The sequence below is a fragment of the Chaetodon trifascialis genome, chromosome 21, assembly GCF_039877785.1.
Source record: "Chaetodon trifascialis isolate fChaTrf1 chromosome 21, fChaTrf1.hap1, whole genome shotgun sequence".
Classification (NCBI taxonomy): Eukaryota; Metazoa; Chordata; class Actinopteri; order Chaetodontiformes; family Chaetodontidae; genus Chaetodon; species Chaetodon trifascialis.
Window position 1 is genome coordinate 14320859 of NC_092076.1, and position 138026 is coordinate 14458884.

General features: G+C 43.3%; 5 protein-coding genes across 9 annotated transcripts; 1 reads left to right on the forward strand and 4 right to left on the reverse strand.

Annotated features, from left to right (window-relative positions):
- Positions 1-7037: 7037 nt before the first annotated feature.
- foxj1b (forkhead box J1b) lies at positions 7038-11508 on the reverse strand. 2 transcript variants are annotated; one of them, XM_070990671.1, is made up of 3 exons: positions 11234-11508; positions 10422-11084; positions 7038-9654 (listed from the first exon to the last, which is right to left on the reverse strand). In XM_070990671.1, exons 2-3 carry the CDS (start codon positions 11007-11009, stop codon positions 8770-8772), a joined length of 1473 nt encoding a protein of 490 aa, XP_070846772.1. In that variant the 5' UTR covers positions 11010-11084; positions 11234-11508; the 3' UTR covers positions 7038-8769. The 2 variants fall into 2 exon arrangements, with proteins under 2 accessions (XP_070846772.1, XP_070846773.1); XM_070990672.1 differs by lacking the exon at positions 11234-11508 and having other exon boundaries at positions 10422-11097.
- Positions 11509-16011: 4503 nt separating this feature from the next.
- ubald1a (UBA-like domain containing 1a) lies at positions 16012-36236 on the forward strand. Its single transcript, XM_070990081.1, has 3 exons — positions 16012-16313; positions 16993-17052; positions 33534-36236. The coding sequence occupies exons 1-3, from the start codon at positions 16206-16208 to the stop codon at positions 33855-33857; spliced, it is 492 nt and encodes a 163-aa protein (XP_070846182.1). The 5' UTR covers positions 16012-16205; the 3' UTR covers positions 33858-36236.
- A 15318-nt stretch (positions 36237-51554) lies between these two features.
- Positions 51555-72539, reverse strand: mrtfba (myocardin related transcription factor Ba). 4 transcript variants are annotated; one of them, XM_070990074.1, is made up of 17 exons: positions 72360-72539; positions 67902-67989; positions 65841-66080; positions 61702-61767; positions 61470-61525; positions 61237-61312; positions 60915-61076; positions 60626-60801; positions 60350-60493; positions 60005-60252; positions 59307-59472; positions 58082-59137; positions 57834-57956; positions 57058-57207; positions 56809-56928; positions 56586-56646; positions 51555-55631 (listed from the first exon to the last, which is right to left on the reverse strand). In XM_070990074.1, exons 3-17 carry the CDS (start codon positions 66001-66003, stop codon positions 55117-55119), a joined length of 3282 nt encoding a protein of 1093 aa, XP_070846175.1. In that variant the 5' UTR covers positions 66004-66080; positions 67902-67989; positions 72360-72539; the 3' UTR covers positions 51555-55116. The 4 variants fall into 4 exon arrangements, with proteins under 4 accessions (XP_070846175.1, XP_070846177.1, XP_070846176.1 ...); XM_070990076.1 differs by lacking the exon at positions 57834-57956 and having other exon boundaries at positions 72360-72536; XM_070990075.1 differs by lacking the exon at positions 67902-67989 and having other exon boundaries at positions 72360-72458.
- A 1012-nt stretch (positions 72540-73551) lies between these two features.
- ercc4 (excision repair cross-complementation group 4) lies at positions 73552-79379 on the reverse strand. The gene is made up of 10 exons (XM_070989841.1): positions 79043-79379; positions 78256-78436; positions 77933-78128; positions 77596-77803; positions 77267-77447; positions 77012-77143; positions 76788-76892; positions 74910-75579; positions 74685-74797; positions 73552-74584 (listed from the first exon to the last, which is right to left on the reverse strand). Exons 1-10 carry the CDS (start codon positions 79217-79219, stop codon positions 73845-73847), a joined length of 2703 nt encoding a protein of 900 aa, XP_070845942.1. The 5' UTR covers positions 79220-79379; the 3' UTR covers positions 73552-73844.
- Positions 79380-103905: 24526 nt separating this feature from the next.
- cpped1 (calcineurin-like phosphoesterase domain containing 1) lies at positions 103906-136951 on the reverse strand. The gene is made up of 6 exons (XM_070990080.1): positions 136762-136951; positions 133328-133546; positions 120765-120937; positions 120128-120253; positions 119816-119948; positions 103906-105181 (listed from the first exon to the last, which is right to left on the reverse strand). The coding sequence occupies exons 1-6, from the start codon at positions 136823-136825 to the stop codon at positions 104955-104957; spliced, it is 942 nt and encodes a 313-aa protein (XP_070846181.1). The 5' UTR covers positions 136826-136951; the 3' UTR covers positions 103906-104954.
- Between the last annotated feature and the right edge of the window lie 1075 nt (positions 136952-138026).

Here is a 138026-nt window from a genome sequence, read left to right on the forward strand (position 1 = left end):
GAAAATAAACAACCATATAGAATTACCAATTGTTGTTATGATGATCTTTTGTAAATGCACTGTCTTAACAACCACTAAGCTAATAGCTAATTGGCCATCTGCACAGTTCAGTGCGCACATCTCTCCAACATGAGCCAGCTGTGACACCCAAAAGACACATTTTGCCACTGAGACTACATGAAGACGATTTAGCGTGCAGGAAGAGTTTTAATAGTTAGCTGATAGTAGTATTCAAAGTAGTTACATGAGTGCAAACTTGACCACACTGATCTAAACTTTGACTTTTCAATTCCATGAAAAACTACTGTAACGAGATCTGCCCTATTTGGAACATGATGGGTGGTGTTGATGAAGGGGTACTTGAGTTCATCTCATAGGGATGTAGACAAAAAAGAAGATCCAGAGCAGGATCTTGCCCATCTGAGACTGGACAGCACTAACATGGAGCTGCCTCGGGGCAAAAAGCAGCACATTGTAACTTGAACCTGGATAGATTGTTTGTGACCATGAAATCTGGAGCTCAGCGGTGATCTAGCTAGGAGTTTCCTGGCTGAGAGTCAGGCAGAGCGGCAGGCCAGATTGAGGAGGTTGGTCCAGACTTGTTTTCTGCTCTGCTCCCTGGCACCGATATTGATGCTGTGTGAGTGGCAGAGCTCCAGCGCTGTCCTGGCTCCCCTTCTACACCCTCGCCCATGCTCACCCTCCTGACACGCTGCCCTCTGGCTAGCCCTCTGTGTGTGGGCATGAGTGTGTGCAAGCGTTGGACGGTGTGAGGGTCCATGCAGTTGTATCTGGGTGCCTGAGTAATCTGTGACTGGCTTGAGTCTGTGGGCGTTATTGTCCCTGTGCTATGTGTGTTTTGTGTGTATGTGTGGCAGCTGTGCGCCCTCCTGTCTGCCTGTGGGACAATCAGCCGCTCCCTGCGACCACAGAGACCGAAGGCACGGGGCAAGAATGTCTTTCACTGACCGAGTGGTGGATGCCAAGATGCACACATACACGCACACACCAGACAAAAGAACACACATATATGCTCATATGTGCAGGCTTTACCTATACAACTGTATCATGAATAAAATTTTATTCATCAGTACAAACATACGAGTGCTCTTTATTTGCAAAGATTACGTTTTCCAGGGGAATGTTCATTCAATGCAGGCCCTGTCACACCAGCATTTAAAACAGCAAAATCAAGTTAAGTTCAACGATGAGTCGCCTGGACAGTGCTAATCTGACAGCTGCAGAGTCCAAAAATTGAGAAAGCTAATGCAGTTTATTAGCAATTTTGCATACAAACATACGAGTGCTCTTTATTTGCAAAGATTACGTTTTCCAGGGGAATGTTCATTCAATGCAGGCCCTGTCACACCAGCATTTAAAACAGCAAAATCAAGTTAAGTTCAACGATGAGTCGCCTGGACAGTGCTAATCTGACAGCTGCAGAGTCCAAAAATTGAGAAAGCTAATGCAGTTTATTAGCAATTTTGCACCATCCACTTTTATTTGAGCCTACTTTGTTTAAATTGTTCTATAAAGACCAATAGTTTGCAGCAAGGGGTCAGTAGAAGAAATAGCTAACAGTTAACAAGCTACTTAGCTCATAGAGCATTTTCCCCACCACCCACCTTGCATTTGATGTTGAGAGTCAAATGCACGGTGGGAGTGAATAGCAGGTTAGACAGAAAATGAGATGTTCTCAAGCTGTTATGACTGTAGCACATTCCTGGTTTGCTACTTTAGCCATTACCTGCAAGTAGTTGCCATGTCATCAAACCATTAGCACAGGCTATTTCACGGGGAGGTGTGGATAAACTTCACTTTACCACTTTCTGCTGTCTTTAGCACTGCCTTAAAGAACTATATGTGGATATGTGACACAGTGATGTGACAACTCAAAACAATATATTACATGTGTGATTTCATATGATAGAAGACCATTGGCACATGCTGGTGCAATGCAATATTATACGCACTGTTGTGAAAACACAATACCATATAATCAATTAGTATACGTGCCAGTGCCACATATTAAGAGCTAACGGTAAACAATGGGACATATGACACCCATCATCTTCTGAATGGAAATTCAGCAGCAGACTACAGGAGTGGCTAGCGGTCATAGACAAATGATCCCCCTGACTGACGTGCCGATGTGCAGCGGACAACACTGACAGCGTTTTCCATGGGGCTGACCTCACTCCAGCTCTAATGGCAGTAGCATTACTGTCACTTTGAGGCAGTTGCTGAAAGTCTACTCTGTGGAGAGCAAGAAAAATGTGAAGGTCAAGGCCCACGTTGGAAAGGCACTCTGAGTACATAAGAGCATAATAAATGTAATGGAAATGGTTTATAATGTTGCTGCACCCTGCAGCGATGTCTAATCCTGAGTTTATGTTCCAGTACTTCTAGCTCTGCAGAGAACTGTGAAAGAAGCAGGGCAAGAAGAAAACCAGTACATAAAGAGAAAGTGACACATAGGCCCTGAATACTCCTACAAGGCTGAATAGAGCCTGTTCTGCCTTAAACAACCTCTATACGTATTCGTAATTGCCATCTGTGTGAGTGCAGTTGTGTTTGCACTCATTTGCACACCTGCATTTGTCTCCCTCCATGCTCTGAATAAATAAAATTAGCACATCAAAACTGAAACAAAATCTAGAGGGTTTCTGTGGGGGTTCGTGCAGCGTTGGCAAATTGGAGATCCAGTCTCCATTAGTCATCACCACATTCAGAAGAATAAAGGCTCTTCCGGACAAAAACTCCACCAATAAGGCTTTTGTTGAAGGATAAGGCTCGGAAACATTCAGTTCTTTGAGTCATGATCCTGCTCTTATTGTATGCAAACATGATCATGTGCACACTTTGACCAATTATGCAAGTAGATAAAACCCTAATCTCTGTAAATGAAAGAAAACCCCCCTTGCTATACTATGACTAAGTCCTTTTATTCTAATTTACCATCCGCAATTCCTTTCAAAATGGAACAGGCAATCTAAATGGAAACCTCATTAGCATTAATACATAAGCAACATCCTTTTAGAAAGACTGTTTAGGTGTATTTCCTGCCGAAGTCCCTCCTCTTGTGTCAGACCGGTCTGGGGAGGCATTAATGGATGGTCAGACTGCTGAATATCATCCCAGTCTTTTTCCCTTATCAATATGTGATGAGGGCTTGGAAACCAGAGATGGACATTATTTCCTGCACTTTCAGAGAGGTGAAGGTCTTTCCCTGTGTGGGTGTGATTCCTTGCTTGCTTGCACCAATCAGGAAATTGCATTTATCTGCGTAATCTAACACGTATTTGTACATGTAATCACGAACACTCAGGGGTTCCTCAGGGGCTATAAAACAGGCGTAGGCCGTTTTTCCTCTGCCACATTTTGCTTTGTGCCACAATGAAGGATCTCATTAGTGAGGGACCCCCATCATGTGTCTTCTATTAGCTGATCCCCATAAAGAATAGCTCTGTGGCTATCCCCAGTAAATGAGGAGTTGAACCCTCTGTCTAAGTCACGCTGGGAGGGGCGCTTCTTTAGCAAAGCTGGTTGACCCCGTTTATGCCTGACTCTAATCAGGAGCAGTCCAGAGGGTGCCACGATGGCAATAAAACACAGAACACACCCTCCTCTTGTCTCCGTTTCTGCCTCTGCCCTCCTCTGTGCAACCCTCCCGAACTAACACACAAACATGATGCGGAGCCCCCCAAGAGGGGCACCTAGGAGGAGGTTATAAACCATTATAAGCCAGGTTAGCCTACGGTGACAGCCCAGCTTGTTCCTCCTTCTTTGAGCAGGTCCGCGTGCTGGGCAGTCCCAGCCTCTCATCCACCACGCTGAATAGAACCACGGGGCTCTGGCTCCACAGAGATAGTGTTATCTGGGCCGCCACGGGGCTCCGATCACAGCCGTGTACACACACGCTCAGCGGGCAGCGCACACATCAGTGCGAGTGCAGACAAAGAAACATGTGGACCAACACAAACATTATCAGTGTGTAATGTAACAAGCACATGTGCATGTGGACACAGACAAACAGAGACAAATGTGAAAGTTCTCACACATGTTTGCGTACGATGGATGCCTTCCTTACCATTGAACTTATGATATTGACACTGATGCTCCTTCTCCAGCTTTCCTCACATTTCTTCTGCAACTACCAGCGACCTCTCGGCCTGTAAATGGTATGAAATGACCTGTAGTTGACACAGGATCAGCCACTCTATCGGCTGGAGTGATTTTCTCCATGCAGGGCGGTCCATGGTCACACGCCTCAGCCTCGAACCTGGCTGTAGTTCCTGCTGTTTTTAGGAATCTGAGTTATTCCACCCATTCCTGGAGATCTCCACACATGACCTGTCGCTGCTGGGAGCCGCGTGCCAGAGGGACGGGGATAAGCCGCATTTCTCCCCTTTTCCTCCAACAATTTCAATTAAAAAGAGATTTGAGGTGGAAAAGCACATTTTCATACAGGGCATGCAACCAAAATCCTGGAAAAGGGTGAGAAAATATGCAGTGGTAAGTTTTGAGGGCATTTTCTAACAGCTACGAGACATGTGGAGATTGACCTGACAGATCAGATCAGCATGTGGAGTGGGCCGCCCACATTGATGCATGGCCTTAAACTAGGTAACCTTGGACAGAAACAATGCATTATATTCCACTGCACTAAAGTGATGATCCCACTGTCAGGTAGTTTTGATATTTAGGATTTTTCTCCACTAAACCCTGCACTCTTCATATTCCCTCCATATTCCGCTGTGTGGGATTGCCACAACAATCGGTACAGATGTTCATGGTCCCCAGAGGATAAACTGTAATCACTTTTATCCCCTGACCTTTCATCTTCCTTCATCAGGTCCAAATTTCTATTTTTTTTATTTATTCATGTATTTTCAGGGACAATGCTCGTAGATCATCATCGCTGTAAATGTGCCATTGTTAGCCAGAACTCATTTTTAAATTAGCCATAAATACAACATGCAAAATTGGAATAGGAGAAAGCAAAACATTAAGCAGCTGAACAGGATAAAAAGCTTTGAGGAGGAAGGCAAGCATCATGCAAAGTGGGTACATGTACAATGCAGGCAACTGATATAAATCAATGTTGAGCAGACAATCGGCACACACTGTTAAAATGTGACAACATAAAATCACATTACATTACAGAGGGCAGGTAAAACCAGACGGGTGAGCAGGCAAACAAATGAGGAGAGACATGACCACTTGTCCAATACTTTGGTTTATGATCAAATACTAAATACCTGAGGCTGATGACAATCTCATCACATTATATGTACTGAACATTAGTCTGTTTAAAGTGTGTTAGCGTGATGACGTTTGCATTTGGCCCAAAGCTGTGCCAAAGCCTTACTCCTGTTGCCTTTATAGTCTCATGCTATCTTATTGTTGCCTTTTAACATTTCTTCTTTTGGTTTAGTCCCAATTAGTACTTGTTAGCATGCTAATACGCTATACTAATATGGTGTATGATGGGGTATGATCATTTTCAACCTTTTCCTCCTCAAACGTTCAAATGCTTCACTCTCGCCAAACACCACTCTCACTTCAGAAACTCATCAAGCTAAGGGTCTTAGGTGCAGCTATGAGTTCTGTTGTCTCAAAAAAATGGTTATAGAGTGGAATACACACACTGCCAGGGCCGTTGCTCAAACCAGAAGTCTGGGGGACACAATTAGAACAGGGGGCGAGAAAGTAGTGACGATTTTTTCTGCAATTTGACGTGCAATTTGTGGGAATTATTTTAAAACTTCACTAAATCAGTTTTTGCAGCTCAGTAATCTCCCACTCTGTATCATTATAAATACTGTATATTGATTTAGAGATGCTCACGTCAATTATGTGTGCTGTTATAGCTCACTCACTCATTCACTCGCTTCCACACTTCAGCTTCTACACTAATGCCACTTGAAAATAAAACTACATCTCATCTGCTTCACCCCAAAAAAATCAGTATATCCACAATGCAAAATAATTTAGAGAACATAGACAATAAAGCCAAAGATGAAAGGAACCTGCCAACATGGTAATAGCTGTATTATTAGACACACACAGGGGAAGCAGCATGAGTGCAAATGAGACTGTGCTGACATTACAGTGTTGTACATAGCAGCACATAGGCCCTGTTTAAAGCTGCCATTAACATGCATCTTGGCTGTTCAGATCATAAGTGGACAGCGCTAAATACAAGTGGAAATGTCCATCAAGACGCACTGCGATCCGATCCCTCAAGCCACTTTCCGAGGTGGTCTGGTACATGTGACCACATATCATTTATAGTGTAAACGCTAACGCTAACCTTTCAGTTAAATCCACACGCTTTTCTATGAAAGAATAAAATCACATCACTATAAATCTCACCTAAAATAACCTCTGCTTCTTGCATTATCAGCCTCCTCACTGAGGACAGAGCTGGAGCTTTCTGAAGAGTGATGAGATTCTCCTCTGCATCTTAACCTCAAACTGTGTGTGTGTGTGTGTGTGTGTGTGTGTGTGTGTGTGTGCATGCGTGTGTGTGTGTGTGTGGGTGGGTGGGTGGGTGGACAGGCTACCTGATTTCATCCTGCAACTTTTGGAAGAAACCAATTCCATAGGGAAAAGGGGAGTGTGAATTTTGAAGCGTGATCTATGACATAATTAGAAGTATATGTTTGAAGTATATGTCTGACTAAAATTATATCTGTGAATTATAACTATGAATATGTAATATATCTAAAATAAAATATAAATATAAGAAGTATGATGGGGCATGTGTCTACCCAGCTTGAATGCGGATGAGGTGGTTTTTTATAATCTGCTGAATGTATCATATTCCATCTTTTTTATGCTGTCATATGTATCCCTGTGTGTTTCAAATACCAGGCAAGTCCAGACCTGTCTGTGCTGATTAATGATAAACCCTGACAGCCTGTTTTATCTCTTGATTGCACACACAGAGCTCTAACTCAAACAATAATCCAGACCACAGCTGCACTCCCTCACGTGCGGCTTGTTTCACGATGACAAGTGAATGAAACATGTTTTTGTCGTTGTTCCTTTCTTTAATTGACACCATTTATTGCATCAAGGCATGATTGCATTTTTAAACAGCTTAAAAAAGTACAAATGAAAATAACATGGTACAATTAAAGAGTTCGTATCAAACTTGATCAATATGATACAATAAGAAAATCTGGCCTTTAAGAATTGAATTTATATGTACCTGCTCATCGTTTGCCCCCTCAAACCAGAAGACTTGTTCTCAAACAGATTTTGAAATTCCGATTTTTGAAAGCAAACCATACAAATAAAAAAGACACCAAAGTAATCAATAAGGACGAAAGGGAATCCATCACCCAGTGACAGAAAGCAGAACTCTTTTTTTTTCTTATTAATCAACACAGAAACACCAATGAACTGCATATTCCTTATCAGCTAATTTGGCGAAATATAATCAACAAATGCCCAGTTTTTATATATACTTGGAAAGAAAAACAGAATATTTAAGCAAAAAAAAAAAGAAAAAAAAAGAAGACGACTTATTGCAGTGTTGAGTTCATTGTTCAAAAGGAATCTGATACGGGTGACTACAACATATGCATCACTTTCATCATGGTCAGTTTCAGTAAACTTTAGAAAACATCATTTTAATACGATAAAAAATAAAACTAAACATCCTGAAAAACAAAGCTGTCCTGCTTCCCTAAAACTGCTGCCTATCAAAGTGCATAATGTTCGATTTTCATGACTCACAAGGAGGCGACTGATCCCAGGTCTGCTCCTCGTTTTGCTTTGCAATACGTAACTGTGGACAAATGGCAAATGTTCCTGCCTAGCTTCATGCTATATACTTCAGTGAATATATATTAAATTGACTATATAACAAAGTCATAAACGACTGATTTCTAATCTCAGACAATGATCTTTCTCGTTATCCCGCTCTGATAGCTTCAGCTGTCGTCATCCCACAACACGGACATTAGAGATGAACGGCTGATTTCACTGCATGTTAGTAAAAAAAATGTTTAATGCTAATGTAGCAAAATAGACTCCTGCATGTCCTCGCGGCGCCATAGTGACAGTGCTCGCTTGTGGAGAGTGCTTTGAAGGAGGGTGGTTGGCTTTTCTTCTATCACTGCCATCATTTCATCCAAACCCCCAGTGCGACAAATAGCTGCAGCCCAGTTCAGGTCAGCACTCGTTTGAACACGTTCTCTTATTACCCATCGCCTGACATTTGAGCTGTTGCAGCTCCACAGAATCCGACTTAAAAGAGAAGCGTTTGTCCAGTTTCCTGCACACTGTCAGCGTTTCCTTCCTTCTTCCTCCCGAAGAGACCATTTCCTTCTACACGGTGCGATAGTCCCTCGCAGTCCTGGTCTCTAAAAGTTTCTCTGGGGTATTGTCATTTCATCATGCCTGATACGTCAGTGTTGTGTCATGTTACTCACTGCTTCCTGTCAATCACCTGACACCCTTAGGAAGAAATGCCAGGAAATAATCCCTAATCAACAACTTCATAGTCAGATCAATGCCTTTTTTAAGGGCTATTTATTAGCTGGGTTCACAGCTCATCATGTTTGTATTTAAATAAAAGGACAAGTGAATGTTACAAAAAATAAATTGCAGCTGATTGGAGGGAATGCAGAAGTAACCCGGCTGTGGTTCTAAGCAGTGTATCCTTTTGGGTGTAATGTGGTTGAACCAGTAATCAGACATGTTCAGCTCATTGAGTGTAAATAATTAGGAGTCAATGAGGTTTGGGGTCAAAGGTCACAGGTAGGCCTCCACTCGTTCCCATGGCTGCATCTCTGTGAAGAAGCCCTCGCACAGGCCAAAGCCCTGATCCAGAGTCAGAGGAATCGCCTGCGCTTCTTCTTTGATCTCCTCCCAGGGCTGCAGCACCGCCTCCTCGGGCTGCTCCTGGAACAGCGCTGAAGGCTCGTCAAACTGCTGCAGGTGGTGGTGGCTTTGGAGCAGCTGATCCTGGTCCAGCGGCTGCTGCGGATGCTGCTGCGGCACGTGGAGCTCCCCCATATTCACCGTGCAATCCATGGAAGCGCCGCTCAGCTCCATGTAGCCGTAGGGCTGATGGTGGTTCAGGTGCTGGTTCTGGCCCATGATGTCCCCTCCTCCGCACCACCTCCCCAGCCCTGCTGAATGCTGCCTCCCCTGCATGGACACCTCCATCTCGCACCCCAGGGAGCTCAGCGCAGTGTTGATGTCCAGATCCTCGAAGGTGCTACAGTTCCCGCTGAGAACGTCATCAAAGACGGACGCCAGGTCAAAGTCCCCCCTCAGGATGTCTGCTCTGTGGGCCTCTGTCGCCAGAAGGGGAGACTCAGTCGCCCTCATCACCTTGCTGTTGTTCTTAGAGGGTAGGTGCTTCCGTTTGCCGCCCACCCCTTGGTAAGGGAAGCCATTTTGGGTGCTGTGATAACCCTGAACCAGTTTGCTCTCTCTGTGGGTGCCACCGCTGCTGCTGCTGCTGCTGTTGTAGTGGTTAGCGGACATCCTCCTGCGTTTGAAGATGCCGTTGACGAACATGTCAGCATACTGTGGATCGATCTGCCAGAAGCCTCCCTTCCCCGGCTCGTCTTTCTGTCGGGGGACCTTCTTGAAACACTTGTTGAGGGACAGGTTGTGACGAATCGAGTTCTGTGACAAAGACAGAAAAAAAAAAAAGCTAATTAACAGGATCCCTTTGGCTTTGAGCAAATTTGAGTTATTCATGCAAAAACTGAATGTGCCACTTTGTAAGGGAGATGAGAAGAGAGAAGGTGGAGGAGGAGGAGGAGCAGGAGGAGGAGGAGGAGGGGGGGGGGGGGGTGTATTGTTGTTGTTTGTATAGGAAAGCAAATGTACCTAATGAGGCTTTCTAGTAGCAGGCAGCTCTATGCATTTCAAACATGATCAGCTGTGCTTAGCTGCAATCTCTCTCAGGAGCCCTCATTAACACACACACACACACACACACACACACACACACACACACACACACACACACACACACACACACACACACAGTCTCTCTCTCTCTCACACACACACACACACACACACACACACACACATTAGAGTGCTGTCTTCACCGCATCACCATTCCCCTCAGACAAAAACCCTGTATGAGCACTCTCTTGGAAGATGGAAATTTCTGAGGCTCTTGCATTAAAAAACACTTGTCATGGAAATCATCAGAGGCTGAAATTAGACTCTAATCCTGCTGGAGGTTTGCATATCTGCTCTACATCTGATGCTGTCTGTTCTCTCACACTGATATCAGAGAGGCCTTGTCTGCTGTCCTGTAGCATAAAGATGTGGTCTCTGATGGTGACACTGGGATCAATTGCTCACCCTTCTCTCCCTCACCTCGCCATTTATCTGACTCATCAATAATAGATGGAGAGTTAGCCGGTCTCGGTTACCTGCCAGCTGGGCTCCGCGTGTCTGTAGTAGCAGAAATTCTCCGTTATCCAGTTATAGATGGTGGACAAAGTCACTTTGGGCTGTTTGCTGGCCTGCATGGCCATGCAGATGAGAGAGGCGTAGGAATAGGGCGGTTTGACTTTAGGGTTGGTTTTGTAGTCGACCTCCACAGGCGGGCTGGCCTGGATGGGGATCTGTGGGTAGCCGTTCCCTGGATGCGCGCAACTGGCGAACAGCGGCGCTGCGGTGGAGTCGCTGCCGGAGGTAACGGGGCTCCCGAGGTAAGGAGGCATCCCAGTGGCGGCGGTGTCCCCGGCCGGAGGGCTGGACGGAGAGTCGGTGCCACCTCTGGGGAAGCCGAGCCGCTTGAGAAAGAGGTGCTGCTGGGAGGACGGGCAGCCCGGTCCAGCTCCGTTGTGCCGCTCCGGGTCCGCGCTGAGGATGGAGAAATTCTGGAGCCAGTGGAGGCTGGTGAGGCTGTCGTCCATGGGGGCAGAGTCGGACCCGATGACCTGCTCCTCCGGGTAAACCGCCAGCCATTTCTCCTTAAACTTGTTGGCGATGTCGGGGCTCGTCAGAACCGGCATCCTGACTTTGTGCGCGCGGTGAGGGCTGAAGATGGCCAAAAGATCTTCAAATCGGCATTTAAAGTTTTGTTTTATCTTGAGGTCAAAGAAAAAAGTAATTAAAAAAAACCCCACAGTTAATTAAATGAATCGCCAAGATGTAAAATAAATCACCACGGATTAAATATAGTCTAGTCAAAATATCCCAAACAAGCAAAATGCCAAATGATGCGTAGTTTCTCTACCTCTGGTGCAGCCTTTTTGGAGCCGATCTCTGTGTGCACCTGTTGCAGTCCGTCCCTGCCTCTCCTCTCCAAGGGCTCAGCGGCGCATCCAGTCTCTGCGCAACAAGTGCGGCGGGGGGAGGGCGAGGAGCGTCCAGCAGCAGCTCATAGGGAGGAAAACAGAGGAAAAACGCCACTCAGGACAGATCCATGCCGACTCAGGCGAACCAGACTGTTACTCATCCAAACGCAAGGCTCGGTTTGAGTGTCTGTGGGAGGTCAAGACGTGAGAATGTGTGGAGGATGCAAAATAAGTCGCTCATAAAGCCCCGAGAGACTGCCCACCATCCCTTTAAACGCCTGAGGGGATTTCTGATTGGCTGGCTATCCTCGCTTTTCCAGGTTTCACTTTAACTCTCTCTCTCTCTCTCTCTCTCTCTCTCTCTCTCTCTCTCTCTCTCTCTCTCTCTCTCTCTCTCTCTCTCTCTCTCAGTCTATCTAACTCACTGACTCACTCACACGCACAAAAGGAGGGGCCCTCAAATGACTGTGGAGTGAGTGCACTACAGGTTCACTGCAGTAAGAACAGTCCGATTGTGGTTGCTCTGCCTTTAATCTTTGTCTTCATCCCAGAAACAGGCTGAAATGTGACCTCTGTGGCGCGCGTCACACCCCTCCATCCCTCCCTCCTCCACCCACCCTCGCTGGCGCTGAAAAAGACGCGCCACAGGTCCCGCTTGGAGCGCACTTTTGCACCTGCAAGGAAAGCAGCCCACTTCAACTGATAAGCGTGTATTTACATGCCTTTTCACTGTGAACAATTTAGCTTTCAGTGGATTTCAACCTAATCCGTTTTTCAAAAGTGCACTGTTGAAAAAACAAAACAAAACTTCTAAGTGTATACTTGAGGTTAAACATGCACGAGGTTCAGCATTTTAGCTGAGACATATTACACCTGTATTACCTGGAGCAGTAACAGCAGTAGAACTTTAAGAAAGCCTAATCATGCAATTTATTAAATGCAGCATTTTATAACTTAAGTGGGCATTTCTAATCCCAAAGCAATGTAAAACATGTGTAATTAAACAAAAGAATTAAATAATACAGATATCAGCAGAAGAGATCATTAGATGTGTCAGATTAAGCAGAGTTTGTCAGTGTGTCTACATACAGTATGGTGAAGTCAAGCTGTCATCAGGAAAATTCCTCACTGATCATCCAGTGTTTTTTTTTCTTTCAAAATTTATCCTCTGTAGCTATTTCATCAAAGATCAAATATTCATGTGGCCTTGTCAGTAGGCCTTGTCATCTATAATTAGCATAATTAAATTAAAATGTACCCATGCTTGGCATAAAATAACATTTAATCAGTCAGGGCTGGTGTCAGATTTGAGGCCATGTACATGTACACTGCACATGTACAGTAGGAGCGATTAACAGAGGAAAAGGGAATTCTGAGGAAACACTGCCGCCTGATGGAGTGACACTGCATTGCAGGCCCATCAGAAAACCGAACCACAAATCAAGATGAAGGGGTGCATTCAAGCAAATCAGACTGCATGTGAAAGGGGTAGCGGTGTTATTAGATTTTTCACCATGCTGTTTTCCATACATATGAGGGATGCGCAATGCATGTCCCTACAGTGCCAGGGGTGATGTGTCTTTTCACTGCAAATGCGTTCTGCGTAGCCCTGGAGTGTATGTTATTTGTATCTGAATTACACTTTTCACAGCAATAGGATTAAATTATATGACTTTAGTTAAGCACTAGTTATTAGGCAACGTACACGTAGAAAATGTTTTCGACAAAATCTTTCTTGATGAACACCGCTGGCACAGGGGTATGGAAACTGTGAATGTAATGTATGAGGGAGCAGGGACGGGGTTGGCAAATTCCCCCCCATTCTTAATGCCGAGGGTGCAAAGTTTCCTGGCGTCTTTACATGTCAAATCAAACTTTTCCATCATATTCCTCAAAAGTTTGCTCAGTTCTCTGGCTGAGGAAGCAATGCAACTAACCATGTCAGACAAACAGAAGTCACTTGTTAAGGCTTCATGCTGTTTGTACCCTCCTCCAATGCCAGATGCCACCACTGCACCAGGCATCCCATTGAAAAGATGTGGATTCATGAGCTTACAGTCATCTGGTCATGAGGTCTTCTGTGGTCCCTGTTGTACATGTGGGATGCACAAAGCTGCTGTTCCATAAAGAAAGTGCAGATCTGCTGTAAGTCATTGCGTACTGAAGCAGCCTTCATTTAACAAGCAGTAAGGAGGAAGAAAGCCTTTACAGAAGTAATTTTACAAGAGCTGCGGCCCACATGCATTAATGAAGGCTCTTGCGCATAAAGCCCGAGGGTATTTCATACAATATGAAGTGCCAGAAGTCTCCCTTCCTCCCCAAACAGATTTTGTCAACACATCTGCTGAGGTGAAAAAGTGGAGTACACAGGCTGAGAAGGGCTGGCGATCAGCGGAGGGCACCGAGGATGGTAAAATCGATGCAGCAACACTCGAAGAACGTGGATACGTCAGGCCAGCTGTTGCATCCTGTCAAGGAGGCCTGATCTTTAAAATGTCTCAAGGTTTGTTCAGGTCCTCCACAAAGGGCTTTCTGGTGAGACAGGCAAATGTTTGGACAGCTGTTCTTATTGTTGCCAGGCTGTCCCACAGCAGGAACTAAGCACATATACAATATGGCTACAGTACATCTATGGGTTGAAAGAGGTTGCTGAGGAGGACTCTTACACCAGTATGTATTTGTTGTTAGAAGCTCTGTTAATCTTTGGAGGGGTTTTAATTCAGAAAGATCTAAACATATGGCAAATTCCCTTAATTTAATCCCTCTGGCTGCAGAGGAAAGACAAAGAAAATGGTCACTAAAGTAACTTATGAAGTGATTCGAGTGATTCTGGATGCTCCCCATATGAGTTTAAAATACCATTTTTGCAAAGTTTATTTTAAGATTAAATGTTGACACACAAGATTGAAACAGAGGAAAACCTAAATTATACCCAGCAGAATAATTTGATGCTACAGTGAGTTCAACAAGAAGATCAATATCCCTCTCGTGTCTGTGTGGTAAATATGAGGCTCAAAGAGTAGAAATGGGGAAGGATCTGGCCTGGGTCTGTCCAGAGCTTTAAATGAACACATTTCCATCTCATTTGTTTAACCCACAAGATGCAGGTGGGTTTTTGTTAACAGAGTGAGGTTAACTGTTTCTCTCTGTTTCAACTGCATGTGTTAGGACAGGATGGTGGTAGTGTCATATTCAAAGTACAGATATAAGACTGGTATGAATCTTCTCATCTAACTCTCAGCAAGCAAATAAATATATTCCCCAGACTGTCAAAACTTTTCCTTTAAGTTACCCACAGCGGCTTTTTGTTTTATTTTTACAACTTTTAACAAACCTGAATTTTATGGAAGTATAATCAATGAAATTTATATTCTATATAAAATATAGAAATATAAAATGAAAATATGATTTTACCACCATGGATGTCACTGGCCTCCACTTCACCCACTGTTACAGTAAACGTCTGTGCTTCCTTTCACCAGCAGGTGTCAGCATTTCCAACCTTTCCTCCGCCCTCTCTCCCACAGCTACAAACATGCCATTGATAAAAGAATGTTTACAGTTAACAGTTACCCACAATTCTGAGCGGTGTGTGTTGATACCAGAGGGCTCGTTTTACACACAGCCTGCACTAAAACTGCTGCTTTGGAAGCCTAGATGTTTCCTTTCCTTGTCCTAATCCATCCACATCAGTGCAAGCAGGGGATTTATTATTTGGCTTGAATGGTAAGAGTATTGTCAAATATAATGATCCAAGGGGGGCATTTGAAGAATTACATAATTTCAGTGTAACTACTGTATTCTATCCTTTTGATCATATCACTTTATAGGTACCACCTTTGTTTAAGTGACCACAATGACTGCATTCACCTCTTTCTATCACACACTGACTGCCATTCAGCATAATAAATGACCCTATTTTGCTTAATGATTCATTATTATATGGTAATTAATTTAATAAATCTTCAGCCACAGGGTAATTAAGTCGTTAACATGCGTCATTATGGCCATCTGGGTGAAGCTGGGTGTTGAAATGTACCGCTCTTCCTCCTTATTATAACCCCGTGCGACCGCACGTCTTACTTGTTGTAGTGTCCTTGAGCAAGCCTTAAATTCGCAACCCATAGGTGCAAACCCATGCTCACTCTGTTATTACAACAAAGGAGAAATGAGGATGTAGTACCGCCGCAGTCCGCACTGATGCGTGCAGATAAGATGCGGCATTGATGGGACAGACACTGTGAGAAGAAGTGGTTTATGAAATGCGCAGAGCAGACACTACGCTTCTGAATATGCACCCATGACTGTCGGCTGTCCCTAATTTAACTCCGAGCGATGTAATTGGCGATGGTGGATTTGTTTACCATATTTGGCAAGATAGTGACACAGCGCGCCTGGGAATTGGACGAGCGCGGCCGTCATTCACAAAAGTCTGCCTCCTGGAGCTTTACAAACAAAGCGCGTGCTCACGGGAGTTGTAGTCCAAAACAAACCCTTTCTGCGATCACTCGAGTAGGGATTTACCTCATCTTCGGTGATATCGATGCCATACCTGTACCATAATTCAAAATACACTTACTATGACAAGCAATTCTCGTTTAACGTCAATTTAAGTATCAAAATAAACCTCTATCTGACGGTTAAAGCAAAGCCGATCCGGGACCCTCCGCTTGCAGCATACAAATCCCACTGGCGATGCTCTCAGTTGATTGGCTGCGTCCTTCTGTCAATCACGCAATGCTCCTTCCACTACCGCTCCTACAGTAAATATTTGTGTTTGCTCAACCGGCTGTAATGGTGGACGACTGAGGCAGGGAAACGGAATACAACTAGAGCGAAGGAAGAGAGGAAAACGGTCGAAAGTCTGTTTCAGAGCCAGTCGCCGCGAGTAGGACACGGGCTTCGTCGAAAATGGATGAACTCAAACATCAAGTCATGATTAACCAGTTCGTCCTGACGGCGGGTTGTGCGGCAGACCAGGCGAAGCAGCTTTTGCAAGCGGCACATTGGCAGTTCGAGGTAAAAGAATAACTAGAAAACAAAACAAAAACGAAAAGGCTTTTGCGCGAGACCCGGCGGGGTAACGTTAGCCACACGGCTAATGTTTATGTCTGCCGACCGTTAGTTTTCCCCGGAGCCCGTCTCTGTGCCTCTCGGCACTTTTCAGGCTCTTGAAATTCAACACAAAACAAAGCGTCAGTGTTAGCTAGCTGTCCGCTTTACGTCTCCAACAGTCGGCCCACTTTCAAACCAGAACTTTTGTGTGTATTTAAAGTCCATATCTGTGCTTTAGCCAAACTAAATCTGTAGGGAATACACAGTGGGGCAAAGCGTACAGCTAGCACATCCAATTAGACTTTACTCTAGATTAAATACTATAATCCGACACATGACAGCAGTATACAGGCGAGGCCAACGAGTGCGATTACGCAATAAAGATGACCGCCGTGTTGTATCGACCAGCCTACTAAAGAGTAGTTTTAATTGTTTAGTCTGCGGTGAACCGATTTCAGATATAGCTTGTACATTTTTTCTTCGCCGCAAGCTCGTAGTGTTTGGGTTTGCGTTCAATCAACATAGAAAAAAGCGACGTCTCGGACGAATCTTCGCCTCCAGCTATTTTTAGTGTCCTTCTCTGAAGCACAAAATAGTGCCACCAATTGTCATTCATTTCCTGTGTGTTTTTGTTTTATTCTAGACTGCCCTCAGTGCCTTTTTTCAAGAAACAAATATTCCATATGGCCATCATCATCAAATGGTGAGTGCGAGAAAGAGGGTGGTGATCATAATATTACTTTTCGAAATATTTACTGTTCTGTTTATCAAACTATAACAAGATTCGTGCTAGTATATCTTTAAGGCCGCTGTGCTGTTTTGGGTGGGATGGGGGGGAGGGCAATAAACAGCCCTTATAGGCCAAGAGGGATGATGTTGTACTAACAATAACAAAGCACATGTCGGCCATGTTGTGAGCTTCCAGAAATAAACACACAGGCAGGCATGCAGCCGCAGCAGCCACACTGAGGGAGAGAGCGTGTGTGTTTGGGAGGAAGAGGGAGCGAGGAAGATAGATGTAGATCTATGAAGGACCTCATTTTTCATACTATCAGTCGAGGTGCGTGATGGCAGGAAGGGCTCCTCAGTGTCTGAGTAAGACAGAAAGTCTCTTTCCAGGAAGAGGACAGCTGCCTTGCATAAATAGACCCTCATGCAGTTGCATTTGCTTTGGGTAATTCGACTGTTTTGCACCCATTGGGTTGCTGCTGCCCTCAACACACAAATCAGAGTGGAGTAAACTGGAAGGCGTTAGGGCTGTAGGAGACTCCGCACATGGCACACACAGAGGTTGAGCATTATGAAACACTAGCAGTATTTGGGCTTTTAGCAGCAGCCCACTTTGGCAGCACACAAGCCTTTGTTTGCAGCCGCATGCATGGCAGCATCCAGCAACAGCTGCCCTCTGGAAGAAGCTGATGTGGATGTGCTGTGGACAAAACTGTTGATCGTTTTTAAGCTCGTGCTCTGTTTGCGTGGTAAAGACCATCATCAAACTGTGAAACGTTTTAGCGTTGAATTTGTAAAGAAAAGGGAGAGCGACTGTGTGTGTGTGCATGTATAGCCTCAAGAGTAGTGCGGTATCACCAGTCAGCATACAAACGGTTCACACCGAGCTGAATCATGTTTATCACAGCTTTATTGTGAGAAAGAAAGCCAAGATGTCCTTAATCGTCTGATCAGTAAATAAGAGCACCTCAGTCCTCTATATTGCTCTGGAAACGTGTCACTTAAATTTAGAGAGTAAACAATTTGCAAAGAGGTGTCCTGTTCTGTCTGCCAAGCAGGGCTGAGCTTGATTGCTGCACACACCAGATAATAAAGTCAGACTGCAGAGCACCTACGTGTGTTTGTGGTGTTATTGTTTCAGGCATGCTCTTGCATAATCACAACTTCACGTTCCCTTTGTTGCATATGCCAGCATGTGCGTGTGTCTATGTCCTCACATACTTTGCATGCATGCATTTGTATTTGGTGCAAGCACAGAGTGAGTGTCTGTTTGTGCATGAGACACAACAGTACTACAGTAGGGCAGCGTGTCCAACCTTCCTGCAGCTTATCAGGCCACAGCATTCGTTGGTATACAAATCTAATCCACTTTGCTCTCGCTCTCACTCTTAATTCTCTCTCTCTCTCTCTCTCTCTCTCTCTCTCTCTCTCTCTCTCTCTCTCTCTCTCTCTCTCTCTCTCTCTCCCAGTCTCTCTAGAGTTTAGAGTAAATATGAAGAACATTTAGTTACATTTCTGTTGCACATGCTGTTGCGTTAATGTTTTGTGTTACAACACAAGCTGAACTCATCCTTGAGATTGCTATTTTGGCTAGAGGCCTCACCCCAGCCCCGATGGCCCCAACAGATAGCCTGTAGACTTCTTGGCAGCATGACAGTTTAGGATGTCATGTAGGTCAGTTAGTTTATGGATACTGTACAGTGAGCTGGTTTATGCTATTGTTTTTGAGACCCCGAAAGAATGTATGAGGCTGAATGTGATGTGCCAAATCGCTCTCCTATCTAAATTTGGCATCATGGGAGAGAGATTGTCTTGGATACTAAAGAGCTGTTGTTTAATATATACATTTGTGTGTCTAAGCAAAGCAATTTGTATCGGTCAGTAGGTTAGCATTGAAATTGTAAACCATGTCTGATTTTGTTTACATGCGCTTTGCAAATGCTTGTGCGGCAGAGGTTTATATCCTGTATCGAATATCAAGTAGTGAGGTGAGTTAGCCTACTCATCAGTACAGTCTTGCATAATACTGTGAATGGTGGGGGATTTAGCTAAAGCTCCTGTCATTATTATTTCCTTTTACAAGCAATCCCAGGCCCAGAGGAGTGCCTGTGCTTTGGCACATGATGTAAAAGAGCTCTGTACAGGCACACATTTAAGTCTCTGCTTGTTGTTGTGTGCTTGTGTGTATGTAGTCTGTTTCAGTGAGAACCACAGTGTGCAGCCACACGATGGATCTTGAACAGATTCTCCATTTGTCTTTGTGTTCAGCAAATCATATATGTATGTTCTGCGATGGACACCCAGGCCCTAAATTCACTCTAACCCCTCCCAGTCTAGTCCCAGTCTTCTCTACACACACCCTGCCTTTACAAACACTGCCACCGCAACACATTCCTACAGGATGCAATGCTCACACCGGCCCAAAATGAACCCTTTCAGAGCGGAGGGGGCCAGTCTTAAGTTTATACACTCTCGCTCCTCTTACCTCCCTCCTTTGAAGCTCTGGCTTTTTCCATTTATAAATGCTTTCAATACATGTTGTAGGGATGTCTCAAGCTCAGTTTTACGTATTTGTTAAATGAATTATGTAAAGTCTCTATTTGGTATGCTAGCTTTCAAAAATGCTCTTCAACATATTCATGGTAACCTCAGTGCACAATAATAATTAATATAAAATTTCTTCTTCACATGAGCAACTTTAGCAAGTATTTCTTCAGACATGGTTTTGGGGTGATCTGTTCTGGACAGCGTAACAGATGTCTGTCTTTGAGTTGCTCATTGTATGTCAGTGAATTTCAATGGAAAATGCTGAAGCCTAACTGCATGTTCGCACCAATATCAGTGTTGCCATGATTAATATCTCTCCATGTGGGACACATACAGCCCCCGTAAAGTGAATGAATGAATCCTCATGTGACCACAGAGGAGGAAGTAGCCCAGCTGGATGATTCCACTGTTGTCTGGGAACATGTGACCCCATCATGTGACTAAGCTGGGAAACTAACTTAGCCACAAAGCCTACTTCACATGTGTGCAATTTCTGCCAGCGTCATGGTTATTGAAACAGAATGCAGAGAGAGGTCTGCATGTAGCAGCCCTGCATTGAAATCAAGAGCTGGATGTTGAAAAGCGTGCTGTCTTTAGTAGGTCAGGCTAATAAAAATAATCTCCTCAAGAAATATTTCACATTCTCCCTTTCCTCGTGAATCATATCTGCACCTTTACAGTATATCAAGATCCAGCTCTAGACAACAGAGTGGCTTCCTAACTTTGCCTGGGGCCAAGAACTATGAAATAACACTATAATAATATAGATAGACATATAGAGAGAGTTTAAACTGCCAACAGGTAAGGGTTTTCTCTTTTTTTTTTTTTTGCTTTAACTTATCGTTATGAAGTAATTATTGATTGGCTATAGAATAATGACACAGTCAGCTTTTAAATTGGTTCCCTGTGAGCCTCACTTTCTCTGTATGACTGACTATGTTTGGGGAATGCCTGAAATGTTGTCTGACTCCCTTTTAAATCAGAGGTCTTAGCGAAATCCTGAAGACATGAAGTCTTTCTAAACTGACAGCAAAAAATGAGGTTGATACAACTACAGGCATATTGGCGCTATCTTGAAAAGTTCTTTTATTGTGTAAAGTAGGTTCTCTCAAAGTTCGGCAGACCGTTGTCCGCACTTAAAGCGAATGGCAAGTCAGTCCAGACCCAGTTCATAACTCAGTGATGGTTAACTGGCGGCCCGTGGGCCACATCCATCTCACATATATTAATGAATTCAGAAAATGTGTGCATTTAATGTCACTCACAGGTGGAAGAAGTCCAATCCGTCTTAACAGCGACTGTTCATTAGCTTGCCAACCTGGTCAACAAGCCAAAAAGTCTGTTTATTTGAAAGTCCGGCCCCCACAGTGTCTGCTTAGAAAAAGGTTGGTCCTTGAACAAATGTAGCTACCGTTTCATGTTATGAAGAAGCTACAATACATTATGAAGTGTAACATTTTCTATATTGAAGTAGATTCTCTGTCGCACAGTAAGTTGTCAGTGACATTGAATACAGTGTAGCTGGAGATCATTCACAGCAGATGTTAAGATGTGATTTTAATGTGGCTTACTTCCCTATCATTGACATTGTTGTCATGGCAATGTGAACTGCTGTAGAGAGTGCTGTGTGTTGTTGCTGCTGAGTTCACATATTAACATTACACCAGAGAATTTGCTATCAGCTCTTAAATCGCAGATACAGAATGTGCCTCCTTTTGTCTCATGCACAATTTCTGCAGCTAGTGTAAGTGCAGTTGTAAGAATATGTCAGAGTCAGAAATTAATATGGACTTCCTGTCTTAGCCTTGTCTGCCTCAGTTTTGCATTGTGGATGTGGATCTCTGGTTCTGTGGATCTGTCCTTCCCATTTCCTTATTTCGTAAATGAGCATAGTAGTTAAATAAAAGAAGAAAGTCATTTTTAACTCTTGCCTCCCACTGTAGAGCACATTCCAGCCTGGTCTACATTCTGCAACCACCAGAGTCATGACTAAACAGCTCCATGTTTTGAACAGTCACTTTTTTTATAGTGCTGTAATCATTGTTCTTCAGTGGCATCACGCAGAAAGCGAATGAAACTAGGATTTTATGAAGGGCAACGTTCAGCGCCAGCTGACCCGGCGCATTGACGTAGCAGAATAGTATGGGGCACAGCAGAGCAGTGATAAAGGTGGGCGTGATGTTGTTTAAAGGCCGTTTCCTGGCAATATAAACACACAGTAGAGGAAAGGAGGTGTGTGTGTGTGTGTGTGTGTGTGTGTGTGTGTGTGTGTGTGTGTGTGTGTGTGTGTGTGTGTGTGTGTGTGTGTGTGTGTGTGTGTGTGTGTGTGTGTGTGTGTGAGGGGGTGTTTCTGGTAACTACAAACATTTGGTTTTGGTGTCCGGGTGTGGCTTCAAAAAGGATTTTTAGAAATCCTAACTTTTCTCATCCATGTAAGATCTCATCTCACTGAGATTTGAAGTGTGTGGTGTGCCCATGCAGAGGAGCAGAGGTGTAATTACCTTCATAAATCACAATGTCACAACATGGACGGCTGTCTGCTGCTATTTCTCTCTCTGTCTTAACCTCTATCCATTTATCATCACACTGCAAGAAACGGAGGGACGCTAACTGAAACATATAAAGTATATTTCTATTGTTTTTTTGTTTTTTTTTGACATTGCAGTGAGGAATCAATGAAAACAAGCATGGAAGGGTGTTTGGCAAGTGCTGAAGGTGAAATAGGCTAATAATAAGGCAGTGCCAGGTATTGTGGTAGAAGATACAATAACACAGAGCTCCTTTGTGTCTGTGCCAAGAAAGAAACAAGGTGTTCTCTGTCCAGCTGCAGACGTTACTTACAGAAGTGTATTAAATGCATTATGAGCTAAAATCCAGTTTATATTCTCCCATTGTTTGTGTATTTAAGCGTGATTTCGTGTGTGTGTGTGTGTGTGTGTGTGTGTGTGTGTGTGTGTGTGTGTGTGTGTGTGTGTGCATGCACTATAATCCCCTGGCTGGGCACACAGTAATGTGTCTCAGATTTCAATGTTAATCATTTCTAGATCTGTTAATGTTGTTAATGGTTATGCATGTATCTGTGCCTTGGTGTATGTATATATATATGTGTGTGTGTGTGTGTGTGTGTGTGTGTGTGTGTGGGCGTGTGTGCGTGTGTGTGTGTGTGTCCATCCCTATGTCTAACAGCCATGCCAAGCAGTCAGCCACATCTGAAGGGGCTTGGCCTGTGCTTTGCATGTTCCAGCGTGTTGCCCTGCATGTTTCCAGGAGCATGACTTCCCAGAACCCTAACCACACGCACAAAGGCATGTGCACAGCCGCGCACACACACATACACAGGAACTTTGGCTCAAGGGACTCTGGGAATGGGAATCCATGTGGGATGGCTGTGAGGACCAGATGTGTTTATGAGCAGTGGAGTTAGATTGGGTTTCACACTGATTCTAGGAGTCACTGAGTACACACACACACACACACACACACGCACACACACACACGCAGACACAGGGGTTAGGCGTATGGCTGAGGAAACACAAGCAGCACATGGGACCCTTGTCTGTTGCAAAAAGGGAGTGTTGTCACATTGCGTCTCCCTGGCCTGTTCTTTCAGAATAGCTGTAGCACTGCAGCAACCTGCAGCTACATAGTCCTCCATTCCTCTGCTGTCACCCTCCTTAGCCATGGCCATTACTTTTCTGATTTCCTGGTTCACATTGATGACCCTTGAGGTCTGCTCTTCATTTCATGCATTCGATCTATACGCACAGTGCAGTGCACTTCTGGGATTCCTGATCTGACACCCAACGGGCTCAATTAAAAAAAAAACAAAAAAAAACATCCTTTCCAAAATCACTCAGTTTTGTCAATGTGAAGTTGCAAAATTGAACAGAGATTGTCCAAGAAAGTAGCTGCCAATATCAGATTTAACCAAAATCAATTTAGTTTGTATACATTCACCTCCTCCACTACCGCCTTCCCAATTATCTGTTGTTTATCTTGAGGAGTCAATTTGTCTTTGTTGTCATCTGGGCTTCAATAAAGCATGGGCATGCTGCCGTCTCTGATTAATAACATAATTTGCTTATTGTGAAGGCAACACTGTGAAATGTTGATAAGAGTTTTCATAGAATAATAGTGTGCAGTGGTTCATACACTGAGAAGAAAACATAATATGTGGGTTGCCTGTGAGATGCTAGAAAAACTGAATTTGATCGACAGTGTGTGTGTGATGCTTTAAGAAAAAGGTCTTTTTGCTAAGTGAACCTCAGTGTTTACATCGTAAGCGTGTTTTGTTTTCCCTCGATGATGACCTTTGGCCTAGTTTCTGTTGCCAGACTGTTACCAGTCGACAGGCCAAACTCCTTTTTTCTAGATACGAGCGAGCTGCTGAACACTTATTGTGAGGCTGTTAGCCATTGTTGTGAGCAGTGCAGTGTGTGCAGCACACACACACTTCACTCCCACTTCTACAATCTTTTGTCAGCTCCTGCTTTCTTTCTTTTTCTTTCGGTTTCTGCTCTTTTTTGTCATTGCTTCTATCTATTTTGTTTTCCTTTCCCATTCTCCCTCCTGTATTTTTAAAGTGTCCACATGAAAACAGAGCACAGCCTGGCTATTGATTAACTGGGTCCCCTGTGAGCACAAATCCAACCATGTCCCTGTGTATATGTAACATTAACTCACACATAGACATCCACAGACTGAGGGCTCAGCTGCTGGAAGCTGGGTGAGACTGACGGAGCGAGGGGTCATGGGTGAAAAGGGGAGAGGACGGTCACTTGAAATGATCAGCAGCACCTGTCAACCTCCTTTATTTAGTTTTGGAAAGAAACACCTAATTTTGGCATTTAGCCACTCCCATGAAACCTTGAGTGTCAGCACCTGTTGCTCTGCAATGTGATGGGACTATTAAAACACAGACAGTGTTGCTAGTCTTGTTTAGAAGTAGGTCTGGTTTACATGTGTAAATGAATGGCAGCTTGAAGAGGATGTTAACAAACAGATGGATGAAGGTGCTGCTGTTTAGTTTTTCACAGAAATGCACACACAATGAATCAATTATGTATATGTCAGATTTATTAAGCACTCATTATCCTCATGGTTAGCATAGTTGGCATACTTTTTAGTAGGTCATGGTTGCATTGTATCCAACTGCAGAGCTGCAGCTCCAAAACAAAAAAAAGGAAATGCTAGGCTATTACACACGCTATAAGAACTCGCCTATTTAAACATTTAACAGGCAGGATCACGCACAGTTAATGCAGCAATGGTCTGCCTGCCCTCTCTCCTTTGTCTTCCCTCTGTTTTATTGAGGATGTCACTGCCAGATTGCAAGTAAATCAGGCGTTGGATGTAGCATGGACCCACACGTTGCTTGTTTATTGGACAGAGTTATGGTAAACTGCCATCTGTTGAGGTTACATATTTGGTAAGCATGTTGTCAAAACATCCAGTTCCAGTTCCTGTAACGTTAACAAAACACAATGAACGTGTCTGCTCTCGTTGGCAGTAATTTGATATATTGAGGAGGCATTTCATATCATCTGGAGGCTGAGTTTGACCTCCGTTTATCTTGTTAATCTTGGCTTGGTCAACATTCATCCTTTATTTTTCTTTCCTTTTCATGTCCGTTGGTCAGATTGCATTATCAGGTCTAACATACTGCATTGTAGCACTCTTCCAAGTGGACAGAGACCTGCATTTTCAGTGTTGCCAGGTTTGAATGGCATTGTTCTCACATGCCCAAATAAACCAAACAAAGGGAATGAATGTTTGAAAAAGCATATAAAGTGCTCCGAACATGCACGACACGAATGCACCCAAGACTAGTCCAGACCTGATGCTGGTGAAACATAAAAGCATCCTCCCACACATGCAGTTAAAAGAGGTGCAGTCAACAGTTTGTATCTCCTTTCCATGTCTTGCTACTCTTCTCAGCCTCAAGTGATTGAGAAACTCCATGTTCTTTTTCAGTGTTGTACAGCTTTACACTCCTGAACTGCCCATTAATAGTTGGATTAAGTTTAAATGTTTTTTTTGACTTTGTCCAATGTTATGAGGTCAGTTCCAATAACATTGCTTGAAGACAGCATCAACATTGAGTAAAATGCTCCCAGAGCTAAGGGTTATAATGTGAAGCTGTGATACCAGGGATCCCACACAGTTATCCTCTAGTAATAGGAAAAACATTTTGCCTCATCATAAGAATAGATTATATTAAACAACGAACAAAATACAAAATCCTCCAATGTATTCTATTTTAACCGTGTTAAAATAATGGCAGATAGCAGCAAACTGCCTGGGAGGATGTGGAAAAGGTAGGCCTTATTTAATTATATGTAACTAAACTTTTTAGGCTGAGCACAACACCATATATGGCCTCTGGGTTCAACTAATTACCAAATAAAGATTTTGAAGTGTGCACACATGGTGGCCTAGCCCCAGCAGCAAAGCAATCAAGGCAGACACCTCGTCTTGTTATTGCTGTTGTACACAATGTGTTATTTTGCAAGAGACTTGCTGTAGTAAGGAAACATTTTCTGACAGCTTTGTTCAGATACTGTACGCATACATCTCACTGAACAGCAAGTTCAATGTTATAATCCAGTCAGAATGTCCTAGTGCCGTCCTGTTAAGACTTTGGGCCTGTGGACTGCGATGTCGAGCCACATGCCTCACTGTGATTCTCGTGTCTCACAGATCTCACAGCACAGTTTGCTGCAAGTGCTGACAAAGAGTGTGTGAACTGTATGCAACAAGCCGCAGACTGGAGGGAGAGGGAGAAGAGGAGTGGGAAGTGAGAGAACGATAGAGAAGGGAGAGAAAACCGACACGTCATAGGTTCATATTAATGTTCACAGCAGAGGGAAAGATGGAGAAAACAAAGTTGGGTTAGTGTTTTTTGGAAATTGTGACGAATTAAATCAAAGTATTGTGGTGGGTTGGACCAGATTTGGTTTGGAAATTGTGAAATATTAATATATTAAAAAATCTGTGTCAAACATATACATATCCTCTGTCAAACCGATATGTTGAGGTGCTTTTGTGTGTATATACATACAGACATGATACATACATGCATGTAAATGCAAAACAAATTCACTTAAAAAAAGAAAAGGTTAATAAATGTATGTGTGATGCACACACATATTAATTGTTTAAAGTTCCTCTCTTGGCAACCCATTAAAATTGCTTATTTAGAAGCTTTTTCCATGAAAATCCCTTCATGCCTTAAAATGGCTTAGCTGTAACTCTACACCTTCGCCTGCATTTAGTATACAGCCATCTATGAATATGCAAATACCCCACACCTCTATCTCCACCCACCCCCTCGCCGCTCGCCTGCAGCTCGAGCATACCTGCTCACCTTCGACTCTCCTCATCAAACACACAAACGCCTTGCCGGAAAACTTCTCCCTCATGCCATATGCACTTGGATTACCTAGCCTTATCTTGCTATGCCTATAGTAGGAGCTTTAGAGATTTTTTTATGACATGCGTCCTTTGAGAACAACCACAAAGTCATGACATTTTCTGTCAGAATTATCGTAATGAGTATAGCCATCATTCCTCATCTTAAAATGTCATGTCAGCATTCAACATGAGTCACCATGTAAGTTGGCAGGCTAACGTTGGCTAACATTATCTAGCATTCTGCAGATTTGTTTGGACACTGTCAACAGATAAAACTCAAGAGTAATAAACTCAGCAGTTGACTAACACGTTTGATTGTACTCCCTCTGAAGAACACTATCAAGCTTCAGTATATGTTTTATGGCCAAATCCATCTGTGTTTGTGTAAAAATTTCAAAGCAGTTCTCTGGAAACAGCAATTGGAAACAGAACACGTCTCTGCCATTGTTTTGAAAATAGTGAAACTTGGCATGCAGAATACAGATTCATAGCCACACCTGGCTCACCCGGCAAGTCGACAGTCATTGGTTCAGTTCCAAGGTGGAAATGCTCAGCAAGGGCATGGACTACTCGCACATGGTATGCCTTGTAGCATATGTAAAAAAAAAAAAAAAAATCATGTGGACATAATAACAAGGTTAAAAACTTTATTAAACTTTAACTTTATTCGAGCAAGCCACAAAAATATGTTTTTAAACACATTTGGATGTTGTTACATTTATATACAAACTCCAAAACCTGCATTGAACTTCACTGCATTTGTGCGTAGGTTTTTTTGAGACTCCCCTGCTGTAACTTGACTTGAATGATGAATGCAGGAATTATCTGTAGCCCACCAGATGACGCCCTCCGCTTCAGCCAATCACATGAGCGTACATTGAAGGGTTTCATTTAATGTGGTCACAGAATCTGCTCAGTCTGCAAACATGTATTAGAACACAAAGAAAGTTTCATCCATTAGCTAGCTAGCTAGGTTTTCTATCAACATTATATATGTAGCTAACTTGTTAGCTAACACAAGTGGTAAATGCCACACCGCTAACAAGCATTCATAACTGAAACATATTTAATTATGCACAAGACGAGAGTACGACACACCAGTGGAGAGCAGCCACCAGGCACCATGTTGAGGTTGACCTGTGGGTAGATGTAACGTTACGTGACTACAATGATACCCTCAAATTTACGCCTACGTGGTTGGTTAAAACTGAAGGAGCCATCTGGTTGGCTGAAAATAATTCTCTACATTTGTGAATGGTAGAGTGTCAAACAATCTACCTACAAAAGCAGTGAAGTTCATTCATGACAAGCAGTTTGTAAATGCAGTGTGTGTGTTTATTTGCTTTGTAACCAAGTTACTGGAAAGACGCAGATCACGTTTCATGCATTGCAAAGAAAAAACAAAGAAAGAAAGAAAGAAAAGTGCTCATGATGTCTGTGACAGCTGGGCGGAAACATCTGGAGAGATTGAAAAGAGATGAATGTGGCTGTGTGGTGTGAGGTAGAAGCACCGAGGTAAATGTTACACAGAGGAGGGCGGCTGGGGTCACGAGACGTAACTGGACCCTCAACACAAGTATGCAGGAGGATAGAAAGCAGCCCCTTTCAGCCTGGCTCATACACACACTTGATATGTTTGAGGAATGTGGTCGGTCAGAATGGAAATAACTCCAGCTCATCTGTGTTTGTGGACAAACACACACGTATGTACACAAATGGAAGAGTGTTTAAGGCTTGTGGAGCCCGACCGCAGGCCCGGGCCCGGCATGTTTAGTTTGGTCGCTGCCCGTCAACCATGCGTTCCTCATGCCGAGCTCAGCAAACAGACTTGAAGAGAAGATGGACAGGGCCGGGCCGCTGCGACCACAGAGCCAGTCCTGCTCAGCCCTGTCCCGCCAACAAGGAGATCTGTGCTGCTTCCTCATAACAACCGTCCCCATGGCAACCCCTCTCTGTTGGCTCTGTTTTGAACACAAACTCGCTCTGGCTGCCTGTAATTCCCCCTGTCTCTCCATCTGTATATCTAGAATGAATGGCTCGACCTCCCTGCTGTAACGCACTTTCTGCTTGTTCTGCTACGTGTGTGCTGATGATTTTAGGAGTCACTGAGTGACTCCTGAGTGGACACGCACACACATTCTGTCATACTGAAGGTCCTCACTTTGATAGGACAACAGCTTTAAACATCCGCTTGTGTTTCAAGGTACACAGTTTTGACTTTGTTAACATGAGCAGCATGAAAGTGAATGCGCTGTTTGAGTGGGAGTTGATCTTGGTGGTGCTATTTTAACTAGCCAACAAGGCCTACAGACAGTCGAACTCCGGTGATAGACAAGTTTATGCAGCACTTAAACTCCCAATGTGTGTATTTACTGTATGTTTTTTGGTGTCACAAGAGCTCACGAAGAAATAACTGATTACACGGATTATTAGTATCATTAGAATGCAAATGGACCACATGTTATGAAGAATGAGTGTAATAGGTAGAGACAGGACAAAAAGGAGGCGTCTTATAAAGTAATGACACGGGGTATGTTGTCACAAGCTTAACAAACTGAAAAAGTACACGGAGCAGGATGCAAGCACAACACTTTAACAGCTTTTGGCCTATTAATCAGGGAAAATACCCTTGCTGACATGCATGGATACTCATCAAATGATTTGCATTAATATATACATGACTTGTAAGGATAAATTATGAGATCACTTCCTGAACAGATTTCACAGTCAGCAGATGTTTTATTAGTAGTTTAGCTTTTGAAATCGTGCTAAAATCTAGCAGCAGCACAGAAGGCTGGTGGTGGTTCCATTTGGTTCAACACCACAAAGACACTGCTCCAGGGTTTGACTGGAAGCCGAGACCACCCTTTTTTGGAGATCATGGCCCGCTTGTTTCGTTCCACATCTGAATGTGATTGCTGCCGTCACAGGGGGGTGGCCCTCCCAGTTTTGAAACAGTTTCTCCAAAGAGCTAGGTGTGAATATACCCTGACTGTCCCTAACTTACAAGTACCCTCACTAAATTTCCCCATTTTTGCTGTAGTCAATCTATCATTAGGCCACAGCTTACACTTTATCGGTTTAGATTTACAACGTGCCTCACCAAATGGACAGTTGTAGAATAATATGCATGCCTTTTGACAAGTCTCCAGTAATCAGTGCTGCTTTCTTCTATATCAAATAGCCCATTTCATAACGGGGCTGCACATATCTTCCAGTGAGCCTCACGTGGTTCTCTTTCCACATCACTTGTATGTGATGCAACTGCAGACCCTCTGTCGGCACTATTCTCATCAACACATTTGTGGGTGTATGTATATTTGTATGTTCGCAGTGTGCACGCAGGTAGTGATTCTCAGATGAAATATTAACCCTCTTGCTGTGGCCCATGTGCCCCGTCAGTTGTCCAAGAGCCAGTTGGATTTGAACCTCAGTCTCCCTGCACGGGTCTCAGCAGCTCCTGCAGTATTTTTCTGTCCTTGCCTCAGTCATCCAGAGTTAATCTGCTACTAGGCTGATTAATGCGCACAGTGAGAAGACGCACAGTAACCTGCTTCATCAGTATGCACCACCAGAGCAACAGTTTTAAGCTCCGTCGGAAGCTGAAGTTTTTACCTCTGGTTGCGTTTGCTTTGTAACAGCTCATGTGATATATATATTCCGTATTTGTGTCTCATTTGTTTGGGAGTGGAAGATCTGGTGTTTCTTTTGATATGTGTGTGTGGCTCATCAGTAAATGCATGCTGACAGGTCTGAGCTACGTAGAAACTTTGATCAGTGAGAAAGTGTCTGATGAGCAGTCAGATCCACGCTCAGACAGCCTGGCAGAGAAAGACAGCCGCTGTGTCTTTGGACCAGATCCTATTCCCCGTGGGTCGATACTGTCTGCATCTCTGACTCCGTCCAAGGTCCCCTGCAAAGACACGCACACATGCCAACACAGAGAGGTGTGTTGTGTTATTCTCTGAGTGGAGGAGTGTGAGGTGGGCAGTTGTGAGACGCTAACATGGTGTTTGAGGTTGGTTTTGTCGTCCGCCTCCCTCTCCCATCTCTCTTGTTTGAATGTGCTGCTAAACAAGAAGCAAAAATAGATGTGTATAAGTGAAAAGTCTTTTAGCTGACTGCAGGTGTATATTTATACCAGCTCATCTGTGTATGAGTTTATAGATGAGTAAGTCTGATGCAAAGGTCTCAGTGGACAGCCTGAAAGGTCATGTGTCAGCAGTTTTGTGTAACTTTCCCCGACAGTGTGCAAGGCAGCAGGAGGCCTCGTTTATTGTTTTCTTGGGGAGTGCAAGTCACACAGACCCTTAACTGATCATGAGGTTTAACGAATCCAGTCCAGTAGCTTCCACGGCCAAGAACAGGAAGGATCGCAGAGGTCACTTCAGCATTCCAGGGTGTCTCTTTACTGCAGGAAACGGCCTCAGAGACATGAGCCAGCGTTTCCTGTCAGAGAGCACACACTCGCCTTTCATAACAGCGTGCCAATCTGAGAACCTCTAACTCGGCATGGCCCCAGACTGTACATTCACGGGGCTAACCTGCAAGCCGCAGCACTTTTGGGGGGCAAAGTGGTCCGATTACACCCTCAAGGGAGGAGCGGTGTTCCTGTCACCCCTGTTGTTTTTCTGAAGGCTGCTTCGGCGCGAAGGCGGCATCCTGAGCATCCTGGGTGATTGAGCCAAGGGTAGATTAGATACCTCGGGTCAGCCTGAGTTTTACTTGTCAGTGAGGGGAATGTTGTTTTCCACCATTCTTTCCTCTTTTCAGCACGTTAACATTCTCCATCCAATATTCATGTGTGACTGCAGCTGCTGTTCCCCATAGTTGATTCATGGATTCTGTGACTCTCAATTCCAGAAAATCCCCCCCCCCCCAAACAAATGACCAATCATTTGACCTGAATCTGTTGCAAAGACAAAGTTCTATCTTTGAAGATGACTCAGGGAGATTTTAAGGGCATAATAGCCAAAAATACATTTGATTTCCTTTGAATCCAAGCATGCATTGCATCACGTCACCTGTACTTGAATCACAAGTAAATTCCATTTTATATAATCCTAATCCTGGGAGTTGCCGAGCTGTTTTCTTCCATTGATGAAGCCTGGTGATTTAGGGTTATTTTGTCATGTAGGTGCCTGCCCTGTTAGCCTCTCAGCCCAGGCTCTTATTTTTAGATGACAAGCCTCCTGGCTAAATGTGGCTCCACCTCTGCTTCCCTATGGAACGCAGCAGGTTGTTGTTTTCCTGGTCACACATGGACGGGGAGGCAGAGGAGGAAGCAGGCGAAAATGACGATGACGACGAAGGCTTATTATTTCTGAGTAGCCAAACATGTTGTTCACATGGCGTGTTAACTGCAAGGTGGTAGGTTCACTGTTGTTTTTGGCACACGCATGTATTGTGTGTGCTCAGGGTGCGCCACTAAAGGAACTCCTGGCAGCAGAACAATAACAGTGCTGCCACAAAGAAGGGTCGGAGCAGGTTAGAGCACAGGGAGATGTATTGAGGCCAAAGACTTTGGTGTGTGTGTGTGTGTGTGTGTGTGTGTGTGTGTGTGTGTGTGTGTGTGTGTGTGTGTGTGTGTGTGTGTGTGTGTGTGTGTGTGTGTGTGTGTGTGTGTGTGTGTGTGTGTGTGTGTGTGTGTGTGTGTGTGTGTGCTCGCTTGTCGATGTGTGTGTCCACTAAGCAATATGAGCTGTTCCTCAGTCTTAGCAGGTTTATCTAGTCTGCTAAATCAGATTGGATGCCATATTACAGTTGAAACAGGAAGTAGATGTAAACAAAGGCCTGTAATGTCATCAGTAGGACCCTCTGGGGAGGCACAGAGACTGGGATTCCCCTAACTTTCCCTTCAGTTATACAGAACAGTTTGCTTCTTCCCCTAATTTCTCCTACAGGGGATTAATAAAAGTCTTATTTTATCTTAACATTTTGACATGTACTCCATAATGTATTCCTGAAGTAATACTGCTTGTTGGCACAACATGATGTTTTCTGAGCAATATCAGAATTTGTTGTTCTGTGGCAATACAAGAGCAAAAAGCTCTTTACAGCTTCACTATTTTACAGTGAAGGTCAGCAGTCATACTGGGAGAAATCCTTTATACAAGATGAAAAGATACCAAGTTCTCCTCTGATGGCAGTCTCAATAAAGTAGAGTAGTTGAGGTGCAGCTATAAATATTTGCTCTGCCATCCTCCAAGTGCGCTCTGAGCCACAGCTAAAGGCAGCGAGTTCACTCCGTGGCAGCTACCAAAAGTCATTTTCATCATTGATTAATCTGCTGATTGTTTTCTCAGGTAATTAGTGAACCATGAAATAGAAATGAATTGTGAAAATTGGAACCAGCGAACGTTGGACATTTCTGTTTGATCAATGCCTTAAAGTTTATTGATTATCAAAATAAAGCCGTCCTATACAGAGTTTATATCTGTCAGTCTTCCTGTTCTGGACATGTATTCATTGTTCTCTTTGCCTCCTCATTGTCAGATGTGCACCCCAGCCAACACACCAGCGACGCCCCCCAACTTCCCGGACGCGTTGACCATGTTCTCCAGGCTGAAGGCGTCTGAGAGCTTCAACAGTGGCAGCGGCGGCAGTCCCATGGCCGCCTCCATGGCCACCTCACCCCCGCCCCCCCAGGTCGGCGGCTGGGGAGTCTCACCAAACATACCTAATGTGCCGCAGCCTCCACAGGGACTCTGGACTCAGGGGCAACCCCCCACGCAGCCTTGCCCTGCCTGGCCCACAGGAGTGAACCCCCACGCGGGCGCCGAGCAGAAGGCTAGTGTAGCGATGGAGGCCGAGAGATGAAGGGCAGCACGGGACTGAAAAGCCCCCTTCCAACCTAGGGAGCGAGGGAAAGGGGGGTGAGAGTAAAGCGGGGAGGGTGGGAGGTGATAATGGGGTAGAAATGGGTTTTGTTCTTTTTTCCCGAAAAGGATACGGAAAGAGACGGAAACTACGCAAACCAAGAAAAACTCAACGTGGACAATTTAAAACGAGGAGAAAAACCAATGCAAATATCAAAAATAGAAAGAAAAAAAAGATACGCACACACATAGTAATAAAAGAGCAACTGAAGTCTTTGTTAGTTTTTCCTAAGTAAATGCATAGATAAGAGAAATATTATTAAACTAAAAAACTGAAATTTAAAAAAAAAATTGTCACGCCCAAGGATTCTATGTGATGTTCAAGAACACTCGAGGCAGCAAACTTAATTTTTTTGTTTCGTTTTTCCCCCCCCCTCCATCGTTTCAGCCAGTGACTTTTTTTTTTCCACTGGCGTTCTGTGTTTCTGCAACTGTCTGTGCTGCATGAGGAGAGAGGGACTTGCAATGCAGTGTTTGAGATTGACTCAAAAATCAACGCGCACTTGAGTGTGAGTGTGTACGCATGTGAGCGGGTGATCAGTTTGTAATCAAAAATGTATACACACGCATATATATTCACACACACACACACACACACACACACACACACACACACACACACACACACACCAATACACACACAATAGCGTTTAGAGGAAACACCTCCATACTGTCATCCCCATCGTCAAAGGTGGGACTTTTCTTACCTCACCTGGTGGTCACCTGACTTCTTTCAGCCAATCAGGGATTCTTCTTAAACCAACCGTTGCCGCCGCCGCAGGACATGTTTTTAAAGGTTTTTTCTTAAAGGCAGCAGCCGCTCTGGTTTATGCTAACTGATCCTTGCTGCGATGGCTTTTCCTGGCAGTTTTAAACCTGGACTCAGACTACAGCTGTCCACTGTATACTTTTTTCTGGAGATTTGGGTTATTACAAGAAAAATGAGAAATCATGGTTTAATATAATATCGTTTATAAATGCTAATTGTTCTGTTTTTGTTGAGAGGTTAAGGGATGTGGCTTTGAAAATGGGTGGGACTTCAGGTTGATCCTTTTTTTTGAAAGAGTGAATGAAACGCAGCTAAAAATGGCTACAGATTAAAAAAAAAACACGACTACTCCATCTTTGTAAACAGAATTGCCACTTTGCATGATGTGTTCATAACGTGTAACATCTTTTGTAGCAAACATACATGAGGTTGAGATGTGGTTACGGGAGGCGTGTATCGTTCCTCCAACCTTCTTCAGATGAAACCACGCCCACTTTGTTCTCATGGAAACCTTGCTCACGCAGGTCCGGGGAAATATGGCGGCTACTTGGAAAATGTCGATATGGGGCACTAAATTTGATGGGTTTGCTGTTTATCAGACACAGATGAGACAAGAATTTGCTAGCTAGTATGCTAACCTGAATGCAGCCGGCTTAAAGGCCTTTAGTAATGTAAACTGATGAGCTGAACAGGAACACAGCCGTCAACACCTTCATCATATGGAGTGGGCGTGTTTTCATCTACAATAGGTTGAAAAGATGATAGACACCTGTGGGAGGGGTATGGAGGTAAAGATGAGGGTGGGGTGGTGGGTCTTACTCCCAAAGCTTCTAAAAATGCAATAGATGAGTGTTTCTCTGAAGAGCTAGAGTCAAATCAGCGGTGACTCACTGTTCAGGCAGAATTTAACAAAATGTCTTGTTTGATGTGAGGAACAAAGAGAAGAAAGTGGGTGTGGGGCAGCTTGGGGAAGCCCACCACAGGCTATTTGGGGACACTACAGACTACTTTCAAATATACAGTATATATATGCCCTCAGTACAGTGCTACAGAGGGGTTTTTACAACATTTAGGTCTCTAGTTTTTGACCGGTCCCTGGTCTATTGATACCGCTGAGGGACAGTTTAGGGACGACCCTGATGTATGGCAATATTTAAAATTTCAGGGTCTGCCCCTTTTTTTTTTAGTTTCTCCTGTTTGGATTATTTTTTCATTAGATAAAAGAAGAGAGAGTAAGAAGAGATATTTTGGATAACTGAGGGTCCTTTTTTAAAAAAGATCATTTGGAAAAGTATGGATATAATAATGAATAAATAAGCAACTTCCTTTTTATTATTTAGACTAAACTAATGTCTCAGTTCGTCCTGTTCCATGCTTCATACTTTATTTGGTTAAATCAGAGCGTTTCTGGGTGGGCCTGTTCCTAAATGGTTTCTCATGTATGTTTTCCCACTTGTATGACTGTATGAGACCATTCCCACAATATTTGTGGACTACCTGATAATTAACTTATCATTTTTGTGAACCTAAATAAATATTGTATGTCAACCTAAGCAGCACTGCAGTGTGTGACTATTGGCTGTACAGTTCAATGAATGTGAAGTTTTTCAAAAGAAAGGGCCTCTTGATCAAGATGTATATTTATCTGTGTGTGTGTGTGTGTGTGTGTGTGTGTGTGTGTGTGTGTGTGTGTGTGTGTGTGTGTGTGTGTGTGTGTGTGACTCCAGAGCAGTGTGTTAAATAATGACAGTGGGAAGATGGATGCATCATAATCTCATGCTTGGCTTCCTCTCAGCCAGGCGGATTTAATACAGTCACCCAGCCAGACTACAAAGTCACAAACCTCTCTGTCTTTTTCCGCTTCTCCCTCTCTGAGAACTAAGACATCTGTCTGATGTTTTGGAGCGAGGAGGCCCAGAGATGAAAGCCAGAATGGAGGAGAGAAGAGGAGAGGAAAGCTTTTGAAAGAGGGAGTCCAGCTCTGCGGTCGATGTCCATCGTCGCCCTCCCAAATCTACGGCTCTGTAGATGTAAACACAAACACCAGCTGTCTACACGCGCACCATTGCCATACATAAACACCCACACCACACATGCCGATGGTGGTGGTGGTGGTGGTGTTGGTAAAGGAGGGGTCACAGAGTTCTCCTTGTCCTCAGCTCACCTCCTCACTGCTTCCTCCTCTGCAGGAAATAAAAGAGATCGACTCGGCTGATTGCGTGTGCCACTCTGCCAGTTCTTGAGCTGCTGAAGTGAGCTCGGGTGAATGCTGACAGCTTGGCATCAGGAGCTGCAGTGCATCGGAGCATGTGGGCGCAGGGACGGCAATAAACATACAGGGTCTGTCCGACAGCAGTATGATAGAGCAGAGTGCTTTAAATCCACAAAGTGAGCCATTCCAGTCGGGTTCGGTGATATCTTCATCTCGCAATTTTCCCAGAAAACACTTCTTTGCACTGTTATTGTGGTTATTGTATAATTACTAGTGCTAAGTACCCAGTTCTTCTATTTATACCAAACAAACTGCTGATGCAAACGAAACATAAATCACATCATCTGACCTCAACACTTGGCTGGGAAGAGCTCCCACAGGCTTTCTAATTCATCACATTGCATGACCGAACCTACTTGTATTATAAGAGCATGGCTGCGTTTATCATGAACGTGTGAATCGTCTTATTATTAGTGTCCTGCTCTGCTCGGTTGATCTGTCCTACGCGCAAAACCAGGACGTTGTTTTCTGGGTCACTGGACGGTGTGGACACAACACAGCCTCACAGATGGCACACCATCAGCACACCTGTCTCGCTTCATGTGTAAACATGACTATATTAGCCCGCCGCTGTCGGGCACTTGGTGTTAACCACTGGGAAGTTTTTTTTTAACCTTGATTGAGAAGATTTTCCTCTTTTGGCACCTACAATTCAATTTCAGTGACTAGTAATACAAAAGCAATGATGAAGAGCGTGGATGTAGAATGTGCTCAATATACAAAGCACATTCTTTCTGTATATGCTCTTTCCTACTGTAAATACTTTTTTTATTATCTATTTTTTACTTTGTCTATGTGTATACTTATAGTTCTCAGTATATATGTTTTGTTATATATACACACACACGTATGTATATATGTATATGTGTGTATACACGTATGTACGTATGTACGTACGTACGTACGTACGTATGTATGTATGTATGTATGTATGTATGTATGTATGTATGTATGTATGTATGTATGTATGTACTGTATGTATATAAACACACACACACACACACACAAGTATGTGTGTATATGTGCGTGCATGTGTGCATGTATATACACACACACACACACACACACACACACGCATACATACATACATACATACGCACGCACGTGTGTATGTGTGTGTGTGTGTGTATATATATATATACACACATACTGTGTGTGTATGTGTGTGTATATATATACACACACATACACACATGTATGTGTGTATATATATGTGTGTGTACATACATACATACATACATACGTGTGTGTGTGTATATACACATACATACATGTGTATGTGTGTGTGTGTGTATATATATATATATATACACACACACACACACACATACACACACATGTATGTATGTATGTATATGTGTATATGTGTGTGTGTGTGTGTGTGTGTGTGTGTGTGTGTGTATGTACGTACATACATACATACATACATACATACATACATACGTGTGTATATATGTTTTTTTTCTCTTCTAATTGTTTTATTCTAATTTTATTCTTGTAAGGAGCACCTGCAACAAAAACAATTTCTCCTCGGGAATCAATAAAGTAATGATGATTCTAATTCTGCAAACAATGTATGATTTCAATATTTTAAAGGGTAAAATTTGTGTTTTGGTGGGAAACACTGAACATGAACATCTTATTTAAAGAAACAGTCCAGGTTCAGTTTGACATTCCTCTACTTTGTCTGGATCCTGTTCCCATCATTGGCTCTATTTTCCATTTCTTTCTCTCATTGATAGCATATTTAACATACAGGCTACATGTATCCTGTAAAAGCAGCTGTTTGAGCTTGAACCTCAGTCAACAGCAAGGAAAATAAATTTCAGCACAGTATTTTAGAAAAACCCATGAAAGAGGAAGAGAAAATAGCCACTCGAGCCTGCCAATCTAAATGAATGGTTCTGTTTGTACCTCATTTTCATTCATTAAAAAAAAGTAGGCATCACCAGCATGCAGCAACACGCTGCTTATGGGCGTTAGATAAGCGGGTGGACATGGACATGGAGCCTGTGAGGTATGCAGGCGGGGACGACAGAGGACACTGCGCACTGTGTGGAGGAGCAGGGGAGCAGAACGGACTCAGTGACATTGGGTATGTTTGTAACCTAGCACCTCACCTTCCCCTGTTCTCTCTACAGGTGGAGGCTCTGGCGCTGCACCGGACAAGCTGCAGTTAGCAGCAGGAAGTGGAAGAAAGGTGACACACACACACACACACACACACACACACACACACACACACACACACACACACACACACACACACACACACACAGATATTGTACATACATACATACACAAAACTTCTGGCAGACGTGAGGTGAAGAGAACGAACGAGACGATGAGTCAGACTGAAAGTTCGCTCAGAAACCAGACAACAGCAATGCATCATGACAAAGGGTGCATTAACAATGCAGCCGAATAGAGGTTTCACAAAGCTGAAATTCATCAGGCGCTCTTTCAAAGGTGACTTTGTCCTCTGAAAAGTAATCAAAAACCAGAGTCACTTCATCATTTTAAGACATTTGTGTGAAATTTTGGCATAATTAGCTCATGAATTCTTGAGGCTCAAAAATGTGTTTCGTGACATCACAGTGACCTTTGACCACTAAAGTCTACTCAGTTCATCCTCGAGTCCGAGTGAACGCCAAATTTAAATAATTGCCTCAAGGTGTTCCTGAGATATCGTGTTGGGTCCATTCAGACGGACCGACCGCCAACCCCAAAACACAATGCCTCCGGCCACAGCTGTCACCGGCACAGTGGCATTAAAACTTGCTTCGCCAGTCAAAGGGGTGTTGAACATGACTTGGGAGACAAAAACCAATAAAAAAAACCCTCCAAATTTCATTGAGAGAACAATGCATCCTATCTGGTCAGCAGCAGCTCAGAGCTGCTCGAAATGACTTGGAGAACGAGCAGCTGTGTGTCGTGATGACGCCTCATCAATCACTCAACCCGTCTCCAGCTGCGGGGTCCCCGTTCATGGATTCTTGTTTGTTGTCTTTGACAAATAGAAGATGTTATGAACTGAGGCGTTGATAGATTGAAATTCACCTTTAAACTGTTCCAACTAGCTGCTGAAGTGATATATCATAATGTAACAATGATTAACATGTCTGCGATTTGTACAGTAAGAATCCCACTGTAAGCCGGAGTGCCGCTGGAACAACACTTCTCTTTGTTTTCTTTTGTTTTATCATCCAATCCTGCACATTTCCTGTGAAATCAGCTCCAGTGGCACACAATACAAAAGAAGCTGTGAGAGCCTGCCAGTCATCCTGGACCAATGATGTTGTTTGTTTGCAGTAATTATATCAATGTCTTAAAATAATATGGCAGTGATTCACTGATGTTAAACAGTGTCACAATTGCACTTTCATGCGGCTGCAGTTTCAGCCAGTGGTGGTGTCACCAGCTTTCACTGTGTGTGTCTGTGTGTGTGTAGCCGCAGTGAAGCTGTGACAATGGCTGTGTGCCATTTCAGCCACTCTGTGGCCGAGATCCTGAGTTGGACACAAAGCCGGCTTTATCTCTGCTCTCACTGTTGTATCAGTGCTGCCTGGCTGGACGCATTAGCACCACACCGAGCAGCCCCACACACACACACACACACACACACACACACACACACACACACACACTAAAACAATACATTACACTCACGGTGGAAACAGGGGAAGTGTATGTGTGTGTGTGTGCACATGTGAATGTGTGTGTGACCATAAAGAGAGAGAGAGAGAGAGAGAGAGAGAGAGAGAGAGAGAGAGAGAGAGACACACACACACACACACACACACACACACACACACACACACTAAAAGAATACATTACACTCACGGTGGAAACAGGGGAAGTGTATGTGTGTGTGTGTGTGTGTGTGTGTGTGCATATGTGAATGTGTGTGTGACCATAAAGAGACCACTGGGGGAAGTGACAGAGGCGGACACATGCTGTTTCTGTTCTCAGGTCATGTGATGCTGTTAGGAGAGAAAGCCACATATATGTGTGTCTGTCAGTATGACTTCACGGAGTGTATTAGGTGTGTGTGAGCGTGTGGACAGCCCGAACGTGTCAGACTGGCCTTAGAAAAGCAATATGCATCAATATGCATTCCTTTCTGTTTCTCCCTTTCCTTTTCACTTCCCTCTCCCTCTCTCTTCAGCATCCCCCTCCTCCCTCTTCCTTCTTTGTGTCAGAGACACTTCTCCATGCACATGATCGCTCTCGTTCTCTCTTCCTGCATGTCTCCGTTTCATTTTATGGAGCTTGGAGTGTGCAAAAAATGATTTTTCAAAAGACAGAGAGGTGAAACGAGCCATAAAACACATTCACAGGTGAATTGGCAGGTTGCTACACTGCAGGACATCACAGCCACAGACGTGCACGCGGGAACACTGAATGTGGGTGTTACCCTTTGTGCCACAGATCTGTTGTGCATCCGCAGAATTTATGCACAGTAAAGCCTCAGAGTTCACAGTAATAATCATCAGCTGCTGCACTGCCCGCTCACATTTTCATGCTCCTCCCTCACATTCAGTTTAATTTTTACGACCCAGTGTGAGCTTATCGCTGTCTGCCTCATATCAAACAGGATTTTCTGTTACAGTCCCGCTCTGCAGCTCTGCACTGTTGTCTGAACTGTGAGGCGGCTCTGTGGTGACAGCAGGGGTTCGATTAGATTAGATGAAACATTAATGATCCCTGTGGGGAATCAGGCCATTGCAGCAAACAAGCACCAACAGTATACAAGAAAGAAAACTAGGATGCAAATAAGAAGACAGTGTCAGGGTACGCAAACATGCTGCTAACAGTTCCAACGCATATGAATATATGCATCACTATGTGTGATTTAGCAACAGTAGAATTAGTCTGAGCTGATGACAATGCTAACATGCTGATGGTTAGTAAGCAGAAAGTTTATCATGTTCACTATCTTAGTTTAGCATGTTAGCGTGCTCATTTTTTGCTGATTAGCATTAAGCACAAAGTACAGCCAAAGATGATGGGAATTTATTAGGTTTACGCCTCAAGATGGCGCTACATGTAATATTTAAAGGGCAAGTTTTTACAATTCATCCTGAGGGGGCAGTGATTGGGTGTACCAAATTTTATGGCAATCGGTCCAATAATTGTTGAGACATTTCTTTAAAAAGCACAAGTATGGGCATCTTGGTGGTGCCAGAGGGAAAGTCACCAAAGTCGTCACAACTCATCATGTGGGAATCATGACTGTCTGGAGAAAATGTTGTGCCAATCCCTTGGCTAGATATTTCAATGAGACCAACCAATTTCCATCCCCAGAGCGATGCTGCTAGCATAGCTAAAAATATACAAGTGCTAGCCTTATCCCTTAAGACTGACATTTAGACTGGAGGAACAGAAGCTCTGCTGTTTCATGTCACAGAGCACTTTGTGGAGGAGTCTCTCGCAGCCCTGTCAGTAATAGTGTTGTTCATTGTCGGTATCTGGAAACCATGTCGGTGACCCACACATGCCGCACACTGTATATGTTGTTTAACAGTGTCTGCAGGCGATCATGTGAACAGAAGCAAGTGCAGATCTGTTGCTAAGTCAATCCACCTGAGAAAAATGAGTGTGCACCCTGTGGGGAGGCACGCTGTGGCAACACACCAGGAAACTCTTGTGATTTGTCACCATAATTAATCTTTGTTGTTATGCGTTTGAGGCATAACAATGAGGTGGCATGCGGATTCAGTCTCTGAGTTTTACTCCTGAATGGTGCTACACAGAGGTTTTAAGGGAAGCTCTATTGCATAACCCTCTTGTTGCAACAGCTGATTTACGGCGGCGATATGTGTGTGAACATCACTCTTGTGCAGATAGCCGTCTGCGGGGAATGTGATGTAGTGTGTCTGATGCAGAACTGGATCCATCCTCACTCGCCTGTCGCTGCAGCCGCAGACATCGTTTTTCATATTAGACCTGCATGCTGGCAGCGTGCCTGACATCCCCTCTCGTCCTGTTTTCTCCTTCTCCTCTTTTCCCCTCCTCTATATGTTTCTCTCCTCTCTCACTTCCTCTTACACAAACACACTTCTCCTCCTCCCTCTCCTCGCCTCTGATCAGCCTCAGTGGTGCAGTGATCTCGCCTGTCTCTGCCTGGCAAAAGAAAAAAAAGTAAAAAAACAAAAACAAAACTGTCCCAGTTTGATGACATCATTGCTGCCGCTCATGTTCAGCCAACAAGTCTGAGACCACGAGTGGAAACAACTGCTGTGAGAGTGTTTGTGTGCTCAAATTCTCCTCATATTAGTCAGTATGAGAGTCCAGCTGCAAGCTGCTGCACAGGAAGTGGTTTTGACAATGGCTTTGTTCAGACAAGAGAACAGGAACATCCACACACACTCACTCACCCACACCGTCATTCCACACTCGTGAGTATCCCACATGGCGACATTCATTACTAGCACCCTTATCTGATGCTAACCTTGAGCCTAAACACAGGTCCTAAGAAAATGTCAAAGTACACATTGAAAGTATGCTTAAAACAATGTTTTAAAAGACATCCCTGTCTGACATCAGTTCCAGTTTTTGTATAGAAATACATAAAACTCCCCCTCCACACACACACACACACACACACTAATCCAGGCATGACGCAACCCTCTGAGCAACTGTATGTCATCATCGGTGAGACGTCCTCTGGGAGTGAGTGACCCAGTACACCACGCTGCCTAATGGACACACTAGACAGCAGAGTGTGTAAAAATCATCTGTCTCTTCCACTATACAATAATCATACAGCTAGTAAACAGAGACTGACCCATATCGCTGAGATAAAACAGTACTGTTACAGTTAAAGATGAATTTGTTTGACAGAGCACTGCCATGTGTTGATTATGTAACAGCTCATGTTATGGCTGGGGATTACAGGGGTGTGTAGAGTCTTTCAGCATGTCTCAGTGCATTGTTTCTAACATAAGTGTTGGGTGATTTACTGTAAGCCTGAAGGGGATCGTGCATTTGGTCGTGATAGTGTGCCTATCTGTCCACAGCCTAATGCTGCTACTGGTCTCATCACCTAATATTTTTTGTGCGCAGTTATGACTCTATGCTCAAGGACCTCTCGTGGGTTGTGGTGATTCACAATTTGCGAAAAACCTATTTTACTGGCTATTTGCTGCCTCTTTTCTACGCCCTCAGACACACCTGGCAAAGATCTGAATTCTACTGAGTACACTCTTCTAGTTAGGACCCTAAAGTTTACTGTTTATGAGCTCATTAATACTGTTGAAAACATTAGCATGCAAATTCATATGATAATGCCTGCCAGTTAGCTAAATAGCCAACTATCCTGCCTGTTTTTTAACTTGGACAGGAACCAACATTAGCGTTCATCTGTAGTCATGTTTTTGTGTATAAATACAAGATAAACAAGGGTATGTTAAAAGATATCAATGCATTTTGAAAATAATTGAAAAGTGTTAATACTATAGCGTGTTTCGAAAGGCTTATATGAATGCTATTTTCCTTTGTAGCTTAACTTAAACTTACAATAACGGATGTTTTGGCTTGTTTGAGGAAACACAGCAAGCTGCACACAACATTAAAATACAGGACATCATCTTAGAAACATAATATGTCAAACATGTTAGCAAACAGTTGTTTTTTTACATTGCTGGCAGACACAGAAACACATTAGCATTTGCACTAGCACATTAGCAGATGCATTAGCATTCATTTTGGACTTGTGTTGTTGTCCATTATGTAAATGTCTATCAAATATTCACTCTCTTTTAACTCTGTTTTGGTCTCCACCAGTTCCTGAGACAAAATATCTGGCCTTTTAGCTGTGAAATGCTACACTATGGTCACTAGCTAGTTGCTAACAAGTGCTGGGCTGGGAGCAACAGTGGACTTCTCAGATGCTAAAATACTTTGTATATCCGAATCTCGGTGGGATTTGTCAGTATGAGCAGCTCCATTTTCATTACAGGTCGTCATTTGATCCTTTGTTAATATAGAAATAGTGAGAAAATGTGCAATTAATTTAAAATGAAGTATTTTAGGGCAAAAAAACCCCCCTGGGAATTCAGAAGGTGGGAGCAAGTTCCACTTAGTGCCCCAAAATTCAAAGGCAGGCCCTGCAACTGTACTTATTTTGAATAGTTCCAGGTTAAGAAGGTGACACCGGTCCAAGTGTAACATTTACAGTATCACAGTAACACTATTGTCCAACGATACGTGAGAACTTTTTGCTGATGAATAATCAAGCTCGTTAACCATCAATGACTGTGTGCATCCTTCTGTGGGTGACTAATTCCCTGACAGGTGGTGCACACACATGCTTATTTGATCTGTATGCATCTCGCGCACACATTGTCACACACACACGCAACGTCAAACAACTACGCCGAGAAATTAGGTTTGTGAGTATGTGGAACAACAGAGGCGAGTGAGCCTTCAAAACATGGAAGGAGAGGAAGAAAACTATGCAGCTTGTGTAAAGCGCCTTAATAATTCAGGTTGGTACATGCTCTGAGGGATGAAATAAAGAATAGATGGATGGGTGGATGAATGGATGCATGGAGGTCTGCCACTGCAGGACTAGTGACGTCAACCCTGTAAACTGAGGACATAATCCTCTGTAGACCTGACCTGCTCCTTTAGTGTAAGACACTGACATCTAGTGGTCAGCTGGTAGAACAACATGCTCTACAATTCTGAGGTTCTGCTCTCCTCTTTAATACTAAAAATGTCTTAAAATGTATAATCCTGATCTCTTCTTTGCCTTTTTGTGTTACATCTGTGATTGCTCATCCTGGGAGCAGTGGCCCAGATAACCTCCACAGTGCCACAGACAACTGCAAGAAACCCAAACTGTACCATGGCATAATAAGACAAATCGGAAATTAAAACAGGTCACAGATAAGGCTTATGAAACAGGCTCCTTATCTACGTGTAATTATAGTCTTTTGGCCGTTATCTCCATGAACGCTAATGTGTATGTATGGAGTGATTTTGTATAAGGAAAATGGGTCAGACATCATCTGCTCTGCTGATGTTAAAAACTCGCTCCAGGCTTTATTGATGCTATGTTGGCCGGCTACTGTCACATGGGGCCAACTGCCACATTTCACAGTTGAACAAGCTGGTACACTGTGTGCGACCGAGCGCCACAAGGTTCCTATTATTTTTAGATTAATAATCGACCGAGACATAAATGTTTAGGTGAGAGTGCGGCTGTGACCTTTGAACTCAGCTGTATCAGCACCACATGTATGTAAATTCAGATCAAGAGTTTCTCATGGCTGAAATGCACTGAAACTGAGGCTAAAACCCCTCAGCAGAATAAAAATATCTTAGAATGTGTTCTTTCACTTAATTTGATATACAGCAAGAAATAGAAATTTAAGTATCAGTATCATTTTCAACTAGATGTTTTCATGTGCTTGTAATTATTCAACCAATACCCAAAGTCTAAAGTAAATACAATTAAAACTAAATTAAACTAAACTCGACTTTGAGGTTTTGGTAAAGGTCATCTCACCTGCCGCTATTGTGCATTGTGTGTATTCATGACAGCACGGTGGAGAAAAACAAACAGCCTGTCAAACAAAAGACTACGATCAACCATACCACAAACACAAGAGAATTGCTTGCTTAGCCAGAATTAAAATGTATATCCCCACACCACATCAACAAGGTGACTAAAATGAGGAAACAAAGCTTGATTAAGACCATTTCTAATGAAAAAGATGCTGAAAATGTTATTTGTGCCTATAATTCAAGCCAACTTGATGACTGTAACACACTACTTACTGGCCTCCTGAAAAACACGGCTGATAGGCTTCAGCTCATTCAAAACTATTAACCAGAACGAAGAGGAGAGAGCACATCAGCCCAGTTACAGCTGCTCTGCTTCCTGTAACATTCAGGATTGATTATAAGGTCCTCCTCCCTGTATACAAAGCCCTTAATGGACTATGACCAAGCCAAGACCTGTGGTGAATCAGCATTTGTGGAGAGGAAAAAGATTGTGTTGTGTCAGACAGCAGTGACCCCAAACAAAGAGTCTTTTAGAGCTTCATCCTAATAGACTTCTTTGGATTTTTATCCTTATTCTGCTCTATTTTTTATTATATTGTGTGGTTTTATGCGTTGTCTTTATTGCTATTTCCATCCTCATCTCCATCTTATTTTTTATGTCCATTCTGTTTTTTCTATGTAAAGCACTCACTTGGTGCATGTGATTTCTCTCTTGTAAAGCTGTACTTTCTGTATGAAAGGTGCTAAACAAATAAAGCTGTTCACACCTCCTATCATACAACATGACATCTATCCAATGACCTGCATGTGCTCCAGGCTGACATTTGCATGTTTTACAGTATTTGTACACAGTGATCACATCATTTGAATGGAACCATCAAACATATTCAGTGACACCTGTTTTAAAGCTACTTTCAATGTCAGGAGCTGAGACTGACCAGATGATGAAAACCCATCAAAGGGATGAGTCTATTTTACAAATCCTCAGGTTTTGTTTTGTTTTTTTTTTTAGACTGATTTTGAGAGAAGACTTTTTATGAGACGTTGCCAGAAACGTCAACATCGACCAGCTTTCCATTTCTCTGGGGTGCAAATGAAAGAAGGAGCCTCAGAACCTGAACTCCCCCCCAGAAGGACTTGAGTTTTGAGCTGTCTTTGAGCAGGTTTTGGTTCATGACTTACCATCACCACTTCAAACACTTGTTGATTCAGGCCTTTAAAGCAGGATGGAGATCCCAGCCCAGGGTGTGATGTTCCTTCAGTCTCTGAGCTCCACACAGAGCATGGGGTTGAACACAGGCATCAGTTCAGACTCAGGACTAGAACAGTGGAATGGCTCTGAACCTGATACCCAGCCTGAATCTAACCCCATCGATTTCCGCATAACGCAACTTCTCAACAGGCGTTTCTTCCTGCTGAAGATGCAGAGCTTCAGGAACAAGACTGAGGACAACTGTGGTGGGACCACAGAGGAAAGTGAGTCACTCCCTTAATGTGATGATAAAGACAACAAATCAGTCCACTTAAATGTGACCTGTTAAAAAGAAATCAACCGCTCATGACAAACCGTTGTCAGATTGGTACGGTTGCATACCAGTATATGCATATTTGAGCTATGGGCAGTTCAACCAATGAGTGATTTTATCATTTCAATTTGAATATTCTTCATGAGGAGGTATAATTAAAAAAACAAATCACATGAAAAAAGTAAAGATTGAAAAAAAAAAAAGATTTAGGCCTTTTGGGAATTTACTGTAACTATGGAGCAGAAAATAAATCAGTTGGTAATATTGTTAATTAAGCTATCAATATGGAGTCTAAAAAGAAAATTACAGGTGCGGTGTGTATGTAAGAATTTTAGTTTAAAACATTTGTAAATGAACTAAAATGATCTGAATGTGAAGAAGTAACAGTTCTGACGTTGTGTCAAAGATGTCAGTATATTGTGTCGTAAAGTTAGCATGCTAACCAGCTAGCTGCAGGTTGTCCTGTCTTGTAATATCACTTTATACCTCAAGAGGCAACAGTCCAATATTATAGCCCCCCATAAATTGAGCTGGGGATGTATGCAACTTTGCTACATTTCACAAGCACTCTTTGTAAAAACATTTTACTAGTTATTGTTTTTTTTTTTTTAAATCATAAAGTGCTTTGTTAGCTGCCATTCGCTTGCTGGCTACAATGCATTATTAGTTGAAAAATAAAATGCACTAGTCAAAGATAAAAAAGAAGAGAAAGTTAAGTTTTAATTTGGCTGTAAAGAGGAAAGATGTCTTTTTTTTCTTTTCTTTTTTAAACCAACTTAGCCAGCTTTGTTGGTGTTAGCTTGCTGGCTAATTTAGTTGCTGGCAAGTGAATGACAATAAAGTTAGTTAACAAAGTAGGAGCTAGCTAGTGTTTCGTTACCTCTTATGTACATTCATCTCATTTTCATTATAACATTATAATAATTAGGAAAATGGAAAATGTCATGTGGGGACAAAATGGAATAGATAAATTATTAAATGTGTGCTACGAAGTAAGAAATAGAAAAACCGAGGGGGAAAACCAAAATGAGTTAAGACAAATACAGGAGTAACCTAATTCTAAACGTAATTCATTTGAAGTACAGATATAAATCTTTATATTTATTTTTATACTCAATAATTATTTATTTATATTTTCAGCTAATAATATAACTTTTTCCTGCATTTTGTCAGTTTGGGGGCCTCATGAAGTAGGCTGCAATAATAAAAGATCTGCTTCAGCTTTGTAAACCTCCTCTCCCTGTATGGCGTCTTCAGTGGCCGGTGAGGACAGCGATGATCTGAGTGAGCTGGATGCCGTCCAGAAGGAGCTGGAGGAGCTGCAGGCTAAAAAGGAGGAGCTGGAGAAACGAGAAAGGAGCTCCAAACTCAGTAATGGCCTCCAGTGTATGGACACTCCTCCTTACTTAATGATATCTTAATCCATCAAAATGTCACTCTAAAAAAAATGTAAACCGCTCACGTTTTAAATCAGGTCAACAGGATGCGTGTCCCACTTTTCATAAAACTGAGACACCCCGTGGAGGGGTCTACCTGCTGCCAGCTCCATGTGTGGACACAACACTGGAGCAGAGAATAAAAACTAGGCCTGGGGCAGAAAGACCAACAGGCCGAGTCGTCCCAGGTAAGTTACACCACCACACGCACAAAATTATAACAGTATGAGTGTCTACTTGGCCAGTAATTCTCTGTTTGTCTCGTGGGGAAGTGGACAGCTTGGGTCAGACGCCAGCTGTCACCCAGTGTCCATCCTGTCAAGAGATCATCGTCACAGAAACCTGCAGCCAAGTGGGCGAGACCATGTGGACGCTGTGCTGCTTGTGCTCCATGATCGGGTGCGACCTCTCCGACCTCATTCAAATGTTTACCGAGCCAGGCCGCTGTGATGAGATTTAGCCTTTAAAGGATGAGACATGTTGTGAAATATGCTTCTTTGCTCTCTCACCAAGAGTTCTGTCCAAAGGTTAAAAATATGCCTTCCAGCACCTGTAAAGCTCACTAATTAACACTATAATTGTATCTCTTTCATTTTATTTTATACAAGATTAAGTGTAAAAATTATAAGTTTAAGTAGAGTTTTTGAGGTGTTAGGAAAAGTATTTTTCTTTTGTTTCTAGTCTTTATGCTAAGATAAGCTAACAGTCTCCTGGTTGTAGCCGACTGATTGTCTCTCAACAAGAGAGCAAATAAACATTTTTCCAAAATGTCAAACTGCTCATTTAAATGAATGATTCATAACAGAGACGCTGCATGAGAAAGGATTTTAATTTTTCACTACCATCTTTGCAGCAGGTTGGCTAGTTCATCTCATTGGTCTTTGTTGTGTTTGGAAAGGCCATTGTTCAGTTTAAAGCACAGTTTTGTGGAGCCTGGTGAGACCCGTATCTAATGGTGGCTAATGTCAGCTAAATATAGACAGATCATGCTCCATCACTGATTGTTAGTTTATGTATTTCAGCTGAGTGTTTTTCCAGTGTTCTTGTTTGCCTCACAGATCCTCAAACTCTTCCTTTCTTCAGGTGTATTGCAGGCTGCTGTTTAATCCCTTTCTTCAAGGACTACCTGAAGGACGTCCGCCACCGCTGTCCCCAGTGCCAGACACACATACACACCTACTATCCATTTTGATATGGAGATTACTACATTAACAGCCCTTCTGTGATTTGCACAGAACAATACACATCTTCTGAGTGACAATTTCCTGTGGTCTTGAAGATTTTTTTCTCCAGTGCTACGTTAAGGAAACTCCACAAGCATTTTCACATGCCACCTTTCATCAGGACTTACTTCACTTTTGACTCTACATCTGGTCTTGGTGCAGCGTGCTTGCAGTCGAATGCAGTGCTGTTACAAACCGGACAAAGTCTCAGCCTACTGAACACTGTTCTTTAAACGGTCTTCTGATGCTGCTGTTGAAACACACACACTGTGAAGATCAGCCTCAGTTTGCCTACCAGAACAACTGCATAACAAGGACTTAACTAAGATGCATCAAGCAAACGCTGCCATCCAGATAGGGGGCTGCACCAAACCACCTGATCCTAAATGGAAATGTATGAATATTTACATACACAGTGTCATGGTTTCTCTGCCAGCAGTGGAATGACCTTTGTGACCAGTTTCCTCGGTATAAGGGAAATATGTTTGGGCAACATCCATTATCTGAAAGGAAAATGGAAATATATTACCGAGCATATGCAAATGCACGGGCTTATAACCGGTCAAGTCGGACAGAGAACTTTTATGGTCGAGTGACAACCACGATGTCATTCAAATGCAGTGGCTTCCTTCATTCTTGTGTTTCTGTTTTCTCGCCTGGTATTTGAAAAGCAACAAGACATCTGTTTATTCTGTAAATAACTTGTGCAGAAGCGGTCACAGTACACCAAATTTTATTGACACATAAAGGCATACAGTCCTTATATACATCTTTTGGAGTATTTACAAAATAGAGACCCATGGATGTTACACATGTATAAAAATATGCATTACATCTATATAAATATGTACACAATGTGCAAAACATATGGCATACAAACGACAAGAGGCATGGCATGGGTGGTGGAGATAGAGAAGAGACTCGGCTACGATGAAGGATGTAAATCAAATGATGAGGGTGGAGAAACTCTGCGCCTCATCTGTGCTTCCACTGACATCCCCAAAAGACATGCATCTCGTGCAGAGCTCTGTTCTGAAGTGTAGCTTCTCCACCGAAAAAAGTACAATGCTCACATGATGATAAATGGCGCAGGTGAACTGAAGCGTGAGAGCTGAGGTCAACACGGGGATGCCTAAGCCGACGCCTGTTAGCTCCAAATATGAGAGCAAAGAAGCCGACAGGAACGTTCGAGGAACCTTTACGGGTTCTTCGGACTGACGGTGCTTCCACAAACGTTGCACGTAAAAGGCTTTTTTTTTTTTTAAATTCAAAAAAACCCCCGTTCAGCCACTCAGATAGAAGTGCTTTTGAACTTTTAAACTGTATTACTCTGTAGTAAAAGTTCGTACATGAAGAAAATCAAGGCAGGATCTGACATACAGTACAGTATATCAAGGGAATGCAGCCATTATTGCTTTCAGCTGTCCCTGTCTGGCCAGTCAGCGACCACAATTGCCAATGGTTAAGTGGTGTCACATTGAGAGTAAATCACATACATGTGGAGCGTTGCTGCAGCCAAGAGGTTTGTGTACGTCTGATATGAAAAATAAAATGAAACAAACTCTGCAAACCAAAAATATACACACAAAATCTTCTTTTCCAGACTTTACATAAACATGAAAACAAGATTAAATGTTTTTTTCTCTTTCACGTTTCACCCTAAAAAAGTGATAAATACCAAAAAAGTAACAAAATGTGATAATATGTTCCACTGCCTTCTTGGCAAAAAAAATTTGATAGCCTTAACGCTAACAGACGGAAGAAAAAAAAAAACACTATTAACTCGCCATCTCTTCTAGGATATGCATGAATCAACGAGTGATTCTTACTGTTCTAGGAGTTAACACTTGCAGCAATGTGGGGAAAAAACTTAACAGAGCACAACTAGTCCTGCGAGCAGGTCTACAAACAAAGCCCAGGAGCAGGTCTGTGCAGCAACACTTTCAGGTGGTCAAACGCTTCAGATTTGGGCACATCCATGTCTTGGCATGATATGATGACAAATAAGTGCAGCAGTAAGAGCATCTCGCTTCTTTGACAGGAGAGTGTTGGCAGAAAAGGCTCTCAATCGGTTTGAGTATTGCTGATGTGAACAGCAAATCAGTTTTACACAGGAAGAAAACTGATTTATTGAAAATGCAAAAAAACAAACAAAAAAAAACAGCCCTGTTTAATGTTTGTTTGACCCTGATGCTGCCACTGAAAGTGTGCTGTGAAGCCACAACAGAGGAGAGGCGACGCCCTCTAGTGCCCGCTGACGTAAGGACAGAATAAAGTGATAAAAACGGTCTGCACATGTGATTTCACTGGACGAAGATTTTAAAAATGACAATTACAAAAAGCTATCTTATTTCAAAGTGCCATAAGGTATCGATCCCAAGAAACAGAACTGAGATACTAAATCAGCAACTCCATATTTCGGCTTGAAGAGAAACACTGAGCGGGATATGACGCAATCCTTTAAAAATAAACATCTAAGAATTTATGACGGCTTTAAAAGCAGACAAGCCCTCTTTCCCCCTGACGCCCCGCTGTGTCGCACCTCAAAAGGTGTGTGTGCGTATTTGACTGCAGGACACCAACTGAAAAACGCAGGTAAAAAGGTAAACAGTCATCAGAAGCCTTTTGAAGAGGAAACTTTTGAAAATGTGAGCTGGATAGCAAATGATCTGATTTATAGACGGGCGTGGGCGACGGCTGAGAGGGAGCTCCAGACGGCCCGAGACGAAACGAGAATACAATCATGCACACAGACACACACACACAGGTGTACATGCAAAAAGACAGGAAGACAGACACACACGTACACACATAAAGCAACATGCTTTCTTGCTTCCCTCACACACCCAGGAAACAAACTTTGCCCGCAGGCAACAGTGGCTGATGCATCACGTTAGATGATTTCACCAGCCAAACGTCACTTTAAGGTATTCTGACTCCTCCAGCTGTTAAAACACACACACACACACACACACACACACACACACACACACACACACACACACACACACACACACACACACACACACACACACACACACACACACACACACAGCTTGATACAAAAGCTCGTCTTCTCCAGAGACGACTTTATTCTTTGATATAAGTTGCCGCACACACACCGTTCACACCTATTATGTGTGTGCGTGTGTGTGTGGGTGTCATGAACTGATATTTGTTCCCTTTTCCGTTGTTTCATGTCAGTTTGCTATCAGAAGAAAAAAAAAAGCTGCCGACTTTGAGTGAGTTAAGTCCCATTTTTTGATCTTTTCAAAAATTACATTCAAAATAAGATACTTGGACAGTATCTGTGGAGTGTCTGGCATCTTCTTGCTGATCACAGCCGTATTGATCGCTTCATCTCAATGAAATGCAAAGTTCACATTCCCTTGTTCCGAGGTGAACGAGGCGCGCCGTCGGACTGCTCCGCCTCTTTAGTGCATAGCTCTCACAAAGATGGAGGAGCTTGCTCCTCTCGTCGTCTGACTCGAGTACACGACGCGTCAGATTAGTCAGCGAACGCGTCATCTACAGTAAGCGGTAGACTGGACCAGTGTGAACGGAGGCTCCAGCTCCTCTCGGCGAGGAATCCCTTTAAAAGCTGGCTCGGTGATTGACTGAGCGCGTCTGGCTTCCAGTCGTAAAGGGAAGGGACACATGTGACGGGTTGAAGCAGCTCCTCGAAGCTTCTCCAGGGGAACCACTCGGGATCTGAGGCTGCACCGGCCGGGCCAGGCCTCAAATGCGTTCTTCTCGAGAACTACTGTTTTAATTAGAGCTAGAGTTCACGTGTAGTCTGTGAACTGACGGTTATTGTGCTGTAATGACCAGCCTTTATAACATAGTATGGCACAGTGTGCTTCAGTGAACAAAGGTCTTCCCGTCATATGTAGCGTTTTACATTTAGTTACTGTGCGTACACAGTAAAACAGACGCAGTGTTCGCCGACAGCCGACCAGCCAATCGTCCAGTAGAAACAATCAACCACTGATGCTCCTCAGGCTCTCGGTCTGAGAGAAAGTTCAGTTGTATTAGTGTGTTTCGGAGAGTATTTACAAACAGTCTGTAACAGCAGTGTTCATTTGGCTCTGTCTCCTCGTCTCTGTGAGCGATCATTAAAATCAAGTCTACTCTGTTCAAAATCCCTTTCTCAAACAGTAAAGGTGACATTATTCTGGCTGTGCAGCCTCTTTTAAAGCTGTGCAAACTCCTGCTTGAATCAGTGCACTGCCTGTACAGCGTCTCTTCCTGTAGTATAGTGGGAATATTACAGATGGTCTGGATGTAGTGGTAAGAGTGACACGGCACAGAAACGCCATCTTGTCTCTTCCTTTTGCTTAAAATGTCGGGGCTCTTTGTGGCTCTCAGTCCCTTTCGTCCTCTCCTCATCCACCCATCCATCTCTCCCTGCTCTGCCTACTCCCTTGACTTGACCTTTTGCTTTCATCCGCCTCTCCGTCAGTCCCAGTGCAGGTGGAGGTCATTTGAATCCAGGAAGTCCGTTGGGATCCCCAGTGGTGTGAGCACCCCAGCGGGGCCTGGTGGCATGGTAAGGTCCAGCCACTCCATATTGTCCAGGCCTGGGTCGGACAGGCCCATGTTGAGGGAGGAGGGTGGAGAGGAGGAATCGCAGAAGGACAGGTCTGATGTGTCCATGGGTGAGTAGGGCTGCTGCTCCATCAGCTGAGCCTGCAGCTCCTCCATCAGGCCCTGTGTGCGGGGGTCTGACGCTGGCGGAGTATCAGCCAGTGTGCCCTCCAGAAAAGCCTCCAGCTGATTGTCTGTGGCCAGCGAGGAGAGGCTGGGCAAGCTTTGGCCAATGACGTGGCTCGGGGTGGGTGGAGGGGCCACCTGGATTTGTGGAGGCGGCCTGGAAAGAGCGGTGGCAACCGGCAGGGTGGTGATGTTTGCCGTGACTGGGAGGGTCTTAGTGAGAGACAGTGAAGGGTCCTGCTGGATAAAGGGAGTGATTTCTGGGCAGGGGGTGGGGGAGTGGGTGGGGTTGAAAAAACATGATTACCAATGAGGACCCCATTTATCATTTACTTTCATATATGCGGTGCAATTTAAGAGGACACGTGTAAAGAGACTAAACAAAAGCAAACTGCTTGACAAACCAGCAGCAACAATGCAGAAGTGCAGTTCCTTGATTGGCTACTTGAGACTGTCCCCAAAAGTAAGTCAACCCCCACTGACCCCCACATTAAAATGCCCTAATTTACAGCAGAAAGACAGGTTTACAGCCTGGTACAAAAAAACGGTTTTGTTCTCTATAGCTAATTTTGTCCTTCATGACAACATGTACGGGGCGTGAATTTTTATGTAACTCACTCATTTCAGTTACATTACGGTGTGAAGTTATGGCCACAGTCACTTTGAGTGAGAACTAGCTGCTAGGTTTCAGCAACCAGGCTTCATTCAGCCTGCCTCAGCTCCACCTCTTTGCCCATTTTTGGATTAGCTGGGACATCAGGGGTGGGCAGTATGCTGGTTTTGTCACCGTTGCCTGTGTCACCTTCTGCACCACATGGATTTTGCAAAGCTATCTTTCCTGTGACAAATGTTTTAATGTGTCCTACATGCACCGTGTTTGTGTATTTCGTTATGTTTTTATACTTGCAGCATGTTTTGTCTATTTTACTTTGAGCATTTGCAGCACGTGACGTCAAACTGATGAAGGCGTTTTCTTAAGTTGCTTGTGTTTTGTCTATTTGCATGTATTACTTAACCACTGTACATTACTTTTGTCTTGCTATTTCAACCATTTATCTCTTACTGAAAAGGTACTGACTTCTGTTAACATACGATGTAACGTCACCGTTGAAAACACTGCTGCCTCCACAGCCGTCAGCATTTTCCAGAGACCACGATGTTTTAAACTTGCTCACACTAAACAATGTCGGTACAGTCAGCGTGCACCTCCTTACCTCCACTCTCTATGAGAATGTCGAACAAGTCATCCATTTGCTGGCTGGTTGCCGTGGGAACCTGAAAGGACAGTCAGCGAGGATGAGAGACTTGAAGCTGGTTCACTGAAAGCCAAACAATTCCTCAAGGCTGGAAAACTAAAAATAAACCTGTATGCTCTGATGCTTTTTTGTATTGTGAAGGACACAGCAGCTGAGATCTGCTGCCTGGTGTCTGTCTAACCTGTGAAACATTGTTGATGTGCAAGTTGCGGCTCTGTTTGACGGCCTCCTCGTAGCGGGGAGGCTCTCTTGCCTTCGGAGGCTGAGCGACAAGGGAGGTGGGCTGAAGGATGAAGGCAGGCTGAGGAGAGATGGAGAAAATACAGGCAGAATTAAAAGAACGCTAAAGACAGACAAACTTGTGTGAGATAGTCCATGATGTCAAAAAGCATCCGGTAAGTAGGCCGGACTAATAACGTGGCACTGATACCTTGTTGAGGGGTCCGTTGGAGATGTGGTGGTTGGGTGACGCCCGTGGAGAGACCCTGCTCTCTGGGGAGCTTCTCAGGAAACACTGAGGATTCATCTCAGCTCTAGTCTGGTTCTCCAAACCAGTGGTGTTATTGGACATAGTCAGCGTCTGTCGAGACACAGGACAGTCTCACGTCAGTCCATCATCCATCGAGGGACTGACATCATCATAACAGCAAAACAAGGCAGATGTACAAAGACACAAAAATCCCTTCTGAAACCAAAAAAATGAAGTAAGAGAAAACAGACATTCTTGTCATAAATGTGGTAATCATAGACAAAACTAAATGCAGCTGTTGTTTTAAAGGAGGAATGTGAAGTACTGCAAATTGGACATGTTTTACAAGCGCGCTCACATAGAGCGGCAGGAATGGGAAGAGTGGAGTTTCACGAATTACACACAATTATCTTAATTAGCTCATGGCACAGCTAACGCCGCTGTGTATTGAATTACTGCTAAAATGTGAAACGATCTCAATCCAAACGTATGTACGTTTTTACAGAAATATGAGCATGACTAGTCCACAAGCTGTTAACTTGACACTCTCAGGTTCCAATTTCTCAAATATGAGGATTTGTTTGCCTGTTTTACACCATTAAATATCTTCGGGTTCTGGGCTGTTCACTGGATAAACAGATCAATTTGAAGACGTTGCTTTTGTCTCTGGGAAATTGCTTTGAGAATTTTCCACTATTTTTTAACAGAGATGCAACTCGTTATGAAGTGTGACTGACTTGTAGCAATTGATTGTGGTTGGCTAACTGCTGGGTGGGGGCCGGCTCCATCTTAGTGGTTTGCAGCTGAGGAACTGAAGCCTGGACCAGGCCGGGATTTGAGACTGTGGCCTGAAGAACAGGCTGAAATAAGAGCAAAGGGTGTTAGAGGATCATTTTGCAAGTGCACACATCCAGCTTTCTAACATGGCCTATAAAACTGTGCTGCATATGTAACCCCACGACACATTATGTCTGTCTTCTCTCACCTGCAGGCTGACAGTGGTGCTTGGCAGCTGGATTGCAGTGGCGTTGTTGGGTAGTGAGACAGGGAGCAGGATCTGAGTTCCAGCTTGGCCAGTCGCGGTCAGCAGAGTCTGAGGTTGACCAGATGTGGTTAACAACGTCTGATGCTGACCCAGCACCTGGGATACTCCACCCGTGTGGCTGATGAAGAACTGCTGCAGGCTGGGGGCTGCGGGCTGGGGCTGGGTCTGGAGCTTGGGACTTCTCTGTGACTGGGAGAGTAGCTGTGGGCTTGTGGGTACCTGGGGCTGGGCTTGGGGCTGGATCTGGGTGATGAGCTGGGTTTGGGTCTGCAGCTGGAGTGGCTTGCCAGAGGAAACGGTCACATCCTCCAACTTGACCACCGTTGGCAGGGAGGAGAGAGCCTGGGAGCCCAGGATGGAGTTTGGGATTGTAGCTGCAGTGGATGTTTGACAGTTTGACAGGACTGCACCCTCCATTTTGACTACATTTGAGTTCAGGACAGTAGGAACAGGGTTCATGGCAGGTACAGTGGTGGCTTTGGGAGATACAGAAACAGAGTCTGCGGTGCTGGCCCTCTTCTCCACCTCCAGCTGCATCTTCAGTGCCTCCACCAGCCTCTGCTCCTGCTCGAGCTTCCTCATTAACTCCTCTATCTGTCGCTCCTTCTCGTGGAGCCTCCTGTCCTTTTCCTCCGGGACTTGGAAAGACAGGAGAGGTGAGGACCGCAGACCTGCCCCACCAGAGTTTGCCATTTGTGTTTCAGAAGGAGCCTCAGATATACCTGAATCCTGCTGGAGGGCGGAGGGATCAGTGGGGATGGGTGAGACCGGTGGCGTGGGGTTCATGCTCTCTGCAGCCACCTGCTGCACTGGGAGGACTATAGTGGGGGCGGTGGTTGTGCTGGTGACCTCCATGGGGACGGAGGAGAGGGAGGTAGTGGTAGGAGCAGAGGTGCTGGGATTGTCCTGGAAAGGCCTCAGCCTTTCTATCAGATCAGTCTTTGTTCCGGACACAGGGAGGCCACGAAGCTTTAGCTCCAGTTTTAGCTCAGCCACCTAGACAAGTACAAATATCATCATGTCATCACTTTTGGACTAGTGTTAGCGGAGTAACTAGTTACTGGTGTTCTAAGTATTCCTCCCTTTAGCCTACAATCAGAACAGCAGGGGCTGTTCAAAGCTAAAAGGGTGAAGTGGTTACTGTTACACGTGGGCTTCCAAATACCTTCATCTCCTCCAGATTGGCAGGCAATACACCTGGTTTGCGGTTCGAGAGCAAGTTGTTCGGGCGAGCCTGAGCCACAGAGGATGGTGGAGGTGCAGTGGGCAAAGACACCATGATGGAGGTCGGGAGGCTGCTGGCGCTGCTGCTCTGACCTTCTGCCACAGGTCTACAGAGAGAAGGAGACACAGAAAGAGAGGAATAGGAGGTGGGAGAAAGAAGTATTATTGGAGAGATTGTTGACGAGACAGAGAAGAGAGAGAGGAAATGTGTTTCCAATATGGACATCATCCATCCTGCACGCTGCACCTCACACTAACAAAGCCAGTCAACCAAACCACAGTGCACTGGCACAGTTCAAAGGGAGCTTGGCCATGCTGCTGCTGTGAGGACATTCATGAAAAGAGCAGCGGGCGAACACAACATCCTGTTAGTTATTAATATGATTAGACACAGAGTTGTTATTGGAAACTCGCTAATGGCCCTGGGTCGTTGAAAACAACTTTATTTGGCTTGCTTTCAGGCGTTTACAGATAAAGAGTTATGGAGGCAAGCCAAAGCAGTTTAGAGCGGAGACAGAAGAAAAGAAAAAAACAAAAGGGGTCAAGCCCTGAAAAACATAAATCCGAAAATCTGCGCTATCGATAGAACCAAGACAATTAGCATTTTTTCTTCTTAATTCTGATGTTTCATATACGTACTTGAGCGGTGCTGGTAATATGGTCTGGTAGTTGTAGTGCTGCTGTTGCTGGCTGATGATCTGCAGCTGGAGGAACAGCTGCTGCTGCTGCAGTAGTCGGGCATAAGAGGAGTCCATGGGTGCCTCACTGGACTCGAGCTTCTGGTCTGGGGGAACGTACTGGTGGTACTTGAGCTTCTTCACCCTGGACTTGGGCTCTTTGCCCTTCTTACTGCGGCTCTTCTCTGAGGGGGCCTTCTGCTGGCTTTGCTGTCGTGGGAGAACATGTGCTTTGTCCAGCGGCATTCAAATATTACAGACAGACGTGAGATTATGTTCAGAGATGGAGAAAAAAAAATGCTCTTACTTTCACCAGTGTTGGGCCTGGTTTTGAAGGAGCAGCTGTGGTGACTGGCTGCATGGGGGTGACAGCTGGGCGGCTGGCGGGTGGCTCATGGGAAGGGATCACCTTTACAAAGTCTGGTGCTGCTTGTGTAGCAACTGGGAAGGCCTGAATAACAAAAAGAGACTCATAACTGCAAAGCAAACACTCAACCTCTTAGAAACACTGAAAAATAACTAAAATCTAGAGCTTCCTGGGCAGGCGTACCCAAACACCAGCATTACTAGTCCTGCATCTGACCTGCAGCATGGTGTTAGGTGGTGGTGGTGGTGGTGGGGCTGGAGAGGGTGTCTCTGGCACCCTGCTGTCCACTGGAGAGGGGAGGGAACTCTGAGACTCTTGGCTGGCCGGCTGCTCTGGGGACAGGGCGTCGCTGCTGTCTTCATCCAGCACCTTGGGATAGTTCACCTGGCCCACTGACGGACAACAACCAAGTCCATTACTTCACCACTCACTTTTCTCAATGATCTAAAAGCACTGGTTGACTAATGTGGTGGCATTAGTCATTTTTACTATGGCTGACTCTCACCAATGATGGCTTGTTTAAGGGTGGAATCCACTGGCAAGATGTTTTTTTCCACCAGCTCCATGGGGCCGGGTCTCTGGGCGATCTTCTCGTTCAGGTTGTCGGCCAGTCGGGCCCTCTTCAGTTTCATCTGGGTGGCCTGCAGTGAGGGTTCTGCTCCAGTCTCTGAGGAAGGAACAGTCACACATAGAGAATATATCATACTGCATGTGGGGAAAATGTTTGTCAACAGCATAGGAAGGAACAGGAAGCCATATTCCCCTCAAAATGTTTTATTCCAGTGCTTTATTTAAAGGCCGAGTGAGAACTAAAGAACCACCAGTACCTTGCAGGATGTGCATCCTGACCAGCTCTGCTCTCTCTGGGCGACTGCGGATCTTGTGCTTGAGGAAGTTCTCAGTCTAAAGACAAAGACAGACACAGAGCAGTCAGTAAATCATCTAAATCTCCATGTTCAGTTCTTTTCTTCTCCATTAAACAACACACGGGTCCAGGAGTGTATTTCCTCTGCTTCCGAAGTCCACATTTAGCACTTTATTTCCAAACTGGCTGCCTTACCCTGGCTCTCTCTAAGCTGCGAATCTGCCCGTGGAAAGCTGCCGGGCTCTTCAGAGCTGCAACACACAACATTTTCATTTAAGTTTGTCGAAAAATTATGGAGACCAAAAAAAAAAAAGAGCAAACATGTTTATTATCTCAGCTATCAGGGTTAGAGTTTGTTATCATACTCCCGCCCACACCACATTAGCTTTTCAGTGAGTGATGGACAACTGGCAGTGCTTATACTCACGTGGCATGATGCCCTGCTCCACCAGCTGCTCCCGGGTTCGCCTTTGCTGAAGCCTCAACTGCAGGACTGAAAACAAAAACCAAACGAAATGTTATAAAAGAAGAACAACAGAGGCATTTCGATAGCAATGTTCAAGCAGAAAAAAGAGGGAAAACGTGAGGGAAAACAGAAAGAGGAATGAACAGATGAGGTAGTATATAAAAATAAAAAGGGAAAATTAAATGGGGAAGAAAATGAGTTCTGACGAAGAAGGTAACCACATACTAACCTCTCCCCACCCCCCGATATATCACTCATATCCTGCTCTCTAGTCATTAGGTAGACAACATACGTCATGCTATAAGAGGCATTTTGCACTCAGAACTGCAGTTATGTCACCAGTCGACCACATTTCTATAAACACTCTTAAGACATAGATGTGTGGTAGAGTGGTGAGTCTATAGCAGCTACTGTATTTCTGTGTAACTTCAATTTCCAAGCTGGCGCTTCCCCTAAACAATGTTTTATGAACCCTCAACCCTTCAAGAACTCCCACAGCCCTCTTCCAAACGTGTTGGTTTGGTATGACTCGGCACATCAGACCAGCGCGGAAGGGTTTTGCATCTCCACAACAACAGGGATACCTGCCTGAAGGTGTGCTTTTAGCTAATGATGCGCTTGTATTGAGCGGATGACTATTAAAAGCAGTGCCCACTTTAGTACTGTTTGCTACTGCAATGTGTAGCGGTCACTGGCAGCCAGCTGCTTATCATCACAAGGTTTCAGGCAGTTGTTAGGATTTTGCTTGACATCGACCGCTTATTGCTGGAAAAACAGAAACGGGATGATAGAAACTGACAAAGTATCTGCTATGTTTGGCAACAGCAGCCAGGGCTCCTTCAACATGTCACTAAACATTCCTGAATGATGACAAAGCCCATCTGACATTACTGCAACCTGCATGGAGCAATCAGGTGCACTTTGGCCTGACTATGGAGATGGTCCATCTCGGGTGCGGCTCAACTGGTACTGGACATGCAAATAAACCTGCCATGATTTGACTCCTCGCTGCCAAGAGTGGCAATTCAAAAGCCCTACAAGACAAGCTGGCAATAACATTAGCTTGAAATCAGACAGTAACTCCAAGGAAGAGGAGTGCTCACCTGCTCTGACCCCAGTACAGCAGAGTCTCTCTACCTCCATACAGGCCATTGTTTTACACTAGGACTCCTGTACAGTAGTCCAAAACACAACTGAGAAGTTCAGCCACTTGATCATAAGGTGACAGCCTTCCTCTTATAATCGTATCCTGTCAGCCGCAGTGCAACATGGACTCTTACCCCTCTATTCCTCCCTGACTATTTGTTTTTCAAAGCCCCAACACCCTCCTACCCCTTTTCTCTCACTTCCCTATCTCAATCCTTCTTTGTGAGTCTTTCCCTTTGACTCCTTTTGTTTGAATATTTTTGAATCTTTCTTTTTGAATCTTTCTTTGTGAATCTTTTTGAATCTTTGTTTGAATTGCCAACACAAACGTCATGTCTGACTCAGACTATTGACTGGTCTTCACTAGTTAAAAAAAAACCAACACAGTCCTCCACATCAGGCTGGGATGGCCCACAGCCACAGAATGACCATCTCAAACTGACTGAGTGAGAGAGGGAAGTGAGAGAAAAGGGGGAGGAGGGTGTTGTGGCCTTGGGAAACAAACATTTTGAAGAAAGATACTGAACAAAAAAAAGAAAGATTCGAACAGAAAGAATCAAAAAGAAAGATTCACAAAGATTCAAAGTGATAACAGAATCAGAATCTTTTTGAATCTTTCTGTTTGAATCTTTTTGTTCAAATCTTTTTGAATCTTTGTTTAAATCTTTAGAATCTTTCTGTTTGAATCTTTCCTTTTAAATCATTCTGAATCTTTTTCTCTGTTTTGTTTCAAATCATTCTTTTTTAATCATTGAATATTTCTGTTTGATTCTCTTTATTTGAGTCTTTCTTTTTTAATCTTTCTGAATCTTTCTTTTTTAATCTTTCTGAATCTTTCTTTGTGAATCTTTGACTCTGAATCTATTTGAATCTTTCTTTTTGAATCCTTCTTTGTGAATCTTTTTGGATCTTTCTATTTGAATCTTTCTGAAACTTTCTTTTGAATCTTTTTGAATCCTTCTATTTGAATTTTTTTTAAACTTTGTGTGAATCCTTCTATTCGAATCTTTCTTTGTGAATCTTTTTGAATATCTTTGTTTGAATCTTTCTTTGTGAATAGCTTTGAATTTTTCTTCTTTAATCTCTTGATGGCCATTCACTAAGAGTGCTACTCTTTCACTCAGGGTAAGACTGGAGGCAAAACTGACATAGATCAACCTGTCAAAACCTTCGGTGTGCTTTGACTCCAACTCGAGCTGTGGTGAAACATTTACAGAAATCCACTTAAAGAGATATTGTGCAGGGCTTGTTGGAAAGAGGTTATATATGCCTGAAAGAAACGAACAATTTGGACCCAAACTCCACTCAGTCAATAGCTGGAGATAGGTATGCAGACGGAATATTTGTTTAAGGCGAAAGAGTTTGATAAACTTCCAGTCAGTGACAGTGAATTCCTCCGGGAAACGCTGCTCAGCCTGACAAACACATGTTGACCTGTGACCTAAGCAGGCTGAGGATAAAGGTGGATGTCATGACAAAGCTGTTTATGCACAGAGAGACAGGCACGTTCACGGACACACGCACGTACATACACACACTCACACAGCCAGTCAGCAGGTCAATGGAGGAAACAAAGGCTTGTATAAGAATGTGTCTGTTTCACCGAAGGTTAATCAAGTATTAAGCTGGCCAAATAAAGATGATCAACTGTGAAACAGAAAATCTGTAGTATAAAAAGAACAACCAGAAATGACGTGTTTACAGATACAATGCATTAATTAAAAGAATAGCTCCATATTTTTGGAAATACACTCATTTGTTTTCTTATGGAGAGTTAGATTGACACCACTTTCATGTGCATCTGTTCAATATAAAACTGGACCTACCTGTTTATACTTTTGTATGAATTGAACAAACAAGACAAAGCATGCTAATCAATGATCTTTAGAGGTGCTAATAGGTGGATTCTCTTTCCTTTGGACAGAGACAGGTGAAGCATTTCCCCGATTACAGTCTATACGCTAAGCTCTAAGACAGCTCTTGCTTCAAGCCTCAGGGCAGATATGAGTGGTATCATCTTCGAAAATAATCTGAAAGTATCACAATACCAATAACGCACAGACAACCAGAGATGTGTGTGTTTATATGTGTGAAGACTGACATGGTTCTGAGTTGTAACAGAAACCCCATGATCACACAGCTGAGGTGGTCTTTGACACTCAGACCTGTCATGATGGTCGACAGATGAACACCTGCACGTTAAAACCAATATGAGCGAGAGAGAGGACTCTGTGGTTGGCAAAATACTCAGGACGGCTTAGAGGGTGGAAAGTATGAGGTGTGTGTTCTAACTGGAGAGGAAATGACAAAAGCCAAGATGATGAGTGGGTGCTACTACTGTTGACATTCCACAAAACTTTTTCCACTGTCAGGACATTTTACTGCACTCTCCTGGAGACAGCAGCAGACGTGCACAACGGCGCAAAGTCCGTCTATCCAAACCATGTTCAATCCAGCCTAAAACAGCTCTGGCTGACACCCTGCGTTTGTTGACCTTATCTAACAAATTACATTTTTCTAAGCACGGTGATCAATATTGAAGTGATTGCACTGGACTGATGTTCATGCATCATCTAAGCTGTGATTAGAAACTGGCAAAGGCAGCAGTGACTCCAACCCACTCCTAAAGCCTGGTCATCATCTACCCATCCATCAGTGTCTGAGTCAGTCCCATGTGGCTGCCAAAATAACACCAGCATCGTGAGGGTGATGAGAGGCAAACAGGCCGGCTGGCTAGCACGGTGAAGATAATTTGCTTAAGCACTGCACAAAAGAAAAGCCGATGGAAGTTTTGGGGGTTGAGGTTGATTCACTTTTATCGGCCAGTTTGAACTTGGTTCAGGGAGTGTGTGCCTGTGTGCTTAAGTGTTTTTAAGCCATTTTGCGATCCTCACTATGTTTCTTCTGCCTTTTTACAGTTATTCAATCACCCTGCCAGAGCGGCCCGTCCTTACCGTTTTTGCGTTCATTGAGCGGAGGCAGACTCTGTGTGGGCTGCAGTGACAGCTCCTCCATCTCATGGGTCATCGCCTCGCTCTGGGGGCTGGGCAACAGCAGACTCACCATCCCACAGTCCCCCTCTGCTCCTAGCTGCCCCTGAGAGGCCTCGGGCTCCATCCTGCCTCTGGAGGAAATTGGGGAGGATCCCAGGCAAGCAACGAGGGTATGACCCTTTGGTTATGTGTCACTGCCACCTGTGTGGACACGAGAAACAAAAGGAGAGAAAAAGGAGTTAGAGGGAAATCTAGTACATCACTCAAGGGTATTTTGTGGGCTTCCCATGAACACCAGTAATTCAGAATATAATCATCATCCTGTTGGTATGACTACTTCACCCAACTGGTGAAATGCTAAGGGTGGCATTTCGCTTCAGCCATCTGGAACAGCTCAGTCGCAGCCCAAATTATTCATTAAACGAGTCGGGTTGGCCATTCATCCTGAATAATCGCTTCAAACCGCTGCTCATGAGAAACAACGCCAGTTTGTGCATGAATGTTCTCACTGTTCAGACAGGCTTCATAATCTGGAATATGACGTCGCTGTGGTGGTTTCAAACAGAGGGAACGGAAACATTTCGGGGAGCAAAACAAACACTTTAGTATCCATGGCTTCTCAACAGTCTCTTAACCAGAAGACGACAGACTGCTCAGTCTCAGCGTGGATGCTATTTATCGCTCTGCAGCAGCACCCACATCTATCCATTCCAGGACCTAAGCGCTCTTTACTAACCATCCTGATGTGTTGGTTTTGGCGGAGAAGCACTGTGTTCCTATGGCTGCTTTTATTTCTCCCCGTAGGCTCTTAAATTGCCAAATGCATCAGACAGCTCAGGGAGACGACGAGTGATAAATTATCTGAATGTTGTCCAGTCTGTTGGCTGAATGCTGATGTCACGTATCCAAACACAACAAAAACTCTACGTTTTATCATCTTTTATTCTGCTATTTAAGACTGTATCGTTATCTATTAAGGATGTTTTGTCCCTCAGTTAAAATAAAATATAATTTCCAAACACAAACACTGAGTTTGTTCCATTTATAAACCTCTTCTTCTGCTGTGCCGAATCTTTTGCTCCCTCACACCGAAAAAGTGCTTCCTGCTGCGGGAAGACAGTGAACACTGCAGTTTACACCAAACATGGTCTTCCCCAGTGACCAGTTTATAATATTCCTCTGGTAATGGTAAGCGGGGATAAAAATTGAGAGAAACTTTAAATGGGCTCCTGATGTCACAGTCACCGACTGTATCTGTGACATTTTGGGAGTGAGCATTCAACTCCACCGATCAGATATCAAATATCACCGTGGGAGTCAATCCCAGTTCACTTGGCTTTTACCGGCAATCTGACTTGGCGCCTGCAGAATCTGGCGACCACTGCAAAATTACCCCACTCTCTAAAACTTGGCTTCTACCCGGCAGCCACTTTCTGGCCCCTTAATGATGACTGAGTGCCACTGAAACACCATGCTACAGTGCCTTGATGTTCCAACGGCTTAACCTCGGTGGTTTTCCGTGACAGAAGTACAGTAAGAGAACTCCAGTCGCAGCATCTATAGCGGCTTATCAGTTTCTGCTCTGCAGCATTAAGTACTTCCTATGGATTGCAATCAAACTGTGCATCCTGCTCTGTGAGGCCTTTGGCTTCAGAAAACTGTTCGAAAAGGGACTTTACATGCATTGACTCTGGTCAAGTGCTGTTCATCTCTCCCAGGCTGTCCTTTAGTGAGAGTGGGAGGTTGTTTGGCAAAAAGAGTTGGACTACAAACAACTGCGGAAAGATAAATAGCTCTTAATTGCCTTTCAAGTGTCTGGCCCTTAATGCAGAACTAATATACTTTGCTAAATGATGGAGCTCTATGTGATCAACAATTTAAGTGGGATCAAACCAAAGTTAAAGACACTCATTTTGGTGTTTAATTTGATAGCATCAAAGGATCCAAGCTTTAGCCACATTTGCATTCTCACAACACAGGTACTGTAATTGCTGATAAATAAGTAATAATATTCTTCCATACCTGTAGTGGTGGGGGACAGCAAGGGAAAGAAGAAAGAGATGTCCGAGCTAGCTGCTGTCCAGAGTCGTTCTAAGCCATGGAGTCAAACCTGGGGGAAGTCAGAAAGGAGCAAACGTAAATATCCAAAATGCATTAACCTACTAAAACTCAGCAGAGATGATGGTGCAGGATTTTAGCTCCACCCTGCACACTAAATAGATTGCACTTTTTACATTCGGTTTTCAGTTTCTTCAGTGAGTTTCTGCAAATTTCTGTCTCCGTCCAGCCACGTTCGCAATGGCTGGCCCCTCTTCCTGCGTTTATCGCAGAAAAGTCAATGCAACTTCAAAATACATACAAGATAAAGCTAAACATAAAAGCTCTACTATATTACAGAGAGCAAGATTCAAAAACAACCCTTAACACCACTGAAACGACGATGTGTTCTTATACGGCCTGAATCTATATGTTTAAATCCATTAAAAAACAGTCAACAAAATCCCAGCGTCGAACCCGACGCTGCTGTTGCTTGAATAGAAGTGTTTGAAGATAAGCAGAGAATAAACCAGATGACAAGCGCCACTTAAAGACGCCTGAATGAAAACTGGCCGACACTCATAGCAGCCTGAAAATGAATGTTCACGTGTTGCTAGGAAAACCTGCCGTGGTCTCTATGATAATGGGAGTGGATCCTCGGTGCGGAGACAATAGAAACTCTCCGTGCTGATGACTGAAGAGCTGTAATGTAGCATCATACTGCAGTCTGAGGGAGAGGCTCTCAGAATAAGAATCACTCAGCTGCACTCACAGAAGCTTTCAGGACTCCTCAGGAGGACACGTGCTTACTACACAAACTAGATTAGGGTTTGATGGATAAATCAGTTTTCTCACACTCTGGACAGACAATGGCCAGTTATGTTTATTTATGTAGCCTCCCCCTGACAACCGCATCATAGAGACCGTGAATTTTGTCTTCTTTTGGCAAAATATTAGTAACAATACTCGCATGCTGACATAAAAAGGCAGGAATTGAATGAGAAGAGGACAAAAGAGAGAGAACGGAGGCGACGGCAGGAGTTGGAGCACTACATGCTGTGTGTGTTTATGTGTTGGGGGGGTCAGTGAAAGGGAGAAACGAGCGATGGAGAGAAAGGAGGCTATGAAAGAGAGGAGAAGGAGCAAACGACTGTCACGGCTGACGAGGCGTTGTGGGATAAACATCGGAGCTGCCCCGGCAGAATCAAAGAGCGGATCCAGATGGCAGGCGCTGCGTGTCGCTCTGCCCCGGACTGTTCTTTTAACGGCACGGGGCAACAAGTACCATGTGTTTCATCAAAGGGTAATGCAGACATATTGTACACACAAGTAAACGCACGACTGGAGTCCCTCCCAAAGGTGGGATCAAAAGCAGAGGGTGAAAGAGAGCTTAAGCGTATGCGACTTATGTTTATGTTCGATTTTAATGAGTATTACTTTCCCACACAAATTTCAACAATGAATGACCGGTCGAGACTGTAAAAAGGTTTGGGTAGTCCGCTGATACATCACATGACCAGTCAGAGCAGAACTATGCCATTCTGCTACCAGGCAGTGTTGTCATATTCTCCCACTGGGTGTGTTCTTCTAAATGAGGCATTTTACCAATGGGATGCCAACACTGCCACAATCCAGCAGATCTCAATTTGATGCTGCTTTGAGGTTATTGTCCACATGACCAGTGGTTATCGAGGAGCTCCATGCAATGCTAGCATATGAGGCCAAGTCGGATTAACCAGGGTGGATTCTGTGATGAACTGAAGAACTGGCTTCAGGTTTCATCTGTGCTTTCGCATCTGCAGCACAAGAAGATCAGAGTTCTGCGACGTAATCATCTGAGTCGACATTTTTGCAGTATGATGGCAGTATCTGGGTGTGTCTGTCCCCTGAGGCTGTTCTTTCCCTCTCTCATAACCTCACAAAAAGGCCTTGAAGTATGCAGCGCAGGTGAGAAACTTCATGACGTTCCACCGCAATCAACTTCCTGACAGGACAGAATGAAGAGCATACACATTTTACAGCCAAACACACACCTCTCGTGTGTGAAGTAAGGGTTTAAAACAATCTATGGAATCACAATCATGTGTTCCTTTTGCAGCTATTACGAACACATAGCTACATGTTCACAAACAGTAACAAACACTGAGGGGTCCACCACTTCTGAGTGTCTGTATTATGACAGGAAGAGGTCAGGGGTCAACTTTACTACAAATAGGCCTGGCTGTGAAGACCTCAAGTGGTGAAATACCCACAAGCACTAACACAGACACGCACACATTCGCCCAACCGACAGCATGAGATAACTGAAAACTGCAGCCTCTGACTAAGAGGTAATAAACCACGAACAGTCAAGGCGGTCTGGTTCCTGTTAAAGGACATAAACATACCACCGACACAAGGAGAAAAGAACATAGGCCTTTTGTGATTAAAACACTAGCTCTATTTATTCATTCATTTCTGCCGAAACTACACTACAGCCTAGTTTGTTCGCTCCAAATGATGGAAATTAGCAGACTTCGCACTTTCTTTTTTCTTTCTTTCAAAAGTTAGCTTCGAATTTGCTCGACGATTAGAAGGAGCCTTTGTCTAAAACTAGATATCCAAAGCTCTGGATGACTGGGAAGACCTGCTGATGAAAATCTCACAGAATGAAACCTAAAACAAGCATGCTTATACAATATATACTATCCTGCAGGTCAAGACAACAAACCCCACCGTATCTAACAAGACTTCGCTTCTTACGTTGTGTAATAAGGCTACACATCAAAATAATCCTGGGCTCTTTAATATTGCTCTTATCACCTCAGCCCATATGCTATTAATTCTGTGATTATGTCAGAGATGCTGAACCAACGTACAGTGCAAATACAAAACACGCACGCACACACACAAGGACACGGCATGAGAGCCGCACTGTGCCAAACAACAGTTTGAGTCTGCAGTTTTCTGGGCCTTAAATAGACCACGTCTCGTCCAACAAAAATGTCTTCTTTTATCCAGAGATAAGACAGAAATGATGTCATCGCTGTGGCTCATTCTGAACAGTCGCTGCTCTGCTCTGTTCCCACAGAAACACATGTGGTGTCGTTTCCTTCCTGGCTGCCTTTGTGGACTTTGTTGAAAAGATTGTCTGAAAACAGTACAAAAGGACTGGACAAAGAAAAAAAAACAAGGTCTCAATGGCTGAAGCCCTAAAACCTAAGAAAAGAAGGACCATTCGAGCGGCTACTGAGCCAAACTTCAGCAGAGAGTGCAATGATGAGTGATATAGGTTGGTTATGTAAAGAAGTTTCTGAGAAATGAAAGACTGATAATCCAGGGTGACACTCTTCTCTGTGGGCAGATCACTCCGAATAACTCCTGCAACTCAATGGAGTCTGATTTCCTACAATTACTGGAAGGAGGAAGTCCAATATTGGAACATTCTCAATTTAGCTTAAATGTGGATAAAAATCAAGCACTATAGGAGTTTAATTTTCATTTTATTTGCTCCATGCAGACACATGGAAGCCCTCGTCTGAGGAGACATGAGCAGACAGTCTACCTGCAATCTGACACTGCACCGGGAGGCTGGAATAAGCCAAACGCACAGGGATATGTGGCTTACAGCCTTGAGATAATCACTTTGCCATCCAGCCATGCGCTTAGTGTTTAACTTAATGCTAACAATTCACACGTTTCAGTGACAGCCTTTGACTGGATTAGGGCCGTCTCTGAAACCACCACATCCTGCCTGGATGACTCACACAGACCGCGACCTGTTTGGATTTGCTGCAGCACCACCTCACTTTCCTCGCTTCGATCGACTGGAAAGCAATAAGATAACATCATCGGGCTTGTGCATGTGAGAAGGGGGCCTCATCACACGGCGTGCGTGGTTGGCATGACTTCTGTAATAGGGCTGCCAACTCACAACGAAGCTTGCCCCAGCATCCTGGCTCACGAGTAAATGGCTAAAAATAATAATAAACCATACAGCGCACAAACACCATACTCACAAATTCTAACTTGACAACTAGCTAGTTTATATAGCGAGAATACATTTTCCTATATTCCCTAGGGAAGTATGATTGGCAGACATGGCTGTCGGCTCCACCGCAGCCACTGTTATCGCAGAGGTGGAGGCGGGTGGGTGTGGGATAAGCTAACGTTGGCTAGTTACTTTAAATCTGACAGGTGAGTGAGTTGCGGACAGTGGCAATCGTTACGGACGATGCGGCGCTTGTGTGGCCGTCATTCCCGTGACTAGAAAGCATATCACAAGATAAGTTACTGTCAAATCGTTGGCCATGCTTAGCTGTGTGGTCTTAACGAGCCTCGTCTGCATATCAGGGACGATCCTCAACAACAACCTCCTCACAGTTTCGCTAGTTAGCTCGCTTTAGTTAGCACAGGCTAACATGCTAAAAACAAGACAGCGCCGGCTCGGGGATGTGGTCTTACCGAATTGTAAAGACTTGACGCCCGAATCCGTCCGAACTCTGGTTCACAACGAGATATCCATTAATGTCACCGGAGCTATCTCCTGTGTTTTGCTTTTTTCCTCCAGCTATGAGATTGAAGTTTATTTCGCGGAGTAAAATGGCTGCGACTGCTCTAGGTTCGGATGCAGAGTGACGCAATGACGCTGTGGGACAGGAACAGTTGGGGGAGTGGCGGAGGGATACAGACCGCCGACCTCTTCACTGGTCAGCGCTCAGTGAGCCTCGCCAGAGTTTCTATGGCTCTACACAATAACACCACCGCTGATATCTATTGAAACACTCCCGATGAATCATGTCTGGTTTTTGTTCTCAGAAATGTTGCATAACTCACCACAGCGAAGCTGCTGGACATCCACAATGAGGAGGAAATCAGTCATCCTATCTCATTCCCTCATTATGCTTTTAGGGAAGCTAAATGACACTGTCTGACCTGCAGCATTTCCCTGTTATTACAGTTTAATGTACAGATCAGAATGCTGCTGCTACTACTGTGTCCTGTTTTCTCTCTATTAGACTTTTATTAAAGTACGAATTGAATTGAGTTACTGAGTAGGTTTACTCAATGATAAAGCACTGGTAGTTCTTGTAGCTCCATTCAGCAAGACTTCAAACTGTAGTTAATTAAAGGTATAAAGTGAAATATACTTCTTACTGTGGCACTTTTAATGGACAGCTGTACTTGATCACATATTAGTTATTTGATTTTTTTGTGCAATCAAACACCTGATTACATTTTACTGCAGTGTGTACATCAGATCTATACATACAATCCATTTTTATGTGGATGACTCCTGTTTAATGAGGGCCAGTTTTAAACTTTTAACTTAAAATCTACTTTGTGATGTATTTCATGTGATTGTCTCTGATGCTGTACGCACTTTTGTTATGACTGGCTGTTTGTTTTTCTCTCTCTTAGCTGGACTCAAGTCTCCTGATCTCAATGAGATTACCTGATTTACTGAGGTTATATATACACTATTCATTTGTGATATCCGAGTAATTCCCCCACCTTTGAATAACACTGATTGGAGAAAACGTTGCTCCCACCTTTCTCCTTTAAATTATTTCAAAATTGACCACCATTCACTCTGTAATGAAAAAAAGTGATCAAACCTGAAAAATAAATGATGTTAAATGTATATAACAAAACTGTGCTGTTCCAGAAAACTTTATTTTGAAAGAAATATTATGCAAAAGAATTAGAAAATGTTTTCTTTTTCTTTTTTTTCATTAAAAAATACCAGAGAAACCTGAATTATTTCAGTTAATTCTGTACATCAATATAATACATATTTTACTTTTGATGATGAAGACTCAAAATTTACAAATATAAGGTGTGAATTCAGTCTACATGGTGCTACATTGACACTGTTTTCATGCAAAAACTAATCCTGATGCCAGGAAAAATATATTTCTATACATTAGTTAAATACTTTACTGCCTATCATGTCTGTTTGGCCTTCTGCACAGGAGCTGGGGCATCAGCAACATTATGCAGAAACTCGTACAGCAACTTAGCATTGTTAGCATTCCCGAGTATTTCAGCGAGTTTGTCCCGGCTAAGTTTGGCTAAATCTGCCAGACTGTCTGCATTTTTTATAAGAGCCCTGTAGTTTTTTGTATTGACTCCTGGCATTTTCAACAGGAAGTCATAAGGTCCGGGGTTGTACAGGTCTGCCGATCCAGCCACCATGTCGGACTCGGCCGTGACTGCTTGAGCTGCTGCAGCATCAGGTTCAGGGCGACCTTGCTTTAAATCCAGAAAGAGGTCGGCTGTGGCGTGTGGAGAGGGGCACCAGAGGATACGAAGCCGGGGGAAATGCAAGGTGAGTAAGGTGAGTTTGGCAGAAATATCATTAGACGATATCTCATGTCGGAAATCCGATCGGGCCGTTAAGGAAAATGGTTTGGCTGGGTCAAACTCAATGAGAAGCACCGGTTTCCTGTAGTAGCGGGTCATTGAGAGGCACTGGGTGTAGAGGCGGCCACTCTGCAACGAGCCAATCAGATCGCTGACGCTCTTGCGCTCGACGCATGTGTCCGGAGTCAGGATGTAGTCACCTACTTCCAGGGTGACGGGCTCGATGTCCAGCCCCCGGCGGTGCAGCAAGGAGGGGAGCTCACTGCGGAACTCACGCATGTCCACAATGACTCCTGAGGGCTCTTTGGGCTGCTCCTGGCCTCCTGATTATTGGACATCAGTAAAATAAAATGCAAAAATGATGAGGCATTCAAGACAAAGGGAAGACAAAGGAAATAGTAAAACCATAAAGAAATGACATGCCTGCTTTGCGGGTGTTGGTGGTGGCATTGGCAGGCTCTAAATTTCTTGCAAGGTCCAAGTTGGTGTCTTCTCGTCCCTCCCTTTCCTCTGGGATGACCATAGTGGCCTTTTCCCTGCAGAGACACAAACACACACGCAAGCACCAATCAGAAGCCAGCACTTCAACAAACAAAAGATACTCCCAAGGGGCTTTGAGAAGCGAGAAATAGAAGAAATGGTTCTGACCTGATCAAGTGTTCAAAGGCTTTCTTTTCCTTAGACAGTGCCGTCAGGTACTTCTGCTCCTCCGTTGAGCCTCCATAGATGAGGAAATACACCCTCAGCGGCTTCCCGGGCCGGCTAGCTTTGTAGATCTCCAGCTGGCGGACGAAACTGACTTCAGCGTCGTACAGCACCACGAAACTGGGCTCCACCTCATGCAGCACCCGCGTCAAGCTGTGGGGGTCAGTGAGGCCTTTCAGTGGGTGAATGACAGTCAGAGGCTCTTTCAGGACACCGTAGTAGGCATCTGATGACAAATCCAGCTTCAGATGTTCTTCCTCCCCTCCCTCCTCCTCCTCCATCAGTTCATCCTCATCTCCGCTGCTGCCCATCACCGCTGCTCCATCTGGCTCCTCTTTCCCCACCATCTGGGTCAGGGTCAGGGATGGCCTTTTTTTACTCTTTGTGGACTTTGCGTTTTTTTTCTGTGCGGGCTCCTTCCCCTTGGCTCCTTTTGTAGGCCAGCCTTTGCCCTTTTTGTGTGAGTCAAGTTCAAAGGCAGCGGCTGCGGCAGAGTCCTGTTTAGCGATCGTGCGGGCATACAGACGGTTGAGCAGCCAGTCAGAGCTGTGCCTGATGTACTGCTGCAGCTGTGCACAAGTCCTGTCGTCACTGGCACAGATCAGCACATGACCTGAGGGCCACACACACACACACACACACACACACACACACACACACACACACACACACACACACACACACACACACACACACACACACACACACACACACACACACACACACACACACACACACACACACACACACACACACACACCAGGGTCAGGCCAAGTGTGTACATCCTGTTAACTAACAGTGAATCTCCACCACCATATGCATGGCAGGTGGACCAGTTCCAGGCTCTGGAGTTGTGCATGCTGACTCACTCACATGGCTTACTTCAATTGTTCTCAACTTCTTTTGGGAGACGCACTCAGCAGCCATGCCAGTACTTGCCGCTCTAGTACCCTTTTATTAGCACCATCGTTTATCTCAACCAAGTCATATTCTGCTAGCTGCGGCAGTTCATGTTGCCAGCGTTACACAATGTTTGGGCAAACACAAATTACATGCTGATCACATTACTTCTCCACTGCCCTGTCATCGATTCGCTTTTTTTTTTCTTTTTTTTTCTAAAAATAAAACCCGCAGAGTTGCAGGAGTCAGATTTCATGCTCCAGGAAGTCATTATATCACTTATTTAGATAGTGCAAATGTTTATCTGTCAGTTTAAGGTAACTCCGCCACCACAGCTGCAAAAGTACCCGTCGGGAGTATTCCTGATTCAGAATCACTGGATTACTGGCACACAAATGGAAGGCAGCAGTTGTACTTGTATTACTCACACTTGGCTTTTCTTGCTGTCACAAGTCAAAATGTCTAGTGGGAGAAGACCTTAAACTATATTCTGTATTTTCTCCAAATTCTGGGGTGCTAGTTTTGCCTTCATGGGGTATCTTGCCAGAACAGTACAGCATGTGTAACACTCTACAAAGCAGAAGCACCAGGCAGTGAACTAGGACACACCAGCACACCCCGAGGATGACTTTGTGTAAGGTCAGCTGTGTTTAGGCTTGCCTCTCTGCTTGTTCTAAATTTCAAATGTAATTCAATTTGAGGATTTCATCTTCTTATACACTTTCCCAATGTTAGTGACGTGTGTGACACAAAAAATACTGAAGATCAAGGTAATTCCAATGGACAACAAAACCACCTCTTTGAAACTCAAAACAGTTTCTATAAAATTCTGTTCATATAGTACATTATATGGAAATCCACAGAGTAAAGATGACGCACACTGCTGACTGATGGACGTTTATAACAGGGCTGAGCTCTAACCTGCTTCTAGCTGAGAGCTCTTGTTCTCCCTTTCAATCTCCTGCAGTATCTCAGTCAGAGCCTCCCACTTTGGGCTCTTCTCCAGCACCAGTTCCCGCTTCACCTCTGAAACACACACACACGCACACACTGAGCCTATAGTAATTCCTACATCAAAACACATACAAGCAGATTATGTAGTCTGAAGAACACATCGAACAGAAATGTGTTCATTGGTCAGTTACCTAAAGCAGAGGATGAGTTCTGTTTCTGTGCCTCTGCTCCCACTTTGAGTTTCTTTTTGCTCTCAGGGATGCGGTACACTCTGGCCCTGGCATTCACAAACATGGAGGTACTGGAGTCGAGGAACAACCACCCTGACGGTCACAACAACACACACGTGCAATCAAACAAGGATAAAGGTGATTCATCACAAAGATTACAGATAATTTTACGTACCAAGTACTCCAAGTGAATACTCAGAGCAGCATCTCATTTACCTGAATTGGATCCAAAGATCTTTTGGCTGGAGCGAAGCGACTCGAGCAGATTGAGGAAGGTCACGCAGTCGTACTGGGTGAGGTAAAGCAGGAGAACCCTAAGCACTTTCAGGTCCTGGACCAGGGCCTTGGTCTTTGCTCCCAGCTGGTGCCACAGGGGGTCCAGGTAGTGACGGATGGTCTGGATGGGAGTAAGGCAAAACACAACCATGAAAACTGAACATTCACCTTCCATACAGGTCATCAACAAGGCATAACCAGTGCAATATCAAATCAATCAGATTTGTCTAATTTCACGCCAGAGCAGCTGAATCGTCACAATGTCAGACCTTGTCAAAGGTGTTTCCCAGCGTGTTCTCTAGGGAGAGGTCCTCGGCTTCTAGAGTGGGGTTGTAGCGTTTCAGTTCCTTCAGACAGGCGCTCATGATGTCCAGGATGGAGCTCTGGATGGCCCTCATAGCTGGCGTCAATGACACATGGAGCTCCACCACCTCTGGCTTGTGCCTGTCCAGCGCTGTGTTCACGGACGCTTGAAACCTGTTGAAAGAAGCAGGTGAAGAGAGCAAAGGTAAAGAGGGATGAGGGAAGAAAGCAGTCTTTATTAATGTTATTAGTTGCACATGTGCGTTTCCTGCTGTGAAAAATGACTATTATGTTCCATCATACCTGGGCCACAGGTAGAGCTTTTTGACGAAGAGGTTCCTCATCACCCGCTCCACCTGGCAGAAGCCCGAGGAGAAGGCTGTCGCCTTGTCGGTGAAGGCTTTAATGAAGCCTGTCTTGTTCTTCTGTCTGAACAGACGAAGGATGAACGCTTCCTGACATGACTCAATGATTTTATGAGCACGGTACACCAGGATGCCTGAAGTGATGGTACAGAAAGATAGTCTGTGCATGTTACTACACACCGAGTGACCAGAAAAACCTGTAAAATGTAATGCAATGCAATTGACATCATCAGTTTAGCCACGATCAGGCATCCGTCTGACCTGATATGAGATGAGCAGGGATGCGGTCAGTGAGGAAGTCGACCACCAGGATTCTGCTGGTGACAAACAGCACTCCTCCCTCGGTGTACACATTATAACGCTCAGCGCTCTGGATGTCGCTGGTGACGGTCCTGGGCAGGTGGGCCACACCCTCCATCCGCAACTGCTCCGTAAGATACTCCTGAGGAGGGAGGGCATGGAAGAAAGTGTTTTATTAAAGCTACTCTAAGTACGCAGACAGATCTCTCAACCAAAATGGGATGTATTGTGAGTTGTATTACAGCATTGTATGTGATACAATATGGGCCATTTTCACTGTAGATATTTTGACATGTCAGAGCAGGAAAAACACAGACGTAAATAAACAGTAACAGTGTGTCCCAGTAGGCCATGGCAGTGGGTGGGGAGGTACAATATCAGAGCCCTGAAACAGGCTCACCTATAGGGAATGCAGCCATCATTAATGTTAAAAAGTCCATCTTTATTTGTCTTGCTTTGAAAAGTCTAAATGTCTGATGTGAAAGGAGTATTGTTCCCTCTGGTAGGAAACGGACGGCAGGACCTTGTGGGTTTGGATTATTCACCCTATTTGATTGTCTTAGAACAAATATCTTAAATAGATAATATCTACAAAGCTTTGCTCTTTACATCTCGAGTCACAGTTGATATGGTTTGGTCGATAAGGAACACAAACGTTCATATTAGCCATAGCATGCTAGCTGCTTAGCATGCTGGTTGATTAGCATCCGAAAGTTGTGAAGCGTCGGTTGACCTATGTGTTCCTCACCTGTTCAGCAGTGGTTGTGTTGAGCAGAAGGACCAGGCTTCCCTGCTCCGAGTAAACCCGCATGAACTGAAGTAGGATGCGGTCTATCCCCATTCCCTCCGCCACTACTAGCAGCCCGTCACAGCCGAACAGACTTATAAACATCTCAGTCTCAAACTCGAGCAGTGGACCCGCCATGTTGAAGCCACAAAAATAGACTTCCGAGTGCGAAAAACACAAAGTTTTCTGTCACCCCGAGTGACAAATGTTAGCTAAAAATGACAAATATCATTGTGAAAGAGCGACTCGTAGGCGGCTCGAATCTGGCGTTCAATGTTTTGAAATGGCACATCCGGTCACATGACACAGACACTAAAAACAAATGATGACGTAATGCTCACAGTGACATTTAAGACCACTAGCCCCATCTAGTGATACGGAGGATTATGACAGGTTAAAAAAATCAATAAAACCTGACAATTATTCTGAATCACACTCGTCTGACTGAACTGTGGTCTGTGTTTACACGAATTTCTTTGTTCCATATGCAAACAATGCTTTTAGTCTTTTCTGGCGTTATCTCTGTGAGTATGTCATTTTCACATTCTCATAAAAATGTAGTGACAGCTTGGAAAGTCCTCTGTCGAGAATTCCTCATGTTTATGTGAGAATTCAGTTTGCTGCAGAGCAATCCTTAATTCATGTTATCCTTTTTGTCCATCCCTCCAGTTTTGACTTCCAATAACTCTGAAGCGACAGACAACGCTTTGATGTGGATTTTTCCCACCAGCATGTAAATGCAGCAGCTGTAACAGTAAAAGTGTCTCTTCTTTTAAATGCATTTAAACAGAATTATAATGTAATAATGACAATGTCTTGTTGTCAGCTTCAGAGCATGCTGAGATGATGTATAACCACTTTGGAGCACGGTTATGTGATTCAGTGGGTTAAATCACAAACAGCATGTGTCTAAATTCTGTTTCAGAGACATTTCCCTCCTGACAAGCAGAAAATCTGTGGGCAAACAGTAAAACCGTATCATGTTTTGGCATCAAAATCACATTTAAAATGAATTAATGCCATATCGGGTTCTGACCTGTCAAAATAGTTGGCTTTTGGATGCATGAGTGTAATGATATCAGCATCAGGCCTGCAAAAAAAAAAAAAAAAAAAAAAAAACTCCAGTCAAACATGAATCCACTTTCCATTAACTGAAGCAATAAGAGGTACACTATCAAACAATAAAACAGGCCCAGAAATGCAGGGCACAGCGCCAATGGCTGTGTTAGTGACAGTATTAACGTGTTTTCGGGTGGATTATTCCTGTAATGCACCGACAGGAACAAAGCTGTAATATGCTTGCATAACAAAGCCTGCCAGCTGGGCTTTGTAAAACTCTGTTGTGTCAGCCCACATTTCTCTGCTGCAAGAGAGGAGGCTGAGGGGACCAGAATAGGTCTGCACTCATGAACGACAGCAGAGGAGCTGGACGATGCTGAGCCCACCACTAACCCCAGTGCACCCACACACACACACACACACACACACACACACACACACACACACACACACACACACACACACACACACACACACACACACACACACACACACACACACACACACACACACACACACAGAAACTCACAGAGGTTTTGTTACACAGAGGCACGAACGTGACTCATCATAGTTTTGAGACTTCGGGCTTCAATTTAGCCACTTTGATGTTTACATCTGTCACTCATCTGCTGTGATGTACTGACTCTGTGTGCAGTCAGATTATATAAAACAACACACGGACCCTTGAGTGGGACTCATTATAATGAGCGATCTGGACAATATGTTCTTTCTCTCTTTTCATGCTGGCATACTCGGCAAAGTTAGTTCAAGTTACCCTTCAAATGACATGGGAATCTCTGAGTGTGTGTGTGTGTGTGTGTGTGTGTGTGTGTGTGTGTGTGTGTGTGTGTGTGTGTGTGTGTGTGTGTGTGGCTAAATCTGTCAGGAAAAGTAATTTCTTTTAATATCCTGATTTTGGATAAATGAGGGTTGAAGGACTGTTGCAGAAATTACGTATATTAATTAAAGCTCATATTTCACTGACTCCTCCATCACTACACACACTTCACTACACATGAATTTCATTAATGCTGTCAACAAGTGAGGGAAGAGTAATATGGAGAGTCTTAAATAGCAGAATATAATTACTGTATGGCCAAAGCTCAATCAGTGGACGACATCCAGTGGTAAGTTGCTCAGTACATTTTCTTCAGGTGCTTGTCGTTTACATGAGCACTTCCATTTTATTCTGCTTTACTCTTCTTTTACACAACACATCATTTGACTGCTGCAGTTACAAGTTACTTTGCCGATTATTATTATGGATTTTCCATAAAAACGCATGTGATAATGTTATACAAAGATTAAATTGGTGATTATCACCTTCTTTGGCTTATGACCTTTTCCATAAAAGCAGGTTGGGCCCCTTGTCACATTCAGACATCTGGACATTGTTAGCAGATCTATCCTGTGACTCTTTAGAGGGGCCTGGGTTGGGAACGGGTGGATTAAACTAACTGTATAGTAGATGAAAGCAGTTAAAACTAGCTCCATCTTAATGAGCTACAGGGATAAAATGCTGCTTACACACTGCAGCATCAGTATTTACAATATAATAATGTTACAATACATCAATCACAGGGGCTATTTTTCTGCAGGGAAAAATATAAAATCTTTTATTGGTACTTTAACTTATTCCTGCGCCAGTACTTTTCAGTGTATCAGGAGTCCACTACTGCAAAATGTCTCACAAACGGCAGGTGTGCTGACTAAGGAGATACTGTGCAGTGGAAGAGAGAGACATTTTAAAAAAGCTTAAAAGTGACCCTGAAGGTAGCAGGAGACACAATGTTGGGCCCACGCTGCTTCGTCTGAACAGCGTAATGCTACTGGGGACGCTTATAGGTGCCTTGAACACAAACTTGAGGGAAAAATTGAGGAAAAATGAGACCCTACCTTTCTAGTCGCTGGCTAGAAATATGAGGGTAGAAGTGACATTATTTGGATTTTCATTCAAGTGTGAAATCCAGAAAAGGCAGGAAGAGTAAGACAGTGAAAAACCTGCTTCTCCAAAACCTCTTTTACAGCAGCGTTCACAGCCTTGTGCTTAGCTCAGTTTGTTCAGTTGATTTTGGGAGAGATTCATTAGTGAAATGAAGGCAAAGTTTTTCCGACTACAAGGGCTCATTGGATCTTTTTAAAGAAATGAAACAGAATATAAAGATCTGGCACAGCGTCTCTCCAAAAAAAGAGCCTCTGATCACTTAAAACAATGCAATTTTACGTCTCAAGTGACATCAATTGTTGGGCAGCAAATGGCAGACTGGAAAGAACTTGGCTTCAACTCTGCAATGGAACAGCACGACAATGTTGAACAAGTTGAGTTCACAGACACAGAAATGAGTCCTGGAGGATTAAAGCAATGCACTGTCACGAACAGGCCTATAGAGAGCAGTGGAGCGCTTTGTTCTCGCACGTCTGACTTGAGCCGAGTCTGGCTGAGGGGTGATCCTGTGAGTGAGAACGTTCGCGTCCATTCAGGCTCTTCTGGGAGACAATCAGCGGCTTCCTGTTAGGATGAAAACATGAAGCAGGCAGTTGCGATGGAGTGGAAACATGACACCATTAGAACTGACAAGAGAGAGAAAAGAGGAAAAAAACAGCATAATTGATTCTGCTATTATTATAGTTTTATGGTACATGAAATTGAATCAAATGGTGCATAACTGTGCTTGGAGGAATCAGCATGTTTCCACAGAGGAGTGTCGGGTTGGTTGGCACATGTGACGGATTGCGGCGAAAACTGTTTGGCGGCTCCTCTTTGCGCCGAGTGAGATGAGTAAAAAGTGTACGTTTGGCAGCTGACGTGCATCCTCATATCGTGGATGGTGTGGCACATTGTAAATGAGAGGAGAACAGCTTGAGATTGATGGCAGGCTGGAGGATAAAATAAGACGAGATATTTAACACGGTCTGCCTGGCTGCAGTGTGGGAGGGAACGAGGAAGAGAAGAGAAAACAGCTGAAGGCCTGATGCGTCCCTCCAGCCCCCATTAGCAAAAGAGAGAAGAAGCAGGATTGGTTGGAAATGGAGGGTTTAGCCTGAGAGCCAAACTCAATGCCTCTGGAGGTTCACACACCCTAACCATGACCATAATAACTACTGGCCTAATCCTAATCCTAACCCTAACCTTAACCTTAATCTTCATTCTAAAATTTAATGATTTATGTTATGGAGACCTGGATTTTGTTTCCTTAAGGCAGGTGAGTCCCCACAATGTGAGTGTGTAAACAGATTTATGTAGAGTTAGAGCCATCAGCCAATTAGCTTAGCACAAAGAGTGGGAACAGGGGGATCGGCTAGCCTGGCTCCACCTATCAGCACCTCTAACGCTCGCTAACTAACATTTGCAAAAATGACCTGTTGAGTTTTCTGGGAAGAGGGACAACATGTGATTTTTACACACAAGTTTTTACAAAATGAAACAAATAGTATTCTGTATAACATGCTGTATACGTGTGTATGTATAATATACATATGGTGAGCTTCATAGGTGCTGGTATGTGGATTTTGTTACCTTTTGGCAGAGCCAAGCTGTTTTCTGTCTCAGCTAACAGCAGGTTGTAGCTTCATATTTACTGCACAGACATCAAAGTGATATTAATATTCTCATCTAACTCACAGCAAGAAAGCAAGTGTATTTCACAAAACATCACAGCATAGATGAATCTGTGGGCTGTTTTATGTGTTTTATGTTCCACTGACAGTGGAATTTGATGGATCAAATTAGCGTGCGTAAACGTGGGTTTTTCTACAGCAGTGAGGAACATTAGATTGAAATTGGTTATCACCACTTTTAGAATAATTAACATTGTTGTCCGTGAAAGTTCTGTTCAGGTTTAAAACCAGCCAACATTATATTCTAGTTTCTGGTTATGAATAAACTTGCAACCTGTGATTTCTTGCTTCGTAATCTGATGAAATACACCATTTCTTAAAAATCTGAATCATAAAAGTGGATTTTAAATGAGGTGTTAGTGTCTAGGTTCACAGGCCAAATGCCGCTGCAGTGAAGGCTGCTTGTTAACATCTGCCCCCAACCCAGATTTGTCATCCCTTTAAGGTTCCGTCTGCTTCCAATCCCAAAACCAAAGGGCAGTCCTGCTAAAAAAGAAAGATCAGATTCAGATCTTCATGGAATGTTTTTCAAATAATACCAAATATTCTAGTCTCAAGTCCATAATTAAGGCGCCGGGCCAAAAACTCTTCGACTGCACCTCAGGCTGAACCAACCAACTCAGGGTCAAACTCTGAAAAGCCTTTCAGTGCTAAAAGCAGTCACGAATTTAGAAAACTGTGCAAGCAGAGCTGACTTTCAGTGGAAATAAAAGTACTCCAGCAGCACAAAAGATGGCTGCTGCGTGGCTCTACATGTATAACATTTCAGGCTGTCATGACACTTGTTACTCCAGCACCTTAGCGGAATGCGACTAAAGATTATGGTGCTTGGAAATGGCAGAGTGGTGCCGCTGCATGTTCACAAATTGAGATGATTACAGAACACCCTCAGTGCACTGAAATATAGATGAGAGAGAGGAGCATTTTGGCACTCAGAGCCAGGTCAAGCAGCACCAGTCAAGCAGCCCCTGCAATGCTCAACCATAATGACACACACGCAAGTAATTTCTTTGTTTGTGTAATAGTGGGAGCTGATTACCAAAAGCAAAGAGACCTACGTTTTTCCAGGGCTGCAATTTGCATATATTATCAGTGGCAAAACAAGGGAATAAACATCATCGCAGGGAAGAAAAAAGCACTCTCTCGTGGTCAAACACAGCATGCAAAAGAAGCAGAAGAAATCGGATGAAAAAACTCCATTGAAGCAAATGTATGGCTTTTATAAGAGGCATGAACGAGGCTCGCTGCCTGTCACATCCACTTTAGCAAATCGCTGTGACAGCAGATGCCAATAAAGAGGACGAGAACGTGGCGTTTGCGAGGAAAGATGAGACAGAGGAACAGAGGGGAGAGCCGAGGGAGAGGAAAAGACAATAACACGAAGTGAAAGAGTGAGACACGGAGAGACAGATAAACAAATTTCTCCTGCCTGTAATGTTTGGCGTACCAGCACAACGGCTGGCTTTGTCAAATGGGCATATTAGATGAATAATTCAAGGCGGCTGGCAGACTGGAGGTTTGGCGGATGGTGTCAGTAGGTGACAGGAGAGCCACGTTACAGGCTAGAGTGGATGTCAGTGATGCATTAGAGAGAATGGCTGCTTCGTGTGTGTGTGTGTGTGTGTGTGTGTGTGTGTGTGTGTGTGTGTGTGTGTGTGTGTGTGTGTGTGTGTGTGTGTGTGTGTGTGTGTCAATGGGAGGGCTTCCTTGGTGAGAATATGAGAAAGAGATAGCGAGTGAAGAAGGGATAATGTGTTTGTGAGATTTGGAAGCAGCCACAGACAGAGACATACCCACACTGCAGAGGGACTCACAGGCAGAGTTTTCAGGAGCCATTAGCATATCTCACTCAGTCCTTCTCATGAGCAATCATGGGGAGAACTGCAACTGTTTTCATGGTATTTTCTACCCCAGCACACACTATGGCATAGAGGCTTTCTGTTTGATGTCGCAGGCACACATTTCCTCTCTATGAACCCATAAACCCGAAATTCTGACAGACCGGAGGCCTGTTATCGACCGGCAGAGCTCAGATTTACCATGTTGCACCTCCTGGATCGGAGATAGAGACGTGAGGAGTAACGAGAGAACCAAAGGAGAGAAGCAGAGATCAAGGCAGCTCAAAGGCTGATTTGATCTCTACCAGTGAGGTCCTGGAGAGGCAAATCTCTTTGTGGTGGGGATGAAGGTGTGGGTGAGAGGTGTGGAGCTTGAGATGGTGCTTGTGTTGAATGTAAAGCCTTGGTATAAGCGTTTATTTTTCACATAAACAGCATCTTATCACAGGGAATTGAAGGCTCCCGTATTAAACTGCCTGCCTTGAAGCAGGGAGCTGTATCACCTTCCACGATCACAGCTGGACAAGTTTGCACAATGATATTAGACCTTCTCACAGAGGACATTTACGGAAGGCCTGATATTGCCATCTTGAAAGACAACAGGTTGTCTTCATTACAGTGATCACTTCCAGGTGTGGTTACCTCAGCTAACTCATACACTGGATAATGAAGGCAGCATTGTCCATGAGTAAATAGTTGCTATGGAGGACTGAAGTTGCCAGCTTTCAACTTTGCGACAAATTTTTAGATTTTGAGTAAACTTTTTATTTCTTTATGTCCACAAATGAACTTCTAGCCAAGGACCAGCTGCTGTGGCATTCGGAGACATTTTAAAAGTTGAGGACAAACTTCCTTTGTATGCTGTGACTTCAGCCTTCACTGGCTAGCCTACTAACTAAAAGCAAAGCACTAAAATGATAAAAGATTTTTTGGAAAACGCAAGCATATGGATATTTTGCAAAATCAAATTTTCTTCTGTTTTGACCTTGTGCATGTGCAAAAATGTAAATTAATAAATTAATTTTAAAATAAAACGCCTTCTGAAGTTCAGATTTTGCAAAACTCCAGGTCTCATCACCTCAGTTTCCACATTCCCATTGTTGTTTTGTGTGATGAGCATGTGTCTGAAACAACAACAATGGTGGACTACTCGTTCGTTTACGTTTGGTTAGCACTGCTAGGCCGTGTGCCAGAAAAGCATTAAATAACTACAAACGTACAAGTACGAACAAAACCTCACTCATTTTCTTCTCCTTCGCACAAGTGTGACAACATATTATTAAGCCTCATGTTATTCCCACACAGCTGTTTTCACTTTGCCTAATTAGACCTCTAATTAGGACAGTGTGGACTGATACAGATTGATCAGTCTCACTCTACTTTTAATTGAATTCAGGTCAGACATCTTGACATGTAATAGCTCAAAAGGCACAAAAGATCTCAACAGACCTTATTCATGGAAGACATCTGGATTTGTCAAACAGAGGCAGAAATAATAACAATAACGACTGCATCCCTTTTATATTATGTTTGGATTATTAGTACATTCCTCCAGTTTGTGGCAAAATAATGAGCTGAAAGCAATAATTTCATGCTTAATTTTATCTTTCATTCGTGGCTATGTAACCACCTCGGAAATTCAGCAGGTTTGCTAATTAACATTAGCGACCTGCAGTGTATGGCTGATTTGAATTCAGGTCAGCTAGGCTCACGAGCTAACAGAAAATGTCAGGTAGGTAGTGTTTCATGTGATTATCCGGACTCAAGTTCAGTCCCACAGGAGTGAAGAGATCAGAGTTCATGTAGAAAACATCTAAAGAATCGTTTGCTCTCATTTTGACCCATCTCAGCTTGGGAGTACAAAAAGAAGGGCAGCTGGGAATGCGATGCGAGGTCTGGGTGAGGCCAGTGTATTTACAGAGAGCCGGTGGAGGTGCTAGCACACAGTTAAGGTTTAGTGAACACATATATGCATCATGAACATTAGCTCAGATGCACGCACGCAAAGAAGTACACACTTCTCCTTATAAGAGCCAGATAGCTGTCACGCGTCTGATGCACTAAGTCAAAGGCAAAGGAGGATTTCAAACATTAGCATTCCTCCATAATTCCTCCTAATCCAAACACTAACATAACAGTAGGAAGTTCAATCTAATTGAGAAGGGGATGAAAGCCAAGGATATCCTGTGTGGGAAAAGATATCTGGATTAATTAGTATTGTTGTGGTAGTGTATGTGTGTATTTGGTTGTACAGCCAAGTGTGTGCCAAAATGTGCCTGTGTAACAGTGTATGTGTATTGACATGTGTGTTTGACAGTACATGAGAGTGTAATTGTTACTGTATCATATTCTATATGTGGAGCCACCACCTCATCAGCGAATGTTCACTGTCATAAGAAGCATGTTTGATTGGATTTTCCTGTTTTAATCACTCTGCCTCTATTTTTGCTTATGGTGGTGGGGCCTGGTTAATTACAAGGATGGATTAAATTTGAATGTCAAAGTGTTAAAGGCATCCAATCACGACCATAAATGGATAGAGGGGAATCTGGAGGCATCATTTAAATGAATCAACTACATGTGAGTGTTTGTGTTTACTTGCATCCTTGTGGGGACCGTATGCATGTGAGTGTTTGCGTGTACTTGCATCCTTATGAGGATGCAGGTACAAGTCAAATTTGACCTGTTCATATGGAGAACTGGGGAACATGGGAAAGATTAAGCACACTCAAAACTAACTAGTTCATCCCTCTTTGTCTATGTCTGGAAGTGTTTATAGATGAAGCTCAAAGATAGGGTGAAAAGCCATCATAGAGGAGGTAAGACACAATAATCATAGAAAAAAGGGTATAACAGCTCCATCTGGCCAATTACTGCACAAGGTGGGCATGTGAATGCATTCACCCCAGCTCAAAAAATTCATATTAATACCTTTACTTTTCTCTCTAGGTAGCAACGTTGGAGGGAGCGCGGCGAGTGAAATGATAACTTTGACATGGTAGACCATGGTTCACATCCTGTATCATACCAACAGACCACATTGGTTGTGTGCTTGATAGACAAGACCTCAAGCATTGAGGTTGCAGATCACAAAACACTCATGTGAATAATGACGAGTGCAATTTATACTGAATAAATAGCTATTTAGCAGCAGCTTATTGTTCAATAACTAAGTGGTATATTACTGTGCATTTGATTTATGGAACAGCTAATGTTAGGCTTTTCTTGAATTGAAAAGTGCAACTATATGCTTGCAAATCAAAAGTGAGAGCAACATGTCCATGCCTGATTTTCTATGATGTACTATTCAATGCATGTAAGTGCATGTATAAGCACATGTAAGTATGTATAAGCATGTCCTGTTTATCCAGTGCTCGCCTCGTGTTTTCCGCAAGTTCCAGTTGTGGGGGATGAGTGCGATTGACAGAGATTCAAATGTACATTAAGCCTCGGCTTTCATCTTCTTCTTTTCATCCTTCCCTGAGAAACTAAAGAATATTAATATTTAGAATGATTGTTGCCTCGCCTTGCATTTCCTCACCCTGGAGGTGCTTTCAGCGATGCGCAGCACGTCGTCAGCCGTCAGTTTAGTGTGTTGTTAGCCTGCATCTTGGGTGCTAATGTTCCCCCACAGTTTATTGCTTGGTGAAATGGCTCCATTAGTGTCGAAACCCGCAGTAATGGCATGCAGATGGAACAAGACTTGTGAGAGGGAATGTTGACTGACAGGCAGGAAGGCAAAATGTCGACATGGTTTTAGACTATGTGTGTGTCTTTATGCACAGTATGCATGAAGAAAATGTACCATATCTACCAGCATCTCTATGTATGTGAGCACACAAGAGTCTGAGAGTGTACTTGTGTGTGTGTTAACATAGTTGTGTCACTGTGTTAATATGTGCGCGAGTGCATTAGAGAGAGAATAAGTGCGTGTTTGTGTTGTGTTTACGTGTGCAGTCTCTTCTCAGGGGAAAGCAGGTGGTTTAGAGACGTGTTCACTTCTATTCAGCTGTTACACTCTGCCGCTCCTTAGGGGTCTTACAGAAGCAATGCAGCAGTGAGGGGAGAGTGTTGTGATGACAGTAGGGAATGGCTGCTACACCGCTCTACAAATTGCTCTGCTGGCTAAAGGAAACTTCAAGTTGGTTAGTGTTGGCCCGCAGGAACTCTGAACTTTCAAAACTCAGTAGGCATATTCCACATCGCATGATGTGAAATATACCAGACTCTGCTGTAGCGGCATGGTGATGAAAAAAAAAAGAGAGACAGAAACCAGTCAATAACATGCTGTTTGTGGCTAATGATGCAACCCTAAGGGCCAAATAAGTGTATTCTTGGCTTAATATGTTGTGGCTTTAGGGAAAATAACATATTGCATATTGTAATATCAATATCAATCCAAAGGAAATGTTTTTCTGAAGCCATCTTGAGCTGTTCTCAGAAGGCATTGCTGCTATTTCACTCACATCAAGACCAGAATTATTGTCAAACTAAATCTAAAAATATATTACTAAACGTCCACCTTAAAGATACTGCACATATACACTGGTGGATAGGTCACTTTTCACTCTTACTCCTCAGCTCAAATGTTAAAAAGGCCATTCCCTTAAACACATAGATGCAATTTCAGATCCTCGTGGCAGATATCTCATTGTAAGTGAACAATCTTTTACTTATTCCAACTTATTCACGCAGTACTTGGAATGAATAATTGGGGGTGACTTTAATTGTGTCTTTGATCCATATTTAGATTATCTGAAAATCTTTTAAGAGGTCTAAAGCAGCAGACTATCCTAGTAATTTCAAAACTAATTCCACTGTAGTTGAGAACTGCTAATCCCACAGGCGGAGTCGACTCCTTTTTCTCCCCACTGCATAATTCCTGCAGTCGAATTGATTATTTCATATTAGATGTTAAATTGCTGCCGTGCATTCAGTCGGTTAAATATCACAACACTGTCATACAGGACCGTGCAGGACTTACATTTTCTATCACTTTAATTCATAGCACAGAAAGGTGTTGCAGATGGGGGCTCAACCCAGTGTGGCTGACTAATCCTGCATGTAGCACTGCATTAGAAGCTCAAATTAATTCCTTCTTCGAGATAAAAGGCAATCCAGACACTTCTCCAGTTATATTATGGGACACTTTGAAGGCCTATACAAGGAGGCAGACAATCTCTCATGAAGCTCCACTTAAAAATCAGTTGACTTCAGGGTAAATGCAGCAAGCAATAAGTGAGCTAAAGAATGGTAAAGCCCCTGGATCAGCAGGTCCTACACCAGAACTCTAGAAGAAAATGTTAGTTTATATTAGTTTAAATCAAAATCATGACCTCAGACACTTTATGAGGCAACTGTTATTGTTTTACACAAAAAAGGGAAAGAGCCATTAGAAGTCAAGAGCTTTAGGTCAATCTTTTGAATCAAGATAAGTATGTGTGCACATACAAGGAATTTGACTCCAGTTTAAACATTGAACCCAATGTATTTGCAAAGAGAAAGACGTTAAAAAATGTAAAACTCTGTATGTTATTTGTTCAGTTTCATGTATTCAAAAGGACATTTAAACAACCAGCTGGTTGTCCCTTCATTAGATGCAGAAAAAGGGCTTGATCAGATAGAATGGAATAGTTTGTTGGCTATATCACATCAATTTGACCTGGGGGAACAATTTGCTTATTTATTGGAGTAATTTGTCATATAAAAAAGCTAGAGTTACTGCACAGGTGCACCTCGCAGGGCTGTCCACGCTCCTCAGCTATTTGCTCAAATGCAAAAACTGCTGGCAGAATCTATAAAACCTTCTTAGAAGTAGCCTCAACACAAACAGAAGTATTAATAAGCTGTCTCTGTACACATATGATACTTCAAAATATATTTCAAAACCACAACAGAGCGCTTGCCGCAACCTTCAGTTCATTTCTTTGGTTGCTGGGTATTGTATTAACTGGCCTACAAATGAACTGGATGAGTCAGAGAGTCTGAATCTTTCTCTTTAAGAGCACAAGAGAGACATTCACCTGCTTAGGACCCAAATTACACAACATAAAGATTCATTAAGGGAAAATCCCCCCCCTTCTATCTTTAAATTACAGTCAGGTATTAAATTACTCTTCATATGCTAATAAGCGGAAGAGCGAATGATATTAAACACCAATGAGTTGCGGAATGCGGTAATCTTATCCTCTGCATTTCCAAGCTTTCAGCTCCACAACAATGCGATTATCAATACCAGAGTTTGAATTTCGAAAGAAATTAGAAAACAAATTGACTTTAGATCTGTCTCTCTTCTATTGCCAATTAACAGGAATCCTTTGTAAATCTCCCTCTTTCTTCGCATCAGCCTGTTTGATATGAGAAAACATGCCAGGCAGAGGCTCACTGCTTTGATGCAATTAAAAATTATACATAGATTGCACTTCTCTAAAGCAACAGACATATCCATCGTATTCACCACTAAGTGAGAGCTGCTGGAGGGATGAAGCCACCTTCTCCCACATGTTAGGCCCCAGTAGTTCTGAGGTTTTAGTAGAAGATATTTGACATTATATCTGAGACACAGTGATAAAACCAGACTGTCAAACAATTATTTTTAATGTGTCTGTGAATCTTCATAAACTCTGGCCATCCCAGCAGATCTTGTTGTTTACCACCTCATTACGACAAAAAGACGCCAGTTAACAGTGTGGAAAAATAAAGAAACCCTGTTAAGATGTGGCTCTCAGGCATGAGCAATACCTCAGTGGTTGAACAAATCAAATTTTGGGGGAAAAGACCAGGCTGCCAAGTACAAGTCTGTTCGGCAGCCTTTTGTACAATACTTAGAAAAACCTCAGTCTTAGATGATCAGACTGTGGTTTGTGATCCCCGTGTCATCATCCACTTCCTATATTTCACTTTTTAAATTTGCTTTATTTATTTTATGTAATCATCCTGTTCGTTATGTTGTTTTTTGTATGTGTTGTGTGTAATCTTGTTGAGGTATCATCTAAATACCCTCCTGGATACCACGACCTGCTGCGGGCATTACATGATTTGACTTAAATGCTAATGTCAGCATGCTAGCATGCTCACAGCGACAAAGCTAACATTCAGAAGTTAGCATTCCGCGGGGGAAGAGGACCAGTGAGATGCCCTCCCCCAGGAAAGGTGCCCAACCCCAGACAGAGCAGGAGATCCTCAGAGGGGAGCCGGCCGTCGCAGGCGCACGTCGCCTGAGAGACAAGCTTGAATCTTTGAGCTCCCTCCAACATGAACCCAAGAGGACCAGTGAGATGCCCTCCCACAGGAAGGGCGCCCAGCCCCAGACAGAGCAGGAGATCCTCAGAGAGGAGCCGGCTGTCGCAGGCGTGCTTCGCCTGAGAGACAAGTTTGAATCTTGAGGTCCCTCCAAGATGAACCCAAGAGGACCAGTGAGATGCCCTCCCACAGGAAACGTGCCCAGCCCCAGACAGAGCAACCCCAGAGGGGAGCCTGCCGATCCAGGCACCAACAGGGGGGAACCTCAGAGAGGAGCAGACTGAAGAAACAGACTGCAAGGCGAGAGTCAATCAGACAGAGGAGGATGATCTGCAAGACGTCCGCCTGAAGATGGAGAGGAAGAGGGGTCTCTTCAGGTTTCTCTTCAAGACTGGACAGACAAGGGAGGAGAAGGAGGATAAAAAAAGGGAAAAGGAGCAGAAGAAGCAGGTAAAGGAGGAGAAGAGGAAGGCAAAGGAGGAGGAGAAGAGAAAGGCAAAGGAGGACAAGAGGAAGGCAAAGAGGACGAGAAGAGAAAGGCAAAGGAGGACAAGAGGAAGGCAAAGGAGGAGGAGAAGATGGAAAAGGAGGAGAAGAGGAAGGCAAAGGAGGAGGTGAAGAGAAAGACAAAGGAGGACAAGAGGAAGGCAAAGGAGGAAGTCCTGTGACACCAATGCTGAGGAGGAGAAACACCTTCACCTTGTTTCTGTGTGGGTGCTGTGTGGGTTTACTCCTGGTGCTCAGGTTTCTCCCACAACACTTTTAATTAGGACCAAAAAAAAAAAAAGCAACCCACTCACACCTTCCCTCACTCACCGTGTCCATCTGCCTCACAGGCAAAGGTGGTTCTCTAACTCACCACATATCACTGTCCACATCCATGTGACCTTTCACAAGGCAGAACACACACTCCTGTCTCACACACTCGCATCCCCCCTTCCCCGTCTTCCTCTAGGACAGCACTCCCACAGAAACACCTCCTTGTTTCTGAGTGGGTGCTGTGTGGGTTTACTCCTGGTGCTCAGGTTTCTCCCACAACACTTTTACTTCGGACCAAAAAAAAAAAAAAAAGCAACCCACTCACACCTTCCCTCACTCACCATGTCCACCTTTCACAATCATCAGAATTATCAAATAACAAATAAACAATCAAAAATAACCAAAGGCAGAACACACACACACACACACACACACACACACACACACACACACACACACACACACACACACACACACACACACAGTGCTGTGTAGCTAGGTGGGCGCTCCTTGTTGTCCTGATGAACCACTCCTGTCTCTCTCCGCCTCTCAGCCACTACATTCACATCCTGTGTGCCGGTAAATAACAGCATTCGGCCATTTTTAGTCAGCAGGTGGCTAGTTGTCGGGGAGGTTGTGTTCTACGTCCAAACAAACTGTTGAAACAATCTTCCATCTTCACTTGGAGAGAGTGGGAGTCCAGTTGGTGGTAGTGTGAAGAACAGTATTGTGGGTAAATGTCACAGCGAGCCTTCTGTTCCATATCTGACTAAGTGAACAAAAAAAAGGAAAAAGAAATCCTTGAGCATATCCACCACGTCGTCTGCTCGAACAGCAGACAGAGAGGACGAGGCTCAAGAATGGTCTCTGCAGTTTTTGCAGAGTATGACTAGACTGTCAGTGTCACCTTTTTACACACACATGCAACCTCTACACAAGTAGTAACATCAAGCATGGACATATATCTCAGAAAGATGAATTCTTGGCTCCTAAAGTCCAGGTTATTGTGCTCTGTACAGTATCTCTTGTTGTTTTGTTGACACTTTGAGGATTAACCACTGACTGTTGCAAGCAGAGTATGGCTCATTTCCTGTTTCTACATGCTGTATATTGTGTCACATGGGATGGATGCTGGAGAAGTCACTGGACAGCTCAGTGTTTAAACCCTCCAATTAACTATATAGCACTATAATAATTAAATTAGGGTTTAATCGCTAAGAAAATCAAACTCATAAGTATATATCACAGAATTACAGGAGCTCTGATATGACATGAACGCAATAGCCACAAAGAATCAAAGCTCAGTCATATGTAAGGGACAATGCCCAATGAAGTGTCCATTATCAGGAATCAATGGACACCCTGCAGCCAATCAGAATCAAGTATTCATCCAAACAATGATATCAAGAAAAGATGAAGGACTGTGGAGACTGGGCAGATTTAGCTGAATAACAATAACAATTTTTTTATAAACCTCATAATTGCGGTTGATTTGCTCAAGTAACGCATTTTAAGAAGACTTGTCCTCTTCCAAGAAAGTCAAGGGAAGCGTCTCCAGCTGTGCTAGCTGCTCTGTGAGGCTGCACGAAGGCACAGCAGCGCTTTGAGTTAAACGCTACCTCTCTGTCTGTACAGAATTTTCAAAAAATAGACCTCAGCTTAGCAGGATAAAAATTCAGTTTAATACCTGTTGTGTCAGCAGATTGGAGGTCAGTCGACGGAACAGTGCCTTTGGATGTGGAGGATGTACATGTCTTCTGTTGCCCACTCGCTGTCATGAATGCTTAAACACAGCTCCTCTTTATTCTGTTTCAAGTGTGACATTGTAGTCAAAAAGTTTTCTCTGGAATTCAAATCAGAAAAAAAAGCTTTTAGTTCAAGCAGGAAGACAATTATAATTTTAATTTTCTCATCACACCCGGTCTCCACCTCTCAATTATTATCCAGTGAACTCACTAAGTTATGTGCGCGTACTTTCCTGTCAACCATGATTAACCTATCCGAAGGGTATTTAAACTCTTGTGTGCCTTTGCTATCGTTGCTGCTTCACTCTTCCACCAGCAGTGTCTCCCCCGGGCTTTTATTGCTGTGACTGACAGGGATGAGGGAAAATGTCTCAAAAGACAGGAAAAACAGGAGAAACGTCATGGACAAACATATTTGCTGAACATGTTTTAAGGTGTTTTGATGCTGCACAGTTAAAAGGTAGATAGACAAATCAGGATTTTCTACCATCTGGTAAAAGACAGTGAAAAAAACATATCTATGCAAGAATATGAAAGATTATGTATGACCTCAATGGAACAGTTGGGATACATCTGTGACCAGTCAGATTTCATGGCTGCAACCAACCCGTTGCGTTAAATAACGTGAATCATGCACATTTCTGACCCCACTGAATGCTAGAATCATCAAAACATGCTCCAGCTTGGCAAGGGAGTGAGGAGCGCTGATCCCCGCCAGCTCTCCCAGTCTGTCTCGCTGGCTGCAGGCCCAGAGGGCAGGGCAGAGGGATGGATGGGCCTGTCGCTGACTCTCTGCTGCCCAGATGGCTCACTCTGTCAGCGGGCACACCACCAGGAGGGGCGGCACCCTGACGTCAGGCTACGATTGGATACGCCAACTTTCATTTGCTTCCCCCCTGACACCTGTGGACTGCGTGGAGAAATGAGAGGGTGGTGGTACTGGAGCCCGGCCGAGCGTGTACGCATGTTCTTGGCTATCCTTCCTAGAGATATTTAAGTTGGATATTCATTGGATATCATTTTGACTGATTTTAACCCCTTAAAGGTTAGAGAGTATGATTAAGACTTTTTAGAGACTGAAAGTTTCTTTTTGACTCTGCAAACAGAAAAAACAATCTCACTATAAGGTCCATGCAGTCTGGAGCTTCTGATCATATCACACCATCTTCCACAGTCGCAGACGTTCAAATTTCCATTTGTCTGAGCACTGAACGCTGCTGTAACTGACATTTTGATATCAGCAATGTATCAAATCAAATACATGTAATGTGAAAGCTTGTGTTGACAAAGCCGCAGATATGATCACTTGACTGCTGTTCACCTCAGCCACACAGAGTGTTTTATGTCTTCCAGCTCAGTGTTTTGGTTTGACACCCTCAACTTTACTGTTTCAGCTCACATTATCAGCTAAAGAGACAGAGTGATGGAGGTCAAAAAAGAACTTAAAGTAGAGTGAATATTGGACTTTCACACATTTGTTGATGATGTTCATGAATGCTTCATTGTGATTTTATGTCATAATATATTATACGTTGCGTTTACAACTTGAATTTTGACACATTGTGCAATGGAATTTACATAATATAATTTGTCTCAAGATGAGATTGTTAAATCTTTTTTAAAAGGTGGTCAACCACAAATTTCAAATGTTAGTCTGAAAAAATGATGATTGAAGCTGTGACTGTGTGTATTTCTGCATCCACCTGCATTAATTCCAGCCTGTTTCTGTTTAACAACCAAACATAACCATGATGTGATCCTCTGACTGGATACACACCAGAATTAATTGGTTTAATTCAGAATTATTGCTTGAAACATAACTCTCTCCGTGTTTGTGACAAGAAGTCACCTCTTGCAAGCAGACAAAGTCAAGTAAATCCATTTGCTTAAGCTGATAATCACTGAAAAGCAATTCTCAGCTTGGGTGTAATTTTTGATAAAGCTCTCAGTGGTGTCATTGTTTACTGCACAGTCCTCCCAGACGTCAAGTCTTTGGCAGTCAAATCATTTTTAATTCATGATTCAATTATCAAGCCTGATCTTGATTTTGTGAGATGGAGACAACAGTGCAGTATTGAGCCAACCTCTCCGTCTTCAGACCGTTAATGTTTCTAAGGTTGTGGTGACTGAAGTGGCTCTGTCTGATCATTCCTTTGTTTCCTACGAGGTAATGATCTGTGCACACAAATGTTCAATCAGTTACATAAATCACCAGTGAATTACTCATTCAGGCTTTCTCTTCTACACCTTGCCTCTGATCTTAGTCAGTGAAGCTCATTTCAGTTGTAAAGCTGCAAATGTCATTGATGCCATTGCCCCCACTAAGATAAAGGTAGTCTCTGGGAAGGAAAGGACAGCATGGAGAATCACCACGCTGGTAAAAATAATAAAAGACAGTGTCGAAAGGTGAACGCAGGCAGTGAAAATCAAATCTAAGGCTTGATACAATATAAAGAGAGACTTTGCATTTTTAATTTAGAACTTTGAGATGCGAGGTGGTTCTCTGACACTACTGCTTTATCTTTGTTTAAGAAGCTACTGTTGACTGGCTGACAAACCCTCTGGTGTCAGTCGCTCCTTCTGTCCACTATTGGCCCAATTGCCCAACAATTCAATTAGCATAACACAGTTTGGTCCGATCAACTATGAAACCTCAAGAGAAATCAAACAACATATGAAATTGGTATTTTCCCTAAAGGCTTCTTCAAAAATGGCTGCTCTTGTTATGTTATCCACTTACACACAGACAGTGGAAAAGTTTCAGTCTTCGGCTTATCGACCACGACATGTTACTAGGCATTGGGAAACTGGCTGGATGTTCCGGCACATTACTAAATTGGTTTAAATCCTGTTTGAATGATAGGGACTACTTTGTGTCAAGTGGTAATTACACATTTAAGCCTAGAAAAATGACACTTGGAGTTCCCCAGGGCTCCATTCTTGGGCCTCTTCAGATTATGGAAAACAGCAAAACATCTTATCATGATTATGCAGACAACACACAGATCTATATAAAGATATCACCAGGTGACTGCGTATCCATAGAATCACTGGGTAGATGCATTCATTTATTTATTTTTAATTTAAATAAATATCTGTTAAGTCATTATCTGATGAGGTGACACAGTGGTGATTGAGCCTGTGACCCACTGATGACCTGTAGTTACCGCTTTTCACTGTAGGTGACGCCAAAGAGCTTTGTGTAACTGTCCAGATGGAAGTATCTATCTTAGCTTATTTTGATCTTCTATCTTATTTCATGCTGTTAATTTTTTTTTTTTTTTCAGTTTTTACATTCCTGTATGTTCCTTTTCTTAATGCCATCTATGTCTTATGTAAAGCACTTTGAATTACCTCGTTGCAGAAAGGTACTTCATAAATAAACTTGCCTTGCATTGGCTTGCCTTGACTTCAGCGCGAAGGAATATAAGTCAGCCAAACAAAAGTGGATTTAAGTCCTAGGGCATTATACAGTACTGCAGAAGATTTGTGTTGTGAAATGACTTTCTCTTCTCCAGCAATAGGAATGGGAGTCCTAACTCTTGGAGCATGTAATTTAACTGCTTCGGCTGTCATTACTTTGAGTTTGAAAGCTTTGTTGAACCTGGAATGACAAGTGGAGTATTTTACTGTGGAATTTGCTTTTAAACCTGGTTGCTTCACATATAGCGTGGCTTAAAGCAATCAACAAAATGGAGCCAAACACAGATAGCCAAATTGCCACCATGTAATGATAACTTCTTGGATCCCATTAGGATCCAAAACACTCAGGCGGACATGAAATAAGCTCCTTTTTGTGTCTCTGGTGATTTACCAGGCTCTGAAAAGTTAACAACCCCCTCATGTTATCAGGCTGTACATAGGCCTCTCATGTACATTCAAAAGCAGGTGACCTAAGAGCTGATTCCCCCACATGCACTTCAAGTGCACACTTGTGTGAGAAAAACATGGAGGAAAAACATCAGTATTGTGGATTTTTATACCCTGGCAGCTGATGAAGGTGTTGCAGAGAGAATCATGTGTCTTTTATGTGTGTGTAGTGTGTTTCCGCCTTAGTATGTGTGTCTGCTTATATATATTGTACACGAGTAAGCAGTGGGGAGCACAGCGACAGGGCTTTGGATCAATGAACAGGAACTAGCTTTCATCTGTCACAGTAGAATAATTCTCCTACAGGATCGGGGTAGAGAGCAAAGGCCACATTATTGACCTCAAGTCTGTCCAGGAAGCTGTTTTTTGTTTTTTTTTGCAGTATCAACCCTTTGCCTTCACGTTCTTTCAAAGGGATGACAGGGATGGAAATTTTTACAAATCATCACATTTTTGCAGCAGTAAAGTCAGGGACTTAACCTCAATTTCAGAGCAGAATAGCTCTAAATGTCTATGTGTGTGTGTGTGTGTGTGTGAGTGGGTTTTTTGAATGAATTACTGTCCTGTAAACAGTTGGTCCCACATTCAATCTCTGCTGTTGAGTCAAATAACAGCCATTTGTTTGACTGGAGAGTCCTCAAGCAAGCAATCCCCACCTGCTCACTCCCCTCCGGCTGTGCTGGAGTCAGCTAATCTCTAATTTAACGGAGAGAAAGTGGAAAAAATACAAATACAATATGCGGCGTGTGAGTTGGATTTAGCTGAAGATGAACGTGCTGATGTTTTTATGTTTAAATGCCGCATCTCATCAGCAGCCTCAGCGGTTCAGTGTGTTTTGCATCATCTGTTTTTGCTGTTTGTTCTGCAGAGCCGACGATACATCTCCGGATTCGTGTCTGTATTGATGGGCAAAAGTTTCAAGAGACTACACTTGAAATGATGGATGCATGTCAGAGTCATCCATTTAGCAAACAGAATCGAGGAGGCGTTTTTTTGGGTTTTTTTTTTTGGAGCCAGACATGTTTCTGCTGTTTCTGAAGAGGCTACACACAAACTGTGTCACATGAATACTAAAACAAACAGAGACAGAAGGGAGACAGAAAGACACTTGTGTTAAAATTTGATTGCCGTACATCTAAAAAACATCTGATTGTGATCCATCCTAAGGGGGGTTTTCTTGAAGGTGGCTCAGACAAGCAGCGTCTACTGTGATAAGCCTGGCATGACTAAGCCAAAAGAAGTGCACCAGGTCTGGTTAACGGGCGTTTTCAAGCCCTCGAAACAGACTCAAACAGCCAAACATCCAAACTGTAAGAAAGCAGAAAACAAAGAGACGTTCAAACCTGGGCTACTTACTCACCTCTGGAAACTCGGGGGGCTGATGAGATCTAAACCAGCATACCGGGCACAGACTTCTGAAGAATCATGCTGGCAGCTTAAAGGATAAGTGTGAGGGATTTAGTGGTATGTGGTGGTGAGGTTGCAGATTGCAACAGGCTGAGCATCCCTTGCCTCACCCTCCACTTCCAAGTGTAAGGCTCTCCAGAGCCAGTGTTTGGTTTGTCCGCTTTGGGCTACTGTAGAAACATGGCAGTACAATATGGTCTGTGGAAGAGGACCCGCTCTCTCTGGAGTTACAAAGAGCCCATTCTAAGGTGATGAAAATACATTTTCCATAAGTCCCATACACTGCCCCTTTAATGTGAATATTAGTACTAAAGGTGAATGTACAGTACACTTCCTAGAAATTAAAGTTCTTCATCAGTTGGACTTGGCTACTTGGTTTGTGAAAGTGAAATAACGACCCCCATATGGAGAAAATACAGTTTAAATACCTTCAGATTTTGGTATTTTATGGGTGTCTGTTTCCCTGATTTTAAGTGACATTTAAATGTTCACATGAGGCTAGTGCAAGTGCACACACACACACACACACACACACACACACACACACACACACACACACACACACACACACACACACACCTATCTATCTATCTATCTATCTATCTATCTATCTATCTATCTATCTATCTATCTATCTATCTATCTATCTATCTATCTATCTATCTATCTATCTATCTATCTATCTATCTATCTATCTACACACACAAACACATACATATAGATCTACATAGATATATACAGTACATCCATTTTTTTACATTTTTTTGCCACTTTGAGCAACACAAGTGCCACCTAGTTTCATGATATTATTTGAGAGAAGGCAGACATCCCTACAGCCGATAGCCCCAGAACTCAACAACTCACACCAAAAAGATTCCCGATGGATAGATAGCACAGGGAAGAAGGGAAAAAATTTATTTTGGATTTTGGGGTAAACTGTCCTTTTTAGAGCATGATTAGACTACCAGTTGATAAACATAAGCATTATAAGTGCAGTTAAATGTAAGTCTGTAGGTGCTGATTTCTGAGGAGTGAAGTTAAAATGAGTGATGTCTTGTGCATAAAAAGGTGTTTTTAAAGTACTGGCAAACACAATATAATAAAGACAATAACACCCTGGATTCATTAGATAAAATCAACATTTATTATAAAAATACAACCAATCATGTCACAGTCATGGTGTTCGGTCATTCATTAGAATTCAACACAGGAACAAGTCAAAGTGTGTGATGCTCCCCATTCACAGAGAAAATCTGCCCTGAAACAAATTTGCACACACACACGCACGCACGCACGCACACACACACACACACACACACACACACACACACACACACACACACACACACACACACACACACACACACACAAAGATAAAGAACAATGTGGCTGAGCTCGGCTACCATGAGGATATAAAAATAGATAAGGACATAAGGTTCCTTCTCAAACAGGAAATGAAGGAGATGGACTGAGTCGTCTTTCACACATCACACTCATTATCCATTCCTCTCAGACGCCCCCTCCTCCCTCCATCATATGCTGACTTTTTGGAAAAGAGACAGAATCCGTCAGTGTGAAATGAGGTCAGCAATCGCGCTGCTGATGGAAAATCACCTACAGTACCCACCAGACCACAGACACGCGCGCACACACACAGACAGACGGAGAGTACCTACACTTTCTATCCAACGCTTGCACTCTCTCTCCGAGACACACAGATGTGTTGCTAAAGGGTTGCCATGACAACTCTCTTAAATTCCCATTCGGTCAGGCTGAGTGTGAGACTCTGTGTGTGTGTGTGTGTGTGTGTGTGTGTGTGTGTGTGTGTGTGTCTGTGCGTGTGTGTATGTAAAGTGTAATCGAGTAGAGTCATTTAGGGCTCATGGAGAAAGTCATTTTGATGCAGTAATGTCCATTTTAAAGATGATTTCAGGGCTCTGAGCTCCCGAATAAGCCTGCAGCCTGGAGGCCGTGACACTGAGTGCATTTACACGCACAAAATATTCCAGTTGAAAAAGACAATATTCCTACTAGATAGTTCACATTCCACTAATATTCATATACCTGCTTCCGTGCAGCTGTGCATGCTCCAATTAACAAACACTTATCTATAAACCTGTTGATATGCAACTCTGGTCTCTTCTTTTGTGCATGTATCCCTGCCAAAGCTGATGGTGAACAGGCACATCATCATGCCACCACGTCTTCATCAGAATATGGCCGAATTTGACCCGTATTTAAATCTGAATATTGTCGGATTCTGAGTACGAGTGGAATATTAGTGTGCGTGGAAATGTAGTCACTACTACTACTGCACTCCTCCCATTAATCATCAAGAGATCACATGACCATCACTACGCTTTATCAGCCTGATGCCAGTGCTTTAGCTCAACACAATCACACTTTCTTCATTCAATGCAAGGAGTGCCTCAGTGTGTGCAGAGTTCACAGCAAGGATCCCAAACAGATTAAACCCATTAGTTGTGATTCAGATGCGAAACGTTGCATCATAAATTCTGATTCAAATCCGAGGAAATGTCAGGAAAACATCAGAGTGGGGGGAAACACAGTCAGTTTGATCCACGCTTTCATAAACATGCAACTAGAAGAAATCAAATGGATATTGCAACATGAGCACCTTTGTCATTTATCTGTGTTGGAGTAATGCAAGAGTAATGGATTTGGCCAAGAATCAGATCTGCAATACTGCTCAACAAAGACAAAAAGAGTTCTAATCTTTGAAATTTCAAGACATCAAACCCCACTTTTCTGCAGTAGCCTTTCGATATATTTGTCTTCCTTGCTTGTGGCACTCCTGCGCTGGCTTCAGTTTCCCTGCACACACACAGGGAATTCATATGAAGTCACGTGTGTCAATTCCTACCGCTACGATAAAGTATAACACTGGCATTTATTGGGAAGCAGTCACAGGAAAGGTAGCACATTTGTCATGAAGGTTAGAGCCATGACTTCTGCAAAACAATCATTCGGTCACAGTGGGTCAGTTTGAATTCTTTACCACCCCCAACTAAAAGATTAGAACTTGAAAATCAATGAGTTAAAAATAAGATATGGATTAAGAATAATCTCTCGAGTCAACACATTCAAAGTCTATGTACAAGGGTTTACTGGCTGGTCAGTCCAAAAAGCTTCTCAGAACAGTCATCTTTTGCCTGTAAAGGCAGTTTTAGGGGCTATAAACACACAGCTCTGATCAGAGGTCAGCAGCCAGCTCCTCATCTTCAGATCAGTTAGACGACATACCGTGTTAAACATTAAAAAACACACACACAATATGATGTCAATAGCTTGCATAGGATGGCCAACGAGGCATTAGACTGCAGCAACAGCAAACGGTAGAAATAGCTACGGTGACAGCTGGATAGTTTAGCATCATTAAAGGAAAATTCCACCCTTTAAAACTCATCAATAACATCAACCTGCAGCACTCAGTGCAGGATCGTCCACAGTTTGTCTCAACTCCTTACTGATTTTTCTGCATCTCCCATGATGCTCTTCAACAGCCTTTAAAGAGCATTCCTAAAGTAAATTTATCAAACAAGACCTGCAGCTCTCTCTTCCTCTTTGATGATGAATTTCTCTTCACTACCAGGTTACCTGCAGAAACAGGAAGAAAACTACACCACCAAACAGCAAATTACACCCTGAAACACAGGAGACCACCTCCAGTACCTGCGCTGAACGAGTATTTAAGGTGGAATCTTCCTTCAATGTTAAAGTCTGGATACACTTAAAGTTACGCTGACAACATGGGACTTTACCATAGCGTGTTGTCTTGAACTTTTAACATTTACACTTCACAGACAGAGTGGGTGTCAGCCTCCGTGTGATACAGGAGGACTGCCAGGTGAATTTGTGCTTCTCCACGTAAGAACTGCTACTTTTACAACACATTCAGTGATTTTTGTGTGGGGCAGAGATGATAACATCCACTCTGCCAATAGATGCTCTGAGGAAAGCAGTTAGAGAAAATGAATTCCATTTAACTTTAGAATAAGATTCCGCACACTCTATAATGTGTGGTTGGCGTATAGTTGCATCTCTGTTGCTTTTTCCTCTTATTTCTGGTCAAACATACAGTACATTTTCATTCTTTTTTCCACTCTAATATACACAGGATTTTTGGAAATTGAGCCATTGGCCAACAATGCTGATCACATTTGAGACTGTGTCCCTGTCTGCACAGTTGACCAACGCGCCAGTCTCCAAAAACCATGTCGGATCTAAAAACAGAGGCTCAAAATTGTAGAATTAAACAAACAAAAAACAAACTTGTTGCTGACAAGCCAAGTTTTCCCTGATTTGGTTCGGCCTTCAGGCCTGCAGGAGCTTCCTGAGATCCTCGTCCATGCTGCCCGCTCTCAGCTGCTCCAGGCTGTGGTAGCGATGGACGACACCGTCGGCAGTCACTACCACCACCCGGACGCCGTGGGTGTCCTCGCCAAGCTGGCAGCCGATGGCCGAGCTCACCACCATGTCCAGGCCGCCGTGGCAACCGCCGGCGTTTCGGTGATAATGGCCGGAGAAGACTGCTTTTACCCCTATGGTAATGAGAGGCGTGTGAGAGTGCAATAAAGAAAGCCCACAAATCCAAGCATTGACTGGTGGAACATGAACGCTTCCATTTGTTTGTTTAGTGGCCTTGATTTTGTCTCTGCTTACGTCACTGATCTAATTTGGGATGTTTTTATGAATAGGCATCATGCCATGTAATTCACACCATGTCTGACCCCTCTGTCCCAAATAAAGGTGCAATTTCTTGGTTTCTGATAGATGACTGTATACGAAGTTACACAGTCGCTCACTGAGCATTAGCATAACATCATTCATGCATTGTTACAGTGTAATATTGAATAATTTCCTATCTATTATCATCTACCAGAACTTTCTCAACACAATGTCTTATGGGCAGGAAAGGGAGAAAAGAAAAATAAGAAAGGGGAGATCACAGGAAAAAAGAATGAAGGAAGAAAGACGTAAAGAAAGAAACATAAGGAAGGGTAAGAGAGGAAAAGAGAAACTAGCATAAGAGAGATTAGAGGAAGGAAAGAAGGAAGACAGTGAGGAAGACATGAAAAAAGAAAGAAAGAATGACAGAAACATACTCAGGAGCCTTCCACTTGTAGCATATTTTGTAAACCTGGGAAACTTTCATTAGGGGAGGCACGATTTTCAATTTATTTTCAATTACAAACGACATTGTTAATGGAATGGTGAGGGTGAGGCTCGGCCCTGCGGCGGTGATACTGTGCCACTACAGCTGAAATGACTGCACACTTAAAATGGCACGCTGAAACAGAGCCTCACTTTGAGTGAGGGCTGCAGAATGAGTTGTTTTGCTGCGGCCACGGGAGCGTGTGTTTAGTTTTTGGGGGGAACCAATTAGATTTTCTGTCAAGTTGGTGGCAGGTTTCACTTGAACAAAGGCTTAACATAAGGTTAAAGAAAAAGCGATCGGCTATCGTTTGCATATTCAAATGTGCAGGTGAGAGGATCTGATTCTAAAATGAGTTTATTGCAGGCTTCTGGCGAAGAAAATCAGTTGCTCTATTTTCTAACAGCATTGTGTTTCCATGGAGGGAAGTCTTGCTGCTTGCTGCCTCATCTCCAGAGAGACTCAGCCAAAAAAAAAAAAGAAAAAGAAAAACTGGCAACAAAAGAGGATAAATAGCAGCCTGCACATGAGAAAGACATTGGTCTGTCCCAGAAATCTGCACAACAAAGACAAGGAGGATCCGTAGGAAAAAACTCTTATGTCTCCGCCGCTGATACTACTTCGATGTCAGCGCCGTGAAATTGCCCTGAATCATCAAGTCCGACACTCCACATAATCGAACTGCACCAGCATACAAATGTGACCTAAATTTATATTAATATTCAGAGCTCTGTGAGGACAGCGGTTGCACATGCCGGACCATTTAATAATTAATCCGCCATAGATGGAAATTGATGATTTGAGCCTGTGTGTGCATGTGCCCGGGCTAAATTCATTTACAGTCAAAACCTGGGGCAACACTGCATGAAGCCCACCCTCCTGTGACTTATGGGTGGGCCTGCAGCTATATCATTATGGACCACGCATTTAATGAATGTTTGTGTATATGTGTGTGTGTGGCCAGGAATAATAGCCTTTCACATAACCTTGCCACGACTGACAAAATGGCCATGGGTCAACACTGTCTAGTCGCAAAAGGTGCGTTCATGTGTGTTTCTGTCCATGTGCGTCCTCGATGTTGTTTTTAGAGGAAGGTCAAAAGACCACAAACGCCCTCCACGCCTCTCGGCCAAAGCATGTACTCATTAATCTGTATGCCTGTGTACGTATAGGCGCGTGTGTGCTCTGTGGTGCGCTCCTGTAAGTGTTTTTATCTGTCCTATGAGGAATCACACAGCACGTCTACAATTATTCAGACCCTGCGAATGAAAACAAAGCGAAGAAGCTGCAGAAGTGTGAAGCAGGGAAAGTGTTTGACGCGATCACCTGATGACTCAGTTAGCGACACCGACTGTGGAAATGCTGGATTTGTTACACTATCCGCATGAGGGCTGCGACTTCTTCGTCACCTCTGAGAGATGAGGTGGTGGGAGGAAGACGCCACGGCAGCAATAGTAAAGAAGCGATAGACAGAAATTAATCCTGCAATAATAATGACGAATAAACGGCAAGAAGGAAAAGTGCCTTTGAAGCTGAAATGGGTTTTTCTGAACCTCCTCTAAAACTCCCAACGATGCCATGATTAATCACGCTGACAAATATAAGTGTGGGAGTGTGCAAGTGTGCATATGTATACATGTGTCAGTGTGTCTGGGTTCTGTAGCCACGTCTCTGATGATCCACATCCCACACGGGCACACACACACTGCATGACACCCCACGCAGCAGCAGTGAGCTTCCCCCATATGTATGTGATACATCCATGTAACGGACTTGTGCTGTGTGTTTGTTGGGCAGAGCTTTGAAAATGACATAAAGGAGACACAGAGGGCACCACTGAGATGAAAGATTGATCCAACTCTCATATGTGTTCGCTACACAGCTAGCCAGTTAACTTTGCCTAGCATGCAAGTGTAAAAACTACAATTTTTTGGGAAACAATAAATGGTAAACAAGATATAATGTGTTCATTTGTGACCTTTAGAGGTGCTGGTAGGTGGATTTTGTTTGCAGAGGCAAGCCTTTTCCCTCTGGTTCCAGTCTTTATGCTAAACTAAGCTAGCCAGCTGCTGGCTGTAGCTTCACATTTAGCAGACAGACATGCAAGTGGTATCAATTCCCTCACCTAATTGTAATCAAAAGGGCGAATAAGAGCATTTCCCAAAGTGTTGAAATGCTACTTAAATAAAATAGCTGCAAAAAGTTAATAAATCGTACCCCTACACAACATAAATGAACAACAATCCATATAAGTGCTCTTCAATATTAAGTGTAACTAGCATTTACTACAACAACAGGTAAAGTATGACAGTAAGCGTAAGCGGTGATATCTGCTTATCTATATGCACTTCACTGGTGTTTTTAAATGGCTCTGAATATTTCTCAGCTAAGCAGAATTATTTTTTAGCACCACTGTTCAAATACCAGAGTAATAAAGTCTATTCTGTTCTGAGAGATTCACCTCTTAGTTTTCTCCTCCAAGGCACAGGGGTCCTGGGAGAGTTGCGCTTGGCTAACCTGTCTAATGTCTATCAGGCAGAATGGGATGATCGTCACGACACACTACAGGCTTTCTTTTAAGGTCTTAAGTATATAGAGAATTGAAGTGGATTGAACCAATGAACAATTTGTGTGCTATGGAAATGAATCGGCTCACTCCAATAGCCGATTTCATAGATACAATTTAGTAACTGCCCAGAGATAACGCCCTGGCCTGAATTCATTTGAGCACGTCCCTTTCAGAGAGGTGTCATTATGCAGGCTTTAGAAGTCAACTGCTCCACCTGGGCCACTCTCTGCTAAATAAAAAAAAAAAAAAAAAAGGCCTATTGGAGAAAGAAAAGCATTTTCAATCTCACAAAGATTGTCTGTATGAATAAAGATAAACAACTGAAAGAGAAAAAGCTGTCTCCTTTGCAATGCAGTCAGAAGATGAGGCTGACCTCTGAAAGTGCCTGCCAGAAAATGAATGTGGGAAAGCACTCCTTAAAAGTAAAGGTAAAGGCTGAGACGGCCTGCATGGGACTGAAATATACACAAAATGAAGCAAAAAAAACTATTTTGAACCTCAAAGATTTGTCGTAGCACACAGCTACTGATTGGCAATGACCCCTGCTAGACCAACACAGTGATGAGGGTTAACCCACGCTGGCAACCCTCTTCCTGACGCAGGTCAGACACTACCGGTAAGACGCCGAGCACTGAGTGACAGGAGCAGGACAGAGGACATGAGTAAGCAGAAAAAAAACTGGGAGAAGGCGTGTGTGACTTGCATTTGTAACAGCAGCAGAGACAAAACTTGAGAGTGTACAGCCATGCTTGCAGCTCTGTGAGGGAGGACACAGGCACAGCAGTGCTTTGAGCTAATGCTAATGTCTGCATGCTCACAATGACAACGTTAACATGCTGACTTCTGGCGAATGATGCTCATCATCTTAGTTTAGCATGCTAACACTTGCTAATTAGCACTGGACACGAAGTGCAGTTTTATAGGTATTTGGTCATAAAGTATTGGACATATTTAAACTTTGCCCTTATGCTGGCACTTGATGAAAAGTCAGAGGATCGTCAATGTTGGGGAACAGAAAAATGTGTTCTAAATTTCATTACAAACTGGTTGTTGAGACAGTATTTATTAGGGCCTTTAAAAAAGCACAAACCTAAAAACAGAAGCTTCACTCAAGTTGTCTGCATGATGTAGTTTGGAAACCTTGCTTTTTAACCTTCTAATTTCTGTAACATTAGCCTAAAATGCCGATTTAGCACATGCCCAGTGTAAACTATTTCTGCCATCTATCTTCATATTGAGGCCATTTACTATATTTATCATTTCAAACCCTGTGTAACATCCCCATTTGCACTGAATTTCTTGTTTTTGACTGTAAAGTTTCGCTCTGAAGCAGCATACCCTTATTATACAAAGCACCAGTCATCTACAAAACTGGTTGCAAGTGGCTTGATCTTTACATGAGAGAAGAGGGGCAGGCACTTCTTTTCGGCTTTTTTCCCCACTGTTGTTGGCTACTATAGGCTGTGGACATGACACGGAAAATTCCACTTTGATACTTATTATCGCCTACTTGTACATCCTGTTCACAACTGATTTCACAATGTGCCCACCTTCAACCAGGAAAGCCAGTTCTCTGCTGAAATGAAAACTTAAGAGCTGGTGGACTTGCATGCACTGCTGGAAGCTGTCACTGCCTCCAGGATAATGACAGCCGGCACCCTTCTGGGAAAATGAGCTTGATTTGACAATGAAAAAATACGATACACGACTCCTTTCCCTTCGCTTCAGTGCAATCAAAGTAGCACATCGCACTTTCTGTGCATTGTTATCTTAAGTGTCTCTGCATGGGTGGCCTGGTGGGAATTAACTGCAGTGATGCTGGTGCCACGGTCGTAGTCGTTGAGCTACATAAAGAATCAGAGCTTTCTCCTTCCACTGACAGTACCATACTACACCCATTCAGCCATAAAGAGAACTGACCATATAAGCGTGCTAAGTCTTAAGTGTCTTGCTTTACCCACTGAGCTACTCGCCCGCAGGAAGCACAGTATGTGTTCAGAGAGTGTTAAATGGCGGTATCACATACAGTGGATGATTGTTAAGTCCAATTTCAACACATTTATGTCTCTTCGCCATGCTTTGCTGCATTTCTGCATTTCCCTTTTCTAGCTGAGTGGATGCCCTCAAGAAAACATGTACTTTCTGTGCTGATAATTCCAGGTCTTGTCTCAGTCTCTGCGGAAATCCCATTTACCTGTCAGCCTTGGAACAGGGCTGGTTCTTTTGTGCTTTTCTTTGTGATAAAGACTCCCATCTGGGGACTGGCCTTTGCTTTGACAGACAAGAGGTGGGGAGGGAGGAAGGGAGTTAGAGCACTCAGAAAATACCCAGAGTAAGCAGTCAGAGTGATGAAAACATATTGAATGCAAACGGAGGAAAATTACCCAGAGTCAAATTGAATTCCAGTCAGGGTTGCAGAAAAATGCACAGAGGGGAGAGGGGAGTCTTTTCCAATATGCAACTGTGTTTTGTTTGCACTATGATTTTTATATGCTGTAATCATTTCAGCCATGTTCGCCTTAATTGGGGGATGAGTTTGAATATTCTGTAACACCTTCACCATTTAAATGCTAATCGTGGCTGCTGCTGTTGACCGCAAAATAAAGGAATAAAGGAAATACAGAATCATCTGTCCACATTTGATCATGTTTGATGTTTGTGCTCCTTCCTTCAATCTGCCCTCCCTTTCTTTCCCTTCATCTCCCTTTCATCTCTTGGTCACTGATTGGATTTGCTAATTGCGGGCAAAGTTCCTATCTTGCCACTAAACCCCCCCCCAACCGTCAGCGATTACCTCCAGGAGAAGCCATTTTCCCTCAGACCTTTCCTCCTTTTTTTCCATCTCTCTCTTTGATACAAACTTTTAATGTGGTTTTGAACAAAGCTGTCATCTGCACATCTGTGAGAATGGGCTGTGTAGGAGTGAACATGCAACGTGTGCGCTTCTATTGAAGGGCGGTTGTCATTAAAGTGCAGGTCTGGGAAATAATTCATCATGAAATGGTGGCTGCTGATAATTTGCATGACAGAGGGATACAAAATGATGTAGCGTGGTGAGGCGTCTTGCAGCCCTGGCTCCCCATAAATCACTCCCAGCCATCAGTCACCATGCAGCATCCCCATCCTGTGTCCTCCAGTTACACACACACACACACACACACACACACACACACACACACACACACACACACACACACACACACACACACACACACACACACAAAGGGAGCTTTGAAATGAAAGTAGTCAGCATGTCATCTATCCCTCAGAGAGTATGTATGCCTTTTAGCCATTTGGTACCCAACGTGGTACATAATCATCCTGAATTCGCCACGCTATGATCCTTATGTTTCTCCAAGTACGACAGACCTCGAAACTTAAGATGTCGCAGATGTTCAGGGGCGTAATACTAAGGGGGGACAGTGGAAATCCAGGGCCCAAACCTGGGGAGTACCCTCAAAAAGCCCGGAGTTAAGTTTCTTTTTATCTTTAGCAGCATCAGTCCTCCATCAGTGTCTACACAGGAGGCGTTCAGGCACAGTACTGAGAGTAAGTAAATCAGGTTTTGGCAGCGCTCACAGGCCAAAGCATAATCAGAGTAGATATGAGAGTGAAACACCTCGAGGTGCTGCTTAAACCGCAGCAGGGAGTGAGGTGAGTGGAGGTGGGATGTAGCTGCCAATGATGGAGGAGACTTTTGAAGGAGTCTGAATTAGTACGAACGCTTAATGAGCACATTTAAGGAGACTGAAATACTCCAATACCAACACAGTTTGATAGTGAAGGAATGTAACAAAGTACATTTATTCAAGCAGTGTACTTTGGTACAATTCAGAGATACTTGTACTATATTCGAGTGTTTCCATTTTCTTATCCTTTTTAATTGGAATCCACTACATGTCAGAGGGACATATTGTACTTTTTACTCCACTACATTTATTTGACATCTGTAGTTACTGTGGAGATTTCACATTATCGCAAAATACAGTATTACACAATTATTCTTATTATTATCAGTTACAGTGACCCTTATAGTAATGAAAAAAGGGTTTTCATTATGCCCTCAAAGACATTGAACATGAAAAGTTAAAAAGTTCTTTTTACATGCCGATCGTCTACAGTTAGAAGATCTATCCTCATAGTAAGGGCTGGGCAATAAAACGATAACGATATGTCTCGCGATAGGCACGTAATCAATATCAAAAAAAAAAATGCGTTCGATAAAACATTCGATAATTTTTTTTTTTGTCGGAAGAAACCAGAAGTTGTGAAGCGAGGTTGGTTGCATGAACAAAAGCACTCACTCTCAGGCAACTGTGCAACGTAGGGAGTAATCACTGAGCAGTGGGAGAGACACGCTAACACGCCAATCATGTAACAGTATCAGTTCGGTTGCGCCATCACATTGTCTCGTGTTTGATTCTTTGCGAGGAGTGAGATGAGAAATAGAAAGTGAGTGCTGTAGCGAGTGACGAAATTGTCGATGAAACAGGGAAAGTCAGCTCGTCAGAATGGCAGTTTTTTGGATTTTATAAGTTGGACCGTAGTCAGACCAATGTGGTCTGTAAAACACGCAAGACTGTCGTCCCCACCAAGACCGGTAACACCACAAACTTGTTTAACCACCTTAGCCGTGCTCACGCTTTGGAGCGCAGCCGTATTCGCCAACGTCCAACAACATCTACAACCGCAGCACCACCGCACAAGCAGCAGACCACCATGAGGTACCACCAGAGGTATTCTGCTTCAGTGCCTGATGACAAATCATCTAAAAGGCACAAAGACATAACGGAGGCAGCATCATATCATATAACTAAAGACATGCTTCCGCTGAGAACTGTGGGGAAGCCAGGTTACAAACATCTCTTACATGTGCTTTTTTTTTTTTTTTTTTTTTTTTAAACACACTTGCAATAAAACTATAATTGAATAGTTCATGTATGTTTAGAGTAAGAAGAGTGACTGAAGTTGTTCATATGTCTAGGCTGGTTTTATAGTTCAGTTACTGTGCTGTCTATCATGTTTGTTTGTTTGTATGTTACAGATGTCAAGTCTACCTCAGTTTCTGCTATGTTTACAAAACACTGCACATATCTGAAAACATTTTATTCAGCAGAAGGTGAATCAGCTTGTGAACTTTCTGCACTAAACCTGCAGAAAAAAGTTCTCAGGTTTCTCTCTGTTTACATTTTTACACTTTTTTTACATTTATTATTTGAGTGTTTTCCATGGTTGTGTTGGCATTTCCTTTCATTTCTGCCTTGATAGCTGAGGGGATTATAATCAGAGGAAGGTTAAATTTAAAATAAAAATGTTTAAATTTAATGTATTTTTCTCCTGGTCCTTATTTTAAATAGGTCATAAAACATATCAATAATTATCGATATCGACTGATATAAAACACTTATATCGTGATACAGTTTTCAGCCATATCGCCCAGCCCTACTCACAGTATTATAAACCATCGTGCATTATTTCACCATCTGACAAGCCTTTAAAATTATGAATCAGATACTTCCTGGATCATATCAGCACCCTGAAACAACACGCCTTAACAAACGCAGCCCATTTACCTTCTGAATGCCCGGCAAGTCGTCACCACCAAAGGCCACCTTTGCTTGCGTTAGAAAAAGAGAGAGTGCGACAAAGAAAAAGGCATAATAAGAGAGCGAGATACAGAAAGAGCAAAATAATTATTCTGCCTCATCATTAAAACAATGGGGTTAAAGGCTTAACCATGGCCTCTTATCGAATCCCCAGTGGGTGATAAATGTGTCTTTGCTTTTGAACAGAGAAGGACCCTTGCTGATAAAGACGACCAGCGGCAAGAGAGAGAGAAAGAGTGAGAGACGGAGTAGGAAATACAGAAGGACTATGCAGAGCAGCACACGGCTTATCTTCGCCTCTAATTAGCTACTGTATGTACAACTCCGCAGCCGCTAGCAATGTTGGGTATTCCAATGAATTTCTTAGCTGTACTCTTGTTTTTGTTTTTTTCCCCACACATAAAGAGGATTTGGAGGCAGCATGGAGGTGTGCATGTGTCTGTCTGTCTATCCGTTTGTCCTTGTTTGTATGCGTGCTGAAGGTATCCTGGATGTAGGATATAAACCTCAGAGGAGGAGGAGGAGGGCAAAGAAATCTAATTACAGTACAACCATCTATGAGGAGAGGCGAGGCTGAGAGCACTGCTGTGATTTCTGCTACTCCTCTCTCCTCTCTGAGAGGAGACATCGGTTCCCAGAAATGGGAATTCAATCTTCTCCGAAGAGATCCTGGATGTGCGTAAAAACCTGTTCTCTTGAAATTCAACATTCACAATGAACAAGCAACCTACTATTCTCGCATGTCTTTCGTCCTCCGCTTGTAGTAATTAAATGCTGACTGAGGCTGCATTCACGCATACGCTGAAAAACAGCAATAGGTAGGGGCTGCAAAGCCAGAGAGAGCATATTTACTATGATTATGGGTATGACAGTGATGAGGCAGCACAGAAGTAACCATAATAAGAGTAAAAAGGAGTTCCTCCAGGGTTTTTAGGGCTTTGCATGATTGCTACCAATAAACTGAGAGTACTGTACTGTACTGTCTGAAAAGCCTTGTGCCAAGTCGTAAATATCTTGTTGCTTTGTTTACTGGTTGTCAGTAGCGACCAATAAATCAGACTTATTTGTGCATTTGAAACGTGTCCTTTTCTAATCAGGTGCTGCTCAACAGATTTTGAACGCAGGCAGCACAGGCACAATTAAAGGCAAGATTTAATATCAACCAAATCACTGTCAAATCACACACCACAGTAATTGCTTGTGCAATTAAGAAGGGGATTGCACGATACTCTACTTGGCCTTCAGAGAGGGTCATCACACAGAGGCAGAGTATCGTTAATATGAGTTGGATTGCACTCAACAGTTCCCAGGGTTGAACTGCTCACTCTGATGAGCCACAGGAAGACTAATTGGTGTCGCACCTTTTCCACGTGCGGCTGTGCTGCTGAGATAACATATAGATGCTTTCTGTAGAATATATGATGCACGGAAAAAATTCTCCAATGCATGGTGATTCATATGCGAAACGCATCTAGCACGCACACAGAAACACATACAAAGTAAAGTCACGCACACACAATTACTCAATCTCACATATGAGAAGAAGGAGTAGGAATAGGGATGAAAAATACCTCAGTGAGGAAAAATCAATTAAATGTATTTCTTTGTCTGCAGGGAGGCTACATTCTCTATTTCCATCATGTGTCCCTGGAGTGGTGGGGGGCTGCAGAAACCCAGCAGCAGCAGTAACAACCTCACTAATGCTGAGCCAAATCCTCCACCGCTATAAGCCAACTGACACCACAAAAGACGCAGTCCGACCAGAGAACTCACTTGCACACAGCAGTGTGTACTTACTTTTTTAACATTAGATTTGTTGGTTTTGTGCAGGTGCAGGGTCATCCATACTAGCCTGAAGCAGGCACATATCGATCAAGGGCGCTACCTGTCAATAGCAGCTATACATGAGACCCAGCTGACTACCCGTCTTTCCAGAACATCTGGATGTTTTGCTATTCCCACATACAGAGCAGCGGAGTACCAACATTGGGTACAATTGTCAGAAATGTTCGGATTATACTGATGAAGATTTACAGGTCAGCTTTTACTCACTTAAGAGGATTGATTTGCTTCCAAAGACACATTTGTATAACATCCAGTGATTTCATTTCAAAGCTGCTTTCTGTAGAATTAGAATTTCTAGACAAAGAGAGAGGAAAGCCATCCAATTTTACCTCTTTGTTCTTGCCAGACTGCCGTTTCTCTTCGCTAAAATAAGTAGCAACTTTGAGGCCGTGAACTAAGAAGAATATCCTTGAGTCTGAGCTTTTCTGAATAACACCCATGTGTTACTGGTGTGAAGAAACACTTTCAGAGTATCATAAAGAGCTTCCCATTGTTCCATTAAGGGATCATGAAGCGAAATTCTTTTTACACCATAAAACATGTAACCGTTGAACTGTTAGCATAGCCACTGCACATTTATCTTCCATGCAAAATTACATGAGAGCAGGCTGCACAAACACAGATAAAGACGTATCCTTGTCAACTGCTTACTTTAATGAAAATCTTGGTGGAAAAATGACATGAAAGCTTTATCTGTGCCGATCCTCAACTGTTTGTGCATGGATGTGTGTGTGTATATGTGTGTGTGTGTGTGTGTGAGGTTAATGATGCTGCCCTTTGCTGTAATGACAGTAATGATCACCAGAGTACAAGAGCACATCTGGAGGCTTCGGATCACAGGGTGAAGCGGTAAGGATGGACCAACATGGGGGGGGGGGGGTGATGCGTGAATAACGCAACTCAAAGAGGGGGAAAAAATTACCATAGCCAATCTAGCCAATGTCCAGAAGAGACATAATTTACCACGGATGACAGGGAACACAGGCCGCACAGACAGGAAGACAAACAACACACTTTCCCTGGCGCTCTTTTTTTCTGTACTATGCAGTAAATAACAGTTCTCTGCGATTCCTTCCTCGTTTTTCTTGTTTTCTCCTCGAAAAAGCCAGCAGTCTCCCCATTGGGGTATTTTTAGCAGGCGCTAGCTTGCCCTGCAGGAACCTCCTACTTCATACAAGTTTCTATAGTTTGCTCATTTTGTGGCCAACATGTGAAGAAAACCCAAGAAAATCTGTGTTTCATGACACTGAACATGACAAGTGAAATGAAAAATCTGTAAAGTCCTATATATATAACTTCTGGTACTAGTAATCATGTATCTGCTTCTGTGGCATGAGTGCATCGTATAAAAAATATATATAACCCTCTTGTTATTTATGATGCATCTGATTATGCATTAGAGTAGACAGTAGACATTAAAATATAACTGGAGTCTGAATCAATTTTATAAAAATATACATTTACAGATAATTCATAAGATCATTGCTCAAATCCTTAAAAATAGAAAACAAAAAAAAGTCTCTGCACCTAGCCGCTCTGTGAGGCTGTATTTATACACATGCATAGTGCTGCTTTAAGCTAAATGCTAATGTCAGCATGCTAACATGCGCACAATGGCAATGCGAGCATACAAATGTGCTGGTGCAGGTGTAATGTTTACAATGTTCACCACCTTAGCTTAATGTGTTAGCATGCTAATATTTAACACTGACGCCACACACAAAGTACAGCTGAGGACACTGTGAAAGTCATTACTTTTTTTTAAATGTTTTGCAGGTGTCAAAAAATGAAGCACCTGATGATGGTGCAAGACAAAATGGTAATGGATCACTAAAGTTTTTGACTATTGTCTATGAATATTTGTCTGGCTATCAACAAAAATCATTAATACACACCCTCTAAAAACTATGAACAGACCTTCTATTCAACAGACTGTCCTCTAGGTACATAAAAACTCTGGCCTGATGGTGGCTTTAAATGAAAAGTCTTCTTTTGGAGACCACGAATGTCTGTGCCAAATGGCAATCAATCCAACAGTTGCCATGAAATTACACCAAAAAAAGGAAACCTTGTGGTGGGGCTGGAGTGTGGACCATGCTGTTAGCCTGGCTAACAATAGAAAAAACAACACTTCTGACAAATATCTGGTATGGATATATAGTAGCAGCTCTATCACAGAGCACAGCGATGATCACAGTCAGTCTCTTTTACACTCATGCCTCAAGGACATATTCCAGTAGATTCAGAGTACAGACGTTACAGCATCAGTCACCGAGACTCTCCTAGTAAGAGATGAAGCAGAGAGCAGAAGGAGCATGAAAGAGAAACTGGGGGATCAGAGGAGAGCAGAAAGCACTGAGAGACAAAGGCTGTATTATTCAACAATAACCGGTTTGATTCCTTCTTTTGCGCGAGTGCCGTTTTTTTCAACTCACTGGATTCGAGTTTCAGATTTTGTATATTTCGCTCACTTATCAAGAGCGACTAACAATGACAAGGCTGCGCTGGATTTCACAGCATTTTTGTAATAGCCTGACAGCTTTTTTTTAGGATTAATTGATTTCCTATGACATGAATGGCTTTTGAAACATGTCAAAATGAAGAGAACTTTATAGTCAAATTAAAATTCCCCAAACATTTCCGGATAAATTCAGGAGACAGAGTTTGACATTTTGCCTGAGCCCATTGTTATGTATGGGACAGGAATGGACAGAGAGGGTGCATGAATGTGGGAAGTAAAATATGAAGATAAATCACAGGCAGCCTGAGATCACACCCCTTCTCTTGCTGTAATCAGAAGCACCATATATCATACATACACATATAAGCCTAGATGTATGTACACACCAACATGAGAAAGTCATGTAGCGTCTGCAGCTTCATAGTGAGCACTAGCATGTCTATCAGCAATTATTAATAACCACGCACAGGACATGTATGTATATAGTTCATCCAGTATGTGCCCTATATGTAGTCTGAATTTATAATTGCCGGCAGAACATGTGCGAACAAGAGTGTGGATGAGGAAAGATACTTACGGTTAGCATGTTCTGCACATACAGTCATACCCTCTGTTCCTGCATATTAAAAACTCGTACGGATTGCACTTTAAATCTTTAACCAGTGTTCCCTTAGAGGAGCAATCAATTACGAAAGAGAAGGGTCATCAGACCAAAACGGGCCAACATGGTTAAATACTTGCTGGAATAATGGCTGGATAATGAAATTAATACCATCCCCCGCCAGTCACCTTGATGCATGATTGAGAGGCACCGCATGAGTCTGTATGAGCTGTCCTGTCAATCAGTTGTGCACAACTGGCCAGTGCGATGTGTATGTGTGTGAGTTGAGTCACTGCTTTCTTGAAGACTTATTGTCCTTGTGAGAGTTTCTCCTTCCAGATACCCTTATATCAGACTCTTATAAGCCGACAACAATGGATTCTGATTATGAAATTATTCTTCTTATAGGGAGTGAATTCATTAATTAATTCAATTACGCCTGTGTGGGTGGGTGCGTGCGTGCGTGCGTGCGTGCGTGCGTGCGTGCGTGCGTGCGTGCGTGTGTGTGTGTGAGCCTGGAGCTCTCCTGTGGTTGTGACTAATGGAATGGCTGACTGTGCTTCAGTCAGACATGCTAGAAATGAGCAGGTTTAACAGGAATATTAGCCAAGAAGTATTAAGACAACATGTTTAAAACAAGTGGTCTGATCCATCATGACAGAAAATACTGCCGATATTTTAAGGGTTTAGGATTGACTGCTGTTTGACTTTTAAGACAACAAAACTTAATCTCTTTTGTGACTTCCACATATAGCTACTATATAGTCAAATCTGGATTGACAAGACCTTGCAGTTAGATAAGAAAACACACACTATACGTCACGTTGAAGTGCCCTTGAGCAAAATACTGGACCTGAACCTGCTCAGTCACATAAGTGGCTCTGCATACAAGCCCAATAACAAGAGGAGCCATAATTTGTACCTCCTTGCTGTCCTACCTGCCCTCTTGAACCTGTCCAGCAGACTTTGTCTGACTCCCCTCTGCAGGTTGAAGTAGTCGTCCTCCTCATCTGGTGTCTTCAGGTACAGAGGAATGTGCTGGAACACCAGGACATGTTTGGGTTTGGGTTCCTGGACAGAGACATATGTGAGGGATGAGTTCATGACCGATGCACGAAATTCAATTGTTGTGTCAGATGGCTGCAGACGGTGGTGATTAGCCAAACTTCCAGACAAAGGCAGACATTGTCTAGCTGAAACGTCCCCATAAATCACACAAGAATAGAATCATGCCATTGATGACGCTCTACCGTTGAGGAGGAGGCTCTGCTCAGTTGCTCCTCCAGCCACGTGTCCTGGGCCTCCTTCAGCTGAGGGCAGGCCGAGGCATCATAGAACAACTGGGAGTTCAGAACGAGGCAGAGGACTCCACCCACCTGATACGGAAGGAGAGAGAGGGGGCAGAGTGATGGATGTTCGTCACGTACGCCATTCATTTTATCAAGGGTTATTTTATAATGCATTTTCTAACATTTACTGTTTAAATTTCCATTCCTATAATAATTTTCTCCCGCAGTGATTCCTGCAATTTGTACAGCTGCAAAATCCTAATTTCCATCATCTTATTTGAAAAAATCCAATAACACTACTCGTAACGGGATTAGGAATAGGAGAAGTGAGCAGGGCAAGAGTCCAGGGGGCTCATGGCCTTAAAAGATTTGTGGGCAGAAACATGTGAATGCATTATATATGGTGGAAGCCTACATGTAAATGCTGAGAAAAACTGAAGTCAAGTGTCAACCATGATTTCAGTGTATGAGCATGTAGGTAAAAGCACTTAGCATGCTGGTGCACAGGACCCGCAGTCATAATATGTCCTCCATGCCACAGCCACTGCTACTGGCTGTTGCTACTATGAAATGTATTATGTATTAGGTGACTGCTTACCCAGAAGCTGAAATAGTCATTCCCCCAAGCGCTGCAGTACTGCTCCACTGTCCTGGGCGTGGGGGTGTTGCCCAGGTCATGGTTCCCGCTGACAAACACCAGCGGGATGGAGGGGTCTGTCAGCTTCAAGGCTGCCTTCAGGTCTCGCTCCTGACCTTCTCTGAACGGGGTGTCTGGAGGGAAAAGGGGAACTCATTGTTACAATGTGGAAGACGATGTCCTTAATGTCCTTGTGAGAAAACGGGAATTGGTTACAGACGTCCACATAGAAAAAACAAAATATAATGACATGGATCAGAAGAGAAATGTATATAAATGTTGATGAAAAGTATCAGATTGAGGGTGTGAAGGATACTACAGGCAAGAGTCGCCTAAGGGAAAGGGGATTATTTGGATGATAATGATGACAGCCCAGAGGATGATCAATGCTCTGTACAGCTCGACTTTACATCACCATGGTTACTGACATGATGAGTGGCGTTCTGGTGGAAGACTCCCCGGTCCATACGGATAACCCAACCTTTGTGCTGAGATGAGCGCAAGCCACATCTCGTCAGGTTCACTGGTCCAAGATACACGAGGCTACTGGTCTTAAAGGATCTTTTAAAACGTGGCCATTTTTTTGTGCTTAAATCAGGAGTATTATGCAATTAGGACTGAAGTTCACAAAAAGGAGAAGCGTGCAGAAAGGAGGGAAATGTTATGAGCCAAATTAATTCAGTCACATGCAGGTAACGGGCAGAGAATGGGTGAGACTCGAATCTATTTATAATTTAGAATGTATATCAAACAAACCTTTCAGCCCCTGCGCTTAAGTTATTCCTTCCTCTCCCTCTCCTCTCCTATTTCTTTGCCTCTTTATTCATCTGAGTAATTATTTTACTGGCCTACTTTTGGAGCAAACGTTTCCTTGGATGTTTGGATAGGACTCATTACATAAGAGCCTTTTCCAACAGAACATCTTGTGCATGACAGAGTGGGAGACTGTAGAGTTTAAACTGCATTCAGATAAAGGGTAAGACGTCGGTTTCACCTGTCTCTCTTCTATAATTAAGCTAGCCTGTCAAACTTCAAATAGTCAATACAACACACAAACATGCACTCAGATACGAGGAGACACACAAAGGCCCTTTTTGTGATGTAAAACAGACTCTGCGTGACACTTCCATTACTGCACTCCTATTCAGGTTTGAAGAGTAACAGCTTCTGTGTAATTATATACAGGATAAGATTAGTGTTATAAAAGCAGTCAACAATATTGTAAAGTGTCGCACCTGACTGGCTAGACCAGCAAAGGCCAATGACACCTGAGGGTAAAGTTGACCAAGAGACTTGCTCAGTATTTATTACTGGGGTATAAAACATATAAGCCATGTGTGCCTTGAAGTGTGATATTACATTTATCCAACAGCTGCCAGCATTTTGTGCACAAACTGATTACTAGGAAACTAAATGTGTCAGCTTACTTACTTAACAAGCTAGCTTACTTATCCATTCAGTGTCATCACTGATTATCAATAAATAGTGAAGTGGTCAGAGCAATGGTTTCAAGTGGGTGATGTGTTGAGCAGCAAACCACTAAACATCTGGTTTGGTCTCTGGAGGCCTGACAGTTTGAAGCTAGATGAAAACGCTGACAGCTGAGGCCACAACAATGTGAACTCATTATTCCACAACGTTTGACCGGTGCCACAATGCTACACAAACAAAGGCAGTCGCTCTAACGAAGCTGGGATGGAGAGAAGGGGGGTGAAAAGGTTGTCATTTGAAATGCTGAGGCAATTGTTGCAGCTGCTATCTCACAAGTAACCCAGCTGTTCCAGGCAATTGGATGTTAACCGTTTATTCACAAGTGGAGAAATGTTTTACTTTTCAGGTCAGTTTCTCCAAGCATTGAACAAGCTTCTAGAAAGGGACATGAATGGGAAGTGCTCTCTCTTAAACACCATCAATGTACCCTTTAGCAGGGCACATGACCTTGTCAGCTGCTCCAATGGAGCTGGCTGGTAACTAAAAACAGGAAAAAAAAAAATGTTTTATGCTCAACACCATCAGAGATTGAATGTGTTAAATCGAGTGAGTGTGAAGCAGGGCGGGGCTCAGTACCAGCATCTCGCCACACTTTATTTTCTTTGGATAAATAAATGTGAAGAAATAGCACTGGGAGCCAAACACAGTGACAAGGACGCTGCGCTGCCTTCTGCTTCCTCACACCTCCAGCTGCCTGCCCTCAACCACAGCCATCCGGTAACATGGCAATATCCATGAATCATCCCTCAGCACTATACGGTGCAAACCAATCCTCAATCATACACAACCCCATCAATCTGCATTTAAGACAAGTTGCTTTAGATTAATGGGGGGTGTTTCCGGGCATGACACCATTAAGGCACGAGGCAGTCTAACATTTGTAGCCTGCTTAGATACATATGTCCTGCTGCAGTTGAAAAGTCTGGACTGCTCATTCACTATAAAATTGGATTCATGCTTATCTGGTTACATTTCTCAGATAACATGTTTTCTTTCATTTCCCTTCAGACACTGGTCATAGGGCCATAAGACATTGTGTAAATGACCATTTATTTGGCAGAGGGTAGGATACAAGGGGGAGCAGAGGATGTGTGATGAGAAAAACTGACTAAGAACATGCAGAAAAGAGTAATTAAATGATGCAGAAAAGTTAATTTCATTAATAAGCAGGATTCCTTGTGCAGAGGAAATAATGAAAAATTTAATTAAAAATGAGTTTTTCTCACCCTGCTTTCCTCTTTTGGAATAAGCAATGCATGTACAAAGTAGGGTTCATGGAAATAAAAACAAAATGTTGCTCTCTCTGGAGCTCTGACTGAAAGACCTTGTTCATTTAACGAGATTGCAACACTGTGATTCTCGAACCTTGACAGGAGGCTTTGGCAGGTTCTCGTTCAGCCTGCCGAACACTGTAAGCACCTCTCTCAATTTCCTCTAAAGACTGGCTGTCAAGACGGCTTATAGGACTCAGTGCGTGGGGTCTTGCTGTCGCATACATTTTCTGCACATACACAACTTCCCATGCACTGGGGTCGCTTTATTTGTGACTAACTCGAACATGTACTGGCACCGACAGGTTGTGCTGATTTGGTAGCCGGGATGAAGTCATGCTAAATGAGATCTTACAACCCGTCACACGTGCAACCTAGTTACATCACAGTATGCTGGATCAATCATGTGAGCAAAGAAATTCACGACAAAGGCTGTAAACTGTAATGTCTCACTGTGTTTTTCTCAGCTCAGCCTACTAGTTTTGTAGCCGTGCTCTCCTTCACGAGACGGACTCCAGCAATTAATTTGATGTGTCAGATACATATTTAAACCGCGTTTAGATAAATGTAAGTATTGGATCAGACTCGGAATTGGCAGATACCCACTGCTGAAGCACTCAGATCAGGATCGGGGGCAGTGATCGAGACATCTCTACATAAAACCTCATCAAATCAAGCATGCCTATATTGCTTGTACACCACGGCGGACACCATGATGCCTCTGACATGGTCAAACATTGGTTGATGACATGTTTAGATCTTATGTTCGGAAGATTTCAGCTGCTTTCAACAATATGAACATTTTCACGAGTCCAATATGTAAGACTATTTTCCTATAAACTAGTGAATTATTTTCTTCCAAAAGATCAACGGAGCTAGTTTCAATGGAACTGATGCTTCCTTTGTTGTCATGTCTGCACTTTGTGAAACTCCCATGTCCTTTGACATACTGCTAGGAGGCTGGCGTGAATGGTTTTTCCAAGTCTGATCTTCCTTATTTACATAAACTCAATATTCCATGAGCACTGCATAAACAGTCTCATCAGCAGTGATGCAGGTGTTGGACTGTCAGGGTGAAGAGGGAGCTGAGCTTGATTTACCTGTCGATCTACAGTCATGACCATAATACCCATAATATCTTATGGGTGATGACCGAAAGAGTCAGTCGGATGGAGCTCCTTCACACTGAAGTCAGTTGAGGTTGAGGTTTGGTCGTCTGACAAAGACCAAGTTATGCTGGAAAAGATAGTTGGGTTGTCATCTGACCACGTCAGAGGACAAATGTTTATAGCTGTTCCAAACAGCCAAACTCGAAAGTGGTTTGTTTAAGTCTTGAAATAACAGCGCACATTTTTAGACAGTCTCCGCTTGAAGACATTAATGCACTTGCTTGTTCACATGAAAAATAACAAAAGCACTTTGTGTAAAGAATGACAAAAGGGGCTTGAGGGACATGTTCAAACCTCTTCTCAAAATGTTCTCACCTCCTCTCACCTGGTCAATCGAGGGAGTGAATGTTGGATTGTCTGATTCATAGAATTACAGAAAATGTCAGGTAACGCTAACACGGCAGAAGAATGTAGAATATACAATGCTTGTATGTCGCTAAAACATTGACATAGCTGATCAAGTGGCCTAGAAAGTGTTACATGCCTAATGAGTATTGTAGCCTAATGTTTGAAACATTAATAAAATATTTTGCCATTTGGCCTTTGTGCCCTCAAAAAACTGACAAGACCAAAGGTCAAGTGTCATTGTTGCTAAAATGCTGAAATTCCAGGCCTGTTGGTGCCGTAACACTGCCTCCTGGATGTCTCCCTTTACAGTTTTTCTGGCATGTCCAACTTAGAGGAAGCCCAGGGCAAACCCAGAGCACGCTGGGGGGATACATACATATCCCATCTGATCAGGAACATCTTGGGATACCTCTGGAGGACTTGGAAAACGCAGCTGGGGGACAAATGGACAGCAGCCAGTGTCTTGGATGGATGGATGGATGGATGGATGGATGGATGGATGGATGGATGGATGGATGGATGGGAGAAGTCACCCTTACCTTACCCTTTTTAACTACACATATCTCCTGGGCGACTTTTGAAAGGTGGAGTATGAAAATGGAAACTTCTTCTACACTCCTGACAGACTCATTACTACCCACAAGCCACTGGATGATCGCATCAGATAAACACACACAAAACCTCCCTGCGCACACACACACCCCTCCAGAAAAGTCCAAAATACTTCCACGGGTCCCAAAAACAAATTTTCCCTCGGTCTCTCCTTCATACGCTCTCTTCTGCTTCAGAAGCCCACAGAGAGCCTCACTTTATCTGCCTTCATTGGCAATTAAACAGGTATCCACAGTTACAGAGAGGGGACAGGGAAGTCCCAAGGTAACCTCTACTTCACCTTTGTGAAGCTTCACACATGCACACACACAGATGTGCACACATACTTGAACACTTCTCCTCACTGTTATCATGCGTAACATCCCTCACAAACCCCAAGAGACACAGCTTGAATCCTTTGTAGTGCTCATTAGGAGTGTTAAGTCCAGCATGTTTCTCTAATCTAATCAGCTCTGCATCTCATCGCACCCCCCCACCCCCCCATGCTCTTCATTTGTCAGCTTTGAAAATAAGTGAGAGACAGACACCGGAGAGTGAAAGGGAGTGAGGGAGAGGCAGAGGTAGGGCGAGATTGAAGGAAGTCCTTGAGATGAGAAAGTGTCTCTTGGGGGGTTCGCGTGGATTGGAGAGGAGACAGGGAATTGGGATCAAGGAACATTCAATCAGTAAAGGTCTGGATGGTGTAATGCTGTGGGAGCAAACACGGGCCAGCATGTCTTTAGGACACATGAAGACTTTTTAGTTTTGGGGAACGGCATTGTACGTCATGGACCATTGTGATGGTCCCCCCACAATGGTCCCCCATCAGGGTTCCAAGTCCATCTTGTCTGACTATCTATCAAATACTGATGACCCTATGGTTTTCCTATTGTTCATTCCAAACAGTTAACAAACAAAACTTCCGCACAAGATTTAATTCACGTAGATGTTTCGGATAGATTCATCAGAGGCAAGAATAAGCGAGTGTGCTTGTGTATGGTGTCAGACTTGCAAATGAAGGTTGTCAAAATAAGGTATGATGCATGACACTGCAGCTGTTTACTAAAGAGAACAGACAGATGAGAGAGAAAGACTGAGAGGAAAGAGACAGAAAGGAAAAAGAGAATGTGAGAACGACGGAGAGGACAGATAGAGAGTGAAATCCGTGGGAACAGAAATACAGTTGCCAATTTCCTGTCGCCGACAGGCAGCAGTGTTGACAATGTCGGTTGACAGCCAGCTTCCCCTGGCCGCCACCCATTCATTCTGTATTGTAAATAAACAGTTTAAGGGGAAATGTCAGCCGAGAGGCGGAAGGAGCAGCTCTGGCTATAATATCTCTTCCCTCCTTGCTGCCAATGCAGCAGCCCAGTTGCCAGGCAAGTGACGGACGTGGTGAGTAATGAGGATGGCACACACAACCTGCTCTGTTGGGGCTGACAGTAACAAGGGCTGACGCCACGGCGTTTAAAGGTCCCCAAGGCCTCGTGGTTTAAACCCCATGCTTACACCATCTACTGTCCCACTGTGCATCTGAAATAGATCTCGCTGTGACCTATAAATGCGACTGATCAGAGGGAGACGGGGAGGGATGTGGAAAATGGATGGCGGCAATGTTGCAGTCTAAATCAGTGATTCTCAAACTGGGGGGGCGGGCCCTCCTGCGGGGCCACACAGCCGCTGTGGTGGGGCTGGCGTGCATGACCAGGGGAAAAATATGGAGCGATACTAAGCTGAATGAATATGATCTATGTCGGGAAAATAAACAAAAAGAGGTTGCTGATGCTATCCTGGTGACCTTTATTTCACTAAAATTCAACTTGAATCGTCTTGGATGAGTTGCTTGGCCAATTATTGAAGCCTTTTTTCTGCTTCTGAAGGGGGGCATGCCAGAAAAAGTTTGAGAACCACTGGTCTAAATGGTGCAGTCATGGAGATGATAAGGATATTTGGAAGCCTACAGCAAGACGATAGGCGGAGACAGCTCCAGGAGCATTCATGGCTGTCGCCTGTGCAGCTAAAATTGGTGGTCATTATGACCTAAAAAAGGGAAGAGAAAGGCTCCGTTGCTCTGTGACTAAGCCAAGCCAAAACTGTGTTGCATATGAATAGTTTGCCTTGAGTCATATTTTAGAAACGGGGGCCAAAGACATTTTACAGATGACATACTGCACCACATTTAAAACATTCTACTTGTGCTTAATAACTTACATAATCTTCAAATCAGGATCGCAGCCAGAGATGCTTTCATCGTGATCCAATCAAACATATAAACAGACATACTGAGAGGAACGGCATGCAGAGATGGAGAGAGAGAGAGAGAGAGAGAGAGAGAGAGAGAGAGAGAGAGAGAGAGAGAGAGAGAGAGAGAGACAAGTCCGGCTGCCGACTGCTTTTCTCGTGCCCATTCCTTGAGGCCAGGCAGCCAGGCAGGCAGCTCATGCTTCTGCCTAATTGTCATGCAAAGGTAGTTTGCATTGGTTGGCGGCTTGTGGCTCTTCTTGCTGAACATTAACTCTGCAGTCCTTCCTGCCAGCCTGTTCCTCTCACCCGGTTATCAAATCAGGCAGCTGGACATGAGGAAGCATGCACACCACACCGTAGTCACCCATTTCATTACAGTTATTTCAATGAAAGCATCAGCTTGCCACGAATGCCTGCCACTCCAAACAGTCATGGTCTTCTAGTGAGAAACAGAGGAGTACTGTCAACAGCTTTAAAAAGGTTTTGTTTTTTTTGTTTTTTTTACCACAGTACTGTGCAGACAGAGAGGAGCACAATTGTACAGCATCAGTCAAACGCAGCGTGTCAGTTCCACAAGGTAAGAAACGAGCAGCAAAATTATTATTTTGTTTACTTGATCAGCCACTTCTGCAGGGTTTATTTTTTTATTTTTTCAAACCTAGCTCAATTCTGAAAATCTATTTGACTGGCTCGACAGTGAAAGCATCTGGTGAATTGGGGAAACCAGCTGCCGCAGTGGCAAAACAAGTTGGCTTGCTGTTCTGGTTCCAAGACTTCTAACATGTCGATCTCCCAGCATAAGATTCATGGAGACAAACCAACACTCTAACGGTAGAATTTATTCACGACCGAAATGACTGAATAAAAAGGTCTCATAGTCTCCATCTGCAATCATTCAATGGCTGAACCATTTAAACAAAGCAAAATTTCTACAAACAGCTGGATGGCAACCATAGATACTGCATGCTGTCACGTTGGGTCTGATGTTTACAAACTAGATTCTACAAGCAGGTCAGAAAACAAACTTTCTCACTTCCTAGCTGCAGCTCCCACAACCACACCAGCCGCTATCTCACATAGATTTTTAGAATTGGACAGGAATTTTAAGTGTGGCTGGTCCAATCAATAGCCGAAATCTTCATCACCACAGAAACTAAACTTGTCTGAGTACAACCAGAAGGCCTGTGCTATTTCATAGATAAATATCAGCTGCTGTCAGAGGGGAGTTTGCTGTTTACACACTCTGGCTGGGAAACAGAGAAGGCTAATGTTCAAACCTACCTCAATGAGGAATATTCTGTAGCTGAACCACCCCATGCTGATGTTCTTCACAGAGTGCATTAATTAGATTAGGGCTATCTCCGAGAGCAGCTGAGAATACATTGATCAATATATGTATATATAGATCAGACATATTGCATTCTCTTTAAAGACTGATGAATGAAAGCGTGCTCATCTTCTGCTAACAACATGCTACGGGCCAACACATAAGGTGCAGTAGGAAGGTTTGAAAATTCAAGCTGCATTATTTAGATTCACTCCCTCCTAACAGCCCTATTTACATACCTGTGAATGGCATGGCTGTAAAGTGACATCAGTGTAGGGCTGGGTGATATGGCTGAAAACTCTATTGCGATATAAGTGTTTTATATTGGTCGATAATTATTGATATTTTTTATTACCTATTTAAAATTAGGACCAGGAGAAAAATACATTCAATTTAAACATTTTTATTTTAAATTTAACCTTCCTCTGATTATAATCCCCTCAGCTATCAAGGCAGAAAGGAAAAAACCATGGAAAACAATCAAATAATAAATGTAAAAAAAAGTGTAAAAATGTAAACAGAGAGAAACCTGAGAACTTTTTCTCTGCAGGTTTATTCACCCTCTGGTGAGTAAAATGTTTTCAAATTTGTGCAGTGTTTTGTAAACATAGCAGAAACTGAGGTAGACTTGACACCTGTAACATACAAACAAACAAACAAACAAACATGATAGACAGTACAGTAACTGAACTATAAAACCAGCCTAGACATATGAACAACTTTAGTCACTCTTCTTACTCTAAACATACATGAACTATTCAATTTTTTTTTTATTGCAAGTGCGTTAAAAAAAAAAAAGTACGTGTAACAGATGTTTATAACCTGGCTTCTCCTCAGTGCTCAGTGAAGCATGTCTTTAGCTATATGATATGCCGCTGCCTCCGTTACGTCTTCGTGCCTTTTAGATGATTTGTCATCAGGCACTGAAGCAGATACCTCTGCATGGTGGTCTGCTGCTTGTGCGTTGGTGCTGCGGTTGGCGGACGTTGGCGAATACGGCTGCGCTCCAAAGAGTGAGCACGGCTAAGGTGGTTAAATAAGTTTGTGGTGTTACCGGTCTTGGTGGGGACGAAAGTCTTCCATAAGTCACAGACCACATTGGTCTGACTACGGTCCGACTTATAAAATCCAAAAAAACTCCATACTGGCGAGCTGACTTTCCCTGTTCTATCGACGATTTCTTCACTCGCTGCAGCGCTCACTTTCTATTTCTCATCTCACTCCTCGCGGAGCAACAAACACGTGACAACGGCACGGCGCAACCGAACTTGATACAGTTACATGATTGGCGTGTTAGCGTGTCTCTTTCACTACTTAGCGATTACTCCCTACGTTGCTCAGTTACCTGAGAGTGAGTGTCTTTGTTCATGCAACCAACCTCGCTTCGCAACTTCAGGTTTCTTCCGACGAAGAAAAAAAAAAATTATCGAATGCTTTATGGAACGCATTTTATATTGATATTGATGACGTGTCTATCGCGAGACATATCGCTATCGTTCTATCGGCCCAGCCCTCCATCAGTGTAACAAATAGCGGTATTACAGAACATAGTTGATATGTGATCCATATGGATTGCTCCACGGTTCGACGAGCATGTGAACCACGTATTCATTGAAAAAATATCCATCACAATATGAAATAAAGAGTTACTGCCGCTGTTATGTTTTTGGGTGAAAATTCCCTAAATCTGGTGGCAGAGTTGCAGTTTACAGTTACCACGTATTACAGTACAGCTGCCAGTGAAGCTTGTTGGGATTACAGCAGTGCTATGTTAGCCGAAACACGATAAGACCAATCATGCGTCAGCTTGGCTTTCATGCTAGTAGGGAGCTAACCATAAAAGTAAACTTCCTTTGCAAAACTCGTCAAGTAAGTGTGCCGCTCAGCTCATTGACAAATGTGGTCTCCTCATAGATGACCACTTCCTCCGTGGCTCCAAACTGTGATATAATCTGAACTGTGACTTTCGTGATCCATTGCACCCCCAATAACAAAACATCTATTATGCGTGCCTCTTGTGGTTATACTACATATGCTTGTGAAATGCCATTCACTTTGCCAGACATGCATGCATGCATGCATCGATTTTGCAGGTCATCACAAACCTCTCCTGCCTGCTGCACCAGGGTCGCAAATAATCAATTCTGCCTGAGGCTCATAAATGACAGGCACATTTCACAATGAGACTCAGATTACACTGCATGCCTATTTGGGATCCTATATGACAGAAAAAGCATGAAATCTGAATGGTTTCAGTCAGAAAACATTCTAGTCACATTTTACTATTATGACAAATATATCTGACGTTGACACAATAGCTCCTTTCAGAGCAGCTTTCACACCTAATCAGAAAGTCATCTCATGCTGGGTCAAAAACTGAAAGCCACAGTGGAAATAGAGCGAGCACAGCCAGGTCTAACACTGCTGATCAGTCTGACCTCTAGTAATCACAAGGCAACCACTTGCTTTCAAATATCAGAGCAACAAGGATCGGGTTAACTGCACCCTACCGTAAATAAGGGACATATTTATTTACAGCTTGAAGGATATATACACATGACTGACGCATTATGCTTCACTTGTGAATCTGAGAGAGGCTCTTGGCAAGAGAGGTGATTGGTAGAAGAGGGTGATTGATAAAATGGATGTGAGAGAGTATAGACACGCATTGGCAGAGCAGGCTCCTGTGCCTCCTGAGCGCGCTGATGCTCAGCAGATTTGTTGCTTTTCAATGCGTTCTTCTTCTTCTTCTTCTGGGTACTGTTTGAGTGAATAGCTGCTTGTGAACGGATGTTACATCTAATACTCTACACCCTGCCACCTGCTGTATCGGAGTGGAATGTCAGTTTAAAGTACAGGAGATTTAAATGAAAATATTTAAACAGAACAGCAGGACAGAATGCTAAAATACAGGAGAATCCCTGGAAAAACGGGAGGGTTGGCAGGTGTGTGCTGGTCTTCTTTTGCACAATACAGTAGCATTACCTTTGCTCCATCCTCATTCCCACAACAACCTTAAGTCTTTTTTGCACTACATAACATAAATAGAGCCGTTACAAGGAAGTAGTCTCCTATTCTGGAATGAGACATTGTGAAAGAGAAGTGACTTTGATGTAACTCAAGTTCTGCAGACACATGCGAAGCCCGACATTGCTCTATTTCATAAAGTGAGTGAAAAATGTAAACTGTTACTGTGGCGAAAATATATCTAAGGCATGATACGGCCTCATGACACATCTGTCTGCTGTTGTGGTATTGCTATTATTGGGTGACGTGTGACTCTGAACTACAAATCTAACACTGACCCAAAGACCCCTTGTGCCAACTATAACATCAGCAACAGCATTTAAATGTAAGGGGCTGAGAGACCAGCTGATGATCTGGGTAGCATATAGAACTATTGCCTGGATCAATACTATAAGTTCAATTTCAGATCCAAGCTAGCAGTATCAAATTCACAAAAACAGGAAATAAAACAAGTTGATTGGCGAAACGGTGTGTGTAGAGTGTCAAATCACAGCCTGTGTTTCGAAATAGTTTGCTGCTAGCTGTAATTTGGGAGAGCCGTTTCAAACACTTTGAAACAAGTGCAGCATTTGCATAAGCCTGCGCAATGTACCAGATGCCATGAGATAACACTCGCAGGACCACCGCTGTGTCATTTGGTCTGACTAAAAGAGGCTGAGCAGAGTTAAAGCTCACACGACTGGCATCTGTGAGCTCACATCGTGTCCTCCAACATTCGCCGGACAATTGGCAGCTGCCATGGTTGATGCCAATATCTTGTTTTTACCATCCATGCGGCCGGGAGTCCACTGGAAACCTCTCCTCACTGCTGAGGCTTGTTTTCAGCAGAAAGCATGTGCTGTTGTTGTTTCTTCCCTCAGAGCTCGGTGATTTATCACTCAAGGAAGTTCAAAGTAGTTCAATGTTTCGCAAAAAAACAGTGTACTTTCATTTCAACAGCAGAACCCACCTTACTGCTTCCCCTGAACACCTGTTGAGACCTCCTAGCTAAAAATAGGACTGCCAAGAAGCACTTCTTGAGAAGAAGTATGTGCCTTTTATGTGCTCTATCCCTACCTGGCATGGCATGGACCAGGTCGCCACACAGCACCATGAACCTTGGCCTGGGCCTGAGCTGGTTCACGGCCTCCACAGCCTGCTTGGTGAGTTCGACCTCCTCTGCCCATTCCTCTCCTCCACCGTCGCAGTCGCCGTCCCTCCAGGCCTTCATCAGCCCCAGCTGGGGGTCTGCGGCCTGGATGAAGCAAAACGGCCCCGTCCACTCACGCTCTGCATCTGGAACAAGAAGAAGCGAGAGTGGACTCAGCAGCTGCGTCGATAGAGATGGATGCAGGTCTTTACGAACCACACTGGCAAACAAAATCAGCGGCTAGCTGGTGAACATGGCGGAGCGTCTTGCAGCTAGAAAGCCGGAGCAGAACACATTTGTCCCAACAACTTCAGAGGAGATAAAACATCAATGTTGTGTTTACAGCTTGTAGCGCTGCCCCCAAGCAGAGAAAAAAAAAATCAATGCAGAACTAATAGTGCAATAACTTATATTCATTTCACTGTGCTAAGACACATTTTTTTTTAGGTCTAACACAGTCAGATAAAGTTTTGTTTATCATCAATTTACACCCCAGCAAGGTGTAACTGTCAATCACTGCAGCTTAAGCATATGGTGTGGAAGAAAGTAAACACACACAGTGTCTTGATAGAAGAATTTTTGCAAGACAAATACATGCAGGAGGGCTTTTAATATTGATTTACATGTATGAACCCCTTTAAATACATGTTTTCTTTTGTTACGTCTCCCCTTACCTGTTAACTGAATGTGCGCATAATCAGGTACTTTCGCTCAAACTTAAATTTGTCACGTAATGGACACAGCTTTCATTAGCAGCTGGCCTTTTGATATATCTGCCAGGCTTTAACTTCACATTCTGACAGCATCTGAACATTTTCATTTCAATACGTTTAGGTCACAGGACGCGTGCACAGAACACCACATAATAGTAAGCAGAAACATAAAAGCTTTAGGGATTAGGTGTCACCGCAGCATTAGTCATTCAGTGGAATACGGTCTGCTGTGAAAGCTTCATGTAGAAGCCTTATATTCATTCTTGGGACTGGGAATTGAAGATCCGCGGGGGAATGTAATGTACAGCCTTTTGTTAAAGCTCTACATGCTCACTCCATGAGTAACGAATGCTAAATAATTAACAAGCAGCTACATGTTGGAGCATAAATGAACAACAAAGAACGAGTGTTTTACATAATCCTGATGTTGCATAACAGAAGGGCCTTACAATCTAATCACTCTCCAATATCCATTAACAACGCAAACTGCTCCAGGTTTTCCGTGTAAAGAACGGAAGCAGACACTCAGAGCGGCTTGGCTGATGGTTATGACAAGGTTTGACATGAAGGACGCAGGGAGAAAAACAGCTAAGTGATATGGAAATGTCCCCTTGTTGCCCACAAATGGACAGATGCTAAGGGCAGGTGTAACCAACAGCTTTCTGCCCCACTCATTTAGTTTCCGGAGGATGTGGAAGCTGTACTGTAGTTACGCATTGCTCACACTGTGGAGAGTCTGCATCTGCATTCTGCACAAATCCCCTCACTCACGCTCAGCGGGCGGCTACTAGCTGTTCAGCATCCTCTGTGTTTAACATGCTCTGCGTCTATCTCTTTTTCCCCAAATGAGTTTATGATAATTCTGTCCTCCGGAGAAACGGAGAGCAAAGATAGAAAAAGAAGGAGTGACAAAGAGTGCGTTGCTCCTGGGAACCAGATGGATAAAAGCTTAACAATGATCCCTTTCACTGTAATTGACATTTATGCAGCTATACGGGGAAACACATTCTGCTTTTATGGTTATCATCATCATCTCTTCAGTCAAATTACTTGAGAATGCCTTCAGTCCATACTAGACCGGCCTTGATCTTAACTTATGACTACACAGTGAGGGCTGCTAATGAATTTTACTGCTGACAGTGAGGACTGCTGATGAATTTTGAATCTGGACAGCTGCCATGACCACTGGAGTATAAAGTTAAGCTTCCTGCTGTGGCGTAGGCCTAACGTTATCTGTGTCTATGGCAGTGCATCAGCATTTACTTCGTGAGAGAATGTCTTGTAAAGTTTCACCAGCATATCTTAAGCTCTTGCAGCTCAGCAGAACAGTCTCTAAACTCGGGCTCAGCTTAGGGGAGCTTGCATATGGAAATCATTACCTGACAATACACACCTTAGTAAGTAGGTAAGACCTGCCTGCTCCTCATTTGCAAAGGAAACCTTTCAAATCACATGGGCACGCAAGTGTGCACATATGTGTATGTGCACATCCACCCCCATGCATGTTGGTCCCACTCCTAAGCTATTAGCCATCTTCTTTGTGTGGGCCCTGAACAACAGACACGATCTGTGGAGATTTCATGAAGCTGCAGGGCGCTCTCACACAAATCCTGCAAGCTTTTTGTTACACCGAGCACACTTCACAGTGCAACGTCTCTCTCTGGAGTCAGATGTGCACACTCTTTCCCAGGCAAATGAAAAAGAAATTTAAAAAGAAAAAGAAAAACAGGAGGAGGAAAGCTCCCATGACGGGAGATAAGAGGCAGCAGCCTTGTGTGGCCTTGCTGGTGGAGCACCACTTCAAACAGGAATGCACAGATTTCTCAGGTGGCAGAAGGTGCTCAAAACAAAATTAATCACTATTTGAGAGGAAAGCACAAGGGGGCTTGCCTTTGTAGCAAATAATAATATTGTGAGCGTTTCTGTGTCTTCCACTGAGCCCCCTTATGCACGCGTGTGTCCTACAGTGGGTGCTAAAGACCGAATCAGACATGAAAGGTAGAAATCGATCAACACGTAACTGTGCATTTTAGTGTGATTATTATGGTTTGACACTTTGAATATTTGGACTGTGGGGCTGAACCACACACTTTAAAAATATTTTAAAACTGATTAACTAAGTTCTGCCACAGGGACGATACTAAAATTGTGCCACTGCACTTCCTCAAAAATGCATAAACGCAGTTAAACGATGCTGAATAGAGAACCTCGGGATTCAAAGCAACGCTGATGGACGGGACAAGAGGAAGTTTGAATTATTAGCCCAGTGACAGCGAGATAAATTACTAGCAGCTATTGCATTTAATAGCACACAGCACTTAAACAACACGGGAGTATTGTTTTGCTGCAATAATTTAATTTAACGGCGCTACTGAAACAGAGCACAACTGTTACTCATTAGCTTTATATTGTAACACAGGCTAGCAAGCTGGCTATCTAGCCTCGGTATGGATGACAGGTGTCCCGGTTATTCAAACAAAGCTACTCAAAAGCTGTCATGTGAATGCGTTTGCTCTGCCGGGTCATTACCCTGCAGCCAGCGACGACAACTTCTGTGTGAACAGCCGAGTTACAGAGAGAGTTAGCCAGTGCGTTAGCCTGGAAGTTGGCTAACCGGCGGGATAAAGAAGCTAACGGCAGTCCGCTACCTTCAGTCAGTCCGCTGAATGTCCGATGTTTAGCCTTGAGAAAGATATCCTCACTGTCAGCCATAAGATCCAACTGTTACGGGGCTTTCCGTGCAAACTAGTGTGTGACTTATGAGCCTGTCAGCGAGCCTCCGGACAGGTCTGGTGTGTCACTGCTGGCTGGCCCCAGCTGTATCGGTGACAGTACTGTATCGGTGGTCGATTACACTGCCTGTTTGTGACTTCAGCTGCAGCGGCCCCCAGTGTGACTGCAACGCACAGGCTGTCCTCACATTTAGAGCCAGAGAGCGCACTGACATATTTACCATCGGAATGCCAAACCAGGCACAACTTTTAACGTTTATGGATTTCATTAAATACAGCCTACACAATATTTTAAAAACATCTAAACTGAATGAGCCTGCTTCTCTTGCGTGACTCAGAAACAACACCAGGGAAGCCCAGTGATGTGGGTGCTGTAAGAAATCTGAAAGTGATCAATTACGCTCATCTATCTATCTATCTATCTATCTATCTATCTATCTATCTATCTATCTATCTATCTATCTATCTATCTATCTATCTATCTATCTATCTATCTATCTATCTATCTATCTATCTATCTATCATTGTTTTCACTTTACCACCATTAGATGGATGTGCTGTAAAAATGATGATTTTAATGGCGTGTCTTGCTGCCCCATGTAAACATTCACAGCTCTCTTTGGATACAATGTATAAACTATATGTTGTGTAAAAACTTCTCCCACTGGCCCTTGTTCGCATGAAGGGACCCCAGAAAGAGGCTGGAGGGATTCAGCATGATCCATCCACCCTATTTTCACTTGGCTGTAGAAACTACTCGCCTGGTTGCTTTCATATTTTTCTATTATTTGAATGAGTATTAACTGTTGCTCACTTTCACCTAGACCAAATAGCCTCGAAGGTCTTTTACAGGTCTGCTTTTTAAACACATAATTAATCAACGCACATCACTTGAGTTACAGGTTTATATAAATATGGTGAGCGGGTGGGGAATTATTTTTATGCTTTTCAGCTCAGTTCAGCTCAACTCACGCAATTAATTAGTTTTTTGTTCCTCCCACAGCACCGCCTATTTAACAAAAAACAACTGCACTTGAAGAACTCGAGATATTCACTAAATATTTAAAACCTACTGCAACACTAAATGTTTTTTTTTTTTTTTTTTCACAAGGTCGGTTCATCGTTTTTGAAAGACTAATTTTTAAGGGAGACACATTCTTCAATCGGACTTTTCCAGCTGA

Coding starts and splice junctions, on each gene's coding strand:
- foxj1b (XM_070990671.1), bottom strand. CDS start 11,009: ATGCCGGTTCTGACGAGCCCCGACATCGCCAACAAGTTTAAGGAGAAA. Junction 9,655..10,421: donor ACGCGGAGCCCAGCTGGCAG/GTAACCGAGACC, acceptor TCTTTGTCACAG/AACTCGATTCGTCACAACCT.
- ubald1a (XM_070990081.1), top strand. CDS start 16,206: ATGGATGAACTCAAACATCAAGTCATGATTAACCAGTTCGTCCTGACG. Junction 16,314..16,992: donor CGGCACATTGGCAGTTCGAG/GTAAAAGAATAA, acceptor GTTTTATTCTAG/ACTGCCCTCAGTGCCTTTTT. Junction 17,053..33,533: donor ATGGCCATCATCATCAAATG/GTGAGTGCGAGA, acceptor CCTCATTGTCAG/ATGTGCACCCCAGCCAACAC.
- mrtfba (XM_070990074.1), bottom strand. CDS start 66,003: ATGGAGCCCGAGGCCTCTCAGGGGCAGCTAGGAGCAGAGGGGGACTGT. Junction 61,313..61,469: donor GCAGCTTAGAGAGAGCCAGG/GTAAGGCAGCCA, acceptor CTTTGTCTTTAG/ACTGAGAACTTCCTCAAGCA. Junction 60,802..60,914: donor CCTTAAACAAGCCATCATTG/GTGAGAGTCAGC, acceptor GTTGTCCGTCAG/TGGGCCAGGTGAACTATCCC.
- ercc4 (XM_070989841.1), bottom strand. CDS start 79,219: ATGGCGGGTCCACTGCTCGAGTTTGAGACTGAGATGTTTATAAGTCTG. Junction 77,144..77,266: donor GATCTTTGGATCCAATTCAG/GTAAATGAGATG, acceptor TGTGACCGTCAG/GGTGGTTGTTCCTCGACTCC. Junction 74,585..74,684: donor CACCAACACCCGCAAAGCAG/GCATGTCATTTC, acceptor TCCAATAATCAG/GAGGCCAGGAGCAGCCCAAA.
- cpped1 (XM_070990080.1), bottom strand. CDS start 136,825: ATGGCTGACAGTGAGGATATCTTTCTCAAGGCTAAACATCGGACATTC. Junction 133,547..136,761: donor ATTCAGCGGACTGACTGAAG/GTAGCGGACTGC, acceptor TTCTTGTTCCAG/ATGCAGAGCGTGAGTGGACG. Junction 120,938..133,327: donor CCTGGTCCATGCCATGCCAG/GTAGGGATAGAG, acceptor TTTTCCCTCCAG/ACACCCCGTTCAGAGAAGGT.